At 40.1% G+C, this 144,179-nt stretch overlaps 1 protein-coding gene across 15 annotated transcripts; it reads right to left on the bottom strand.

Moving 5' to 3' along the window:
- Positions 1–41,755: 41,755 nt before the first annotated feature.
- Positions 41,756–79,297, bottom strand: FMR1 (fragile X messenger ribonucleoprotein 1). Of its 15 annotated transcripts, none has more exons than XM_082610746.1 (17): positions 79,010–79,296; positions 70,549–70,601; positions 66,750–66,843; positions 64,081–64,152; positions 63,659–63,807; positions 62,491–62,584; positions 62,289–62,405; positions 59,823–59,993; positions 59,647–59,725; positions 56,155–56,264; positions 55,314–55,448; positions 54,745–54,807; positions 51,716–51,802; positions 48,996–49,191; positions 47,284–47,430; positions 46,710–46,792; positions 41,756–44,368 (listed from the first exon to the last, which is right to left on the bottom strand). In XM_082610746.1, exons 1-17 carry the CDS (start codon positions 79,058–79,060, stop codon positions 44,258–44,260), a joined length of 1,812 nt encoding a protein of 603 aa, XP_082466872.1. In that variant the 5' UTR covers positions 79,061–79,296; the 3' UTR covers positions 41,756–44,257. The 15 variants fall into 15 exon arrangements, with proteins under 15 accessions (XP_082466872.1, XP_082466861.1, XP_082466869.1 ...); XM_082610735.1 differs by having other exon boundaries at positions 41,756–44,419; positions 47,284–47,466; positions 79,010–79,295; XM_082610743.1 differs by having other exon boundaries at positions 47,284–47,466; positions 79,010–79,295.
- Positions 79,298–144,179: the final 64,882 nt, after the last annotated feature.

Below are 144,179 nucleotides of genomic sequence, written 5' to 3'. Positions count from 1 at the left end.
CCACACATTCCTATTGAAGGGCCAGGAAACTTCTCCAGGACCTAAAGCCTAACCATCTTCCAAAAACCACCTGCAGCCCCATCCCAGTTATTGTGTCTCTTGTATAAATTCTTTGCATTGGACATATCATCTCAATGCTCTCCTCAGTTCTCAATTCTGCCTTTGCATTTGGATGCTAGCTAGTCTTGTGTTATGGACTGAATGTTTGTGTCCCTAAAATTCGTCTTGAAGCCCTAGCTCCCAGTATGGTTGCATTGAAGATGGTACCTCTAGGGAGTAATTAAGGTTAAATGAGGTCATAAGGGTGGGGCCTTGATCAGTAAAATTAATGTCATTATAAAAACTAATTTTAAAATTCTTTTTAGTGAAAACCAGAGAGCTTGCTCTTTCTCTCTTTACCCCCTCTCACAGGCATCATGGAAAGGCCATGTGAGCACACAGAGAGAAGGTGGCCATCTGCAAGCCAGGAGGAGAGCCCTTACCAGAAACCAAATCAGCGGGTATGTTGATCATAGACTTCTAGCCAGCAGAACTGTGAGAAAATAAATGTTTACTGTTTAAGCCAACTGGACTGTGGTATTTTGTTATGGCAGCCCTGGCAGACTAATATATTTTGCTCCCCTTTTGCTCCTCTCTTGAAACCACTTACTTGGGACAGCAGTTGACAACATAAAAGGCCTGGACTAAGCTGCGACTATAAAGTATGAGAAGAGGTAAATCCCAGACTCATCCCAAAGGAAACCAAAAAAAATGACAGGGAGCCTAAAAGAATAGAATTACATATTAAGGATAAAGGAAAGTAAATAGTCACAGATGATTCCAAGGTTTCTAGCCCGGGAGACTAAAGAAATCACTGACAGAAATGAACAGGTGTCAAGGGGAGATGATTTGGGAGGAAAAGAAGTTCAGTTTTGCAATGCTGCAGTAAGTGCATTTTGCACTCACAGAACACCTAATTCATGAAGGCAGTTGGAAATGTAAAACAGACAGAGGTGAGGATTTCAGGATATATGTTTAAGAGTCATTTATCCAGAGAAGCCCAGAACATTATGTTCAGAAAGGACTTCAGAAATTCTCTAACTCAATTCTCTACTCTAGCTTTATGAGAAAATCAATACCAAAAAAAGTTAAGCTCACTATAAAACTGATAGTGAAGGCAGAAGTAGAACACAGATCTTTTAAAATATTCTTTCTACTACATACTTGTAATATTCTCTGATAGATGAGAATAAGGCTTTGGGAGACAACCACAGTTGGGAAAACAAAGAGAAGCAAATTGAGATGGATCAGAATGGCAAGGAGAACAATGAAATCCAAGGAAGGAAAGTTTCAAAAAGGGAGCAGTCAACAGTGTACTTGTGACAAAAAGGTCAAGTTGGATGGAAACTGAGAAAAGGCCACTGCATTTTGCAATGAGGTTATTAGTTACTTGGCAACAAACTCTTCCTTTTAATAGTACCTAATATCCCAGAATTCTCTAAAATGCTGCCCTTGGAGTCCCTGCAATAGGAATACCTCAGACATATAATCCGCATATAATGAGGTTCTCTTATTATTTCAATAACTAAATTACCCTGAACAGGGTCCAAGAAGAACTGGCTTTATGTGAATTTCAAATCTATAGTGACTCATGTTAGAGAAGGGTTCCAGTTTGCTCACATTCTCATCTGATCATATTTTGTCAAAGTTCTTACAGCCCAGCCATACTTTTAAAATTTATAGACTTTATTTCCTTTCTTTGAATTCATATGTATATAATCCTAGGAACTTCAAACCTTTCAGCAGTTGGCTAATTACTGCATAATCCTTTTCAAAATAACATTACTAATTATATTGTACAGTATAATGAGACACACAAACATAGGGATTTGAAAATGTAACTGCCTATTTTTAAAATTCAATGGGTGATGATTTTTAGGCAATTTTTGACACATTTATTCCCAATTCTTTACCTCCCATTCTATGAGAGTGAGTGGTATTAAGATTATCTACATAATGAAAACCACATTATAATACAGAGAATCACTCAGCAGGATTTGTCTAAATGTAGAAATTTTCAGTAACAGCCATCTGGCAAGCAGCAACATTGAAAGTATATGGGGGATGTGCTATTTACATCATCTGTGTATCAGATGATCTACAATCTTAAAAAAACATGGCTTTTTTATTAGTTGAAAGAAAATGTAGTCTTGTCATTTTCAGACTGAGTTCTGAATTTTTTTTTTTTTTTTTTTTTTTTTTTTTTTTTTTTTTGCAGTACGCGGGCCTCTCACCATCGCGGAGCACAGGCTCAGTGGCCATGGCTCACGGGCCCAGCCGCTCCGCGGCACATGGGATCCTCCCGGACCGGGGCAGGAACCCATGCCCCCTGCATCGGCAGGCGGACTCCCAACCACTGCGCCACCAGGGAAGCCCCCTGAATTTTTCTTAATTCGAACTTACAAATTCAATCTGACAGGAAGAAAAAGAACATTGAAAATACACTTTATCTGATTTTAATTGGCATGGTAGTACAATGTTTGAATCTTCCACCTTACTAAAGCTATGTACACACTCAAGTATCATATCACTATATAATACACAGGATGTTTAACTGGCATATACATACAGATTAAACTATATGAAAACAGATAAAGATTAGAAGCTGAATTCTGCACTTGAAACTACTGTTATTGGCACTGTATTACTGTAACAGGAAAAATTCAGCCACCTCCCTTCTCCTCTCTCGCCCTAGAGCCCCCTCCCCTGCTTCCTTTTGTCCCAATCCACCTGTTTGTTCCTTCATCTCTATGTAAGTCTTAAGCCCACCAGTGACACTTAAACCTAATGAGGCTTCTGATCCCTATTAATGAGAATAAAAATAGATCTTACATAACCTTGAGGACATAATGAATTTCAAAATACATCTTATATGCGAGTTTAATAAGGCTATTAGTAGCAAATTCTTAGAAAGCTTTTCACTAATGCTCTCTGCTCCCTTTTGTGTACGTGAACCAGTTCAAGCTGGCTTGAGTTTTCTGTTTACCTGGTTCATACCACACTTGAATTCAAGTCAAGTAGAAGTAAACTACAGATTCAGTTACAGATTATTAAAGGGGCAAAGTTCAGCCACTCCTGCTTAGAAATGATAAGCATTTAAGGGATCTATAGTAAGGAGACTCCATCTGGATGTAATGAATTCTGTGGGAGGGCCCCCTCCCCACCTAACCCAAATCTTGTCCTCCCTTCAAAAACTCAGCTCAAACAGCACTTCCACCATGGAGCCCACTCTGTCATCTCCCACTCAGCCTTATCCCCAATGGCTCAGAACTTTTATAAGTTACTGCTACCACTCATTTTAGTCCTTAATTATATTCCATCTTATATTGTTCTTAATATGTCATGCTTGGGATTTATTTTAAGGTAGATTCAAGCTCCTTAAAACTAGAGCCTATCTCTTAGACATTTCTGCATCCCCCACAATACCTAGCACAAGCAAACAGTGACTGAATATGGTCAACTGTAGAAAGCGTGAATCAGGCATTAAAAAATGAAATGCATTTGTCTCTGGAAAGTGATTATCCTCTTTAGGTAAACTGCTTTCCTTCCTCCCCTCTACTCATATTACTTCTCATTTTTCATCCCTCCAACTCTTGCCAGTTGTTAGCTCCTTAGGTTACCTGTAAATAAAAGGCACTGTCCAAACTATAGGAGTTGAGGAATGTCAAAACATCATTTGTTTGACTTATGACTGAAGGCCAAAATAGAAGAGCTACAACAGCTTTTTCCTGAAGGAATGTATATTCAACGTATAGGAAAGGATCCAGCAAGAGGAGCTTAAGGTATCTTCCAGGGACTTCCCTGGTGGTGCAGTGGTTGAGAGTCTGCCTGCCAATGCAGGGGACACGGGTTTGATCCCTGGTCCGGGAAGATCCCACATGCCGCGGAGCAACTAAGCCCGTGCACCACAACTACTGAGCCCGCGAGCCGCAACTACTGAAGCCCGCACACCTAGAGCCCGTGCTCCACACAAGAGAAGCCACCGTAGTGAGAAGCCCGCGCACTGCAATGAAGAGTAGCCCCCGCTCACTGCAACGAGAGAAACCCCGCGCACAGAAACTAAGACCCAACACAGCCAAAAATTAATAAATAATAAATAAATAATTTTTTTAAAAAAAGAGTATCTTCCAATGCTTCAAAGGTTCTTCAACAACGAGGCCCAGATCATGTTACTATAGATATGCATTTTGCTGTGGGCCCCTCTGATTCAGTCAAACAACTGTGTTTGGCTTCTTTATTTTCTTTTTCTAAACCACTACACATTGATTTTACTGCTGCATCTATTTCCCTTTTATGGGATCATTTATTTTACCTACTGTAATTTACAACTGTAACAGTTTATCTAGCTCTTTATTCTTTGAGATGGAGAACAGAAAGTTAGTTAAGGGGATAGCTCTAAAGAGATACCTTGCCCCCAAAAAGGAGGGTTTAGCAGGCTTTGGCCTCCATTTAAACTCCTTGTTTGGTATCAAGGATAGGATCTTTGTTCTAACACAATTATTCTCCTTGCTTCTAAAACCAGCTTACCAGGAAAAGCTGACAGTGCCCCATCCACCCTCAACCATCCACTGTTCCTGGAAATTCAGCTAAGCAGCAAGCCGAAACTGATACCTGCTCTGAGGTTGCAACAAACAGCTCAGGATGACTGAAGGTACATACCACTCTTTCACAAAATAGTAAAGTAAGTAAGTAAGTAAATAAATAAATAAACCATAGCAAACCAAAATTTATGGCATTCTATATATATACCATTCACATTGTTCAAGTCTCTCGAGCAGTTTGTATTATGTAAAAAGAAGAAAATGTTCTTATCAAAGGATAATCCTCTGGAACTCATCTTAAGAGAAAACTCCAGTGTACCTTAGCATCCCCATAAAACTTCTTGGCAGAGGCATAACAAAGGGACCGTAATGAAATTATTATACCAGGCCTATTATAACAGATGCTCTAAATTGCATGGCATAATCCTAAGCTACCTATTTCTAGCAAATAATGTTTCATTTTTATTCATGGGTTATTTTTATATGAAATCAAGCTTTGGAAGGAAGACAGAAGGGTCAAAAATTCCACTCCTATTCCCATTCATCTGTGAAAAGAAAGAAAAGAAAGAAGCCTAGGAATAGAGATAACTCACTCATTATAGGAAACTAAGTGAAAACTGAGAAAAGAATTGACAGTCATGCAAACTGGAAAAGTTGAAAGGCTGTGACCCAACAGTGTCTTCAAAATGGTCTGAGAAAGTGATGAAAGCAATGAGAAAGTTTAAATCACTATATGACTGCCTTCCAGGCTAGTCAACTCCATCCACTGTATTTCTTTATTCATTTAACTATTCATTTATTCAACAAAAATATATTAAGCATCCACTATATGTGAGGCATTCTGCTATGAACTGAAACTACAATGATGAGTATGACAAATTCATCAGACTCAAGGAAAAGATACAAAAAAGAAAAAAAAAAGACTTAATGATCTTTATGGAAAATAAGGTAACATGTATAGTCTAAATCTTCTGGTGAAATATAAACAATTTCTTGGTAACTCAAATATCACCTTCTTATTAACTCAAATGAAAACATCAAAGATGCTTAATCTTCAACAGGCACCTTTTCTTTACCAAAAAGTTTAAGGAGGAACTTGCTCTCAGGGTTGTGCTAGTGCCGACCCTGCACTTACACAAACCTGAGAGTTGAGTGCCTCACTCACCCCACCCTAGCCCTGGCCCTGCTCTCTACCTCCACACCCACTCTGTCCCAGTAGGTGGGGAGCTATTTAGAAAAACTTACAAGCATCATGCCAACAGCCCACTGGGACTTTGTATAAGATGCTAATAAGAAATCTGATACAAACTGGCTTGAAGGAAGATCAAGGCTTTAAGACCCAATGGTAGATGACCATCTACTAGATGGAAACTAACACTTCTGGGAATCCTTCTGATTTGCAGTTAATAACCACGTCCACTCCACATACCCTCAGCTCACTGATTTATTTTTCCTTCCAATTGGGATTTTTTTTGATGAGGGAATGTACAGACTATGCAAGAGGATGTCTTAAATTTATGGAAAAATAAAATAACATGCATTGAAGAAATATTATGGTAACTCAACTTTTAGGTTTTTCCCAAGCTACCTCCTTTTAAACAAAAGGGACCCAAACATAATCACTGTGCTTTTGGAGCTATGAATAAATGTGTCTACACAGAAATATTCAAGTATACTCAGCAATCAGCAAATAAAAGTTTATGTTTGCCTACCTCCTCTGGCAAAGCAAGTAGTAATAAACGGGCAGATATCCCAGGATGAACATGCTGATCGCACCAAGCCCAAACATCCGGAACATCTGCGTAGGCTCTGGTGGTTTAATTATATCCTGTTATTTTTATGACTTAAGCAAGAGAAGCAAATCTGAGCTCTTTCATAGCCTTTATAAAAAAACGATCAGTTAATAAAGTAAAATAAGGAGGTATTCTTATATGACAGGTAAATATCATTGGTACTCTATAAGTAGCAGGAGTTCAAGAAATGTTCTTGAAATACAACTAAAGGTTACACTTTGAGTATGTTCCCCCCAATGGGAGCCTTAACCAAATGATCCTACTGTTTTTGTTTACAGATTATTACGATTCAGACTATATACATTTCTTCCTATGACCCAAGCATGTTTTTTCCTTGGCCATATGTTATATATCCTGGAATACTCAGGAAGTGAATTCATCTATGAATACTTAACTTGACAAAGGAATTGTTTCTTAAATGTTTACTTCTAAACTATGAACATTATATTAAATGAGAAATCAAGAATCTGCAGGTGAATAAGTATATTTTATTCTTATATTCATTTGGAAATGCATTCTAATATGATTGGGGAATTGTAAGTCACGGTTCAATTTTTCCCTCTACAAGAACCAAATGTCTCTTCACACATAATATAAAGACTAAACTGATGAATGAATTACAAACACCATGTGACAGTATTAAAATTGTAATACTATGTTCATGATCAGGTTTCAGTTCCCATTATTAATACTAGATATTCAACAAAGACCTGTAAATTGAATAGGGACTATATTAACCTAAGACACTGTTTTGCATGTGTCCTTTTTGTACCATTTGTTAGTAGTTAATCATATCAAATATGTCCATGAAGGGACCAACTGGTAATATGTCCCCACTATCCAAATGAAGGAGCAAAAACAGATGGTCTAGTGTTCAAAACATTGTAAAGAAAAAAAAATCTTAAGAGAAGAACCTAATTCAAAAACAAAAGAACAAAGAGAGAAACTGACAAACAGACTTAACAGGAAACATTCAAGTTACTGTTACATACTGAGATGCTGAAAAGATAAATGAGAAGAATTCTACTCAGGAAGAAAAGATGGGAAGAGAAAATAAGCTAAGGCATGCCTGACTGGTATCTTCTCCCAGGCATTGAGGGTTACATCTCACAAAGCCTGGAATCTATGGGACAAGACAGTGACTGAAGCAAAAGAAAAGATGAAACTAATTTCAAACTGCCATAGTCACACCTAAGGACTAAGCAGAAATGGCTCATGAATCGAGGCCTGACCACCTCAGGACTTTCTACAGGTGGTATTGCTCTAGGGCTGGGAGCCTCCTTTCAATGTTAAGCTGAGAGACCCAAATTTAAACTTATGCCATTGTGACCTGTTTATTCAATTTTTAAAAACAGGAATATAATAAATGTAAAAGGATTAACTTACTGTCTTTTAGCGGGATAAAACAGTTGGAGTTATTGATCTTAGATGACGAATAACAGCATTTGTATCTCAAACATTCACTTTTGCTAAGATCTCGCAGGTAACTGCAAGGCTTTACCACCTGATTCTCCTGTGGAATGCATGCTTTTAGAAACAAAATGCAAGAAAGAGAATTCAGCATGGTTATTAAGTACTTTCCCTAATTAAATAATTACTGCAAGACAAAAGAAAAGAAAAACAAACACTTAAGCTTGTACATTTAAAGAAAATGACATATACAAATAGTAATAAATGCTGAAAAAATAAGAGTTAAACTAAAAGTTACCACAAAGTTACTTAACATCACACATTTTCAATTCTAGATAAACTGCAGAAAAATATAAATTGTTAACAGATCATTGGTTACGTAGTTTTTGTTTTTTTGGGTTTTTAAATTTTATTTATTTTATTTTTGGCTGCGTTGGGTCTTCGTTGCTGCACACGGGCTTTCTCTAGTTGTGGTGAGCTGGGGCTCCTCTTCCTTGCAGTGCGCGGGCTTCTCATTGCAGTGGCTTCTCTTGTTGCGGAGCACGGGCTCTAGGCGCGCAGGCTTCAGTAGCTGTGGCTCACGGGCTCTAGAGCGCAGGCTCAGTAGTTGTGGCTTACGGGCTTAGTTGCTCCACGGCATGTGGGATCTTCCCGTACCAGGGCTCGAACCCGTGTCCCCTGCATTGGCAGGCGGATTCTTAACCACTGCGCCACCAGGGAAGCCCGGTAAGGTACTTTTAAAATGACTATAAACATAAGCTGAGTAGTAGTGATACAAACATAACACAGAAAGGGTTAAATAACTAGAACAGGCCAAATGCCCTTAAAACTAACACCTTGTTAAAAGAATACCACAGATGCCCTCTCACTCAATTTTACTAAGCTGCAGAAATGCACTGAATCCATCAATGAGACTGCATGTAAGTAAAATTCACACAGTTTACTGCTAGAGAGTAAAATAAGTAATACTATTGGCATTGACCTACTTTCTGTGAACACTTAATCATATTGGCACTGCAGTATGTTTTAAGAGTCTTCCTTTTGGCCTTAAGTTACAACTCTATAATTTTGAATAGGCAATGATTTATGGCATGAATACCAAGATTCATGCAACTGTAAGAAATTCATACATATCTGAATCTGTAAGATTCACAAGCTGAAACAGCTGATTTTTTAAACATCCTGCTTTATATGAAAGACAAGTGACAACTAAAAAGGCAGATATCAGATTTTTATTTGAAAAGAAAACCTCTACAGTATGGCTTAAGGCCAGCATAGATTCAGTTCAATCTCCAATACTATCAACAACTACAGACTTAGAAAACTAATAAATGATGTTTTACGATCACTGTGAAGCACTTCAACATCAGCAAAGAATAATATAATGGTTATAAGTATATTATTACCTCTTGGTATATTTTATTATATTCCTCTTCTTTAAAGACTGGCAATTCCTGAAGCTCAGGTAAGAGTAATAACAGCTACCATGCATTAGTCACCTATTTGGGCCAGGTATCTTGCTTTACACACATTATTTCCAATCTTCACAACAAACTCTCAAAATTAGTTTTACAACCTCCATTTTTAAAATGAAGAAATAAAGCATCAAAGTAACTTGTGCAAGGTCACAAATTTAATGCGTTACCAGTTGGCCTGGATATTCATTTCCCAAACATTTTAGACATGTGAGAGCTTAGCCTACTTTGTTGTTATACTCTAAGCAATCTGTTCTTCAATTCTGCCAGGCCCAGAGTGACGCTCCTTCCCAGGATGGACTGCATCTAGAATACCGTGTTCAGTCCCGGACATCACACACTCAGGGAAGGGTGACAGTTGTCAGGCCCTGGTCAGAGATCGGATGGACTTCCTGTGTGCTGAGTTCCTCACTATAGATATTGTTCAAAGACCACTTTCCAGGAATGAAAACCATACAAGAAGAGATTTTAAATCATAGAAGAGACTGGACTAGATGATCTCTAAGGTCCCTTCTAATGCTGGGCTTCTGTTATTTTATACCTAAATTGCATCTGATGGACTTTATGTCAGATACTAAAATTAGCTTTTAGACTCAAATTACTAATTTTGAAGAATAAAAAGGGTAGAACAATTTTTATCAGGTTTAAGTGTATGATTTTATCCAAAGGGAGAAGGATTGTGTGACCTCTCAAGCTTCCCTGCCAGTCTATCTCAAGGTTATCATTTTAATCTGCACGAGATGAATCTATTACTAACAACTGTCTAATGATGAGAAGACGGTCTTTTTGTTAGTGCTTAAGTGGGAAGAATATTCATTTTTAATTATATAGGGGAGGAAATAAATTGGTTAAAAGTACTTCACATTTTATGAACTTGTAGCTATTCTTTTTCAAGAATACAATATATAATATTTTATAAATATTTAATCACTGTTGAAAGAGTTGAATCAACCTAGGTATGATATTTCTCTTAAAATGGAACGGTCTGATTTTTTTGGGCAAAAACGTCATCTCATAAATTGATTTTGACTCAACGTACTGCACCAGGTTGGAGGAGTATTTCAGAAATGCAGATCTTTTTTTTTTTTCTGGCGGTACGCGCGCAGGCCTCTCACTGCTCTGGCCTCTCCCGTTGCAGAGCACAGGCTCCAGATGCACAGGCCCAGCGGCCACAGCTCACGGGCCCAGCTGCTCCGCGGCATGTGGGATCTTCCCAGACCAGGGCACGAACCTGTGTCCCCTGAATCGGCAGGCAGACTCTCAACCACTGCGCCACCAGGGAAGCCCAGAAATGCAGATATCTTATTCAGGCTATTTTTAAAGGTGGCTTCAGTGTTTGTATAATGTACTTATTATAGGTAGCTATGGGACAGTTTACATCTGCTATCTTCTCAAGCTCTAAAGCTTAAATCATCATTTGTTGTTTATGACGAACTCCAGCGCTCACTATTTTAGCTTCACAACATACCACCTTATCAGACTTCTCTTTCTCCAATCGATTTGACCATGGCAGTATTTTTACATAAATTATTTAAGGAGTTCGTTTATTTTGCTATTCTCATTGGTAGTAGATGTCATAATGCTTGTTTTGAACTGGAAACCTCTTAGAGAAACATGAAGAGATTTATGCAAAATCACAGAAGAATTCAGTGGTAGAGTCGGAATTAAACAATGGATACAATTTTGTGCTTATATATGTACATCAAATTTTATTAGAATTCTGCATGATTTTTAATAAAAGCTTCATCTTTATAATTCACATATGTCAATTGATTTGAACCTTCTCCTTGAAAGGGCACCACATGCTGTACAAAATGAAATGTGTTTATTTGTGGTTAATCTCAGGGGCCATCATGTGCTTGATAAACACATTATATACAGAATCACAAAAAGACAGAGATGATGTGACTTGAAACCTGAACTTCTTATCACTGAAACAGATGGGAAAACATCTGGTATATTCCATAACATTAGAGCTACACAGTACCCTGATTAATGCCACAGAAGATACTGATTTCACAATACTGGATCAGTGACTAAATTTCAAGCAATGCCATTAAGGTAAATTTTGAAAGGTTTAGATATTTGTAAAGGAAAAGTATTCTGTAAAGAGTAACAAATATTTATGGAATGACTTAAAATACTGTCTCAGTTCATCTTCGCAATTCTTTCTGGTAAATATTTTCATTTTAAAGATGAAGACATTGAGGTTCAGAGGTTATCTTGCCTAAGGCAAAGGGCAGAGTCAGGATTAAAACTCAGGTTTGTCTCACTCCAATGCCAATAGACCACACTGCCTCCTAAACATTTAACTACTGTTTTCAAAACAAGGACATTGGGAGGAATAAAATAAAACAGGAACTTACTTATTGGAAAGAAAAAACTGAGCAGAGTTTCCCAGGCAGTAGTTCCTCCCAGAGGTTGTCCATTAATATCTTCATCGCTCCACATAATATATTCACCTGGAGATGTAGAATTCAAGAACCCTTAAGAAAAGTGAAATGATTAATCCCAACATATAAAGTATTTATCACTTTCTTTGACCCTTTAAAAGTAATTACCTGTGCTTAAATTAAATATGGAAAGTCTAAGAGCTAACAGACATTGCATTTAAAACTCACAACAGCTTAGGTACAATTAATAATCAGAATATGTTTTTGCTGTGAAACTGAAAAATTGAGTATTAAGTTTAAATAAATTAATTAAAAAATAACTAAATTTCAAACTGCTTCAGCTGTAGGCCGACACATCCCATTGTTGCACTGTAACCTAATTTACAATAGTGAACTTGCCTCTGACAGTCTTGACATTCGGAGGCCCAATCAATTAACAACTTGGAAACAGTATGTATTCCAACTAAGTCAGGCCCCATCACAGAAACTCTTGGCAAATATGTTGGCTTCTTTATTTACGAATAAAAATCAAGGCCTTAGACACTGTAAACCTTCCTTACCCTTCCTCAATACTTCAACACAACTTGCTTTTAGTTTTATTTGCATGATTCCCTCCTATATAAGAGGAGAGGATATCCATCCTCATTCCCATGACATGGATTTGTCCATATCATTAAATATTTTCCAACACTATCTTTCATAACCTTACAGTATTACATTATATGGCTCTATTATAAATGAGTTAATAATTTCCACCATACAAAGACATTTAAGTTTTTTTACAATTTATTGATATTATGAAGAACACTGCCTAGAAGAACACTCATAGATACAGAGAATAGACTGGTGGCTACCAGAGGCGTGGGGTGGGGGGTAGGGGTGGGAGAAACGGGTTAAGTGGGTCAAAAGGTACAAACTTTCAGTTATCAATTAAATAAGTCCTGTGATAATGTAATGCATATTAAAAAGTTGCTAAGAAAGTAAATCTTTTAAAAATATTTATTTATTTATTTATTTATTTATTTATCTATTTATCTGTATGTGGGATCTTCGTTGCAGCATGTGGGATCTTTTAGTTGCGGCATGCAGGATCTAGTTCCCTGACCAGGGATCAAACCCGGGCTCCCTGCATTAACCACTGGGCCACCAGGGAAGTCCCAAGAGAGTAAATCTTAAAAAGTTCTTATCACCAGAAAAAAAAATTTTGTAACTGTGTATGGTGACAGATGTTAACTAGACTTATTGTTGTGATTTCACAATATACACAAATATCAAATCATTATGTTGTACACCTGAAACTAATATAATGTTAGATGTCAATTATACCTCAATTAAAAAAAAGAAAAAGAAAAAATAAAGAACTCTGCAATGCAATGATTTTTCACTGTAGCTATATATTTGCAGATATTCATGGAAAATTCCTTAGGATAAATTCTTAAGGAATGGCTCTTGACCTTGGTCACACTACCCTCTAGTAAGGCTGCCCCAAGGTATACATCTACCAGCAGTGAAGGCAAGTGCCAATATTCTTGGACCCTCACCTTTTTTGTTGTTTGTCAGTTTGATGGCCAAACTAATGTTACCCCTTGTTTTAATTTGCACCTTTAGTCATCAGTGAACTGATCTCTTTCATATATTTGTTGTGTAATAGAGAACTTAACCCTTAATCTGCCAGATATATTGTAAATATTTTTCAAGGTAGTCAGCTACGTTTGTATTTTTTATGGTGTTTTAAGAAATTCAAAAGTTTAAAATGTTTTATGTAATCAAATGTATCAATCTCTTCCTTTACTATTTCTGCCTTTCAGGTCATGTTTTAAATGGCATTGTGGACCTTTTAAAGTATGTCACCTGCCATTACAGTAAACAAAGGATGTAGCCGGCCACATCCACCAAGCCATAAGTCACTGAGCCGCCACAGATGGTGCACCCTGAGCGGATTCAAGATGGAGAAAAGCAGGATACTGGCCCTAGGTAGTTAAGATGCACATCAAGGGAATGATTTCAATAAGCCCAGAGACTCTTGCATCTTCCCATACACAGAAAAGCGCTAAATTCATTAACTTGAGATGTCTGGGGTTTTTTTAATTAGCAGTAATCTTTTGATCTTTGACTATCTGGGTGTTTTTTTGTTTTTGTTTTGTTTTTGCCAAAACTCCTATACCCTGGCTCCTCCCTTACCTCTTTGGAACAGTCCCTCAGAGCTATCTGAGAGGCTGTTTCCTCGGCTTAAGTCCTCAGAAAGTCTGCCGAATAAAACATAATTCTCAAATTTTAGGTTGTGCATATTTTCAGTCGACAGCATTCTACACTCTAATATTTCCTTCTAACACTTTTATAGTTTCACTTTTTATATTTAAATCTTTAATCCACCTCGAAAATATTTTGGAGTATGTTATGAAGTACGGACACATGTTTTCCAGTTTTCCTAATACCATTTATTAAATCCATCCTTTCCTACTTATGACATCACCATCATATTCTAAGTCCTTAGTCATAAATTTGTTTCTTGACTCTCTGTTCTGTTCCACTAATCTATCTGTTCATGCACCAATACCACTGTTATAATTTACCTTGTATTATCATATGTTTGAATAACTGGATCTGGCAATCTTTTCATTAGTCCTCATTATCAAAATTTTATTCTCAACTCTGAAGAAATTTTTAGATGAAACTTAGAATCATTTTGTCAAATCAAAAAATCGTAATAATATTTTTATGGTAATTATGTTCCTTATTTAACAGTCATTCAAAAAACATTTATTGTGTGCCTCATGTACTAGGCATGAATTTACTTAAATATAGACTCATCTGGAGATAACTGATAACAGTACAAAATTATCTCACCCAAGAATCTCACTCATTCAAGTCTCTTTTTATCTCCCTGAGTATATATAGATTTATAGTTGCATTCATATAGGTCCTTCCTGTACTGTTCTTATCACACTTATTTCCATATGTCAAATATATTTTGTTGTTATGTTATGAATATGCTGTCATAAGAATATTCACTTATCATTTTTTAATCTCCTTTATATCAATGATAATATTCTCTTTCTTATTTTAATGAAACCAACTTCCATACATATACACTTGAATGTATATTCTCAGCCTGTAGGGTACTTTATTATAATATGAACTTTATTATATGCATATGAACTTTATTATACATGTTAAATCAAGCTAACTTGTATTATTCAAATGGTCAGTATCTTTATTTTTTCTGTCAAGGACTAAAATATATGTATCATAGTCACCCACTACGATTGTAGATTTGTCCATTTCTACTTGAAGTTCTAAAACCATTTTTTTATATATTTCAACACTATGCATAAGTGTTCATTCATTACAGTTTTATCTTCATTGTGTAGTACATATCTTGACAATATTAAAAATAACCCATTTTTTCCTGTTTGTTTTCTCCTAACCCCTACTCGTTCAATAACTATGTATTTAATGCCTACTATATTCGAGGTTTTGGGGATACATCAGTGAACAAATCAGGTAAGATCCCTACCCTCATAAAGCTTACAATATAGTGGAGAAAACAAACAAAAAAGTAAACTAACAAATTATAAATTGTAATGCATGCTATGAGGAAAGTGGATACCAATACAATATAAGGTAGGGGACCTACTTTAAATAGGGACTGGCCTCTCTGAGATGATATTTCAGCTTAAAAAAAGAAAAAAGATTAGAAGAAACTGGCCATACAAAGGGCTTGGAAGAGTGCCTCCAGCACAGGGAACAAGAAGGGAGACTAATATTGCCAGCCATACTTTGCCAGGTTAGAAGGCTCACTGCCCTACATTATACAGGAAAGGAGCTACAGTTGGAAGCAGCCTTGACAGGACCTGTGTTCTGTACTGCCATTTGTTCACTCAGTGCCCCCCTTGCACAACTGACTGTGCTTGTCAACATGCCATCTGAAGGAAGTATTTGCTGGCAGTAGCACACAGCGACCTGAGTCTCCATACTAGGTTATCTTCTGCAGGGGGTATGCTCTCTGGAGTCCCTCTAGGATGGAGATTCATCTCCAACTCAAAGCACCCTAGCCTCTAGACCCTGCCAGACAGGCTTGGCTTTAGCTGAAGTGAAACACGGGTTGCTGCAACTTCTCTCATTAGTGTCCGGCCTGGCCTTCTTTCTGTCTTTCAGAAATCCCTCCAAATTTCTAGCATGTCAATAAAGATAGCACCTGGGACTTCCCTGGTGGTCCAGTGGTTAAGACTCCGTGCTCCCAATGCAGGGGGGCCCAGGTTCGATCACTGGTCAGGGAACTAGATCCCACATGTGGCAACTAAGAGCCCACATGCCACAACTAAAAGGATCCTGCACGCCGCAACAAAGATCCCACGTGTCGCAACTAAGACTCGGCTCAGCCAAAATAAATAATTTTAAAAATTAACAAAAACAGGATCAAACTACACATTAACTAAAAAAGTGTTTTTAAAAATAAAATAAAGATAGCACCCTTCTTGGTTCTCTGGGTTTTCAACTATTACAGATCTTCTGGTCACTTCGATGGGTACAAAAGGAGGAGGCAATTAAACATTTACTCAGAAAAGCACCAACAGCAGCAGCCTGAACCCAAAGCCTCCAGCATGTTTAACCTGCTCTCTACCACTGGTTTCTTCCCTACTCTGAAAGACAATTATTTATAAATTAACTTGAGCACTATTTCCCAAAGTGTGGCATAAGTACCATCAGCATTACATGCGTCGGTTTTAGGTGGAACACAGTTGAACATTTATGGATGTATTTAATTTTCACTATTTAGGTATTTATTATGAAAAGTGTAGAAAAAATATACATGACTAGTATATCAAAACTACCATGACACCAAACATCATTTACCATATGGCAAACCTTTATAAAATCCCCTTTGACATTCCTGTTCTTTCACTACTGGAAGCAACTGTCCTTTCCTCTCTCCAAAATCTTCCATCAGCCAGTGCCCAGGTCTTTTCCCAGCTTCCTCTTCACCTTATTAAGCTCCAGCCTCTTTCCCCTCCCCCACTGTTAATCATATGCAGAATAATTCCATCCCCTATGCTTCTAATTTGCATCTGTACACTCATTAAACTCAGCAAATAAAAGACTAGGAGGCAGCATCCCTAAATGGCAGCAAGAAATGGTAAAGAATCAATTATGTTTCCCTGTCACAAAGAATTTTTATTTTTTAATTTCCCTGTTACCAAAAAAAGACTGAAAACCTAACTACGTTTCAAAGGGAAAAAAAAGGCAGACTCAAAGCTGTGGGCTTCATGGGCATGTGACCTATGCAATGTACAGAATGTGGCTCTTAGAACGGTTCCACACTTGGTTTAATGTTCTGCTATCATCTTGAAATTCATAATACATTTTGAACACGGGACCCTCATATTTTCATTTTGCAAATCATGTTGCCAGTCCTGCTCTGCGGTGAGGTCTCTCAGATGAGAAACTGAATTAAAGGGCGAAGAGACAGAATGCGAACAGTAGCTAACGGTATCAGCTTGAAGAGGATTCTGCTAAGACTTAAGTTGAGGGTCTACCTATGCCGCAGTCTTTTCTGGGCCTTGTCCTCAAATAGACCTGAATTTGCATCTTGGCTCTGCCACATACTGGCTGGTGAACCTGGGCAAATCAGTAAACTTCTCTTTGCCTCAGTTTACTCATCTGCAAAATGGGAATGATATTTATTTTGAAGAATTGTGAGTATTAAATGAAGTCATACACTAAGTGCTTAGTACAATGTAAAATGAGTAAATATTTTATCATATATCTTTCATTTTTAATTGTTTCTAATTTTAAATTTAATAACATTACTTTGTTTTCACGATACTTATTTTTATAAATAATTCTCTTAATTGCAAATATGACCAGTTTCCCATTTATAATGGTGCTATAGTTTCCTTTTAAAATAAATATTATTTAAAAAGTGAGGCAATTTAAAGAAAAATATGAATAACTGGTAGCATTAAGATAACAAAGAACTGTGAAGGTGTTATACAAACGACTGAGGCAGGAGAAACACCTGTCTAGTGAAATCTCCTCAATTTTTAGACAAGATAACTGAAGCCTAAAGAGGCAAAATGCCTCATCAAAAGTCACACAGCAAGTCAGTGGCAGAATCATGACAACTCAGGTCTCCTAACTCCTAGATCAGGGCTCTTCCAACTACACCACATACACAGATGGTTAAAGTAAGACCAAACTTGGTGCCTGGTGTGGTACAAGGCAGTCAGTCAGACCTATCTAGGTACACTGCCTCATTCACTCCCCGAAATAACAGATAAATGAAGTATTAATATAATAATATAGAAACCAGTCACGTGGTTTTTTCCTATGAAGCTAAAGCATTCTGAAAGTATTACCTATTAGTCAATCTTTATTTCTCTCTCTCTTTTTTAATCTCCCCAAAAAGGATGTGCAATAAGGACGGACCCAACAGGTTACAGAGAATTGGTGGAGGAGGTGGGATCAAATTCCTAGTCCTAATCTACTAGTCTCTTCATCCTGTATGCTACTAGTCTATATGCCTTATGCATAAAAGTAACCTTAAAAACAAGGTCTAAAAGACTATACAACCTGGAGCTCTCCCAGAGTTAATTCAGCTCCCTCAACCTCAATTCTCCTTGGTGGCATTAAGTCTAAGAGAACTCAGAAGGGTCTATCTAGAAAGAAGGGAAATTTTAGCTCTGGGACCAGATGCCCTGCTTTCACTGCAATACTCCAGGGGCATGGCCAAATTATTTTACCCCTCAGTGTGTATTAGTTTGCTAGGGTCACTGTAAGAAAGCACCATAGGGGTTTCCCTGGTGGCACAGTGGTTGAGAGTCCGCCTGCCGATGCGGGGGACACGGGTTCGTGCCCCGGTCCGGGAAGATCCCACATGCCGCGGAGCGGCTGGGCCCGTGAGCCATGGCCGCTGAGCCTGCGCGTCCGGAGCCTGTGCAATGGGAGAGGCCGCAGCAGTGAGAGGCCCGCGTACTGCCAAAAAAAAAAAAAAAGAAAGCACCATAAACTGGGTGGCTTAAAACAACAGAAATTTATCGCCTCAACAATTCCGGAGGCCAGAAGCCCAAAATCAAGTCCAAAATCAAGATCAACCAATAGGGTTGGCTCCTTCTGAGAACTGTCAGGGAAAGCCTCTCTCCTTGGCTTGTAGATGGCTGTTTTCTCCCTGTGTCTATTCATATAGTCTTTCTACTAACAATGTCTATCTCTGTGTCCAAATTTCCCCTTTTTATAAGGACACCATTCACACTGGGCTAGGGCCCACCTCACTTTAACTTGATTATCTCTATAAAGACCTCATCTCTAAATAAGGTCACATTCTGAAGTGCTAGGGGGGTTAAACATCCAACATTTTTTGTTGTGGGGGGGACACAATTCAATCCATAACACAGTGAATTTAGTTACATTAATTAAGTTAAATCATTTTAAATACAAAATAATATTTAATCCATCCAGTCACATATTACCTCCTGAGAATCTGGGACATCTGACAACATTAAGAATGAATCATGGATTATTTTAGGAGAAAACATGTTAAACCTATATTGGAAAAAGTCCACATGGAAATAAAGAAATCACACTGAATAACAGTATTCTCTTTTTATAACAGTTCTACTCAAAATAGGAGTAGAAAATGAAGAACTCACGGACTAAGAAAATAACATGTACAATTTATAGTTTTGTTTCTTAAATTACATTTTCAGAGAATGAAAAAGCTCTCAGTTTGTAAGGTTCTCAGTTTTATTTGTAACTAACATTCACAAATACAGTAAAACTAATTCAGAAATACATTGTATTCTGGATGAATAGTGGGAAAAATAAATATGGATAATTCGAAGTAATATGATTTGTGGATGATCATTTAAAAGGCATCTTAAAATGTTTTTCAAAGAGTAGGAATAATATTTTTCTAACTTATTTAAAATAGTTGATAAAAGAATGCGTAACATGTACTTTATTTAACACTGAACTTCATCCCCAAGCAGCTGTGACACAGGATACAGTGGTCTCTGTTCATTTTACTTAACAATGCCTCTGCCCAATTTTTGCTTCCTTCTTTGACTGTGGGAGGACCTTGGCTGAGGAGATAGAAGGCCTCTGGGTATGGCAGGGAGAGAGAAGTCATTGAGATTAGAGGTGTGGATGATGGAAGGTCTTTGGGCTTGAAGCTGGAGCTTGAGGGAGGGAGGGAGGGAGGAATACTATGGGAAAGCCAAGTCCTTTATGCAGAGGAGATAGAATACCATTGTGAGGGGACTGGGAGGGAGGGCAGGCCAAGGGAGGTAAGGTAGAGAAGGCCCTTTTTTGAGAAGGCTATCTTGGATCTAAGGAGAGAAGGCTGTGGGGAAAGAAAAAGTATTTGAGTGGGGGGCAAGAAAGATCTGGAGGAGGAGGTGGGAAAGACTTTGAGTGAGGAAAAGTGAGGCAGCAAGAGCATTGAGTAGAAGGAGGAAAAGAAGACTTTTTTTTTTTCTGTATATGGGCCTCCCACTGTTGTGGCCTCTCCCGTTGCGGAGCACAGGCTCCGGACGCGCAGGCTCAGTGGCCATGGCTCACGGGCCTAGCCTCTCCGCAGCATGTGGGATCTTCCCAGACCGAGGCAAGAACCCGTGTCCCCTGCATCGGCAGGCGGACTCTCAACCACTGTGCCACCAGGGAAGCCCAAAAGAAGACTTTTGAGGAAGGAGAGAGTTAGCTTTGGGTGGTGAGGGAAGAGAAACCTGTTAGTGGGGAGAATGGGGGGCCTTTGGAGGGCTGAAACAGGCATCTGAGAGGGGGGTGAGCAAAGGTCTCAAGGAGGGTAAATAAAAAGGGAAGGGAAGGGAAGGATTCTGACTGAGGAAGAGAAGGCCTCTGTGAAGGTAGGTTAGAGAGAGGACAATGTGACCTAAGAGAATGAAAGCATTTTAAAAGGGACGTGAGGGGGACTTCCCTGGTTGTGCAGTGGTTAAGACTCCACGTTCCCAATGCAGGGGGCCCAGGTTCGGTCCCTGGTCCTGGAACTAGATCCCACATGCATGCCACAACTAAGAGTTCACATGCCACAACTAAGGAGCCAGCAAGCCACAACTAAGGAGCCCGCCTGCCTCAACTAAGACCCGACACAACCAAATAAATGAATAAATAAATAAATAAAAGGGAGGTGAGGGATTGAAGACCTTGAGTGAGGGGAGTAAAGGGCTTTGTGAAATAAAGAAGAAAGGCTTTTGAGTGACGGGAGAGAAGGCCTGTAAGGTGAGCAAAGGAAAGTCATTGTGGGGACGTGAAGAATGAAAGGACCTTGACTGAAAGTTAAGAAGAACTTTTGGAGTGGCAATGAAGAAGGGAAAGCATTTCTGAGAGTAAGAGAGGAAAGGGATTTGTGAAGTGAGGTGACAGACGGAAGGTCTTTGTGAGCACAGGTAAAGGAGGAAAGTTCTTAGAGTAAGGAGGTGAGGGAGTTTAGTACTATGTGAGGAGAGGGACTTTCCTACTTTGTGAAAGGACTGGAAGGAAGGAGGTCTTTCAGGGGAACAAGTGAAGAAGGGAAGTCATTTGTGAGGGTAGAGGAGGCAGGGAAGGCAACCATGAAAGAAGGGAAGGCCTCTGTGAGAGGAATTGAGCAAGGAAAGTCCTTGAGAAGGGAGGTGATGGGGAAACAAATTTGAGAGGTGACGAAAGGAGGGTTAGTAAGGTGAGGTTAGAGATGGAAAAGCTTTAAGAGAGGAGGTGATGGAGGTCAGCACTTTGGTGTGGTGAGGGAGATTAGTACTATGTGATGGGAGACAATGAAAAAGCCTTAGGAGAAATGAGGGATGGAAGTCATTCATGCGGGAAAGAAGGGCATTTGTGTAAGTTGGTGAGGGGATTTAGTAGTTTGTGAAAGGAGGCTAGGGAAGGAAGACCTTTCAGAGAAGACTTGTATAAGTAAAGAGACTGAAACACTAATCAAAACCTCCCTAAAAAGAAAAGTCAGGGAGCAGATGGCTTCATTGGTGATTTCTACCAAATATTTAAAGAAGAATGAATACCAATGCTACTTAAACTCTTCCAAAAAATAGAAGAGGGAACACTTCTTAACTCATTCTACGATGTCAGCATTAATCTGATACCAAAGCCAGACAAAGATACTGCAAGAAAACTACAAACCAATGTCACATATGAATACACATACAAAATACTGGCAAACCAAATGCAACAGCATATTAAAAAGAATATACAAAATGATCAAGTGGGGTTTATCCCAGGAATCCAAGGATGGTTCAACCTAAGAAAATCAATGGAACACACCACATTAATAGAATGAAGGAAAAAAACTCACATGATCATCTCAATTGGTGCAGAGAAAGTATTTGGCAAAATCCAACACCTTTTATGATAAAATCACTCATTCAACTACGAAGAGAAGGAATTTTCCTCAATAGATAAGAAGCATTTATGAAAAATCAACAACTAATATCATAATTAATAGTGAAAGGCTGCAAGCTTTCCTTCTAAGATCAGGAGCAAGATAAGGATGCCCACTTTTACCACTTTTATTCAACACTGTATTGGAAGTTCTAGCCAGAGCAATTAGAACATAAAATGAAATAAAAGGCATCCAAAATGTAAAGGAAAAATACAACTATCTATTCACAGATCAAATAATTATATATGCAGAATATTTTTTTACAGTTCACAACAAAACCTACTAGAGCTAATAAATTCAGCAAAGTTGTAGGGTACAAGATCAACACGCAAAAAGCAGTTGTGTGGGCTTCCCTGGTGGCGCAGTGGTTGAGAGTCCGCCTGCCAATGCAGGGGACACGGGTTTGTGCCCCAGTCCAGGAAGATCCCACCTGCCGCAGAGCGGCTGGGCCCGTGAGCCGTGGTCGCTGAGCCTGCGCGTCCGGAGCCTGTGCTCCTCAACGGGAGAGGCCACAACACTGAGAGGCCTACACACCGCAAAAAAAAAAAAGAAAAAAAGCTGTTGTGCTTCTATATACCAGCAATAAACATTCCAAAAAGGAAATTAAGAAATCAATGCCATTTACAATAGCATCCAAAAGAATAAAATTTCTAGTAATAAATTTAACCAAGGAGGTTAAAGACTTGTAAAATGAATACTACAAAACATTGCTGAAATAAATTAAAGAAGATATAAATAAATGGGAAGACATGCCATGTTCATGGATTGAAAGACTTAACATTGTTAAGATGGCAGTACTGCCCAACATGATCTACAGATTCAATACAATCTCTATAGGGACTTCCCTGGTGGCCCAGTGGCTAAGACACCGTGCTCCCGATGCAGGGGGCCCGGGTTCAATCCCTGGTCAGGGAACTAGATCCCACACGCCACAACTAAGAGTTTGCATGCCGCAACTAAAAAAATTAAAAAGACCCCTCATGCTGAAACTGAAGATCCCGCACGTAGCAATGAAGACCCGGCACAAACAAACAAACAAATAAATAAATAAATAGAAAAGTGCTTAAAAAAATACAGTCTATCCAAACTCCAGGGGCCTTTTTGCATAAATGGAAAAGCTAGTCCTCAAATTTATATGGAATTGCAAGAGGCCTTGAATATTCAAAACAGTATGAGTAAGGAACAAAACTGGAGGAATCACATGTCCCAATTTCTCAACTTTCTACAAAGCTATAGTAATCAAAAGAGTATGGTACTGGCATAGGGATGGTCACACAGACCAACGGAACAGAACTTAGAGTCCATCAATAAACCCATAGTTCTATGGTCAACTGATTTTCAACAAGGGTGCCAAGACTATTAAATGGGGAATGAATAGTCTTTTCAACAAATGGCACTGAAATAACTGGATATTCACATGCAAAAGAATGATGTTAGACCCCTAATGTAAGCCATAAACAAAAATTAATACAAAATGGGTCAACGACCTAAATATAAGGACTAAAATCATAAAACCCTTAAAAGAAAACCTAGGCATAAATCTTCATGACTTTGGATTTGGCAATGGATTCTTAGATATGACATGAAAAGCACAAGTGTCAAAATTTAAAAAAAAACAGATAAAATTGGACTTTCTCAAAATTGAAAACTTTTGTGCATCAAAAAGCTATCAAGAAAGTGAAAAGAAAACCTACAGAATGAGAGAAAATATTTACAAATCGCATATCCAGAGTATATGAAGAACTCTTACAACTCAATAACAAAACCACAAACAATCCAGTTTAAAATGGTCAAATGATTTGAATAGGTATTTCTGCAAAGAACATATACAAATATCCAGAAGCACATGAAAAGATGCTCAACATCATTAGTCACTACAGAAATACTAATGAAAACCACAATAAGATACCACTTCACTCACACTAGGATGGTGATAATCAAAAAGAGGGGGTGGTAACAAACACTGGTGAAATGGAGACCCTCATACACTGTCCGTGGGAATATAAAGAGTGGAAAAGTTTGGGACTTCCTCAAACAGTTCAACATGGAATCCCCATACGTCCTGGCAATTCCACTCCTAGGTATATGCCCAAGAGAACTGAAAACATACTGACACAAAAACCTGTACGTGAACATTCATAACAATATTATAGCCAACAACTGGAAACAGCCCAAATGCCCATCAATCTCATCAATGCATAAACAAAATGCTGTATATTCATACCACAGAATAGTATTCGGCGGTAAAAACGAATGAAGTACCGATACATATACAACATGCCCAACTCTCGAAACCATTATACCAAGTAGAATAAGCCAGACACAAGGAAGGACAAATATTCTATGCTCCCATTTATAGGAAATGTCCAGAAGAAATCCACAGAGACAGAAGTAGACTGGTGGGGGCCAGGGGCTGGGAAATGAGGAGTAACTACATTCTCAGTGGGTGTGGGTTTGAATTTGGGGTGATGAATGAGATAGAGGTGGCGGCTGCTCAACGTTTAAATATCTAAATGCCACCGAATTGTTCACGACCGAATAGTTAATTTTAGGTTCCGAAAATTTCACCTCCGTTTTTTAAAATAAGGCGGGAGGTGAGGGGGTAGGGTTTTGTGAGGACAAGTAGGGAGGGAAGGGAGGGAAGGTGCTTCTGAAGGGAGATAAGGAGGGAAGCTGTTTGTCATCGGACGGATGGGAGGGCAGACGCAGTGGGAGAGACGGATGGCCTTCGAGCTACCGCGCAGAGCTCCACCCTGCGGCGCCCTCCCCTCACCCTCCTATCCCCCCCGAGGGGCCCTCGCCCGGTGTACCCCGGGCGGCACTCACTGGTACTCAGGTAGTAGTAGAACAGCAACAGCAGCAGGACCCAGACGCCAAACAAGAGCAGCCTGGGGTGTTTGCAGGCCCACACCTTCACCAGAGAGTAGAACATCTTGGCCTGGACGCCGCACCGAGACGCCTGTGGGCCCGGCTTAGCCTTCGTCGCCATGATGGGCTGGCCCTTGAGGGAAGTGGTGCTGGAGGACGACGACACCTTCTCCTCGTTCTTCTCTTGGTCCCCCTCCCGACACCTGCTCAGCTTGCAGTGCAACCCTCGCAATGCCCGGGTCTTCCACCGGCCCCTCCGCAGCATCAACTGCCCTTTGGAAGGCATGCTTCAGAGGGCCCGGTAAGCTGATGTGCTGCCGCCCCGTCGGCCGCCCACTACCCAGAAACCCCGGCGTGGTGACGCTTATGTAATAATCCCGCAGCACGTGCGGCCGACGTGCGGGGCCCAGGCCTCGCCCCTTCGTAATGGCCGGCTTTAGTGGCTTGTGCGCATGCGTCGCTCAAGGCCTGCCCCTTCTAGGGTTTGTCAAACGTTGTCGAATGAATGAACGGAGCCCCCAAGGCCTGAGCCAGTAGCGGGACCGCTTGTCACCCATCAACTAAATGGCCTCGCTGGAATCATACTCCAGCCATGGCTGTTAATTCCTCCTCAAATTCAGTCCTCTGACACCACTATAGCCTCTACGGTCACCACAGGCAATCACTGCAGCACCGCCAGATAAATGTGGCTTTTTAAATGTAAATTTTCGTTATTTAACATTAAATGGAATTAAGAAATCGCTTTTTCCTCAGTCCCAGTAACCCCAGAGACCTTAAGGTTGAGTCACAAATGAAACAATAGGACAATATGAGGACAAAGAGTGTGTGAGGAACACAAAAAAGTGACTCAGAGCACTTCGATTTGATTCCCATCCTTTGTCACCAGTGAACTGGGTGGCCCTAAGTGCCTTCCTTCTGCTGTGCCTTAGTGCAACACGTGCAAAATAAGACAGCGTTGTCTCAGAGTCCCCTTTTGACTCCAAAATCTGACCCTTGGGCAAAATCCCATTAACTCGCTTTGTGTGGGCACATCTGCAAAAGCACTCTGTAGATGATGCTGGAACACTTGTTCATCTACCTCCGTCTAGTTTTCAAGGGATGTGAAACGACCCCCTTCAACTGCATTTCCATCTTTCTTACTACATTTTACTCTGGCTTTCCAAATGGTTTTCTACTAATCATATTCTGTTGTTCCTATTGTTCTTTCCAATGTTAATAAGCATTCCATAGAGGGAAGGAGGAAGGAAGTTTTCCTATGTAAATAATTCTTGAAATTTAGCGCACTCCACTCTATTGCCACATCTAAGAGCAATTCATAATGCTCTTTAGTTTATTAAAGGAGCTGGCAGGAAAAGAAGCTGCTTTCCTTTCCTTTTATCTTTTCTTAATCTTTTTTTTGGGGAGGGAGGGCCTCAGCTTTTCCAAAATTAATTTGACCAGAGGACGCCTGTATTAACAGCTTTTGAAATTACTGCCTTCGGCTGTGAGGAACAGGAAAGTGCCTGAGATTTTACTGTTCTTCTGAGTAACAAGGCAGCCTGCCACAGTTTTGTAAATGCTGGCAGAAGATGCAAGACTACTGGGTCAGAGACAAAGGACAAAAGCTCCCCTAGACATTCAGACACTCGAGAGACCCATGAACAATTGCCTCCCAACAGCAAACTTGTCCATGTCATAGAACCCGTGGAAAATGATCGTATGACCAGGTACCACGCAGCTGCCCTGAGGGCTCAGGGATTAAGCTAGAGCACACGGGTTGGAAACTCAGCTCTCTACCACCTCATGGGTTGTGCTCTCTGAGCCTTAGTTTTCCCTTCTGCAAATTATGGGCTGTGGACATACTGATTGTGAAGATTCTTTCCAGCTCTGGCTTCCTGTGACTCGCACTTGACTGTAGCGTTTGGGGTTGCTGTCAACAGGCAAGGCATGGCAGTTTATGGCAACAATGCAATACTCGTGAGCAATCCACATTATGCCGCTAGAAATACACATTACTAACAAAAACTCAGGGGGACAAAATCTCTAAGATTAAGACCGAGCACTTCCTGGCTTACAAAACACTAATTTGAGATTGGGGGGCAGGGCACAAAAAGCCATCCACTTTGTAGATTATCAGATGTAGATTTAAATCCTGTCCTGGATTTCCTCTTTCATCCTATATTTTCAAGGGAACTAAATTTGATACTAGTCAACCTAGAGCTAATTAGGAAGGAAAATCTGTTGCATGAGCATGAATACAAGGGACTGCTTCACAAGATGGTACATACCACTGCTCAGAATGTAACTACCATTCTTGTGGAAAATTGAGAATTGACACTTTTTTAAATATCACTATAGGCAGACATGAAAAGGTGTTCAACATCAGGTAATCAGGGGAATGCAAATTAATCAACAATGAGATAATTTATGCTCATCGGATTGGCAAAAATTAATAAATATTCACAAGAATGTACAGAAATGGGAACTCAGTCATTGCTGGTGGAGGTACAAATGGATACAACCACTTAAGACAGCAATTTGACCACAACTTGAAAGGTTAATTATTCACATATTCTGTGTCACACAAATTCCACTTTTAGGTATCTATCCTCTCACCCATGTGTACAAAACAACATGTACAAGGGCATTCATTGTTATAATGAAAGCAACATAAAGGATGTCTCAGTAGGGAAATGGAAACAAATTGTTGTTCATTCCTATAAGGTATTAATGTATAGTACTTAATGATGGTTAGGATCAATCACCTTAGCCGACATAGTAATTCTTTTTTTTTGGCGGACCTGCCTAGTGGCATAAGGTGGCAGTTTCAGCTTCTAATTCAGTGGAACCATTGTTGTGTTCCCTGAAAGAGATATTTCTCTCTTGAATAATAAACTTCTAAAATAGCAGAAATCAGAGAATGAGAAGCAAAGTGCAAACATCTGTATAAGCATGTCATTAGGCATCATTCTCACCATCACTCCCTTAGTCCTTAGCCCCATGTATTCTGGTTCTGGGACAAACAGTGCCTTATGTTGATTACTGGTCCTGGTTCAGAGTGCACAACACATCCTGCAAGACAGCACCACAAACTTATAGGGTGTTTTCTCCTAGGTGGTGCCATAACTAGGTTTTTAATAGGTGATTTCATTGTTCTAGTAAGCCAACTTCTTTTTTTTTCCAGCTTTTTTGTGGTATAATTGACAAATAAAATTGTAAGATATTTAAAGTGTACACGTGGTGACTTGATATATACATACATTGTGAAGAGATTCGCACCATCTAGTTAATTAAGACATCTATTACCTCACAGCTCTCTCTTTTTTTTGGTGAGAACATTTAAGTTCTACTCTTATCAAATTTCAATTATACAATACAGTGTTATCAACTATAGTCACCATGTTATACATTAGAACCTCAGACCTTATTCATCTTACAACTGAAAGTTTACCAACCTCTCCCTGTTTCCCCTACCCACCAACCACTTTTCTACCCTCTGTTTCTGTTTCTGACTTTCACTTTTTTTTTTAAGATTCCACATGTAAGTGATACCACAGAGTATTTGTCTTATTTCACTTAGCATAATGCCCTCAAGTTCCATCCATGTTGTTACAAATGGCAGATTTCCTTTTTTCTTATGGCTGAATAATACTCCAATGTGTGTGTGTGTGTGTGTGTGTATGTGTATCTCACATCATCTTTGTCTGTACTTCTTCAGGAGAACTTTCCTGACCCTCAGACCAGGTTAGAGCCCCTTCTTATACTTTCCTGTGAGGTTAGTGTGCTCCAAGGACAAAGAACAAGATAAACTCAAAGGGCCAATATTGCCAGAACAAAGGGCTACAGGACTCCTATCACTCTGTCACAATGTGACCATTGCAATGTCCCAGAGCCCTCCCAAGCAGCATGCCCTGTCCCTTTACTATCCCATATAGGGAAAGACATTTGCACCGTTTTTCTCCCGCTCAGCACGCTGCAAGTATACATACTCTGCCCAGTCAGCAGATGACTTGCAGGTTCCCTGCCTATAAAAACAGACAAGCAACGCATGCTCAATGTCGACCTCCCCTGGCTACCAGCAAGTCGGCCCACTCTTCTTGCAGCCACCCTTCCCTTTAATAAGCTCTACCTTCCTTACATTCTGCCTTGTGTCTGGAAATGCTTTTCCAACCCACGCTCGGACCATGACAGTTAGGTTATAACATCATTAATCCTCTGGTGCTTGAATGGGAAAAATAGAAGTCACAGTTGATTCAGAGAAAGAGCTGATCTATGTTTACTGCCTCCTCCACTCACTCTTGCAGGACAGGATGGACTGAAGTAGCCAGACATCTTTCTGGTGGCTTTTCTTTGTTTAAATTGAGTTAAAATTCATCTGTTATGCAAACATGCTTCCAAACCTCTCATCCAATTTTACCATCCCATCAACAAGGCGGGAGAGTGGAGAATTTGTTGTCCCCTATCTGGAATTGGCATGGGACACCAAAGTGTGTAGAAAAGTCCCCACTCCTTCGGGGTTTCTGAGGGTGGCTAAAGAGAATAAAATGCCAATCTTGGTGCCTTCAAACAACAAAGGTTTATCGCTTGTTTACACTACCTGCCCGCCACAGGTTGGCAGGGGCAATCTGCTCATTGTCATCACTGAGACCTGGCCTGACAGAGGTGCCACTGCCTTGTCATGCCACCATCTCCACTTGAGCTTCCAAATTGCCGTGGCAGGAAAGCGAGCACCGAGAATCACAGGGCCCTGGTCTTCAATGTTTTGGCCCAGAAGCGACACATAGCCTTTCTCTTTCCACCTCAATGGCCAAAGGAAGTTACAGGGCCACGCAGCACTCGAGAGAAGCACGTGCCCGGAAGGAAGCGAGAACCAGGAAATTTGGTGACCCATAGAAACGTCTAACAGCAGCATCATTACAAACAGCTGTCCTTTACTGAGGATGAGCCATGTGCCGGGCATCCTGCTAAACGCATTACATGCATCCTCCTTACAGGCCTGAGGTAAGTGTCAATATCTCCATTTTTAGGGGAAACTGAGGTTCAGAGAGATTGTGTGACCTTTTTGAGGCTACAGGTGATATTTAAGCTGGGGTCTGAACCTATATGTCCATTGACTGGCAGTCCAGTGCTGCCCCTCTTCCCACACACACCTGGCAGGTGAGTCTGGCCCTTCTGCAAACCACTACTCCATCGACTATACTACACTGTAGTACCCAATGTCCTTTCCAGAACCCTGTGATTTGGCACTTCTGATGCCCCTGTCCTGGCAAAAGTGGGAAAAGAGTATTTTGGCAAACTCCTGTTCACCCTTTGTGATCCAATTCTAACCACATCTCTCCATGAAACTTCTCCTGACTTCCTCCTGCAGAATTCATTGCCCCAGGCTCAGCTGCACTCAGCTCACATCCCTAGCAGGACACTCATCATAAGGCTTTATTATTATTATCTGTTAACCTTCTTATTTCTTCCATTAGACTGTGGCTCCTTGAACAAGGGAACCATGTCCCATTTCTCTCTGTATTCCCAGGACAGGAGCATAATAGCTTAAATACAGCCAACATTGGTTATACATACATGCCAGACACGGGTCTAAGTGCTTTACATACACTCACTAATTTCACTCTCATACCATTTCTATAAGGTAGGCACTATTATTAACATCATCTGTTTTTTATGGATGAGGAAATTTAATGTATAGAGTTTAAAAACTTGCTCAAAGGCTCATAAGTAGTAAAGAGCTGTGCTGAGATTAGGACTCAGGAAGTGTAAGCCCAGAGCCTAAGCCTGCTTAGCAACTATGCTACTGCTCAAAGCTTCTTCCAGCTCATATCTCAGCCCTTTGCTCCTGAACACTTCATGTGATTTTTGGTGTTTTTTTTTTTTTTAAAGAACACTCTCTTGGGCTTCCCTGGTGGTGCAGTGGTTAAGAATCCGCCTGCCAATGCAGGGAACATGGGTTCGAGCCCTGGTCCAGGAAGATCCCACATGCCGTGGAGCAACTAAACCCGTGCGCCACAACTACTGAGCCTGCGCTCTAGAGCCCGCGAGCCACAACTACTGAGCCCACGTGCCACAACTACTGAAGGCTGCACACCTAGAGCCCGTGCTCCGCAACAAGAGAAGCCACCGCAGTGAGAAGCCCGCGCACCACAACGAAGAGTAGCCCCCGCTCGCTGTTAAGTAGACAAAACCCGCGCACAGCAACGAAGACCCAACACAGCCAAAAATAAATAAATAAAATAAATTTATTTTTTAAAAAGTTCTTAAAAAAAAGAACATTTTCTTATGTAATCATAGTACAATTCTCAAAACTGGGAAATTAGCATTGTCCTACTATGTAATCTACTTTATTCATAGCCAAATTTCCCAATAATATCCCTTATAACAAAAGACAACAAGATTTTCTGGTTCAAGGGCCAATCCCTGATCACATATTGCATTTAACTGTCATGTCTTCTTAGTGTCATTTGATTGCAAACAGTTCCTCAGTATTTGTCTTTCATGACCTTGATAGTTGTGATGAGCACAAGCCATTTATTCTGTAAAATGTCCATTTTGTAAGCTTGTCTGATGTTTCCACATGATTAGATTCAGGTTATTAACTTTTTTAGCTGGAACACTACTGAAGTGTGTTGTGCCCTTGTGCATCATATGAGGAAGCACATATCTATCTGTCCCTGTAATTATCTTTCATGCTAATTTTTCTGTCTGCCAATGTCTTTTTCTTGTATATCTCCAGCATCAAATGCCAAAGTCTGCCTGACTCATGGTATATGTTTAATAAGCATTAGTTGAATGAATAAATCTCCCTTCCTCTAAAAGAAAGCTATAGGGGTTTCCCTGGTGGTACATTGGTTAAGAATCCGCCTGCCAATGCAGGGGACACAGGTTCGAGCCTTGGTCTGGGAAGATCCCATGTGCCGCGGAGCAACTAAGCCCATGCGCCACAACTACTGAGCCTGCACTCTAGAGCCCAGGAGCCACAACTACTGAGCCCACATGCCACAACTACTGAAGCCCGCGCGCCTACAGCCCGTGCTCCGCAACAAGACAAGCCACTGCAATGAGAAGCCCACGCACCGCAACGAAGAGTAGGCCCCGCTCTCCGCAACTAGAGAAAGCCTGTGTGCAGCAACAAAGACCCAATGCAGCCAATATTAAATAAATAAAATAGATAATAAAAAAAGAAAGCTATAACTCAAGCCAAAAATCTGTGAATCATAATGCTAGTTTCTTCACTCTCCTTTTCCCCCACAAGTAATAATCACTAAGTCCCACTGATTCTATGTCCTAAATATCATAGCAATCCCACCTTTCTCCATTCTCACTGCCATTGCACTGGCTCATTATTCCAACATCCTAGCCTCCCTGCCTCCAGTCCTGCCCCCTTTAATCTATCTTTGGAAGGTGAGTTAAAGAAAACACCACTATATCTTGGAGAATGGGCACAATAATAGGTTTAATTGGGATAACTTACAAGCCCAAGTGTTAGTAAGATGAGGTAGGTGGTTTCACGTTCTGTCAGTATCCCACAGTGAGACCTTTGGGGACGGAAATTGATTGGCTTTTTCAGTGGGGTTTCTGAAGTTGGTGAGGATGGCAGAGAAGACATGAAACAAGGAGGGTCCTAAATAAGAGTACAAAGTTCATCATGAAAACTAGAGTTTTCTGAAACCTCTAGTCATGGACTCCAGACCAAGCCATGAGAAAAAGATCCCAGGGCTTAGATGGGGAGTGGTTTAGAGCCCTGTGGCCAGCTCCTACAGCTTGCAGTGAGGTATTCAGCCAGAAGTTGGCCACAGTACACACTGTCTAGTCAGTAAATAACCCAAAGCTATGCAGATATCCGACACAATCAGAGGTAAGGAGGCAAGAGTATCTTTGGTAGTGAAACTCCCAGCTATCTCTTTGGTAATCTCCCAGGTGAGCCTTAGCCTTAGCCTTTCCCTCTTGATGGGGGAAAATGCATGTAAAATGGTGATGAACTGTGTCCATAATGCCCCCAAGGACAGCCTACTGATTGCACCAGAGGCTGGGCATATACAGACTGTGCCCACTGGATCTTTGATTACCGAAGAGTTGTGTCGCTACCCGCACGAAGAGGGTCACCCTGTGTCCAAGTGGGAGGCAGTGGAGGCAAGGGAGGCTGTCTTAGCACACAGAAAATCTAGTCCTGGAAGTGGGTGGGAAGCATATTATGTTGCTTTGAGTTGGGTCCAAGGTGATCCTCTGCATTCATTTAGCATGGACATCACAGGATACGGACACATGAGTGTAGAAGGCAAAGGCAAACAGTGGCCGAGGCCACTGCCTAGTCGAAGTGGTACCTGAGACATTGTTTGATAGTGGGATGCTGATAAGATCCCTCACAGACAATTGAAGTTGGGGGTGACATATCTAGCTTTGTGACGGTTGGCACTATGGTCACTGCCCCAGACAGGTACAGTCTGTCCATATCTGGATTAGGAAAACGGAGAAGTTATCCACTCCCCAGTGTTCTCCTTGCTTCACAGGTTTGGATCTGTCCGTGCCTCACCCGTTAGGGCCCGTGAGCTACCCTCAGGAATGAACCAGACCTGATTTTCTATCCTGGAATGAAAAGCTGCACAGAGACCTGGGCTAACAATTCCTTTACCCAAGGCAGTCTGTTCAGATTAAGGAAGATGGCTTCGGGACAAAGGCGACTTTGTTCATCAGCATAAAAGTCACAGAAGTATCCCCCAACTTTCAGAGGAGTTGTGTGGCAAGCCCAACGTCAGAGTTGTCTGCCCAGTGGCAAAGGACACCAGATGCCATTCCAAATTTGTGTTTAACCACATTTCTGTGATCCATGCAGTAAAATCTTCTTAGATACTCAGCATGGTCAGTGCAGGTCCAAAAAAGGAGGGAAATTATCATTCTGTAGTATGGCAGCCAGGCAAGTGTGCCACTCCAATCCGTTGTGGAGAGCACGATTGCCTGACAGCCCCATGGTGATGCCCTGCAGGATCCACCACTGTGTTTGTGCCAAGGCCATATTTCCTATAGACTACTTGCAGTCAGTAATTGAGCACGGTGGAGGTACTAATGCAGATTCGGCTCAAGAACTCCCCATCTGCCTGCAATACTTGGAACTGCATTATAGTCTAAGATCATTCTTATCCAATTCTCCTTACTTCCTTTTCCTTCATAGATGTCATATCTGCATCATGGTCTGAAGTCTCTATTGACCTTCTCTGGCATGTGGCAAAGGTAGTCCGTCAGAGCCCTCACTTTATGTGTGCTATGTGATTGGAGGAGGTGGGCGGCAACCCTATACCTAGAGAGTGTGTCCAGACTATGGAGGGGCAGGGCGGCTGTGAAGTATATCTGCCAGTGTGAGCCAGTCCTGTCTTTTGCGGTATGACCAAGCTAACCCTGAATTACATGCTTGTGTAGCTGCCACCAAATGCAGTCTCTGGGGGTGCCAGTAGCTTCTTTGTATGTCAAATGACAACCCTTCATGGTGGTTTTGTTACTGTGGTGGGTCTGGATATGGATCCCGTAGGTCAATATGGCTATGATGGCTCACAGGCCTGGATGAGTTTCTCATTGCAGATGCTTTGCTTTTCTCAGGATGTGCTCTTTTCTAGGAGACAAGTGCATATGTGACTTATTAACTGAGCTTGTGGGTGAGTTGTATTTGTTTCTATAGGGTGTGACTTTAATAGTGCTGCGTGGCTTAGTGACCTGACTAAAGAGTGAGGCCATTAGCAGCAGCCCCTGAGTCTGTGTAAAGGGATATTTCATTCATTGAGGAGTGGAATGCTTTATTACCAAAAAAGCACTGCACTTCCACCCAATGTGCAGAGCAGCCAGTGCCAGGGTTGTCAGCATTTATCATCACATAACAAATGGCTTAGCAGTATTCCACTGAACTTGCTCACCCATCAGTGAAACAGGCTTCCTTGTCTGGTACCAAGTCTCAAAGTTGAGGCCCACTCGAGCCAGTAGCTCAGGCAAAGCAGGCAATAGGGCCATCTCAGTACCTACTGGCTGGGCAGCCACGTGTTCTTGCAGTTGGCTTGACCCCCAGTTGGACGTACCATTTCCATTTTGCATTTTTTTCGGCTTGTTGCACTTTGTCAATTATTAAGCTATTGTATCTCAGTTCCAAACTATCCTTCTACACTCTACTCTGTGAGGCTGGGGCTGGGATTCTGCACACCACATTTCTCCTTTGCCAGTGCTGCCTATTAGGGTCTGTCAATAAGAGGCTCTAGAAGGAGACTGGAAGACCACGGTTCTTCACTCTGGCAGGAAGAGTTTGCTCCAGTAGCAGCTGCTGGATCGAATTTCCAGATTCCGAACCCCCCCACCCCTCTCAGAACCAGCATTATCATGTCTCCTCAGTGCTCTAAGCCCAGCCACATGGGGGTCTGCCTGCATGCTATCAAGGTACCTGAACCGACCGATAGTGCCCCTTTGCTTGAGATCTGGGTTTTAACTCTGTGGCCCTCATTTTTGAGCCTTTGGGTTCTCACCATCCCAGCCTCCTCCCTTTGTTCCCCCAGGCCTCAGGATGGTAAATGCTTCCTGCAGAACCCACCTCTGTGGAAACTTAATGCTCCTGTTTTGCATTTTCAGTCCTTTAAGATCTGTTTGACCAATCCCTGTATTAAATTCTCTGTTAAAATCACTGGTGTGATTTCTGTTTTCCCAACTGGACCATCACTGAGACATCTGTCTGATGGAATTGATTTCAGTAACAACCCCACTAGCAGGTTGGGAATGTTGGATCTGAAAGTCACACTTTTCCCTTCAGTGAGATAATCTGTCCCCAACAGGGCCAATAATTGTCATTCAAAACGCATGTACCATCCAGTAGTGGTGAGATGACCCACCTCCAATATTGGCAGAGTCTTCTTGTCAAGAGACATCAGATGCGAGACTGGTCACAGATAATTAAAACTTCAAGGGATCAGAATGAGTTGGGGGCGGGGCGGAGCTGGTATTGTTTCATTGCTTCTGTGGCTGCTTACTGCTGGGGTCCCCAATCGAATTTGGCTACCAGTCTGGTGACTTACAGATTCTTGAGTAACAGTCCTATGCAGGATGTGCTGCCTCTAATACCCGAAGAGGCCAAACAGGCGATAAGGGCTCCTTCTGTGTAGTTAGTGTTTGAAAGGTCAGCAGTTTTTCCTTATTAGGTTGTGGAATATCTCTTTGGGTTGCTGCTCAGATAGCCCCCAACTTATGCACTCCAGTGGCCTGGCTCTGATTTCTATCTTCATTCAAGGCCCTGCCACTTGTGCTTAGAGAGCATGCATTATGGTGAAAAGTTTCCTCTGGGTGCCACTATGGAAACTGTCATCAATGGAATGGAATGGGCTTTCCCAACGTATCATAGATATATTGCAGTATTGCTGGGGAAGTTCAACATGCCTGAGGTAGGACAGTAAAAGTGAGCTTCCTGCTCTGCCAAGTGAAAACAAAATAATTTTTTTTCTTCCTGGAGAAATCTAGAGCAAGGAACATGAGCAATGTCTAGGGCAATTCTGTGCAAGAGTAGTATAATGTGAGCCACACATGTAATTTTAAATTTCCTAGTAGTCACTATATTTAAAAAAAGGTAAAAAGAGACAGGTATAACTACTTTTACTAACATGGCTCAGTTTACCCAATAGATCCAAAATATTAACATTTCAGCACTTAAATATAAAAAATAGGTATTTTTCATTCTTTTTCTCAAACTAAGTCTTCAAAATCCGTTGTGCATTCTAAATACACTGAGAATTGCACATCTCAATTCAGACTAGCCTTTGATCGCTCAGCAGCTACATGTGGCTAGTGGCTGAAGGCCCGGACAGTGCAGCTGCCGGCCACATACTGAGTGCCAGTAACGGATGCAGTCAGTTCAGTCACCTATTGGTATATCAAGTGCTTTGAGTGACATGGTGGCCACTATTAAAGCCACAATGATCTGCAATCAGGGGCCACAGACACTGGATTTACTCACTGGCTACACAGGCTGGGAGTTGGAAGGTAGTATGCACTACCCCTCCCTCCTGGCAACGGAATAAGCCTTGCGGGTTGTCTTTCTCACCTACTGGTACTTGATACTGTTTCAGCTGCACAATCCTGGCAGGCTTTGAAAATACAAGAGGCTCTGTAGTCACCAGGAGGGATGGCGATGCCCACACCCACCCAGATGAGGGTACTATGCTGGGTTGAGGGAACCCAGCATGTCTGTACCAATCCTGCAGTCTGACAAAGGGACCATGAGCACGGTCCCATCAAAGGGGCCAATGGTATCTGCAGCAACTGTGCCAAGTCTCTGGGTGTAAGTAAAACCAGTCTCAAATCCTGCCAGAGAAACTTACTGTGGACCCATCGGGTCCAAGAACGACAGCTCCTTGGGCTCCAGTGGCTGGCAGGTCTGCAGAATCCTCCCCACACCTATGTTCCGGAAGACGTGGACTAGGGCACAAACTCAGCAATCCCTATGAAGAGGGCAGAGGACTGGCCCACAGGCCGAGTTTGCTTTTGAAGGGACTCAAATCTGGATTGAAGGGCCCTCTAGCAGTCAGGCTAGAACATCAGTCTCCTGGGTAGCACAGAGGCCTGTGGGGCTGGGGAGTCTCATTCTGGCTGCGTTAATATGTGCTTAACTGCTTCGCTTCCTCCCCTGCACCCTTCTCCAAGGACACAGGAGGAGGCTTTGGAGACTTGCTGTCCAGGTAGTGGGGAAAACTAACGGCCTTCATCAGCCAGGGTCTCCTTGCGTCAGCTCTCCATAGGGGTCTCCTTGATGCCCGCTCAAAAATCAGTCATTTTTGTTTCCTGCACCCCTATCTTCTCTCTGCAACCTCTTTAGAGTGAGTCGGGTTGTTTATCAGCTGACCACCCTCTTGGTTTTTCCCATCTCCCTCCTTCCTTAGCAATCCCTTTGTTCAAGGCCCAGAGCCATAACAGTGCTGCCTGAGGGAGCCTCAGAAGGAAGCTTGGAGTGTTCCCCTCCGGCCTTTTCATTTTTGCTGGGTCCTGGGGCAACTTACAGGGCCCCTTATCTCCTCTTCCTCTTTTGGGTGGGGCCTAAATCAGCACCGAAGGATTATCCCTTCCCTCACTCCCTGGTAGAAGGAGCAAAGTTAGGGACGTCCAGCTCATGTAAGATCCCATTGGCTTCTCCAGAGTTCTCTGAATTAAGGCCATTTGCTCGCAAGTTATCCCTGACGCCCAGGATTTTCATACCATCGGTCTATAGTGCCACCATGCCTCAGAGAAGCTGCGACCTCAGTAGGGAAGTCTCCTCTTTGTGGCTACGTGAATCTGATTTCCCCGAGCATCCGATGCAAGCCCAGGGCAGGCACATGTGCTCTCTCCCCATTGGCTGGACTAGCCAATTCATTCAGCAAAAGGAAATATGGTGGTAAACCTCAAATGCTGGCCATTCAGTGCCACTTACCTCATGGGTGTAGCTTCTTCATCATGTAAGCATCATGGGACTGCTGTGACTATTGTTGGGAGTCCAGTTCCCTGCGTTTTGAAGCCCCTAGGTCTGGACCTCAATCCCTCACCCTCTGCCTAATAAGCCCCTGGGCGGTACACTGCACAGTGCCAGGTTTCATGTCTGAGGTTAGGTTGCATCTACTGTTCCAATGGCACTTGAGACCAAGGGATCTTTTCTGTCAACTTCTTTTCCCTTAGGGCTCACAGGACTGACTGACTTGTAGGGAGTGCCAAGGGATGGAACAGTCTCTATCTGCCTCACATGGAGGACTTTCCAGAGCCTCTGCGGCACATGGTATGGCCCTAGACCAAGGCCGAAACAACATGTTCACCAGTGATTTCAGCTCAGCTAGGCCTCCCACCGCTAGCCCTAGGAGGGGTGTTGTGCAGCCCTCGTATGGCTTAGTTGATCCCTTTTGCTGTTTCCCAAAGGCCAGAGCTGGAATAAGTGGAGTTTGCCTCATGTGGGGCACGATCTGTGTGACTCGGTGGGTGAAGGCAAACAGCACACCAGCATGCAAGAGGGAAAGGTTTTTTTTTTTTTTTTTTTTTTTTGCATTACGTGGGCTTCTCACTGCTGTGGCCTCTCCTGTTGCGGAGCACAGGCTCCGGACACGCAGGCCCAGCAGCCATGGCTCATGGGCTTAGCCGCTCCGCGGCATGTGGGATCTTCCCGGACCGGGGCACGAACCCGCGTCCCCTGCATCGGCGGGCGGACTCTCAACCACTGCGCCACCAGGGAAGCCCCTGGGGGAAAGGTTTTAATGAGGGAAAATTACCAGTAAGGGTCAGGAAGAAGAGGCACGGGGACGCCCATTCTCTCCCACAGAGACACATGCAAAGGCCGGGGCCCTGCGGGCTGCATCCCTGGGGCTGGGCTCCAGGGGAAGGTGTATCTTTCCTGGGAGTCTACCTTTCCACAGGGCAACGCTGATGATGGTGGCCTTGCAGGCAGAGGATCAAACCAGGGCTTAAATGCCAGCTGTCAGGGGAGCTGTCTGGGAACACAGCCTGCTAGCACCTTTGGGAAGCTGGATTTGGACTGGGGGGCAGAGGAACATCCAGGAAGTTGGATGTGGGCCCAGTCCCTCCTGCTAGGTGGCTACCAGGCGACTTGACAGAGGCTCCTGGAGTGGTGGGCAATCCTGCCTGTCCCTTCACACTCTTCAAGTGTAAATCTATCTCGTTTAAAACCCTTCAAAGGCACCCGAAAGCCAAACCTCTAACATGGCACCGTAGGCCTTCCTTGGCCGTATCTCTCGCCTCACCTCTCTCACTCTCTACCTCAAATTCTGTGGCCTAGCCACACCAAAGCATCGGGAAGCTTCCCAAACTGACTTTTTCATGCTTAGATCAATGGCCCCAGCCCTTTTTCTCCTGGCTAACCTCTCCAACCTGTCCTCCGTCTTAGGTAAGATTTCACTTTACCGGAGCAGCCCTTTACTGACCCCACGCCACCCCAATTTGGGTTGTTTCTATGTGCCCCCACCTCACCCTGTGCGTCTCAGTACTTACTGTACCATGTGCTGGAACTGCCCACTGACTCACTGAGCTCTCCCACTCGACACTGAGCTTCTTGAAGGCCTGAAATATTATCTCTGTATCCCCAAGAAGCCTGTGAAGTGCCTGCTATATAGTGAATGTTCACTAAATATTTAATGAGAACCAGATGAAATCAGGTGGGTGCTTCATTAACAATTATTCTGTAGTTTTCTCCATATAAAACATGGATACCCTCTTAATGCATATACGATTTTGGAGTTAGGATACCTTAGCAACCACTTATTTAACCCATGAAGAAATTGGAACCTGGAGAGGTGACATGAGTCTTCCAGCAACCACCGAGCTAGTCTACGGCCCAGTCAAGTGTGGGATCTACCTCCTGATTCCTCCCTCTTCACAGCATAATTCCTTAGGTTCCTTTTTATCACGTAGTATCCATGCTGCACTTGCAACTTTTAATGATATATATTCCTTGAGCACTAGTACTCTGTTCTTTGATGTAATACCTTACAGGTTTTGATCTCCAAGGAAATCTGACAGAGATGCCTTAGTATTTACCAAAAATAACACTGGAATTTTTTCTCCTCTTACCATAAGCCATCTATGTTCTGTATGATACTGAATAATGATGATATACCCCAGTTCTCAGGATTGCATGTAACCATCTTCTGTTGACACTTACATCTTCCTTTCAGTTTTGGACCTACTCCTGTAATCAAGCGTATGGTATATAGAAATTGGTGGGAAGACCTTTAGGCACTTAGTTTTGAAGCCTATCTTTAATCATTTAGCAAGTGCAATTTGCAAAGACTTTTAATGCCTCTCCCATTAACATAAAACTCATCAGCATAAAATACAGATTTCCCCGTTTCTTCATGGAAAGTTCTGAGAGAAATGGAAAGAAAATCTCTAAATAGCCCCAAATAAAAATTTTAAACAGCCCTAGATAAACACACAGAGGGAAAGATGATCAAAATTTAAATACTGGTACACATTAAGCCTTCTGAGCAATCAAGACTAGCATCTGGTAATGGCTATTTCAGAATAACTGCTTATCAGAGGCATCAGAGGGTCATGAGGGAAAGATGCTATTTATGGCCATGAACCAAACTGGCTCAAAAGTGATCAAATCAGTATATTGACTCTAAAAGGCACTATATTCCTAACCACCAGGAATGGGAAGATCATGGTCAGATGGGAGAAATGTCTCTGAGTGAGCCAAGCTGAGTCTCAAGCCTGCTGCCGTTCACGTGTAGCAAGCACCAAAATGCGAAACCAGGAAAACCCAACAAAGTTACTTGAGGATGGCTGCTACTTTCCACCTCTAATGGACTCTGCAAGAGCCCAGAACTAGGCAGAACGGGTAACAGAAATCCAGAAGAGTACCAGAATGAAACACTAGAAAAGCAGAAAACAAAGATGGATTTTCCTCAAAAAAACCACTTATGTAGAGAGACTGTCCTGCATCACTGGATCACCTCTCCATTTTCTAGGCTGTGCCAGAGTTCCGTGAAGTTGATCACAATAGCCAATTCAGACACAGTCTACCTACAAACCTGTCATGTATTTTATTACTGAGATACTGACATCGAAAAACATTTTTCAAAATAGACATATTTAATATTTTCCAAATGGCAAGGTAAGTTTATGTGTGCTCAGACAGGAGTATGTGTTTAACACGGTTTAGTAGCATCCTATGCAATTCATGTGTTCAAATTCTCTAACTGGGAATATGTAGAATTATTTTCAAATATCTACATTTCTGCTTTTTAAGGGCACATAAAAGATTATTTGCAAGGCATAATGTATGCTTTGCATGATTAATACCTCCCCCATCGTTAATTTTTGTTATATTTAGAAATTTAAGACCAGGAGCAAACATCTGTCAGACTAATTTTTTGCTTTTTCGTAAGTGCAACTTTTTAATAAAAATTTACATCTAGATAAACAATCTTCAGATTTTTGAAACTTTAATAAGATTTTAAAAACATCATGACTTTGAACTGAAAAACATACACGTTTAGCACACAAATATTGTAATATGAATAAACTCCAACTCCGTTTGAAAACATGTGACTCAAATTACAGTTTTAGAAGTTAGTAATTCACATTTAAGCAAGTTAGCGCCTTGCTGAATTCAGCCTTTGTAAAAAAGAGACTTAGTGCATATTGTAATGGCACAATGTGCTTTTGTACCATTTTGTTGACTTTTTTTACCTTATTAAACAAGATCAAGTTCTTGAAAGTTGGTAGATAACAGCTAACTTCCTATGACATGTGAAATTTCCAATGGTAATACAGTTACATTTTGTAACAGAACGCTTTATAGATTTCTTTTCCTATCTTAAAATTTTAAAAGCAATCATTTGTGAGGATTGCATCAACGTCAATTTAGCAGAGGAAGATCAAACTTTATTGAAACTGCTTGCATACAAAATATATTGCACTATAACCAAACAAATGTCAACATAAAATCCAATCTGTTGTTGCTAATATGTACAGAGAATATTGCCCAAGAGCAGTTACATTACAAGGTCATTCTACCTTGGTTAATTATCTACAGTATTTTAAACCAAACAGCTTACAGATGATGTGTGCAAGGTACCAATTTCTGTTTTCAAATACTATACATTCCCAGAATAAATAACTAGAAATCAACATTAATGTTTGGCAATACTTTTAAAAGACTTTTTAATATTCTTGAAATCATGTGCAGTTTGTTGCCATTTTTATATGCTTATTTGTATGCAAGGAAAAGTAACTGTAAAATGAAAATTCAAAGAAACAAACTCACAAAATACATCAGAGGCAGAACTTCGGTTTGTACGGCTCTGTACAGATTCAGTGGTACCCCTACTTGGAGTTATTTTTTAAGAAAAATATAACATCTTAGAGTGAAGGTCCTTCACATATTTTTCTTCTGTAAATCTCGTACATAACAAAAAAAAAAATAGACTCAAACCCAAAATCCAACACGTCAAAAAACTAAAGAAAAAAAGTATCATTTGTTAACCAATCCTAGTCTGCTTTCCAATTCTGCTTATACATTTGGACCTAATATTTCAAAGTTTACAAAACATTTAACCTGCTTCCATTGTTTCTTAGACAAAGTATCTGTATTTCATAGGATTATTATGCACACATGGAAATGACCTTCCTATCTCCCCCAAATAAGCTTGAAATTAAAATATGAAAAACTTCACAAAACTTGGGGAGGACAAAATAAAAACAGCTCTAATTTAAAACTGGTCATCAGGCCAAAGAGCAGGCATATCCTACTAACTTTTGACCAGGAAGATATACTCCTAGCTGAAAATGTTTAGCCTCTCTCAAATGAAAAGACAGTTATTTCTCCTCCTGTCTATATAGAAAAATTACACATCCCTCTCAATAACACTATTTGTCAAACTTCAGTGCAACAAAACAAAAACAAAAACAAGTCCTATTCTTTATACTGCCTAACCTGATGTTTATGTAAGAAAAAAAAATATGGAAAGCATGCATTCTTCTATAAAGTACTAATGTTTGACAGGGTTTGCTACATCTTTTAACATTTAGTGTTTCCAACTTATCTTCCCTGAACTCTGCATCCAAATATAATATTCCTACCTGCCAAGATATAAAAAAGGCACAGATCATACAACTTTTTTTTTGCTAATGAAAATGACAAACGTCACATCACACACATCTCAAGGTCCACTAAAATACTGGAAAAGTGGACCAAAACATAAACTGACACAGGACATGAAATGTCATTGGCCTTCCGTATGAGACTGAAAACAGAAGTGTAATATGATTACCATAAATGCTATTTATTCAGAAAAACTGAAATGTACCAGTGAGTTATCACCCAATGCAGGGTAACGGTCCAAATTAAGAAAGAATACCACTGCTTGGTATTTAAAAAATAAACCAAATGAAAATCCTGTCCTGAAGTGCTAAGGATACTTAATTACTTAAAAGTAATGTTTCAAGGGCTTCCCTGGTGGCGCAGTGGTTGAGAGTCCACCTGCCGATGCAGGGGACACAGGTTCATGCCCCAGTCCGGGAAGATCCCACATGCCTCGGAGCGGCTGGGCCCGTGAGCCATGGCCGCTGAGCCTGTGCGTCCGGAGCCTGTGCTCCGCAACGGGAGAGGACACAACAGTGAGAGGCCCGTGTACCGCAAAAAAAAAAAAAAAAAAAAAAGTTTCAAAATTTTAAGATCTCTTTGTGCAAATCTGAAAACTGTTGCTTATGGCCAATATGACAAAAAATAAAATTCTTAACAGAATTGGTGTTCATTTCATGCCCTGTGCCACCTTGCCTACTATTTGTCTTTGGCCTAACAAAGTTTCTAATATGGAATAAGAATTACGGAAATGGTATATGGAATATAACTCCAGAATTATGCCGTTTAGGGTACTCCATTCACAAGTGGTTGCTGACCATCCACGCTGTCTGGCTTTTCCTTCTTCTGGTTACGATCTTTACCCGTACGCAGCCGGTTACCTTCACTGGAGGTATTCTGTAATGTTTTAGTGTGGACACTCCTTTCATTATTGCAGTCAACTCTGATCTAAAACAAGTTACAGTTGTTATATACACAGACCATATCCTACTGTAATCTGTAATTGGCCTGACGAGAAATTTAAGCCCGAAGGGTAAATTCCACATCTTAAAAGGGGGATATGGGGGTGAGAATAGAAGTGCAAGAAATTATGGTCAGGTAGGATCTTTATTTGGTTTCTGATTTAAAAACTCTCTTCTTTAACTGGAACACACTGGTCATCTCTGTGTCCAAAGTTAGATAAAAGCTCACAATCCTACCATGTCTTCTTCTAAGTAGAACAAAACAGTGAGAAACAAATAGTTAAAATGAATTACTGGGCTTCCCTGGTGGCGCAGTGGTTGAGAGTCCGCCTGCCGATGCGGGGGACACGGGTTCGTGCCCTGGCCCAGGAAGATCCCACATGCCGCGGAGCGGCTGGGCCCGTGAGCCATGGCCGCTGAGCCTGCGCGTCCGCAGCCTGTGCTCCGCAACGGGAGAGGCCACAACAGTGAGAGGCCCGCGTAACGCAAAAAAAAAAAAAAAAAAAAAAAAAAAAGAATTACTATTACTGATTGCAAAATATACATGTCTATAATACTAGAGTTCAAAAAAATGGGTTATTCTTCAAAGACTCTGAAACCCAGGAGAGACACAAATTACTGTCTTCCTCTTCTGATGTTACCAGAGTAACAACTTAACTAACTCACTTCTTAACTAGCCTTTAGTTGACATCTTTATGTCTATCACGAGTATAATTAAGTTTCCTTACACTGAGGGCTCTCACTGTCTTACAATAAAAAAAATACAAGCGTTGGTTTCTAGTAGCTTCAGTAAGGCTACTTACTTGCCTTCAGTAAGGCAAGTCAGATGATCATACAACTTGAACTCTGAAGAATAAGAATGGTACAGGGAAATGTGAAGACACTAATGTGTGGAAGAACTGGAATCCCAGGAAGAGTGTACAGATGAATACAATTTAAAAAATAATATTCTGAGATTTATGTAATATTTTACGTGCCAACACTGAACACTTAAACACTGCTAACAGACTTCTAGATGCTGTACAAAAGGAAGATAATATTGACAAATGGGCCTAAAACAATTACAAATATTGATCTGCTTCAAGTACAAATGTGACATATAATCCCAAAATGGTTTGCTGTAATTTCAAAGTGCGTTTAAGTGTTGGTCCTGGGTGACTGTTTTAACTGTTGGGTTGTGAAGAGCGTAATTATAAAACTGGTACATAAACGCCTTACATCTCTGTAAGGCACATGTGTGTGCATTATTTCATCGATCTCTATCTACGTCTAAGGTCTTTTCTATGCTGGTCCTTAAGAACCAGCCAACAGTTAACACCTACTTACAACCGATATGAATTCTAAGAAATAATCCATCATGGAGTTTCTGCTCTTAAAAATCATCTCTCACTAATCTTGGGTATTGGTCCCAAACCAATCCATAGTCATGAAGGAACCCTAACTACTTGGATTAAGTCTTCAGAATTAAAGAAGCAGCAGAAGAGAACATGGGTTCTGGGAATCAGATACCAGTATTCAAATATCACTCTACCGTACGCCATCTATGTGATTCAATCTTTCTAAACATCAGTTTACCCACCTATAAAACAGAAAAATAAAACTTTTTACACTTCAGGGGGCTGCTGAAAGATTAAGTAAGATAAAACACACACAAAGCACTCAGCAAAGGTGTCTGTCTGGACACGCTCAGGGGTAATTTTAAAATTACTTAACAATGGGTTTGGCACAGGTGATTACCACTTGAGATGGGGTTCTCAGAATGGAGGCTGGCTGTAAATAAGCAGCTGACTGATTCAGCATGTCCCAGCTGAGTGTCATCAGCCCTGTGTATCAAGATTATTACCCTTGAGCCAGACACCTTTTTCCCCTTACTTTCCACTCAAAGAGGATACTCTATCCATGCAACTCAGGGGAGGAGGGACCCACAGGGCTGACCCAAGTCTCTCTTGGTACATTCCTGGATGTTTCTTTTCTTGGGCAGTTGGTGGGGGGGGTGGGGTAGGGGGTTGGACCACCAATGTGGTATTGAAGTCACACTGTGGCTGCAACGTCTTCAGAAATACTGAGACTGCATATTCTCTAGAGAAATCTTCTTTGTATACTTGTCACAAAGGACTAAGGCTCCCCACAAATGTAATGTTGAAAGGAAAATATTTCAATATACCAAATTCACAACCTTTGAACAGAACATGCTTAAAAATCAAGTAAAATAAACTCATACATCTCAAACTACTGTAACTCAAACAATTTAGATGAAAAGAGGCACACAGGTTTACCTGGAGGGATCCATCTGCTGTTCTTCCTTTAGCCTCTCTTGGATTACGTGGACGATTATCTGTTCGGGAGTGATCATCGTTTCCTATAGGGGCGTTTTTAAAAGGTTCGATGGTCACTGATTCTGACATGCTTATTGGAAGTTCTTTGTTCCCACATCCTCAATTTATTTAGATCCACCACAGAATCTAACATAGAATCAACAACCTAGTGATTCCAGTTACATACTGGCTAATAATCTAGCATGCTACCAAGGAACAGAAAATATTTCTAAGGCATCACAATTCTGCATCAACTGTTACAGGTCAACCTGAGCTAATGATCAGATTGTGATGTTTAGAATACCCAAACAGGTGAAACTAGTTATCAGTGTTTATTCATATATTTATTCTATGTGAACCAGAGGGAAGGCTGTCTAATATTGCCAATTGCATGAGCCTTTCCCACAGTGACCAGTACAAAACCAGAGAAATGGGGGTCTTGGTAATACATCATTGAATCAGCAAGGTTCTTCATAGAACTTCAGACAGCTGTTACAATTGACCTTCATTTCTTAACAAATGAAAACCTCTGTACCTTTGAAGCCACCTCCACGTCCTCTTCCTCCCTGTCCTCTTCCTCCACCTCCACGCCGTCGCCCGTCTCCTCTGCGCAGGAAGTTCTCCCTCTCTTCCTCTGTTGGAGCTAATGACCAATCACTGAGTTCATCTCTGTGGTCAGATTCTGTTTCAGAAGCATTTGATGCTTCAGAATTAGTTCCTATCGAGAGTTAAAAGTTATATACCATTGTCCGACTTAAAAAAAAAAGTTAACAGAAGCTTCCAGAGACGTTTCAGGGGTAATCCATTACTCTTCCCAATTTATAAGCCCACCAAAGAGTATTATCACCTTCCATTTTGTAAAACAAATTATCTTAAATTCAAAATGAAGGTTTCCACAATATTTGAGGTAATTTTTGTTTTAAACATTTTTGGTTCTCATTAAAAAAATAAAAGATTTTTTATTAGCCATCTAAGTTCAAACCTGAGTATGCCACATCATTAAACAGCTGTGCTCCTTTAAACATCTGTGCTCTCTGGAGGAAAAGTTGTCTACAACAGTTAAATGCAATACCTTGATCAACAAAACCTCTATAAAGAGGGTTCCTTTTGACAAGCTTTGGCCCAGAGACAGAGGGGAATGCATACATTTTGGTCACCTCAGAGAGGGTGGCAAAGGTGGCCACCATGGCTACTATCTCAGGGAAGGGTCTCTTGTGTGATCAGGGATTGGACCTAGCTGAATGGGGATATGCTTGCCTGATGCTTGGTCCACAACCTTCCCTCCCACTCCCACTGGAATAATTGATCATTATAAAGGATTTATTGTAATAAACTTGTTATGCCTGAGGGGCTGGGTTAATGACATAAGGAATGGGAGTGGGGAAAAGAGCTCCACGGTGACGGGGGACTTCAACAGCATAAGGAACAGACTGCTGGGAGAGGGATTAGGGGTTAGGTTCAAGGTTGGCCTTAGGAGTAGGTGTCTCTCTCCCCCACTCCAGAATATCAGCTCTACTACCTCTCTCTCTTCCTCTGTTGGAGCTAATGACCAATTATAGCTTCACCATTATAGCTTCATTCCTGTGGATCTTGAAGGCTTTTCCATCTTAAAGAGTTCCTTTTTGAAATGCAAATATTTGTGAGATGGATTATACCTTATACCATCATTAGCAAGTTACATAGTAGATACACAGTTGAGCAAGAAAGACAGTAGGCACTGGCAGTGGGACAGCGTTCAATGAAAGGTACTGGGAGAGAAGAAAGAAGCACTGAAAGAAGAGCTGAGAAGGCAAAGAGAAACTTCTTGACTGTGCCTAGGGCTGACTTTGGCCATGCCACTCAAAATCACCTTACGAGCCACAGGATGCAGACCCCTGATTTACACAGTCCATCCAGCAAGTATGACCAGCACATGCCTGACAAAAAATGAGCCACAGTACACAAATGAAAAAAGTTTTGGCTATACAGTAATAAAATCAGGAAAGGCCTTAGGAAAGTCATCAACATACAAGGGCTTAAGCAGATTTATCCCCAGTCAGAACGTGGACAGAACTCGCACCTGCCCTGTGAACTCTATGTGTTATTATCAGGTTTTTACTCTGTCTCTTGCAACACAAGTTGACCCGCTGTGAATTGGAAACCATGTAGTGAGAAACTGTTATAATGGGGTTCTAATGAGTATTAGAGATTAGCAGCTATTAAGTCTAGGAACAGATAAAGTTACTGAGTAAAATGCTTAGTTTGTACCTGAAGTATATCCAGGACCGCGTCTGCCGTGCCCCCTATTTCTGTAAGGTCTACTACCTCGACCCATTCCTTGACCATCATCAGTCACATAGCCTTTTTCCTTATCTGTACGATTTGGTGGTGGTCTAGAACTAGCTCCAATCTGTCGCAATTGCTCATCAATTTGTAATCTCTCCAAACGCAACTGGTCTACTTCCTATTTAAAATATACAAGATAACAGTAAAAATAGTTTGACATTTTACTTAAAAATACCTTTCTCCTTTTCATCAGATAAAAAGTATACTGGAAATATTTCAATTTCAGTTCTAAATTTATAGTAAACACTGTTACACAGAATTATCAGGAAATTGAATGGTCTCCTTAAAAATAAAATTACTATAGATAACATATTATTGACGTCCAGAATTAGAGATATAACAAAAATACTGAGCATTAAAATTATACTGATAGAATTTAAAGTTATTTAATTTGGCACTATTATCCGATAGATCTGCTAAGGCACAAATATGCTAGTTTTGGGACCTCTTGATAATAGGATATTGAATAAAACAACTCTAAAACGTATGAATACAGATAAATGACATTTAAGGTTTAACCAGCTAACCTTAAAAATCACACATTGTAAATAATCTTAATTGAAATAGATTTTCCAGTTAATATCTTAATTAACAAAACATTGAGTCTGGGCCATCTTCTGCTTTCAAAGAACATATACTATGGCGGGTCTTTGGACGTGACTATACAATTAAGAAACAATTATCTTCGATGAACTGAAAATGTTTATATTCCTTATATAGGGGAACTATTTAATAATTGACAAAAACAAGTTGGATATCTTATATCATGCCTTGAAAACCTCTTAAAGACTACAACTCTGCTAGAACAAGTATGACGAACAGTATAGTCAGTTGATCAAAATATACACCTGGGGTCCACTAACAGACCCTCACACACAATGCTTCCAATATGTTGGGTTCTGTCAAATCCAGATGAAGTCTCAATTCTAACCCTTCTTCTTCCAATCTACCCATAAGCATCTATTTACTAGCTATAGGGAACTGGATCCACAACTAGAGTAGCACTGGGTGTCTCAGTCACGCAGAGGCCATCGTAGGGATTGTCCACATGAACAGTCACTGGGGAAGCCTCTGTAAAGCTAGGTTCCTAAAATCTTGGTTATGGCAGCCTCAGGAAAAGGGCAGGTAAGAATCTAGATGAGCTTCATCTGTGCTCTGAACCAGAATTGGTTTTACAGAGGACTTGAACAAAGAAGAGACTGCAGCTGAGTGAGTGGCTTACTCCAAAAGTACAGTTAGAGCTCATGGAATGGGTGTATCTTGCAAAACAGAATGGTAGTCCAGGTTATCCCACTGGGGCAAAGCAGTCACCTTTTGGTGAGAGATGCCAAGCCCACTCGAGGGAAGATCTGGTGATGGAAAGAATGGCAACAACAGGACAGCTGCTGATAACCAAAAAAGATACTCAATTGTGAAGAATAAATCAAAAGATCTAAGGAAGAACATTAGTCAAAAGAACAAGGGACTGATACAATGCAACCCTAACTCTCCAGGTCTTCAAAATTATTTAAGCTAAGAATATGAAGAAAAACACATACAACAGATTACACATAAAACACACTTTAAAACAAAAGTGAATAAGCAAATCAATGGGGTATCCTATCCATGCAAACCTTGCTGGATGAAACCTCCCCACTTGCAATTATTAACTGACCACGATAAGAATGATAAGAAGTGCCTAGCTATTGTATTTTTCTTCCTTGTTTACATATAACTATAAATTATTTAATTTTATTTCTTTAAGAAATCAGCAAAAAAATTCTTATTAAGATAGCATCATAAATAAAATAGAAACTTGGATTACTTTAAAAATACTATTTAGTACCAGTTACAATATATTTTTGATACATATGGATACAAAGAAGAAACTATAAAAGTGACATGGGTGAAATTCTATTTTATCGAATTACAGAACATTTGGCCAAAAGAAATTTTAAAAAGCACCTAGTCTAGGGAGGTGATTTGCCTATAGACACAGAGCTAGTTCATGGCAGAAGAGAGACCACAAGCAAATCACTGGATTGCCAATCCAGTGCTCTTTCTGCTACGCCTTGCAGCCTCCTGGTTCCTGCTTTCCAGTTTGTAAGCTAGAGGAGGCATAACCGTATAAATACTAACTAAAATGTGCATTTATAAGACGACACAAATTGCTTCTATTTTGTAATAACAGTATAGAGAAAATTACGAAGGGTAAACATTTAAACAGAGGACTTCATGAAACTCTGGGATTTCCTTGATAAATGACATAAAAGGGACAACAAAGGCAAGTGTTACAGACACGAAATTTGTCCTGGAAAAAACTCACAAGGGCTAGAAAGGATCAATGGGATGAAATGTATTTTTGACAGGATTGTCTAAAGTGAGTATAAGGGTTTAACAGCAGAATAATGGGAAATAGGGGAGTTTCTTTCTTGAGAACTGGGATACTGGTCCTTAAATTTATAGTGATGGAAAACTGACTTGTGTTTTCAGAAGGAATATAATAAGCTAAACGAAATGAAAATTTTTTTTCTATTATCTTTTACAGGTCTTTCATTATCATGTACAGGCTAGAATGAAACTTAATTGCTTTAAGATTTACTATGGAGTTTTTATATTTTAGTGCAAAAACGTTTCGACGTTAAAGTTCTTCCTGTTCTCACCTTTAAATAGTTCAGGTGATAATCCAGAAGAACAGTGGCATTAGCGATGCTGTCTTTTGTTCCCACAAAAACAAATGGTACCATACCCTGAAAAAGAAATGGCAACAATAATCCTATAAAATTAATGATGAATTAATCTGAAAAATGCAAATAATGACTAAATCCCTAGCACAGGGTCTGACAGTAGGTACATGAAAGTTTGTTGAAAATATAAACCAATACCTAAAAACAAAAGTAGTTGGTATATTTTACACATATTTTACACTGTGTATAAGGACAGATCAGTATAGCAACCCTTAAATGCATCAGGTTACTATGATATAAACACTACTATTAAATGTTGGCAAACTCATAAATTATGTAACTCAAAATTATATAAGCTTTAACATGAGAAGTGTAAACAAAACGAATACTTTAAAATACTCTAATTCATTTACTACAGATTTTATCTAGATCAAATTCTTTAAAAAATAATTCAAAATTAGATATCAGGGTACAAAAGTAGAAACTAAATCAACTTTGCTAGCCGAGTCAACAGAGTACAAATAAAACACAAACAAGAAGGATAAGAAATTAAAATGCAGTTAGTAATTATTCTGTGAGGGGAAAAAAAACTAGGCACATCCATGAGCATAAAATTTAGCATTTCAATATACTTCCATAATGCACTCTGAACATAGTAAAGGACTGAATCATCAGGAAAGTTTGATCTCCCTATGGTACTACTTTAATATAAGGACAGATTTTAAAAAAGGAGTAGACTAAAAATGTATACTTCTAGCCCATCAGTACAAATGAGAAAAAAACTATTTCTTGTCACTATTATAGGGAAGCCTAGGCCAGTTGTGCAAACTAATAGCTGGCAATTATGACATTCAAAGTTGAGAATAATTCAATATTCTGCTACTGATGAAATTCACAATGGTTACTGATATTCACAAGTGACTAAAGAAAAGCACACAGTAGCTTTGATGCAGATACATCAGAATTCTCTAGGTGAAGTTTCTAGGTGTGAGAAGCCAAGAAGCTTACAAGTATCATTCTTGTTTTTTTTAAAGTTGGTGGTTCTATAGCGTATTCTGTATTGAGTTGAGCATTATTATTATTATTTTATTATCTTTTTTTTAGATGTTGGGGGTAGGAGTTTATTAATTAATTAATTAATTTTTGCTGTGTTGGGTCTTCGTTTCTGTGCAAGGGCTATCTTTAGTTGTGGCAAGCGGGGGCCACTCTTCATCGCGATGCACGGGCCTCTCACTATCACTGCCTCTCGTTGCGGAGCACAGGCTCCAGACGCGCAGGCTCAGTAGTTGTGGCTCACGGGCCTAGTTGCTCCGCGGCATGTGGGATCCTCCCAGACCAGGGCTCGAACCCGTGTCCCCTGCATCAGCAGGCAGATTCTCAACCACCCTGCCACCAGGGAAGCCCAGTATCACTCTTTTGAAAAGAGCATTCAGGGCTTCCCTGGTGGCGCGGTGGTTGAGAGTCCGCCTGCCGATGCGAGGGACGCGGGTTTGTGCCCTGGTCTGGGAGGGTCCCACATGCCACGGAGCGGCTGGGCCCGTGAGCCACAACTACTGAGCCTGCGCGTCTGGAGCCTGTGCTCCGCGACGGGAGAGGCCGCGGCAGTGAGAGGCCCACGTACCGCATTAAAAAAAAAAAAAACCAAAAAACAAAAATAAGAGCATTCATTTGATAGGTGTGGGTACTGCTGGGCTGCTTTTGTTTGCTTGCACTCAGTACACAGAGTCTTACATGCATGTGGGGTTGGAATAGGTTTTTTCTTTTCCTTCCACATTGAACATGGCTGTCGATAGGGTATAAAACTAAACAATTAGGAAATAATGCTTGCAGACTGACATCCATCTGGTAAGCAAGGCACTGCTTCCTAGTAACAACAACCACCTAAAGAATCAGGTGCCATTGAAAACCCATGGGCTTCATATGGATTTTTGTTTGATTGAATAATATATGAACTATGGAAACAATCAGGCCTATGACTCAGATCTCTTTTTCTCAAAAACATTTCTGACAGCTGAGTTTTTTCCCCAACTTTGTTACAAAGCAGTTAACCATATTATTTTCCGAAATGCCCTATGATGAAAGGCTATGCTCTTCCCCCCTGGATCACATATGACCAAAATAAGCTTGAAAACCCTATGTCACAGATTTAGTTGATCAACTGTGGAGCAAATAATGAAAAAAAAATCTCTTTCAACATTTCCAAACTGTTGATGTACCCAAGTGCCACTCTAATTTAAGCACATTACTAGTGGACCAGAATGGTTAAATTACGACAAAGAAAGGCAAGAGCAGACACCAGGAAAAAGTGATTTCCTGTTCTGGGATGAGAACTGGCCTGCCCAGCAGAGAGGAATATCCAATCCACTTGCGGTTATATTTCTCTTTACAAAATGGCATTTTTGCTTTTAATCTCTTGTGAGTCATAATATTCTCCCTGTAAACAGTTCTCACAGGCCAGGTTGAGGGTGGGTGTCTGCCCTCAAGGAACTAACAATGTGACTAGATAACTAGTAAATATGTATGTAGTAAGTGCTACGATAGGGGCGAACACATCGGAGCATGAAAGGGGGAAAGGCTCTTGAGCCCGTCAGGGGGAGGGGACCTATGGAACGTATACAAGGAAAGCTGCACAAGGAGTAAGGTCAAAGCAAGGTGGCAGGTTGGAGGAAAAAGAGTGCTCCAGGCAGAGGAAACATGTGCATACGTCTAGAAGCAACAGAGAGCAGAGTAGTGTTTCAAGAACTCTAGGTACTTCAGGTATGGCTCAAGCCTCTCTCAAGTACAAGGGAGAGGAGTGGTAAGAGATGATATTGGTCAGGGGACTGTGAAAGAAAGGCCTTATAAGCAACAGGAAGGAATATGAGCTTTTTCCCAGGGCAATGGGTCCATGAACCCACAGACACTCCTCCACATCCCCCAACTCTGACGATCATTTGTAGTCTAACCAGGGGAATAAACATTAAAATATAAAATTGAAATGTATTTTTCAAGGAATGTTTTCCTACCTGCCAAGCCTTGAGTTCAGGTTTCTGGGATTCCCCTGCTACAATTGATGAAACCACTAACACCTAAAGCAGTATAAGGAATGCAAGTGATGTCATTAACTATAACAAACGATACACAGAAGCCTGAACGCAGGACTTTCACTGTAGGACTTCTAAATCCATTTCTAAACAATTAGGTTAGTTCAAATATTGAAAGTCAGTTTTAAAAATATGGTTTTAAGTAGTAACTTATGCATCTAACAGAGGGTACATTTTGAGCTACTACAACCTGTAAAATTTCAAGAGCTACAGCATGAAAAAATAAAAGTCCACCCTCAAAAGAAAAATGTGACCACTGAATGCAACCCTGTATTTTATGTTTACAGCATAAGATTTGTCACTGTGAATAAACTGAAAAGTAGTTATCACTTTGGTTTGTAATATCTCATAAGCTGGCAATCAGATTTGAAACAAATATAGCATGAGTAGCCTTATGAGCCTAACCACAGAAAATACCCAAAACACCAACTGTAACATTTGGGTTGAAGAAGTTACTTTCAGTATAATTCAAAGTGACAATTATTTCTTACCCTCTGGACTTTTGTGCTGTTAGGCTGAGAAAAATGAGTGCTGTTTTCCTTTACATCTATATGCTTTTTTTCTTCTGAAGGAGTAGGTCCAACCCTTGAGTTACTGGAAGGTAGGGAATTTGGTGGCATAATTTCCTTGGTGAAAAACACAAAACACACAAGAGAAAAAAAAGGACCAATTTTTAAGACTTTTTTAAGCTCCATTATTGTATCAATGATCATATTTTTAAGAACAGAAACTATTATAAACAGTCTTGGTAAACAAACTTAAAGAATGCAAACGTTATGCAGTAAAAACGCACAAAGATTTAACTTCAGCTAAAAGAACCTAGACAAAAGACTATGAAATATATGAAAATTATGGCAATTTGAAAGGATTTTATTTCAAACAGTACCACTGTGCAGAAGAGCACGCCCTTACCCCCCCACCCCAAATACTTTAAAAAATGTAAAGCACACAAAATAAGCAGACACACAAAGTAAAAAAGCCAAAGGATGAAAGCCAGAAAACCTAACTAGTGGCCCAATTTTGTCTCTGTCAGGAACATTAAATAACATGTGAAGAGTGCTTCAGACTTTTTTTTTTTTTACATTTGTGATTACTCACTTTGAAGATCAAGAAATAAGGCTTAAAGGGGTTAAAGTGACTAATCCGCAATCACAGCATTAGAGAATAAACAGAGGCCGTTATCTACAACTGCAATTAACTGGCATGCCTGATAGAATTTTTACATTCACATTATGTGCATATTGGAGGCCTCTAAGTTACTATGTCAAATAAGACAATAAAAGACTTTTACTTTTATTAGAGAAACCAGAAACATACGCACTAGAAACATACCTCTTCTTGTGGAACATTTTTCTCATTTTCAGCTTCAATTCTCACCCTCACAACTCCTGACTTGTCCACAATCTCCTGAATCAGTTTTCCATTTTTTCCTATTACTTTGCCTAAGGTAAGAAATGAATAATTCATGTTTGGTTTTAAAAACACATACCTCAAAACAGTAAGCACACCCCACCATAAACTATCACATTTTATATATACGTATAAAATTTCATATAATTTCAATTCTTTCTTTCTTTCTTCCTCTGTATCTGTCTGTCTACCTATCTCAAAACCAAAACAGAGACTCTTTTCAAAAAGACAGAGTCAAACTGGCTTTCCATTTTATGAGGTCATCATTGTTCAAACTCCTTTCGTCAGGAGTTAGTTGATTAATACTTGTGAACTGATAATACCTGTGAACTGATATGGGTAATTTTGAATTTTTAAGGCAGTTCAAAGATAGGCTCTTATTTGGCATAAAAGGGCATATTTTAAATGTTCAGGTATAGTGGCGTGTATCATTCTTTCTGCAAAGTTCTATAAAAGGAATTAAGGAAAAGGACAGATAATAGAAAACACATTCGCTTCTTTCTTTGACAATTTCAATTCTATCTGTACCTGATTTAAATCTGCTTCTTTGCCCATGGCAAATATTTTTAGAATTTTATATGGCATATTTATAAAAGGTACTCTAAGTTTAAAAGTGGCTTAAGCAGCTATACGTACATCTAAAAGTACACATTCTTCAGGCCAGTGTGTTAGTGGATTACTACTCTTGTGCATTACTCATAAATTATATTAGTATGTTAGAAGGTAAAGGGATTAGTCAGGGTAAAAGATTAAGAAATCACACTTCTAACTTAAAACCACAATGAAAAAGCTTAAAACCAGTTCAAGATTAAGTTTTATCAGTATCATCTGTTAAAACTCCAAAGACTCCAAATACCAGTAATGAATGGGCACTCGATTCTCTCTCATTTTATAAAATTTAATCATATACTTAACTGGGAAATGACTGCTTTCACAGCCATCATCATGCATTAGTGTAAAGCAAGACATTACAAATATTAAGAACTGATTCTAGAAATCTATGTGTGAATTACATCTGATTCCAAGGGCTCTCCCAAGGTTCTTAAAGCACCCAGCACTGGCCACGCCCATCATGTGCTTGCCCCACCATTTCACCTGAGGTAGGGATGGGGAAAAAACTGGAATCGAAAATTTGCTGAGCCAGTCCTAAATAAGAATGCAGGAAAAGCCCTGTCAAAGCATGACCTTGTGGTTCTTCTAATCAGCATAGCCTTGGCACTCTTGCTGTGTGTGCCAGCCTCACTCACCCCCATAACCTCTTTTGACTGGTCAGTGGTCAGGGAAAAGAACTGACACCACTAAATCAGGACTCTGGATTTGGGTCTTTCTGTCAATTATTTCAGCTCTCCTTCCCTTCAAATGAAAAGGGGTGGAGGGAGGAGAGAGTCTTCCCAAGGTTTTTTTCTTTATGTCTATAACACTTATTAGACCAATTCACTGTCAAAGTGGGTGAAGAACAAGCAAATTTTTAGAAAAGAAAGATACATCAGTGTACGTACCAAAGAGAGTTTGTGGGAAATAAGAGAGATCATAAGTCATATTGTGGGACTTGAAAACTCATACAATACCGATTAGACATCTCCCTATAGATCTGCCTTGCCAAATTTTATACAAAAACGCTTTCTGAAAACTCCTAACATTCCCAGTGGTGGAGGAGACAGCCTCTAAAACAGAACTGTCTTATTTTACTAGGTAGGAACAAAATGAAAATCAGGCTTTCTGGTGAAAGGTCACTGCTGGGATCCTCTTCTGTTCAGGTAAAACCACAGGTAGAATCTACTTTTAATAGCAAATAATCAAATTCTACATTACATAGTTATTTCCAATTCCCAACCGACAGGTTACTATAATTCTGCTCTACCGAACTGGAATTGTTTTGAATAGGGGAAGGGAAGAGAACTAACATTTAAAGAGTCCCCTACTATATCCAGAGCTTATGTAATTATACCTTTATCTATAACTATCTATCTATATCTTCCTATTTAATTATCACAATCCTATACGGTAGACACTATGATCACATTTGTTTTAGAGGTGAGGAAAGTAGACTCAAGGAGGCCAAGTCAGTTGCCCAAGGCCAAATAGCGACCAAAAAGTGAAGTAGAGCTGAAATCTGGATCCAACACCTACACCCAACACCTTTCCCTATCATCAAGCCATCTCCAAAATGAACTTTCGTGACTCTGACACATAAGTTTTTATTCAGTAATTTTTGAAAAAACTGTCTAATGGTTATATTTTCTAAGAATTTCTAAATTTAAAATAACCTTTCTAACTATAAAATGTATGCAATTGCTTGACAAACTGTAAATAAAAGGAAAATAAATATCATTCACAACCCCACTTATCCTGAGGTAACCAGAATGGTGCTAATCACACATTTCCCATACACACAACTGGTGTGCAAGTTACCTCAATAACATTACATAGTCATGCTCTTCAGTTGTCTGTAGTCTATAGTTGAGAAAATAACTCTGCATTATTTCCCTAGTATTTTATACTTCATCTTCAAACTAATTGTCTTTGGGAGAAAAATACTATTCCAAGTGTTTTTTAATGGCATAGGAAGATGTTTATAATTCTATGCTGACAAAAAGAGCAGGCTAAGTAGAACTGAAAGTATGTGAAAAAAATGCATAGTTAGTCCTTATCTTCTCCTTTAAACATTCCAAAGGGCATGCATTACTTTTTATAATCAGTCAAGATATCAAGTTAAAATTTTATTTTAAATGTATAGGCAGTGTGTCCCAATTTTATTTATAAATTTAAAACATACGTAGTATTTTTGATAAAACTGCACTTTGTCGATATGTTCTACTAAAGATAACTGCACCTTTTAAGAGCGCTGGTGAAGAGTTCCTATGTATTTGCTGGTACTCATGATTGGTGATGATCATGAAACAACTCAAGTCAAAATGAAGAATTACAGTTGATGTTGCAGAAAGCCCTAGAGACATTCGGAATTACTTCTAGCTTTGGAACTTATTAGATTTAAGTAACCTATATTCAGATCTTCAACTCTGAGATAATGAAGAGTGCTATCATTTTATAGCCCCATTGGAGAGATCAAATACCAGTCTACTCCAAATTATAAAAAGCCCCCAAATGTCATAAATTTTGAAAAAAACATATTTAAGATATCAATACATATAGTGAAGAGGCTGTGCAAAATTTATCCTTCCAGGAACCAGTAGGTTTGAACTAGCAAAGCAGTATCTTTTGCACACCTTCTGAAAATGTAATCTTTGAGTGCATTTACCAAATATTTTTTGTACACTGTAGCAATAGACTATTTCAAAGACTAAGCTTCAGCTAAATGACTCCCCGAGTGAAAATGGAATTCTATCGGTATAAATAAACTGTTTACCTAACTTTTGTTTTTGTAGTGTGTGTCAAAAGCAATTGCCGACTCACCTACTAAGTTCCTTGGAACTTGTATGACATCTTCAGCAAATTCCAGAAAGCTTCGAGCCTTTTTCACTGCATCCTGATCCTAATAAAAATGGGGAAAAGATTTAAATCACCAAAAGATGAGCCAGCTGAAATACTATTTTTTATCTTAGAAAAACACTATTTAGTAAAATATTTACCTCCCCATAAATATGAAATGTGCAGGTATCTTCATCTAGATCAATAGCAGTGACCCCAGGTACCTTTCTAGCTTGCTGAATATTAGCACCATGGGTACCAATAGCTAGACCCATCAGATCTTCTCGTACGATAAACTGTTCGTGAAACCTTGAGGCAAGTTGCCTTGAACTCTGAAGAGAAACACACATCCGATTAGTATGCTTTATCGACTATTAAGACAACTGTATTTAGGTCAGCCATGTAAATTATCTTGCCCCTGTATATCAGGGACCTATAAATCAGTTTCACTCGGAAACTAACAGGTTTAAGAAAATATTTCACACAGCGTAAGTACTTTTTAGGTCACTAAAGGTCTATGCCATTTGATATATTTTTGTTAACAGGAAAGGGCTTGTTGACAATTTTCCCAGGTAACTTTTGCAAACCTATTTGCAAGGCTGCCTTAGTTAACCAATGACACAATGTAATACTTAAGAAGCAGATCAAATGTTCCCAAATAAAAACCAGCTCACTGGGTCTGACAGACTCAATATTAATTAAGTAAAAAAAAAATTTAAATACCATCTTTACAGAAAATTGTATTCATTTCATTTTTAAAATTCATTTTCATTGGAGTATGGTTGCTTTATAATGTTGTATTTCACTTCCTTTTATTAAAGGATATTGGTGTGTGTGTGTGTGTGCATACATTTTTTCTTCTAGAAACAGTGCCATTTACATAACTTATTACTAGATACTGTGGGCCTAGATAGTCCTCTGATGAAGTGATGACATTAAAAGGACACCCTCCCACCCCCACCCCCACCCTGAGTAAAGGAATCATAAAAATTTTGGTATAGTAATTAAATTGAATGATCACAGAGTATCAAAGATTTACAGCTTATCTTACATATGTGCCTGCAACCTAAAATGAGATCAGAGTCTGTAAGACCTTGTGATCTGGATCCACAAGTAAGATGAATTCTTTCAAATATTCAGTGATGACTGAACTAGGTTATATTGACACCTCAAACTTGTGGATAATCACTCTCTTTAGATAGTATTATCAAAATTTAATGTTTAGTTCTAGCATGCCATTAATGAAAACCAAACATATTAGTGGCTCATGTTGAAAAATGGAAATTTCGTATCTGAATATGTGGATCTCTTTAATATTAGTAGTGAGAAAAGATAGGCATGCACGCTAGTTTCTCATTATTCAACATACCTGATAATTTGAATGAATGAGTGTAACTACTATAAACAATTTTAAAAGTATAAAATCCTTTTTTGTAGATTAGAGCAACAAAATGTATCAAATATTCCTAGGACTTTTCAAGAGGTCATGTTTTTTGAGTCCTGGTTCATTCACCTGGTTCATTCTTTTCAATTGATAATTCACTGATAAATGATAAGCCAAAGGAATGATAACAGACCATTTAAGAAGAATTAGATGTTTAAGAAGAGGTAAATGAGTATATTTCCACAATACTCACAATGAAAGTAAGGAGGCTGTTCTGGCCTAAAAGCTATGAGAGAATCACTAAAGAAACCACAAACTTGTGAACACAGGGACATCAAGAAAGAATGAGAGTAAAACCCAATTAAATAGACCTCCATATGGCCGTAAGGAAAACAAAGTAGCAAAAGGAGATATGAATGTCTCCTCTCCTGCTAAGAGTTCAGCGATCACATATTAAGTTGGAAGGTGGCACGTTTCACAGGGTTTTACAAGAATACAGCCTTTAGTAGTAGTCACCTTTTCTCTTAAAATGCAGTTTGGAACTCCTTTTTTTCTTTACTATTTCAACTGCATGATGTTTTCCCTCTAACGAAATGAATAATGATGAGGAACTCTGGAATCTGACAATAATATACTTCAGTTGGCACATTAAACTAAAATCCATTTAGTTTCTATGGTAATGGATGGAAGTACTAAATAGTTATCAATGAAAATAAATGTATGGTGATGGAAATTATTGGAGGATTAATAAAAGTAGATAAAATGCACCTTAAGAGACGAAATAGTAAGTTAGGGAAATAGCCTCTGGCAGGAATCTGAAGACAGGAGTTTTAAAGAGTGACAACCAATTAGAATGAAGAAGTTCTATACCCTTTTAAACAGAGATAAACATACATAATGAAAGGAATATGATTAGATATTTAAATACTCTCTAGTACTTTAATGATAACATGTTATATGGAAGAAGCATTGCTTCATTTTATTAGCAGCTTTGATGAACTTCTAGTAAAAAGTGAGTTGGCCAGAAGTTCCTTAGCATACATAAACTGCTGCTTAATTCTGAAACCTCAGGCATAAAAATTTTAGTATGATTATGCATTGTACAATTTAATTTTTCAAAATATAGAATATAAGGAATTGCTAAGAAACAATAAATAAAGGACAAGCTGCCCATATTCAAGTTTTGTAAACACACAGTTATTTCTAGATAATCTTACAACCATCCCTAGAGAAAGCCACATACCTCTAGCTGCTTACTGGCTTCTTCATTTCTCAGTATCAGAGACAGCTTAGTGCGCAGACTCCGAAAGTGCATGTCAATCAGCATGTGTGCGCGCTTTGAGGTGACTTCATTGATAGACTAAAGGATATAAATCAACATCATTATTATCAAAGCAAATGCCCTAAATGAAATACACCAAAATAGACAACTCAAACACACTCACCAAAATGACAAGCTGATAGTTTTCTGCATCATAAGTTACAGAAAAGGCACCAACTGCCTTTTTAAAGTCCTTATGTGCCGATTCTTTGGCACACCTAGAAATAAAAACAATATCCACTGTGAAGTTCAGATGACTGATTACCAACTACTGGTACAAATATATGCAGAGACATTTGCACTTAGTAGAATTGTAGATTCATATTAAACTTGATTTATGCAAAATATGCTATATCCATTTAACAGTTTAGTTCCTTTGCTGTACATTTCTGATATACTCAGGCCAATCAAGCATATGAGATTACAGAGAAAGGAAAAAACCAGTTATGTTCTTAGGGGATTACTGGTGGTCGTAGATGACCAGAGGTGACATCTTTAGGGGAACCACTCTCCCCTGCAGGCTTCCTGATTTCAGTTACATATGGTAGGTCACTAATTTTCTTGAGTCAACTGTTGGACACTTTTGGGGATAGCTACAGGATACCCAATTTTGTTTTGCTGTTTCTTTTCTAAAGAAAAAGTGCTGACCAATTTAAGGGAGAGAAGGAAATGTATAAGAATCAGAAGGCACAAACATACATATGCAATCTCTATAATCAAGAAGCAGGATTTCTATGTATTGTGAAATACAAGTTACTGTTTATCTAAAGTGTGACATGTCCAAATCAAACTTAATATACGCCTTGATGAAATCTTTAAAAAGGAATTTCTTCTCTAAAAGGTCTTTAAGCATTACTTCAGATCAAGGTTTATAAGAGAGATGACCTTCTGAAGCTTCTTTAAGCTCTACTTGTTACATATTTATCTGAAAATACTAGCTAAAAGGGAAAAACCTGGACAAATCTCCATTGCCTAGAAATTGATTTGTGACTTAGGACAGAGTATCTGTATTAACCAGTTTCAAAATCTTAAAATTCTATGAACAATGTGTATTTTAGAAAACAAATGTACATCAGCCATGTATGTAACCAAGTAAGTTTAAACAAGTGGAATGTTGGCTTGATTATATAACTGGAAAAAGCTAAATATGTTTTTTTCACTACTTTTGCAAACCATTTTTGCCAAAGTTCACTGAATTTAAAAATTGATTTCTATTATTTGAAAACTTATATTCTTTTAAATTAATTGCATAGCACATCTAAGTTCTCAGTCTTTCTTGCATACCAACTTACATTTGTCGTAAGTCTTCTGGCACGTCCAGTTTGATTTTATGGAAAGTATCTTTTGTGGCAGGTTTGTTGGGATTAACTGAACGTAAACGTTCAATTGTGACAATTTCATTGTATGTAGCATCACATGCTGCATATTCTATCACATAAAACTGTGAGAAATAAATGAAAGTCATTCCTGGTCACAGTGTTTAAAGTAAGAACAAGAAGCTATACCTATTCAGTTGTTTTTCAATTCTCTAGAGGAAAAAAAACTATTTGATCAACTAACAAACACATGAAATATACTGAACATGTAAACATTTAAATAAAATGCTCAAGTTAGATATTACTTTCAAATAGAAATCCAGACTGAAATGTAGTATACCTGGCTTTAGAAAAGGGAAATCGCATAAGAAAAAAAATTTAAATAGGCATTTTCCTACCTCACCCTTTATCATCCTCACTTTAGCTAACCACCAACAGCAAGGCTCTTTTTCATTTGCTCTGGAATAAACCTACACAAAAATTACAACATAGAATATTTCATGATTAACATCATTCAGAAATCTATAAATTATCAGACATCAAGGAAAATTTCTTAAAATGACCTTAGGTGTCTTTCAAGCCCATAAGCTGTAGACTTTAAGCCAGATTGCACCCCTACTTCTAGACATACACACTCAGAAACTACCTGATTACCTGGGAGAGTCCTGTAAAAAGTGCTTTCCTATTTCCCTATGCTGCCTCAGTAATAATCAGTAATCTGAATATGAATGCTCAAGAAAAGTTGACCATTCATAAACCTGGGCATACTTTCCTTGGGTACTTTGTGAGCTATGAAAATGTATCTAAAAAATGTAAAGACAGATTTGTTTTTGTTTTACTCTAATAAGCAAATAACAAATTGGAAGTTACTGACCCTGGCCTACTTCCTGGCTGCATGGTCACTAAATGGGTAAGGCCACTGACTACTCAGCCCACTAAGGATACCACCTGGCATTCATGTATCCTGGGAACTAAATGGACAGATCCTTGGTCACCCTCTGGTCTCCTGTCCCCTCTCCACTAAAATGGACAACTCCACGCTGGCAATCCTCTGGATACCACGTTCCTGCTCTCACACACTGTGGATCAGTTCTTCTAAACTGATCTCTCTGGCGACCACTTCACAGTTCACTTATGATGTGCAGCATGGAACCTTTTGTGAAGACACTAGCAAATCAAGGTTAATAGGAAAAGAGACACATGGAGAGAGAGACAGAAATACTCAGAAGTAGAAAGACAACACAGGGAGGACAAGGAGGATGGGGAGGAGAGGATAGGAGAGAAGAGAAGACCAGCAACTCAAGGCTCCGACTCTCGTCTCCCTTTTACTACTGAAGCTAATAGTTACACAACACAGAGATGAAATACAACTTAACGCAACCTCCTTTCCCTCTTGCCCCCAACACTTCCTATCACCTCTGCTCTAGCCAGAGAAATAACCTCAGTTATTTGTTAATTGTCATGTAACACAATGAGGTCATCCTGGCAACTGTGGTCCATTGGTTCCCATCTGTTGTGTGACTAAGTTGGGAAAAAAGTCCCCTCTATTCATCACTATTATGAGCGTTCGTGGTACAGACAGACCAAAAGACCTAAGTTAATGGTTATACAATACAGTGACTCAGTACAACTTGATTTAACCTACATTTCTCTCTTGCGACCATCAATTCCTTTCAGCTCTGCTCTAGCAAGAGCAACAACCTCAGTTAGTGAGGTCACTGTAGCAACAGCATCTCACTGGTTACCACCTGTCATGTGACTCAGTTGAGGGAAAAAAAGAAAAAACAGTCCCCTTTATCCATCCAAACACTATTATGAGGCCTTCTGATACAGACAGACCAAAAGTCCTGGTCCTTGACTTCAGGAAGCTCGTAGTCTCCTGGGGAAGTGAACAGCTAAAGGTCCTCAAGTACAGACACTGTTTGTGCTCCCTACTGGGATCCGTCACAAAACCAAGCCCAGTTCCTTTCACCTAGTAAGTACTGAGTACATTTTTGGTAAATAAATAGCACTTTATTCTATTTCCACTATAAAGCTGTAGAGAAAAGAACACAGGCCTGGACATCCAGAGACCTTCTCTGAGCACTCTCTAAAATAGCACTCCTGCCCCTACATCACCTTTCATCCTCTTTTTTTCTTCCTAGGACTTACAACTTCCATAGTATTAGCTATCCTCACTAGAATGTGACCTTGTCAAGGCTGGGTTTCATGGTTTCACTGACCATCTGTACCTAGTACAGGAAATAAGAATTCAAGGACCTAGTACACCTTACCTGACCTGTACAAATGGATTCTTAGCTGCTTCCATCATACCACAAATGTTCATGAAATTGCAACTGTTAACAAGGCATCGTGGAGAAGAGAAGAAGCTTAAAATGGAGTACATGAACGGGGAGGAAGAAAAGGATACTATATAGACCAACTACAACATAAAGCAGACTCCAAGTGCCTTTTAAGTGTCACAATGATTTTCAGTGGCTAGAGAAATCACAAATATAATATTTTTGTCAATGTGCTACATCTCCATAGCACTTTTTGGTCAGACATCAATGGCACATAAGCAGTTGGTTCATAGCATCTCCTGTGAAAAGATGTTTTACCTGTATGTGTATATACTAAAACTCACAGATGAGTTTTTACAAATACCCCAGGAGGATTTTCTGCTACTTAAAGAAAGCCTAGGATGCTGCTCTATCGTTAAGGAATGATTTTTTCCTAACCCATTTTACTTAAAATGGGGACACAGTTGTAAACTAACAATATATTATTCAAACAAAAGATTCAGAGAATGAGGGAAGGGGGAAAAGAAATACTAGTGGGCAAAGGAAATCAGTGGTGACTTTCAAAGCTGCACCCTGAGTACTGCTCAGGCAGCCACACTTAAGCATCAATAATGTATTATTTCCAATCATTATTAAGATGGAGCAGTCAAAAGCACATATGCATCAGAGCTGTAATTCTCAATGCAGATTGAAAAGTGTTAAAGACAAGGGATACAAAAGGCACAGGCAAATTAAATGCTCCCCCTTCTTCAGTGCTTAATAACTTGATGGCAGGGGAAACTTACCTCAACTTCATCGCTTTCATTTATATCTTTATTATAACCTACAGGTGGTGGGAATCTCACATCATGGAATGGAATCTGCCTCTCTGGCTGCCAGCTGCAAATAAGCAAATGCAATTATTTAACATGCTTTTTGGTTTAATGGAAACAATGACCATGCTGCCATCAACTTTTGGTTAAGTGTGACCGTTTGGTTTTCTAGTTTAAAGAAGCAAATGCTTTAAAACTGTCAGTGTTTTGCTGAGTGGGGCATAATGGCAATATAGACACATTTCAACAAACTCTGCATGCAGCACAGCAGCCTCGTAGTTCTATTTGGAATATTTCTCTAAACACAACAGATCAACATTACAATTTTCCAAACAAGTCTTTCTTCCGATAATTTCAACCTTTAAGAGTTCTAAACTCAGGGCCACAACAGCAATTTCCTTTGATGCTAAAATACGTTAATATCAGTAAGTGTTAGTAATGTCATCACCATACTTCCACTTGCAAAGGAATTGTAACCACATTCCGATGACCACAGAAACTGGTCCTAAATGCCCTCTAATTCCCAAGCAAAATGGGGCACTCAGCACATTAGCAAATCACAACTCACTTTTCCCCCTTTAAATTTTAGATCCCACGAGGTGGTCAGTTCCTGCCATGGACAGCTGACTGCTGATCAGCATGACGTACCAGCATGCACTGGCCTGGTGGGGTCTCCTACACCACAGAAACCGGATGGAGACAGCCTAGAGGAGTTCAGTAAGTTGCCTATGTTTTTTAATTTAAAGTTATGTGGAACAATTTTGAAAAATACCAAATTATTCTTTTATATCTACAATGATATAGAATATTAAAAGATAAACTTTGCAGAAACACTGGAGGATTCAACTGCTAGAGCAGTCACTTCTAGGTTTTCTGCTAAAGGGCTCTCTAAGTAAAATCCTATTGAGAAAAGTGCTTTTTTTTTTTTAAAAGAAGAGCTATTATATAAGATAGCAGGGTAGGTAAGTCAGAATTTGTGTAAATATGATTAGGGCCTATATTACACTGAACCCCTTTTCTGTATTATTATACACCCTTGAAAACTCTGAAACTTAAAAAAAATTGTCTTTAGGGAATTCCCTGGTGGTCTAGTGGTTAGGACTCGTTGCTCTCACTGCCAGGGCCCTGGGTTCAATTCCTGGTCAGGGAACTAAGATCCCGCAAGCTGTGCAATGTGGCCAAACAAACAAAAGTCTTCACTTCAGAAAAACTTTTTAATATACTTACTGAATTCAGTGACTTAACATGTTAAAGATTCATTGCTAAATTTGATTTGTAAAGCATATAATAATAAAGTTTCTTCATTCCAATGAATTATTTTGTCTTAAGTATAGAGATGAAAGTCAAATTTTTTATTCAAAAAATACAAAATATGGAAGGCAAAAAGAAAGCATCTAAAATAATGTGGTATTATAGGAGTTTCTTTATGATTGAAAGGAAAGAGAGGGTAAATATAGTCTGAAGTTTTACAAAACATCAGGTTTGTCTTTTGTTTGTTTTAAAAAACCAGAAAAACAAAAAGGAAATGCAAGGAAAGTACTACTTTGGTAGGGACCTATCAAGTCCTGGTGACATGCTCAAACCCAGTGTTGAATCTCATACATACTACACAAACACAAGGAAAAAGTTGATCTATTTCAAATTCCCAGGATGACAGCTAGAAGAGAAACTTGTACACAGCTACGGTAAGCAGACAATTAGGAGATCCATAGAAAGAATAATTTTAAGTTTACAGTAGAAATCTGGTTGAAAACAAATGAGAACTGATCACTGTATAAACAAATAGATACATTCTTGAATGCATAGAGGAAATAAGTGTTTGCTTAATACCTTAGATTAAGGACTCTAGGAGAAACTTAAAGAGTAGCAAATAAAGATAACTCTCCCTTTATGGGAAACAGTGTTTACCTAGTGATGGAAACCAGCAGATAAGAGTATAAGTACAAGAAAAAATTTACTCTCCAAGTTATCAAAGATTCCTCTGTTAGAGGTGTGATGCTGTTATCTAGTGTATAATGCATGGATAATCATGCAGAGGCAGATTCTGGAACTTTTGGCTCTATGTATTCAGAGAAAGGTATTCTATTATCCAAACTTGTATTTGGGACCAAGACTATTTGTCTAGAGCTGAGAATTGGGCTGGATACTCTAAATCCTTTTATCTGTCTCCCTAAATGCGTTTTAGGCATCCGAGAAAACTACAGTTGACCCTTGAATAACTCGGAGGTTAGGGATGCTGACCCTCTGTGCAGTCAAAAATGCACGGATAGGGCTTCCCTGGTGGCGCAGCGATTGAGAGTCCGCCTGTCAATGCAGGGGACATGGGTTCTTGCCCCGGTCCGGGAAGATCCCACATGCCGCGGAGCGGCTGGGCCCGTGAGCCATGGCCGCTGAGCCTGCGCGCCCGGAGCCTGTGCTCCGCAACGGGAGAGGCCACAACAGTGAGAGGCCCGCGTACCGCAAAAAAAAAAAAAAAAAAAAAAAAAAAATGCACGGATAACTTATAGTCAGCTCTCCGTAGCCACAGTTCCTCCATATCTGTGGTTTGTATCACGGATTTAACCAACCCTGGATTGTGCACTACTGTAGTATTTACTACTGAAAAAAATCCACATATAAGTGGTCCTACACAGTTCAAACTCATGTTGTTCAAGGGTCAACTGTACTTTGCCCTGTTGGCAGCTAAAAGATTCTGCTAACATTCTAATTATAGCATGTTTGGGTCAGATACTGTATTTTAACAGATTTATTGAGATATAATTCACGTAACCATATAAGCATCCACTGAAGTGTATGTACAAGTCAATGGGTTTAAGTATATTCACAGATATGTGCAACCATTACCAGTCAATTTTAGAAAATTTTCATCACTTCAAAAAGAAATCCCATACTCTTTAGCTATGGCTCTCCATCCCCCACCAGCCACTAAGCAACCACTAATTTATTTCTTCTCTCTGTAGATTTGCAATCTGCTTTTGATACACTATTAATTTCTCTTGGTAAATAAAAGCCAAACATTATAATTGTTGACCAGACTTCAGAGTTCAGTAAAATCCTAAGATCATGACCACATCTATACTCTGGTTAAGGAGTTTATATGTACTTTAGAATCTGGAATGGCTACTCTGAAAATAGCCGTTATCAGCATTAAAAAAATTTAGTCAAGAGACCTGTCTCCCCTAATAAAATGTTAACATCTATACTATTGATGCCTTTGTATAGCTAATGCTCCTAGTCCTCTAGGTATTTTTATTTACTCATCTAGCAGAAGAAAGCAGAAAAGATCAGTTACTGCTATTAATGATTATAAATATATGAAACAGATAAAAATGTTAATGGGCAAACACAATTATTTCCAATAAAATATACCAGATGACTAAAACCATCAATTTTAGATTTAACATTACAAAACTCACATCGACTTTCCCAGTACCCGTGAATCCATTCATTTTCATCTTTTAACATTTACAAATATTCCTATTCAAACCCTCAGTTACTAATACAGAAGAATCTGGTTTCTTTCTTCACATTCAAGGGGGCTGAGTTGTAAGGATCAAGATTATACAAAAGGGATCTCTGAGGTCATTAGCAGGAACAGTCATTCCATTGGTTTACTACTGAGTTGTTCACGAACTTCCTGGTCAGTAACATGAAGATCCATTCCTGAAAAACACTCAGACTACACTTGAATTTTTTTAAATGAGGAGTAAAAGGAAAAATTAGCATAAAATATTAAAGAACCTAAATATTAAAATTATATCAAGACACTTACTTGTTTTCAAATGCCACTGTTATTGAATCTTCATGAACATCTTTTACAAATGCCTGTAAGAAAAAAAAACACCACAGTTAAACTAACTTCTAAGCTTAAACATCATTTTTGTTTTCAGTTACACTTTACAGAGATACCAAACATTTTATGTTTAACAACACAATGAACCTTCAAGTGAAAGTTTGTCAGTTTGTGAGGATCACTCATTCATGAATCACATCTATATTTAGATACCTACTATGTGCTAGGCCCTAGGAATACTCATTAGTTAAAATAAAACACAAAGAATCGCTCCAGAGTTCAGCATCTCATAGGACAAAGACACACAAGTAAATTGAAAATTACAATGCAAAGCTGAAGGTATACTTCAGGCTAGAAGTACTGGGAACTAAGAAACTTGTTCCAGAGCTATATACCAGTCAGTGTAGATCTGTTGTAACCTATCTTTTTCTCCTTAATACAGTTTTAGGAGAATACAATAGTAAATAACTAAATATAATCTCAAATCTATATATGCACAAGTACACTATGTTCTCTTTAAAAACAATGTGCTGCTAATACCACTAAAAAGTCCAATTACCAGAGTTTAATTAAATTCTCAATCTTGCAGGCACTTGGCAAAAAAAAAAGTAATATAAAGTACAGAGGTTTAAATCTTTTAAATCTGATGACGCAATTGCTAATAATCTGCAGAAGGACATAACAAAAGTAATAGCTAACTAATTATCAGGAATTCTTTAATCAGCATGCTGTCCGTAATTCTATAAAAATAAGTTTTTAATAGGTGCAGGAAAGGAGGTTTTGTTTTTGTTTTGACAATTAGAGGAGTAGGATAAAGCATAAAGAAACCCAAGGGGCTTTATATCTTAATTCATTTTAAAATGGCTTTAGAGATTTAAGCTTCTTACTCCAATGTGTTCTGTACATGTTTCTGTCCTTTCGTGGTTTCTCCCTGTCCACAGGATTATGGTCAAACTCCTCTGCCTGAAAAAGGCCCTTTGTGACCTGGCCCCACTGCTCACCTCTCCAAGCTTCATCTTTCACATCCTTGTAGGCTGTGATCCAGCAGTGCTAAACTACTTGGGCCTCTCTGTACATGCTGCTGGTCCTTCTTTCCTATTGTCCTTCCCCTCTTCACCTAGCTATCTCCTACTGGTCTTTTACATTTCAGTTCAGATGTCAGCTGCTATGGGAAAACCCAGAAGACTAAGTTAAATTCCATCCTCTACATTCTTATAGCATCTTATGAGTATCCTCACTATAAACTCATCCCACTGTAGTCTTTTGCCCATTTTCCTACCAACAGTAAGCTTCCTGAGGGTGGGCGATTTAGGCCTTTTATTTACTGTTGAACTTCAGAGTACCTATTAAGGGTTCAATGAATAGTTATTATCATGGATCATTGCCTAAGGGGTTCCTATCCTAGCCTCGGAGGAAAGGTATGTGTGTGGTGCAGTGGCAGTATGTTGGCCAGGAAAGACAAACAGAAGAGGATGAGGTTCCTGTCCAACTTAGGGAGTGGAGGATGGGGAGGCACAGCAGGCCTAATGGGCAGCAGGAACAAAGGCTTAGACCTGGAGCAACAGCTAAACAGAGACAACAAACTTCTGCATTTTGCTTAAAAGAATAAAGGCAAAGCTATGCTAGAAGACAGTTTCCTTGTAAGATCAAGGTGGACTATAATGGAATCTAGGTGTTCTGTGATACTCAAAATGGCTAAATTATTATTTCTAAATTAAGCATGTACGTGTATCTTTATAGTTGCTGGTTTAAAGTGGGGGGGAAATCCACATTTTCTTCCTATCATTTTGATCTTGCTTATTTTTCCTTAGCCATATTTAAATCACACCCATTCTCTACAGAGTATTTCAAGAACTCTTGTTTAATACTGACCATGATATCTTAGAATATACTAGATTTTATAAGGGCGCATGCCCCCAGTGCTCTCAGGGGTTTGCCTATTACTTCAGCAACAGAAAGGCTTGATTTTGAGTTAAAGTTGGAGGAATTCGACGTTTAGTTTTATAAAGTAAGTCCCACAAATTACAGAGAAAGGAAAAACAGATCCCCCCCACCCCAACTTCTCCCTTGTGTTTACATGATGGCGAATACCAAATTAACAATCTGCTTTTTGAGGGTGGGACTCCTATTAGGAGCTAATCCCTTATTTACCGAAAAATGTCTTTGCTCTGTCTTCATCCTTGTCTAAAATTTTATGTTTGCATGTCTTGGCAGTAACTAGCATTAGTTCTTTACTGTATATTATATGCTGAAAATGTTAAGTCCTTTAGTCAGCTAAGAGAACCTTGTTACAGCTGGGTGAAGAACTGTTCTCACTAAATCAGGTACCTTTCCAATACTATTGCCCTTGTCTAAAACCGTGCTGTTGCTCACCACAGAAGCTGCTGGTCATATGTACATATTTCTATTTAATTAAGTACAATTAAATAAAATTAAAAATCAGTCTCTGAGTCATACTTGCCACATTTCAAGTGCTCAAAAGCCACACAGGGCTCAGTACCTACCGTAGAGGACAGCGCAGGTGAGACCACTTCCATCATCACAGAAAGTTCCATTGGATAGCACTGATTTAAAACATTTACAAATGTTGGGGACTGTTTTCAAATCCAACTTGAAAGCACTCTAAAAGTTAGTCTCATTACTTCATTGCTCTATTTTAATTTTTTTCTATTTGCCAAAAAGTTATTGTACAGTTTAATCACACTTATTCACCACATTTGCGTATTTCTTAAAATTAAACATCCCTTCAAAGGAGGAAGATCTGCAACTGTTGTGACTATTAAAAACCAAAAAACCAAAAAACAAAACAAAAAAAAGCTTCCAAGCTTTCAAAGACACTAAAAGCAATTCCGGATGTAGAGTGTCAAAAATGGTTTGAGTAATCATCACAGCTTACTGCGGCCACCGCCTCGAATTAATGAGGCTTACCTGTATATGGATGTTGGCATGACTGTTCCCAAACCAGTCATTTTTAGCCACTGTTTGCATGTTATGTGAATACAGAAGGCATGGAATACCTTCTTGTTGCTGCTGTAATAAGGGGAATAAAAGAAACTCAGAGGTTGCCTCTGGCTTGCACTCTCGCCAAGGACAAAGGTCTCCTCTGACTCCTGAGGCCTTTTGCTAAAATTCCAACAAAGGTCCCATCTTTCTGTTTCTCATCATACTTTCTCCAATAACCCTCCTTTTCGGCCCTGCCCCTGCCTTACCCCAACACTCATACCCTGGCCACCCCAGAGCTCTATCACCCCACCCACCAACAACTGGTAAAACTATGTTTTGTTGTGCTCTCTACCTATCTACATCAAGCAAAGTTGATGAGAAGATAGGTTCAGGGGATTCCTGAGGGGTTGGTTACCAAAGAAGGCAACTGAATGGGTTTGAATGAATACAAGAAGGGAGCTGCATGGGACTGGATGAGAGCTAGGGCTCTTACAAGGGTCAGTAAACTTAGTGGTTAAGAGTTTTGCTGTGAATGAGAGGTAGGTTCAAAATCTTGGATCTAAGAGATAACAGCTGTGGGACTCTCCAAGAAACGGTCTCTGGGCCTCAGATGCCTTGTCTGTGTAAGTGAGGAATGGACACAGGGGACCTGGACTTGCCTCCTAAAGCTGTTGTGAATAGTGAAATCACACATGTCTAGTGCCTAGCACGATGGCTGGCACATAGTTGGCACTAAATAAATGAGAGGTTAAGCAGAGAGGGGCATATTTTACAAAAGATGCAGAACCATAAACACTCTTGCATCTGAGAAAGGTACACCTCAACAAAAGCACAGTTAAAAAAAGATTTAAAAATTAGGATAGAAAGAGAAAAGGTTGTTTTCTCAAAGATACTAAATACTAAAATGTTATTTAGACTTTCAGAAGAAAAAAAAAAGTGATGAAAATCTTTGGGGTTTGAGAAAGGAGCTAAAAGTGCAGTTAAAGACAGACACAGTGGGACTTCCCTGGTGGGGCAGTGGTTAAGAATCCGCCTGCCAATGCAGGGGACACAGGTTCGATCCCTGGTCCGGGAAGATCCCACATGCCGTGGAGCAACTAAGCCCGTGCGCCACAACTACTGAGCCTGCACTCTAGAGCCCACGAACCACAACTGCTGAGCCCATGCGCCACAACTACTGAAGCCCACACGCCTAGAGCCCGTGCTCCCCAACAAGAGAAGCCACCGCAATGAGAAGCCCACACACAGCAATGAAGAGTAGAGAAAGCCCGTGTGCAGCAACAAAGAACCAACACACCAAAAAGAAAGAAAGAAAGAAAGAAAGAAAGAAAGAAAGAAAGAAAGAAAAAAAAAGACAGACACAGGCTCCTTATCAGGGAGAATAAGCAGAAAATCAAAAAATCATTATGGGATCCCCCACCTGGCAACTGGGCCAAAGAGGCAATCATAAAATCATACTAACCAAAGTGTGTTACGACTAGAGATATCTAAGTCAAACATTACATCACCGGGATTGCTGAAACGAAAAGAAAGTCCGTCCCTATTTGGGTGAAGTCTTACTCTCCCACTACACCTCACACCTTAGACTGTACAGAGAAATTTCAATGTAAGCCCCTGACCACCAATGAACACAACCACTACATTGTCACTGAAGACAGCACATGTAGTGCAATGATAATTCTCATTAGAGAAAACTTAAAAGCATTGCAAAATATCCCTCCTAAGGAAAATGTGTAGGAGATGGACAATAAGGACACATGAAATGTGATAAAATACGATTCAAACCCACGGCTTCACATATAAAGCGAGTTATTGCTTTGCCGCCCTTTCAGTGTGGGAACTAACAATGTATGAGAATGAACAGTGGGAAGGGAAAAGTACAATAAACCTCATCAACAATTCTTCCAACCACAGTGCATGACTACGAATACTCGCCTTCACTTGGGCATTTAGCACAGATTCTGAGAAAAATGCATCCTTTCTGGTTCACCTTGATGCAAAGACAACACACAGATATAGAGAGAATACTGTTAAGTGAGTTATTAATTTTCTTGTGTGTATGTATTCTAACTTTTGAATGCTTCAGTTCTTATGTGTTCCCAATGTAACAAGAGCAAACTTCATAGGAGCATTAAAGATTTCTAACTTTATCTTTCATTAATAGGCATTCATAGGAAGAATTACAGTGTAATGTGTCAAGGTGCAAGAGTTAATAAAAAGGAAGCTAATACATAAGCTGAATATTTTGTGATGTCTTTGTATCAATGGCAAAAATATGGTAACATCCTTGCAACCGTACTTACAAAATAAGGCTAAGGCATTCTTACAGTAACAAATACAAAGTTACAATGAAATTTACAAAAATGGCCGGGAAATCAAATCCAATTCATTTCTTTAAGCTAAATTTCATCACTTCAGGAAGTCAGATTACCTGATCTCAAAGCCCAGATCTGACCCTTACTAGCTCTGACACTAGTAATAACTTACTCACCTCATCTCTCTGTACATCTAAGTCCTCATCTATAAAATGGGAATAACAATGGTAACTCAGGGTCGTGGGAGGTGATTAAACAAATTAAGAGAGGTAAAGCACCTAGAACCCTGCCTGGCACCTCAAGAGCTCTCAGCACCTGTTAACAGTTAAAATCATGATTGTAGTCATCTCAGGAAGCACATTCCCATAGTGGGCAGGAATCAGAAAGCCAATTATTATACCACTGAATTTTACATTTAGTTAATAATTTGGAGGTTTTCAGAGTGTGTGAGTATGAAGTTGGAAAGTGCTCAACTCAAAAGGGGAGTACTGATGCTTCCATAAAGATACTAAACACTAAAAAGGTTATTTAGCCTGGGAAGAAAAAAACATGTGGTTGACCTGAACAATTTACTTCCTTGAAGTACAGAAGACTTCAGAGTAAATGTGAAGAAAATTTTCATTACATGACTTTTTCTAAGTCAAAGAAATACCTAAGCACAAAAGTAGTGGCTCTGACAGTTACTAAATCCAACTTTCGAGTTTTTAAGAATAAACACCAGAGGGAAAAATAGAAATGAGCTGTTACAACCTTAGGGTTTAGGTTTCATGGTTCTGGTAATTCTGAATCCTAAGTTTGAGTTAATTTTTTAGAGGGGAAAACCCAACTGTTCCCAGCATATACTCTACCCAGTTTATACTGCAAATTTGGACCATGTGCTCAGAAGATGGAGAACTGTACCTTACAATATGGTGGTTCTGTTAGGCAAATCAAAGTCTGAATTCAATTATACTGAAGCTGTTTGAGTTGTTTAGTTCTTTAAGCCTTTTCAATCAATCTGATGAACCCAGGTTCCCAATTTTTTCATAAATGTAACATTTCTCCATAATAGTTCATTTTTTATTCATCTTTATTTCCCATCTTTTCTGCCCATCCCACTGGACAAGTAACTCAGTTTACTTCTGCTTTGCTTTTATAACTCACATCAATATTGAGCCTTATAAGAATTTAAACCTTTTTCATTATAGAAACTATTTTTTCTACCAATACGGACCATTTGAGGTTTTCTTAAAAACAAAACCTTAACTAAATAAACATAACAGCAATTTCTCTGCACACGTTTGTTCATGTTTAATATTTCCCCTCAAGGAACTAAGGGACAACCCATTCCTTTTATTCACCTTCAAATTAAGCAACCTCGTTAAAAAACAAAAATGGGGGGGGGGATTAAGAGCAGAGATAGAGGGCCTTTCTTATATTCCAATCAGTTTGCAAGCAAAATCACAGAAGCAAATCACAGGTTGCTCAAACAGAACAATACATCCTTCAAGACCACGATGTACTGCTTGCCCTCTGTAGCAAGCAAACTCCACTAAAAGACAGTAAGAGTGGCATCTAATCTAAGCTAATATCACAGATCTATTAGAACACCGCTCAACCATTAGCCCCTGCTCATATTTATTACAGTTAGTGCCCCAAATCTAGTGAGCAAAACTACCAATCTGGGAAGCAGAACGATTCTAAACAAACTAACCAGCAGAATTATGGATCACTGAAAAATATGAAACCAGAATTTTGACTGCATCATTTTGCTAAAAGTATGGAACAGTTTACATACTTTACTCACTCATTAAATATATTGATCTCCAAAATCTCCATAAAATTGGTAAACACATATATAGTTAAGTCAATGTTTATTTCCCTATATACCTCGTTTGAAACGTTTATGTAATCCTATATAGATTTAAGAATTGCATTTGGACAATGGCAATATTTAATTCCCATGCTTCCTTCTATATGCACCTTCTGTTGCCAAGATACTGCAGTAAGGTGGGACATTACTCACAGAAGTTATATAGAGACATTCAAGAGGAAATGAGAACTTATAGACTGCTAGATCTACAGCAAGTATGGACCAAGAGACGCACTACCGACATAGGAAAATATGTTTAAGCCTCCTTTTGAAAATGTAAGATATTAGTAAGATCTGCAATGGTGTAACTTAAAAAACGAAAAGCCCGCAGCAAAACCATGCATGCCTATTTAAAACCTCAACAATACAGTTCACTGCAACATTACACAGAGGAGATAGTCAAGCCCTTGGAGCACAGAACAATTATTTCCACTCACTTAAAAAAATTCCCCAATAATGATACACTTAGTTAATTTCCTGAAGTTTCATGGCATGTATCCAGGCCTTTGGAGGGTTAATTTTTTTTCTTAAGTAGCAGAGTTGCCAATGTTTTTAGACGCTGAAGCATCTGTATTCCTGAATTTGCCCACATTTATAACAAGGGAGGAGGGGCCACGAATATTCAAGATTACCAACTTCTTTAAACCATTACTTGGATATGTCTGGGTCTTCCTGAAACTTTTGAATCTAAAATCCACAAAGAAAGGTCACTAATAATCAGTTGCCATTGTGATTTGGTACCGACTACAGCTTCTTACTACTCTTTCTTCACACCGCTCGCCCAGAACAGTGGAGCTCTCCGAAGTCCCAATGCTGGACAGGAAAAGAGAAGCCAAAGGAGATGGCAAACCCTCTTTGCAAGGCAGGAGGCGGCTTGACGGAAGCGCCCCCCGCTCCTCGGCAACTACCCACACGTCAGGCCCGGATCCCACTGGGAGAGGATATTTAAGAAAACAGAAATAAACCGTCACCGTCACTTCGCGCGGATACCGGCCCTTCCCGCCCGGATCTCCTACCTGCCGTCGGCCCTCGCCCATCCCCAGCTCTCCCTGCCGGGGCTCGGCCCCCGAAAGGGCACCCTCTTTTCCTTGCCCGCTTCTCATTCCGACAGGCGCCGGGGCCTCATACAGGAGAGGCAGCGGGGCTCAAGGGGCTTCCTACAGGCCCGAAGTCCGATCCTTCCCTCCCTCCCAAACAACATCCCGCCGAGCGCGCCCTGGCCCCGGGCGCGGCGTTCGGGAAGAGGGCCCCAGGCCTGCCTCCGGCCGAGGCTAAGAAGAAAAGGGAGGGAAAGAAGGGCGAAGATGGGGCCTGCCCTGGAGTCAAGTACCTTGTAGAAAGCGCCATTGGAGCCCCGCACTTCCACCACCAGCTCCTCCATCTTCTCGTCCGCCCTGCTCGCTCCGGGAGCCCGCCCCTGAGAGGTGGGCTGCGGGCGATCGAGGCCCAGCCGCCGCTGCCGCCGCGCTGCTGCACGCCCCCCGGCAGCGGCGCCGCAGTCACCGCCGCCGCCTGCGCTCGCCGTCGGCTCAACGCCCGCTCTGAGGCGGCCTCTCACCGGAAGTGAAACCGAAACGGAGCGGAGCGCCTGACTGAGGCCGAACGCTCCGGCCGCTCCGCGTGTAAACAGTGAAACCGCGTCACGTGACCGACGCCGCCTCTTCCCCCACAGGTTCGGCCCCTCGGCCCCGCCCTCCTTCCCCTCGCGGGCCCAGGAGCGCGCGCCTGCGCGCTGCTGGGAACGGACCGGGGGGCCGGGCCCGACGTAAGGCGCGCGGGCTCGGCGTGCGCGGGCTCGGCGGCGGGCGGGAAGGCGGGAAGGGCGGAGACGGGTCTCACCGCTTCGCTTCGCCTGGCGAGGACCAGAGCGCCCATTCCTTTAGCGGGGGCGAGCCGAGGCGTGGGAAAGGGCCTCCGGTAGCAAACTAGTGTGTTCACTTATCCAGGTCCGGGCTGGCTTGGGTTGGAGGTGTTTTGTTTTTTGTTTTTTTTAAAGTGGGGCAGAGCCTAATTGAGCTGGAGGTGGAGTGGGGGACAAGAATGAAGGTGAAGAATTAGATTGAAGAAGACTTTGAACTAGTGACAGTGGCAACCGCGGTGACTCAGCCTTGTGTGACCCTTAGAGGCTGAAGGTGAGAGTAACGCCCTCCCTTCCCCAAGAGATTTTGGGCCGTCCTGTGGATGCATTCTGTGTCCTCGGAGGGGCAGTGGAGTGTGTCAGGACCTCTGGAAGTGGTAGTCTTTCCACAGACCCAGCACTGACCCACATACTTCCCTTCCCTCGATTCAGTTTCATACTTTTACTTGACATACGTAAAAAAGAAAATGTGTTAAACACTTGTTAATTTCTTTACAGTTTATTTTCCTACTATTTCACGCCTACTGTATGCCCACTGTGCACCAGAGGCGACCTGTCTACAAGGGCCTGTGCACCTGTTTTCTTGCAGCTCTTTCCCTTTACCCTCCATAGTACAGCAAACCCCAGTTCTTTCTCATTCCTGCTTCTGCATCCTGCTTGTATCCACCTTGACCTAGGTTTCCTTTGGAAGGCTTGTATTCAACTGAGAAGTTTATTGAGCCCCTACCATATGCCGGACACCGTGCTGAGTGCTAGTGAGACATTGGTCAGAGCTGGGAAATGACTCCAGCTGGAATGTGACCAGTGAGAGTTAACTGGCAGCACTGAGTCGGTGGAGGCGGGTTGAACCGCCCCAGGCAGGTGCCCCAGAATGCGAGGCATGCTTGGGCCTCCAGTTCCCTTCCCACCCCACTCCTAGCCAGAGCAGCAGCATTGCTGCTGGTGGAACTCCAGCATGAAAGCCTCAGATCAAGGGCCACATTCCTTGAGGCCATGGTAAACAGGGATGATCTACTGAACTAGGGTTTCTGGAGTAGTCACAAGATGCAAAGATTCCAATGAGGCTGAAGGAGAATCTCACCAGTTGGCTGCATGGAAGCAGAGCAGAGCATGAGCTTTAACCCCAATGTAGTAAAGGGGGACAGATTGATTAGAATGGTTATACCTTCCATGTGTAGGGTGTTGTTCAAATATTCAAATATTACCAGCTCTTCATAACCACTACAAGCTGCACTAAACCTGGTGGTGTTCCCTGAACCGCTGATGCACTTTCATGCCTTCATGTCTCCCCATGCTTCTCGGCCCCCTGAAATATTCTTCTCGTTAGGGTTACTGGCTGGATTCCCATTAGCTTGTTATTTGTATCTCAGGTGCAGAGAGTTAACTTTGCTTCTCAATTCTCAGCACATTGTCATCCTCTGTCCCTGCAAGGCCCCTCTCTTATTTATATTATTTTACATTGTTTAAATTATTTGTCCTCGTCTTTCTCAATACCCGCTCTCATTCTTCTTCTAGACACAAGCTGCAATATGTTTGATATAGATCCTTGATCATTTAAGACATGCGGTGTTTTGTGTATGCCTTTTACATTTACAAAGACGGTACTGGACTGTAAATCTCTATTTCCCACTGTTTTCACTCAACACTGCGTTCTTGAGCTATATCCACATCGCTGTGATTTCCCTAGTGATGGGCGTCTAGGTTACTGCCAACTCCCTGATGTCACACTGTGGTGAAAATCCTTGTGAATGTCTTTACAAACCTTTGCAAGAATTTCTTTTGTGCTCTTAAAGAACTTTGTACACACCTCCTGCTTCCTCACCATGCTGCTTGGCATATAGCAGGGACTCGGTAAATGTTGAATACCTCACCCATGAGGCTTAATGTGCTAGCATCACTTATTTATATTTCTGTTTTCCTCGTTGGACTGTTAGTTCCTTACGGGCAGGGAAGACGTCTTATTTATCTTTGTGTCCCTGGCACATTCAAAGTGGTTGATTTTAGGAAATGTTGGATGAATGAATGCATGCCTATCCTCACTACCTGTATGTACTATGATTTAGTCTTGCCCACTTAACTCTGAGTCTCAGCTCAGCTGAATTCAGACACAGGCCCAGCCCCGCTCATGAGCTTGTTCCTCCCATATTCTTCTCTCTCTCTCTCACTGGCAGCCCCTTCTTCAGGGTGGTTGCTCAGGCCTAAAACTGGGTCATTTTGACCTTCTCTTTCTCTCACACATTTGTTGAATCCATCAACAAATCCTTTCAGAGTCCACAATCTGTTTCTCACCACTTGTGCTGCTGAAACCATGGTCCAAGTCCCTATCCTCTTTTACCTGGATTATTGTAACAATTTCACTGGTTTCCCTGCAGCCACTCTTATCCTCTGTCTATTCTCAACACAGAGACAGACCCTATTCAGGTGTCAATCAAGTCACTCTGCTATTCAAAACCTTCCAATTGTACCCTAAATGCCTCAGGGTAAAGGCCAAAGTCCTTATTAATTCTGGCCTCAGTGCCCTTCACCCACTGGCCTCTGTTATCTCCTTGATCTCACCTTCTACCTCCTCCCTTCACTCCTTTCCAGCCATACTGGCTTCTTTGCTATTTCTTGAAAACATCAGGTAAGTTCTGTCTGTCTCATCACTAGAATATAAGCTCAGTGAGAACAGAGATTTTTGTTTCTTTTATTCACTGCTTGTCCCCAGTGCCTACCACAGTGTTTGGAACATAGCAGGTGCCTACTGATTTATGAAATGAATGAATAAATGAATGAATATGTGTTGAGGATGCAGCTTGGGTCAAATCTGTTCCCGTGCTTGTATTTATCCAATTGGAATGATGCTTCAGCACCTCTAGACTTGCCTTGGCCCCTAGCTTCCATTAAATTGTTGCCTGTTGTCTTTGCATTGATTTATTCTGTGTTATTTCCTGCTCCTTCGAAATTTGAGCCCTTTGAATCTTTTTCATGCCTCAATCCCAGCTAAAATGCCCTTTGCCCTTTCCAACTCTAGAAATCCTATGGACCCGCTTGGAGCCAGCTAAAGCCTCACTTCTTTCATGACACATTCTCTGACAATCTCACTTCACTTTGACGTCTCCTTTGAACTAGATATTAGAAAAATAATTAAATAATAGTCTTTACGTTTTAGAACAGTTTTAGATTTACAGGAATATCAAGGAGATAGTAGAGAGTTCGCATATCAGTTCCCTGGTATCTCCCTCCCAGTTTCCTCTATTGTTCACATCTTGCATTACTGTGGTTTATTTGCTATCACTGATGAGCCAAATTGATATATTTTATTAGCCAAAGTCCGTACATTAGTTTACATTAAGGTTGACTCTTTGTGTTGTATAGTGTATGGGTTTTGACAAATGCATAATGTCATGCACCCCCCATTATAGTATCATATAGACTAGTTCCCCCACCCTAAAAATTCCCTGGGCTCCACCTATTTATTCATCAGCTCGACCCCCTAACCCTAGGCAACCACTGATCTTTTTACTGCCTCCATAGATTTGCCTTTTCCAGAATGTCATAGAGTTGGATTCATCCAGTATGGGGCCTTTTCACATTGGTTTCTTTCACTTAGCGATAGCATTTAAGGTTCCTCCATGTCTTTTCATGGTTTGATAGCTCATTTCTCATTAGGGAAGAATAATATTCTATTGTCTGGATGTATCACAGCTTATTTATCCATTCGCCTACGGAAAGACATCTTGATTGCTTCCAAGTTTTGGCGATTATGAATAGAGCTGCTATAAGCATCCATGTGCAGGTTTTTGTATGGACGTAAGTGTTCACCTCATATGGGTAAATACCTAGGAGTGTGATTGCTGGATCCCATGGTAAGAGTATGTTTAGTTTTCTAAGAAACCGCCAAACTGTCTTCCACAGTGGCTGGACCATTTTGCACTCCCACCAGTGATGAATGAGAGCTCCTGTTGCTCCACAGCCTCGCCCAACCCAACCCAACATTTGGTGCTGTCAGTGTTCTGGATGTTGGCCATCCTAACAGGTGTGCAGTGGAATCTCACTGCTGTTTTAGTTCACAATTCCCTAATGACTTAAGATGCTGAGCATCTTTTCATATGCTTATTGCCATCTGTATATTCTTTGAGAAGGTCTCTGTTCAGATCTTTTGCCCATTTTAAAATTGGGTTGTTTCCTTATTGGTGAGTATTAATAGTCCTTTGTATATTTTGGATACCAGCTCTTTATCAGATTGTGTTTTGCAAATATTTTCTCCCAGTCTGTGGCTTGTCTTTTCATTCGCCTAACAGTCTTTCACAGAGTAGAGGTTTTTAATTAAAAAGTCCGACTTAATCAATTTTTTTCTTTCATGGATCATGCTTTTGGTATTGTACCCCAAAAGTCATCACCAAACCTAAGTTCACCTAGATCTTCTCCCTTGTCACCTTCTAGAAGTTTATAGTTTTGTGTTTTACATTTACGTCTGTGATCCATTTTGAGTTAATTTTTGTGAAATGTATAAGGTCTGTGTCTAGACTTATTTATTTTATTTTTATATGCATAAAATAAAATGCATATGGATGTCTAATCATTCTTAGATCTTCTTTGATTTCTGTCTTCAAGGTTTTGTAGTGTTCCTCATATAGATACTGTACATATTTTGTAAGATTTATGCCTAAGTATCTCATTTTTTTGGTGCTCCTGTAAGTGGTGTTGTATTTTTAATTTCAAATTCCAATTGTTCATTGCTGGTATATAAATCTCTCTCTAACCACTGCTTTTGCTGTATCCCATAAATTTTGATAAATTGTATTTTTTTAATTTAGTTCAAAATATTTCAAAATTTCTCTTGAAACTTCTCCTTTTACCCATGTGTTATTTAGAGGTGTGTTGTTTAATCTCCAAATATTTGGGGATTTCACAATTATCTTTCTGTTGTTGATTTCTAGTTTAGTTCCATTGTGGTCTGAGAGAAGACACTGTATGATTTCTACTATTTCAAATTTGTTATGGTATGTTTTATGGACCATTCTTGGTGAATGTTCCATGTGAACTTGAGAAGAATGTGTATCCTACTGTTGGCTGAAATAGTCTATAGCTGTCAAGTAGATCAAGTAGATTGATGGATCTGTTCAGTTCAACTATATCCTTACTGATTTTCTGCCTGCTCGATCTATCAGTTACTGACAGAAGGGTGTTGAAATCTCCAAATATAACAATGGATCTATTTCTCCTTGTAGATCTGTCAGCTTTTGCCTCACATATGTTGACACTCTTGTTGGCTGCGTATACATTAAGAAATTTTATGTCTTCTTGGAGAATTGACTTCTTTATCATTATGTAATGCTCTTCTTTATCTCTGATAATGTTCCATGCTCTGAAGCCTGCTTTATCTGAAATTAACATAGATAATCCAGCTTTCCTTTGATTCATGTTAGCATGGTATATATCTCTTCACCCCTTTACTTTTAATCTAGTTGTGTCTTTTATTTATTTATTTATGGCTGTGTTGGGTGTTAGTTGCAGCACACGGGATCTTTTCATTGTGGTGCATGGGCTCTTTGTTGCAATGCACGGGCTTCTCTCTAGTTGTGGTGCGTGGGCTCCAGAGCACATGGGCTCAGTAGTTGTGGCTCATGGGCTCTCTAGTTGTGGCATGCAGGCTCAGTAGTTGTGGCACATGGGCTTAGTTGCCCCGTGGCATGTGGGATCTTAGTTCCCCTACCAGGGCTCGAACCCTTGTCCCCTGCATTGGAAGGCAGATTCTTAACCTCTGGACCACCAGGCAAGTCCCCTTAGCTGTGTCATTATATTTAAAGTGAGGTTTTTTTAAACAATGTATAGTTGCATCTTCATTTTAAATCCACTTTGTCATTCTCCATCTTTTAATTCATGTATTTAGAGCATTCACATTTAAAGTGATTATTCATATAGTTGTTTTAATATACCATTTTGTAACTCTTCTATTCATTGCACTTGTTCTTTTTTAATCTTCCTCTCTTTTTCTGTCTTCTCTGACTTTAATTGAGCAATTTATATGATTGTATGTTTTCTCCTCTCTTAGGATATCAGTTTACTTCTTTTAAAAAATTTTAGTGGTTTCCCTAGAATTTGCAATATATATTTACAGCTAATTTAAGTTTATTTTCAAATAACACTATACTGCTTTATGTGTAGTGCAGGTACCTTATTAAAGAGTGTTCCCATTCACTTCTGTCTCTCCTACCATTTAATTTCGCTTATCCATGTACCATAATCACCAATGCATTGTTGCTATTAGTGATTTGAAAAGATAGGTCTATTAGATCAATTAAGATTAAGAGAAAATAAAAGTTTATTTTATCTTCATTTATCGCTTCCCAAAACCCTTCCTTTTCTTAATGGAGATTTGAGTTTCTGACCTGTGTAATTTTCCTTCTGTCTGAAGAACTTTTAACTACTTTTTAAAACATTTCTCTCAGTCTTAGGCTGAAAAGGTCTTTATTTCTTCATCACCTTTGAAGGATAATTTCACTGGATACAGGATACTAGTTTTTCCCCCCTCTTTCAACACTAAATATTTTGCTTCATTCTTCTTGCTTGCTGGGTTCCTCATGAGTCCCTGGGCTATGATCTTCAGAAGCACTTCTTAGCTTTTTTTTTTCTCCCTTTAGGTGACACAGAAAGGTTAGAGGGGACTACACTGGCTCATAGCTCCTCCCCCAGGTTAGGAAGGGCTCTGGTAAGGTAATTTCCCTTGGAGAGCAGGCCTTTGTTATGGAGAACACTGGGTGTATTTCAAAATGGTTATGCTTTCCATCCTCCTGCACACAACAGGGAATTTTTCTCTGAACTTCACTCTGAGAACCTGGAGGGGGGGTGGTACCTGGAGGCAAAACCCATGAAAATGTAGGCCTTCCCCCAAGATTCGTCCCCCAGGAGTTTTCAACTCTTCAGCTAGTCTACACTCAGCCTCAAGCAATTCATCAAAACCAGCATTTAAGTATTCCCACCAATAATTGGCTCCAGTGGCTTCTGCCTCAGGTAATTAGATCTCTGTTGTGATTATCTATATTCACCTCTCTCCACATTTGGGGCTGGCAGTTTGCCCTGTGACCTCCATTCTCTGGGTCTAAGAAAAGTCATTGCTTTTCTGTTGGCTTAATGTTTTTCTGGTTGTAAGGTTGGGAGTGATAACTTCTAAGCTCTCTACACTTCAGAGCTTGATGTTAAACGTTTGGGTTGGAATTTCTCTTGTAGCTTGGGGTTCAGTGTCAGGACTCGTGTTCATAGCTGAAACATCACCAATAAGCCTGCACAAGTGGAAGTACTAATGCTCAAGGTCAGTTCAAGTATCTACTTCATTATGAGATAATCACATTATTTTCTCTTTATCCTTTAAGAACAATAAGCATGCGATCTGTGGCAGACACTGGGCTGGTTAACTCTACCTCCATTCCCAGCCTCATTCTCCCCTGCCTGCCTTTACCCTAGAGGCTGGAAAACCTAAATATGCACGTTTCCAGCCCCCCTGCAGCTAGAGTGGCCACATGACATATTTCTTTGCAAATAAGATGTAAACATACATTTTTGGGAAGTTCCTGGGGAAGCTTTTGCTTTTTTGAGAAAGGGGGACAAATTTGGCTGATGTTGCCTCCTCCTCTGTAATGCCTGCCTTGATTGTGGATGTGATGCCTAGGGAAACCTAGGGAAACCATGGGGGGCTAGCCAAGAGAATCACAGTAGTGTCAGTGAACCACTGCCAGCAGCCACCTACCACCAGACTTCTTGTGTGAGAAAAAGAAACCTCTATTTGATTAAGCTTTCCTAAGGTGGCTTTTCTATCACCTGCAGCCATATGCACTTCTAACTGATGGAGCACCTAACCTATATGGAATCTGAGGTACAAAACCAAGAAATCAGTCTAATAGGTAACCGCTAGGAAAAGCAGGAGTAAGTTTGGCTTCAGTGAAAGAGTGATGCTGACACCTACTCTGTTCAAAGAATGAAAGGAAGGATTAGTCTTAATGTTGAAATACTGAGGACTAGAGCTTTTCTGATTGCCATTTGTCATATACATACGTTACATGAGATGTGGGGGGAAGGTTGATTCTGTGTGAGTTCAGTGCCAGTGACCAGTAGCAGGAGAAGAAGGCAATCTTCATGGAGGGGGGGCGTTGTAGCAGTGTCCCAGTGCTGCACACAGGGAACCAATCAAAGGACAGATTGCTCAAGTTTTCTGAATTCCAAAGAAGAGGCTCTTTGTTAGCCAGTCTTCTTGGGCAAGTTACTTGATCTCTGTTCAGGTTCCTTTTGTAAAATGGGAATAATAAATAGAATGCAGCTCATTGGGGCATTGTGAGCGTCAAATGAGATAATCTGTGTAAAGAGCTTAACCAGTGTCGACAGACAATGTGTTGTATCAACGATGTTAAGACTGGATGGTGGGTCTCTGCGTGCTTTTGCCTTCGCCAGCCACAGACTCACAAACTCCGCCTCGCTCTGCAGGGCAGCATACACGACTGGCTTATCCTCCTGACATCAACAGAGCACTCCAAGAAGGGCTTTTAATACCAGGGCAGAGAAATGTTTCTAAGCTACAGTGGACCTTGGTTTGATCATTCATTTGGGCTCGATGAGCTGCCAAAGTCAAGTGAACTTTCACCTGAAAGGCAGTAAGCAAAGTCCTTCAGAAGTGTGAATTTGCTTAGTAAGAGTCGTGTTTAGAGTCCTGCCGGGAACTGACTAAGTTTGGAGGTTCGTATGTCCTTTTTGAGATGTGGAAGATTGTCTATCTCAAATCTCCTGGCATTTTTCTCATTCTCTTGATTTCTCAGAGATGATTTAAAGTGGTGACTGAGGGTCACTGTCTACTGCAGTACTGGGTCAGTGCGTGTTGCAAGCGTGGCTTTATCAGTATGATTACATTAGATTACATATCACCTAAACCTGACAAATATTGACCTAATTAAAAGGTTTTATTTTTAGTTTATTTATTATCACGTGTAATAAAAAGTCTGGACACAGGCCGTGTGGAACTGATACAGAAGCTCTTTCTGCTTCCCCCTTTACTGTCCTTGATGTCCCCATGCTTGCAAGTTGACTGCGCCTCCTCCAGGCCTTGAAATCACATTTTATGCAGGGAAAAGAGAGAAGAATAGAGGGCACGAGGCATATGCCAGCTGCTCGTTTTTTTCCTTTTTTTAAAAAATAAGAAAAATAATAGCTTTCTCAGAAGCCCCATCTAGTACACTTCTGCTTACATCTCATTGGCCAGCATGATGTTGCCTGGCCACACAGAGCTGCAAGGAAGCCTGAAGCTTGCCATTTTTTAGCCAGACACATTGCTGCGGTAAACAAAGCTGGGTTTCTTTTGGAAGAGGAAGATGTGAGTGGTGTTGGGTATGTAGCTAGCAGTGAGTGCCGCACTTGGCGTCCACAGTGTTGACGGTGGAACAGTAATAGCTGGAGAAACCCTGGCTCACAGTTGCAAACTAGTCAACCAAGCAGAGGGTGTGTGTAAAGTGTAGAGATTTTTGTTCCTGGCCTCCATAAAAAGGTTGCCTGTTTTGAAGGAGTAGAGGAAAGCCCAACCTCAGAAATATAATCTGTGATTTGTTATATTATAAAGCAACACTCTAGAGCTTTCTTGCTCCTTTCTGTTTGACAAACCTGCCTTTTCAGAATTAATGGGAAGAAATATTTTCCATAACCTTTAGTATCTAGGCAGAGCAGGGCTCAGACTCTTCGTAGAACTGACATGAAAATATTTCAACCATTTAAAAATTAAAGGGACAAGGAAAGACTGAGGGATGTTAACAGACAAAAGGAGATTAAAAAGACAAGATAACAAAATGCCATGTGGTATTCTGGATTGGCTCCTGGGAGAGAAAAAGGGAGGTAGAGTGGGAAAACTAGTGGAATCTGAATAAAGTTTGTAGTTTAGTTAATAGTAACGTGCAGAAGTTGGTTTGTTACTTGTGGCAAATGTAACAAGGTACTGTGACACCCTAGGGGAACTTGGCACCCTAGGGTATATGAGAACTCTGTATTAGCTTGGTAACTCTTCTGTGAATTGAAAATTATCCCCACATTAAAAACTCATTGAAAAATTAAGGGAATGTTGGAGGAAAAAATTGTTACATGGCAAACAAAGTATTTACATTTCATTAGTTGCAGCAGTAATTATTCAATGAGTGGGATCCAGATGCACTAGTATGAGTCTAAGGTATTTTCACAGCTGGAATTGAGGCATGTCCAGAAAACTGATGGGGGGAAGGCCCACCGTTAGTCTGTTTTTCCTGAGAGATGCGAAGCCTATTAGGAAAAACTTAAGAGTTGGAGTAGAGAGATCAAGCAAATGTGGTCCAAGGACTGAGGCCACCATGGGACAGGACTGATTCTTAGTGCGGTATTAGTAATTCAGATTGTTTCCTGGCTCTAGCACCCTGGGCATCATGCCAGAATTCTAGATATAAGAGAAGCAGTAAAAGAGCTCATAAAGCTGGGCTACTGAGGATGAAAGCTGTCAACTGCATTGAGCCCAAGATTTTTTCAAGCGATGGACAGAACACTGGCTGTTTTAGCAGTGATGGGAGTCACATCTTCAGTTCACTTGTCACAGGACCTTTAGCAATGGGCCCGAGCATCACTGGCCTAATGGGAGGGCAGAGATATTAGCAGTAATGTTTCCAGTTGGCAGTGGTAGCATAGTTTTAGTGATAGGAGATATAAGTACAGGAGAAGGAAATACGGAATGCCTCAGGAGCCAAGAAGGCTAGTTCTAAGAGAACACAGGAGGCACAGCCAGGGTACTCACCGGAAGTATTTTTGAGAAGCTGAAGAGGCCACCATTTTCTCATAATTGTACAGGAGCATGGTCAGAGAAATGCTAATATGCAACTGCCATTGTGATTCTCTTTTTACACCTAGGTTGGTGTGACCTGAGAATCACAGTTTATACAAGAATGCATTTTGTAAGGCCTTACTGTAGAACTGATTGCTATTTGTTGGGTTCTTTTAGTACATGAAATCTGATTTATGGATGCTGACCAAAATACAATATGATAAAAAAGGAAATGAAAATCAGTTTGGCTTGAAAGATGTGTATTTGAAAATGCTACTTTCTTCAAGTAAATGGTGATCTGTCTTGTAAGAAAGAAAATAACAAGCTACATTTTAAGCACACTATTATTATTCGTGGAAACTGACCAATTAATTATTCAGGAGAAATTAATTCTTCAGCACTAGGGTTTGGGGCTGGTGTAAATCTGATCACTGACCGGACTTGTGATAAAACTATGTGAAGAGCACCAAAAATGTTACAAATCTTGTAGTTTTTAAAATCAGAGGCTTCTTTACCATAATGAATTTCTGAATATGTTTGCACTAAACCTAGCAGAAAATTGGGCAGAGTTTTCAAATTGAAAGTCAATTTATAGCTTGAAATAACACATTCCCTAATATTAGTGGAGTTACAAAGTCCTGGGAGTGGAGAGGGAGACTTTGGAATATAGGTCCCAATTCCAATCTCTCTACTTCTCTCTTTTTTCTTTTAATTTAATTTTTATTTTATATTGGAGTATAGTTGATTTACAATGTTATGTTAGTTTCAGGGGTACGGCAAAGTGATTCAGTTATACATATACATATATCCATTCTTTTTCAGTTTCTTTCCCCATGTAGGTTATTACAGTGTTTTTAGAGCTCCCTGTGCTATGTAGTAGGTCCTTGTTGATTATCTATTTTATATATTGTAGTGTGTATCTGCTAGTCCCAAACTCCTAATTTATCCCTCCCCCCACCTTTCCCCTTTGGTAATCATAAGTTTGTCTTCTAAGTCTGTGTGTCTGTTTCTGTTTTGTAAATAAGTTCATTTGTATCATTTTTTTAGACTCCACATATAAGTGATATCATATGATATTTGTCTTTGTCTGACTTACTTCACTTAAAATGATAATCCCTAGGTCCACTCATGTTGCTGCAAATGGAATTACTTCATTCTTTTTAATGGCTGAGTAATATTCCATTGTATATGTGTACCCCATCTTCTTTATCCATTCCTCTTCCGTGGACATTTAGGTTGCTTCCATGTCTTGCCTATTGTAAATAGTGCTGCAGTGAACATTGGGGTGCATGCATCTTTTCGAATTATGGTTTTCTCCAGATATATGCCCAGGAGTGAGATTGCTGGATCATATGTCTCTCTACTTCTCTTGAGGTAAACATATGCTGAGACCACCAGCTCTTGGGTGCAAGTGAAGATTTCGGCTCTGTGGGAGCTCCAGTGGAGAGAACTGGTATAGGACTTTCTCCTCCATGGGCTGCAGAAATGCCTAGAGACCAGCGTCCAGGAGCCGTGGGCTGAGGGGGAGGATGCTGTGCATCCTGGGAGAAGCTTGGTGGTCAGAACCAAAGGCAGAAATCTCCAGTGGCTGCTTGCGGGGCACTGGCAATCTATCTGCTTCCGAATTCTTGACCTGGGAGGCTGCGTCTTTCTCACCTGCCTCCACCCGGAGGACTGCTTCAATTTAAGGCTCTCTAGAATCTAGAACTGAGCCCCAGAGAGGGGACAACAACAATAAAATAACTACCAGCCCAGGGGCGTAGCAGCCAGAGAGGAAGATCCATCAGGACACATCCCAGTAAAAGACCTGCTGGAGGAAACAGGACAACTTGAATAGAAAATAGCAAGAGCATTTGAGGAGATTCAAGAGCAGAACATAGGAGAAGTCTGAAGCTATACAAGTTGATTTCCCAACTAAACAGTACAGTCAGTGAATTAAAGGAGAGAACAGTCCCTGTTGAGATCCAAATCTGTGGCCTGGAACATCAACTCAAAACACACAAAAATAGAGAGAGATGGAAATCGTGAGAGAAAAGAAAGACACATTTGGAGGACAGATACAGGAGTTTAATTTAATTAATTAATTAATTTATTTATTTATGTTTGGCTGTGTTGGGTCTTCGTTGCTGCGCAAGGGCTTTCTCTAGTTGCGGTGAGCGGGGGCTTCTCATTGTGGTGGCTTCTCTTGTTGCAGAGCACGGCCTCTAGAGCGCAGGCTCAATAGTTGTGGCGCACGGGCTTAGGTGCTCCGTGGCATGTGGGATCTTCCCGGACCAGGGCTCAATCCTGTGTCCCCTGCGTTGGCAGGTGGATTCTTAACCACTGTGCCACCAGGGAAGCCCGGTACAGGAGATATAATGTGCAAATTATTAGAAGTTCTAGGAGGAGAAAAAGGAACAGGTGGAGGAGAGTCCACAGTAAAGAAATGAGAGAGTGACCAGAATCCATAGATTGAAGGAGGTCACCAAGCTTCCAACTGGGTGATTGGAAGCGTCACCAAGGGGAGATTGTCTTTCCAGGACACCAGAAAGTTGGGGGATGAAGTATTGCCCAGGGACACCGGGGCAGTGACTGTGCTCCTGACAGGTGCCAAGTTCCAGTCAAGAACCACGAGAGCTCATCGTTTGTAAACATTGCCTTGAAGGAAAGCACCAGATTATACAAATTGTCCAGAAGGCGATGTGAGCTTGAGAATAGAAGGGCAGTGGTGTAGCAGCTTTACAGCTACTTTCCCTGATCTGGGGGACCCTACCTGCAGGGAAAGTGCCGCCAGCAGCTGCACCCGCTTCTGGAACTTCTGCTCCCATGCTGCAGTAGCCATTAGTGCTGTTTACCATATATTTCTAGTTCTTTCCTGTTCTGGGAACATAGTAGTAAACGACGCTTCTGCCCTCTTTTTTTGGGTTTTAGTCGATTTTCTTTCTTATTTCTCTTTTTTAACAGCAAAAGAGAGTTGGAAAGGAAAGCCTTGATATTCAGGCAGAGGCCTGAATAGGTGTCTCAACTGGATATGCCAAGTTCTGATAGGGAATTAGGGAATGTCTTGAGGACCACCTTGAGACCCTAACAAATGAACAGTTGCTGACTTTTCAGGCAGGGATTTGATAGCAACCAGGGCTTTTAGAAGTGGGAAGTGGTGACAGCAGAAAAGAAAAAGGTTTAACTTTCATGGAGCTAACTCTCCTTGTAGAAATGCTGTGAAATACAGAGATTACAAAACAAGGGGATTTCAATCAATATCTGAAGTTTTAAATGCAGGATGGGATAATAGTAATATCAGTAGAGTTTTTTGTTTAACATCTTTTTTTTAAACATCTTTATTGGAGTATAATTGCTTTACAATGGTGTGTTAGTTTCTGCTGTATAACAAAGTGAATCAGCTATACATATACATACATCCCCGTATCTCCTCCCTATTGCGTCTCCCTCCCACCGTCCCTATCCCACCCCTCTAGTTGGACACTGAATAGAGTTTAAACATTTTTGTTTTTATTAACTTTTCCTGCAAAAGTGGCTAAGGAGGAAATGGACTTCAAGTTAAAAATTTTTTTGTTAGAAGTAATTCTTTTAAAGAATGCTTTAAAGGCAGTTGGAATCTTTGAGCTCTGTGATTTATGTAAGTGAATTCTTTTGTTTTTAAGTGATGGTCAGAGGACAAGAATTCAGAAATGATTTTCTTCATGGAATGTGACCCTCCACCCGAAAAAACGTACATGTAAATAAGACATAAAACTTCCATTGGTTAATAGTACAAAAGACAATCTATGGCATTTTCCTTCAAAGACAAATGAGTGTATGCCTTAGTCTTGGGCGGGAAGGTCAATGTTTGGGCTTTTAATAGGTGTGAGCAATTGATCTCTGTTTCAGCATTTCCGTGATGATCTGTGCTGTCCAAGTATACTGAACAGAAATGGCCTTGAGATGATTTACCTAAAGGATTAAAATAAGTATAACTTTTTAAAATGAAGCACTTTCTTTCTTTTACTTCAGACATGACTTTATTTAAGTGAGAAGATTATCCTGCTTTAGTGGCATGCAACCGAGACTGGGGTGTCTTGGGAAAGGAATAGTTTGTTTGCTTTTCTTTTGCTTTCTTCCTCTTAGAATGTTTTAAAATCTTGGCTTGAGGCTGAGGTATCTGAGCTGGTGAGTAGAGAATTTGGACTATCCCTTTAATAGAAGGTGGGGAAGTGAAGCTTGGAAAAGATCGGAGGGGTATTAAATGGACAGTATAGGACGGGATGGGAATCTGTTGTGTTCATGGTGCAATAGTAGTTCTAGCACTGGGCACACGGGAGAGGAGGGCAGGGGGAGGATATCCAGCAAGATATCTGAGACCCCCCACCTTCCCATCCTGCCACGAGGTGAAAGGTGTCGTGAGTCAGAAAGGCAAAGGAGTCAGATAAGACCCGATGGAAGGGAAGCTGCTCCTCAGCTCCAGAGCTCGGAGGAGAGTCTGAGCATGGGCCCAGGGAAGATGTAGAATTAGGAAAAACAAAACTGTTCTGAAAACTGAACTCTGGGGAGACAAGCTTGACTGAGCCCTGCCCCCAAGTCAGATTGCTGCTGACAGCAGGTGCTGATTGGACATGCAAAATGAGAACTGCTGGTATTACTGGCCACTAGAAAAGGGTTAATCTCAAGCAGTTAAATTCCTGAAGAATGCATTACTGGCCCTGGTCCCACCCAAGTTTGAGTAGGAATTTCAGTCCCTAGTTGGCTTGTTATGGTTCTGGCAGAACCACATCCCATACTTGAGTCTCTTATGGGTTGTATTCATTAGATTACTTGGATGGAATGAACTTTGTGCTTTAGCACTGTGTTCATTATGAATTAACCACGGAGTGCAAAATTGGGTTATTTTGTTTCTTTGGGTTTTTATTACTGAATTTACTTTACATAAAAGGTACACGGGCCTCTCACTGCTGTGGCCTCTCCCGTTGTGGAGCACAGGCTCCCGACGCGCAGGCTCAGCGGCCATGGCTCACAGGCCCAGCCGCTCCGCGGCATGTGGGATCTTCCCAGACTGGGGCACGAACCCGTGTCCCCTGCATCTGCAGGTGGGCTCTCAACCACTGCACCACCAGGGAAGCCCCAATTTACTCTTTTTAATGTATGGTTCTTTCTATGAGTTTTGACAGATGGTTACAGTCCTATAATCTCTATAGGACTATAATCTCTGCCTCTCACACCCAGCCTCTGGCAAGCACTCTGACATGTTTTCTTTTCCTATAGTTTTACCCTTTCCAGAATGTCATATTAATGGAATCATACAATATGTATGCAGCCTTTTGAGTCTGAATTTTTGCACTTAGCAAAATGCATTTGATATTGTATGTATTAGTACTAGTTCCTTACCTTGTGTTGATGAGTAGTATTACATTATGTGCATATGCACATGTACCACAGTTTGTTTACCCATTCGCTATTTGGAGGCCATTTAGATTTCCATTTACATCGTTTCCTGTTTGGGGAGATTATGAGTAAACATGGTATAAACATTTGCATGGAGCTATTAGTATGAATATAGTTTTTTATTTCTCTCCAGTAAATACTCAGGAGTGGGATTGCTGGGTCATATGGTAAGTGTGTACTTAACTTTATAAGAAATTGCCAACCTATTTTCAAAAATGGCTGTACTATTTTGCATTTCTATCAGCAATGCCTATTGCTCAGCATTTTTGCCAGCACTTGGTATTGTTATTTAAAAAAATAGCCATTCTAATAGGTGTGTAGTGATATCACGTTTGGGTTTTAATTTGTATTTCTCTGATAAGCAGTTACATTGAGTTCACGTGTTTATTATCCACTTGTGTATCTTTTTGGTAAAATGCTCCAAAATCTTTTCCCCATCTTAAAAATACGTTGCTTATTTCTCTTATTATTCTGGATACATGTTCTTTGCTAGATATGTGTTTTGGAAATATTTTCTCCCAGTCTGTAGCTTATCTTTTCACTATTTTAATGTGTCTTTTGAAGAGCAGTGGTTTTTAATTTTGATGAAGTCCAATTTATTTATTTATTTGTACTTTATAGATTGTGCTTTGTGTTTCCTACCTAAAAAGTCTTTGCTTACACCAAGGTGGCAAAACCTTTTTTCCTGTATTATCTTCTAGAACTTTTATATTTTTTAGCTTTTAGGTTTACCTCTATCATCCACTTCAATTTAACTATTGTATAAGGTAGGAGATATGGGTTGAGCTTCAATTTTTCTTTAAATGTATATATTGAATCGTTCCAGCATAAAATGTAGGGGTTAGGTTGAAAGATATGAGACAAGACGAAATGAAGGCCTTTCAGAGGATAGGCAGAAGAGGGTAGAGTAGAGTGAAAGTATTCTCACTGTTTCATCTTACTGGGATGGGGAAAAATGGGGGAGGAAATGGAGCATTTTGATAGAGACAACATTTGATGTCTTATTTTAAATAGATAGTAAAGAAATATGTGTATTAGAAGAAAGGAAAAATACCAAGCAGCAATACAAAATAAATAGTAAATATAAAGCTACATGCAAAACACAGAATCAAGCACATCAGACTTAATGTTATATTTGAATGGACTGACATCCCATTAAAATATAGAGACTGTCCAGTAGATTAAAAATACACTTAGGGCTTCCCTGGTGGCGCAGTGGTTGAGAGTCCGCCTGCAGATGCAGGGGACGCGGGTTCGTGCCCCGGTCCGGGAGGATCCCACATGCCGCGTGGAGCAGCTGGGCCCATGAGCCATGGCCGCTGAGCCTGCGCGTCCGGAGCCTGTGCTCCGCAACAGGGGAGGCCACGGCAGTGAGAGGCCCACATACCAAAAAAAAAAATACACTTAAAATGATAAAGATTGAAATTAAGGATATGAGCAAAAAAAATCATGCAAATACAAATAAAAAGAATGCAAGAGGAATTTAAAATTAGAAGAACCAAAGAGGACAAAATGGACATTATGTACTTATAAGGGGCAAGGCTATAATAAACGTAAACACAAACCTATATGCAGTAAACAGTATAGCAGCTAAATAGATAAAGTAGGGGTGGTCACTGACCTATAAACAGAAATCACTGGGTGGGGGTTCTAGGAAAGCTCTTTAAAGAAGGCTGACTTAACTATAAGATCTTTTTTGCCCCTTCCCTCCCTCCTTCTTCTACCTGGAATATTGGATGTTATGGTTGAAACTGTAACAGCCACCTTTGGCCATGAAGCAACTAACCCAGAGCATTAATAAATGCATAGAGATGCCATATCAGTCCTGGGCTATCTCGTCAAATTTGCTGTGTGTGTGTGTGTGTGTGTGAGTGAGTGAGAGAGAGAGAGAGAGAGAGGGAGACAGAGACAGAGACAGAGAGAGAGACAGAGAGGGAGAGAGAGAGAAGATAAACCATTAGCTTGTTGAAGCTACTGTTGTATTGATTCTCTTTCTAGCAGCTGAACGTTATTCCTGTCTGATACATAGAGGACTTGAATAACATAATAAATAAACAACTTAATAGCTATATGTGTATTGGTAAGTATACTATTTTGTGAGGGTAAAGACAGGGGAGTAAGGAAACATTTACACTGTCAGTCATGAGTTAGTCCAAAAAGAAATTCGAAGCAGAATTTTAAAAGTAGTTCCTTTATTGATTATACTCATTGATAAAACTTAAATAAAATTTGAAATAAATAATATAAAGGTGACTTATCTGCTTTGATATCAAATAAACCCCACATTTCTAAGTAATCTTTGGATCAAAGAAAAAAAGAAAATTGAAAACTTAGAAAGCAAGGTGTAGTTCATACAAAAATATATATTCTCAGAGGAAAATTCATGGCCTTAAATGTCTTCATTTTAAAAAAGACCATGAAAAATAAAGAAACTAAGTACTTATCTAAAAATATTAGAAAAAGACAATGGAAGAAAGCAGAAGAACTAGGAAAAAGCAGTTAAGAAAAATAAAAGCTAACATTAATAAATTGGGAAACAAAAACGGTGGTAGATAGGGTAAAAATCCAAAAGCTTATTGTTTGAAAATAATTATAAATTAGATAAACCCTTTACTAGACTAAAGGAAAAAAAGTAGAAAACAACAAAAATTGGTAAAATTCATAAGCAGAAATGAGACAAACTTGTGTGTAACATATAGTGAAAAAATTATAAGTCAATACATACATGTGTTTGGCAGCAGATCTGAAAACATAGAGGATCAATGATTTCTTTTTAGTATATGATGACCCAAATTGACCAAAGTAGAAATGGAAAACTGGAGAAGATCAATTTCAGAGAACAGATTGGAAAAGTGATTTAACGTACCATGGCAAAATCCACCAGAGAATGTTGGATAACCTCTCACAGACATCCTATCCAAAGCATATCTGAGCTCAAAAGAAAGTAAGGGCAATTCCCAGTGAATAAACCAAGTGGAGCTGCAAACCAGAGGGGTAAGCTGGAGCTGAAGTTGAACCTATACTGTCATCTCAGTAACAAAGGGTTTAGAAAGATTGACTGTGGCAGGACAGGAGATAAGCCCATGGGACTGCATAACATGGAGAGTAGAACTGAGATCCTCAAATAAAGCTGAGGCACTCTAAATGGAAAATGAACTGGAAACATTTCATCTTCCAGTAAATGGGGAGAACAAGGAAAGTTGTCTGTTTTAGCCAGGGCTCTGTGTGGTCCATCCACCTGTGTGCTCCTTCCCTCTCCCATCCTCAAGCTTTCCGTAGCTATTATTCTGAATTTTGTGTTTGTGTTTACACAAATACCTGCTTGTTTTTGAGCTTTATGAAAATGAAATACTGAAGTAGTCTTGGGACTTTTAAAAATGCAACATTGTATTTATGAGATTTATTCATGTTGCATGTAGTTATAGTGAATTTATTTTCTCTGCTACGTAATATTTCATTGTCTAGATTTACTACCATTTGTCTTTATTCACCTGTTGCTGGATGTTTTTTTTCCATTTTTATTTTTTTCTGTTATGAACTGTGTAGATATAGTCATGGTGCACATATGCAAGAATATACATGCATATATATATGTAGGCTGTATTCCTAGGAGTAGAAATGCTGCTTTAAAGAATATGTGGATGTTAAACTTTATAACATAATGCAAATTGTTCTTCAAAATGTTTATACCTGTCTGTACTTCCACCAGATGTTCCTAGTGATCTGCATCCTGACAAATATTTGGTGTTACCAGACTTCTTAATTTTTGGCAACCTAGTGGATATTAAATGGTATCTAATTGTGGCATAATTTGTATTTCTCTGATTATTAATGAGGTTGAACATCTTTTTACATGGCTATGTGCCATTCATTTTTCTTTTCTATAAAATGTCAGTTCAAGTCCTTTGCCCAGTTTTCTTTCTTCTTTTTTTCAAATTAATTAATTTATGTCTGTGTTGGGTCTTTGTTGCTGCTCATGGGCTTTCTCTAGTTGCAGAGGGTGGGGACTACTCTTCATTGCAGTGCGTGGGTTTCTCATTGCAGTGGCTTCTCTTGTTGCGGAGCACGGGCTCTAGGCATGCAAGCTTCAGTAGTTGTGGCCCACGGGCTCTAGAGCGCAGGCTCAGTAGTTGTGGTGCATGGGCTTAGTTGCTCTGCGGCATGTGGGATCTTCCCACACCAGGGCTCGAACCCGTGTCCCCTGCACTGGCAGGCAGATTCTCAACCACTGCACCACCAGGGAAGTCCCTGCCCAGTTTTCTATTTGGTCATTTGTCCTTTCTTTTTTTTTTAAATAAATTTATTTATTTATTTTGGCTGTGTTGGGTCTTTGTTGCTGTGTGTGGGCTTTCTCTAGTTGTGGCAAGCGGGAGCTACTCTTCATTGCGGTGCGCGGGCTTCTCATTGTGGTGGCTCCTCTTGTTGTGGAGCACGGGCTCTAGGCACACAGGCTTCAGTAGTTGTGGCATGTGGGTTCAGTAGTTGTGGTGCACGGGCTTAGTTGCTCTGTCGCACGTGGGATCTTCCTGGACCAGGGCTCGAACCCATGTCCCCTTTATTGTCAGGCAGATTCTTAACCACTGTGCCACCAGGGAAGTCCCTGTCCTTTCTTACTGATTTGTAAGAATTCTTTATGTATTCTAGATATTAATATTTTGTTAGGCATATTTGTTGCAAATATCTTCTCCCAGTTTATCACTTTTTACTTTCTTTTTTTTGTTTTTTTTTTTTTTTTTTTTTTTTTTTTTTTTTTTTTTTGCGGTATGCGGGCCCCTCTCTGTTGTGGCCTCTCCCGTTGCGGAGCACAGGCTCCGGATGCGCAGGCCCAGCGGCCATGGCTCACGGGCCCAGCCGCTCCACGGCATATGGGATCCTCCCAGACCGGGGCACGAACCCGTATCCCCTGCATCGGCAGGCGGACTCTCAACCACTGCGCCACCAGGGAGGCCCTACTTTCTTTTTTGATGAACAAAAGTTAATAATTTACATGGAGTCAAATTTATCAATATTTTCTTTAATTGTCATTGTTTTATGTGTCTTATTTAAGAAATGCTTCCTTACTTTGAGTTTATAAAAACATCCTCCTATACTGTATTAAATTTTTTAAAGTTTTGTTTTTTCATATTAAATTTTTAATCCACCAGCAACTGATTTTCAAGTGTGGCATATGGTAGGACATCCAACTGTTGCAGCACCATTTGTTGAATAATCTATCTTATCTCTGTAATACCATTCCTGGCATATATCATTTTTATATATTCATGGACCTATTTCTCCATACCCTATTCTGTTTCATTTTCAGTTCTTTAGCCCTATACAAATATCACATTAATGTTGCTTTATAATAACTTTTGATATCTGATATAGCAAAGGCAATCCTTGGATATTCTTAAGCATATACATTTTAGAATGCACCCATTGAGCTCCTTTAAAAAGATCTGTTGGGGGCTTCCCTGGTGGCACAGTGGTTGAGGGTCTGCCTGCCAATGCAGGGGACACGGGTTCGAGCCCTGGTCTGGGAAGGTCCCACATGCCGCGGAGCAACTGGTCCCGTGAGCCACAACTACTGAGCCTGCGCGTCTGGAGCTTGTGCTCCGCAACAAGAGAGGCCGCGACAGTGAGAGGCCCGCGCACCGCTATGAGGGGTGGCCCCAGCTCGCCGCAACTAGAGAAGGCCCACGCACAGAAACGAAGACCCAACACAGCCAAAAATAAATAAATAAATAAAATTAAAAAAAATTTGTTGGGATTTTAGTTGGAATTACATTGAATTATGTATCACTTGACCATGAACAAGGCATCTTTTTCCATTTTTAAGATTTTCTTTAATATCTTAAGAATTTCAAGACAATGACAGCAGGGTAGTTGACAGCAGAGTAGTAAACCATGTACTTAGCGCTTCTTGGTGTGAGGCTCTGTGTGATTGCATAGGTCGCATGCCAAGGAGGCTGGCCCTGTCCACATTCCACCTCCCATATTGTCAATATTGCTTATATTTGCATTCTGTCCAAGAGATACTATCAAAAGTTGATAGAACTACAAATAGAGCTTTAAGTACAATATTTAAAGTTACCAAGGTAACCAGAGAGAACTAAAAATAACAAAGATCAACAGTCAGGAAGACGAGATAGGGCCAGAAGGATGTTGTAAATTAAGTGCTTCTTTCATATCAGGGCTATCAGGGCGTCAACAGATACAAATCAAGAAATAGTTGTCTAAGCATATCATTCATACTTCCAGAGAGCTAAAGAGAGAAACGGCAAAGATTGATTGCTTTTGAGAAGTGGGTTTACTGTTGGGGAAGGGTGAGATGGGAGAGAGTCTGCAGCCTTTTGTCTGCGGAATTTTTGTTGGCGTGTTACCATTTGCATTCATTGCTTTTATAAAATAAAAATAAAGACAGGGAAAGATGCTTTTTGTTATGTGTTGTGATAAGCTAATATGCATGAATTACCATAATTCACTCTTAGCTGATTTTGGACAGAGTAAATTTGATTGCTTTTTGAATATGAAAATACAAAGTTTATAATGATTAATTAGACTCAGATGTTTTCTTATTCTCATGAATTGGATATTTATAACAATGAAATTTCTTTGTATTTTATATTCTTAATAATGGTTTAATCTGAATAGATGTTTACCGAATAGAAAGAGATTTTATTAGGCGGCTGGCATTTCCAACTTTTATATTGTGTGGTTTTCTGTCAGACAGGACGAACTAAGATTTTTTTTTTCAGACTGATTAGTTACTTCCAGGGGGCATTTTAAAACTAGTTCTAGTTGTAGGCACTAGAGAGAGGTGGTTAAGATTGTGGGACTGTAGTGCTGGAGGTTCAGATCCTGATTCTTCTACTTACTAGCTGTCAGGCCTCTGGAAAGTTACTTAATAACTCTCTGCCTCTGTTTCCTCCTTTCCAAAATGCAAACAATAATAGTACTCACCACGCAGGATTTTGTGACAATTAAGTGTGATAAAATATGTAAAGTACTTAAGCAGTGTCTGAGACAAAACAACTGTCCAGTTTCTATAAGAGCCATAGGAAAAGTGGGCTTTAAAATACCTTTCTTTTTATCTAAGAAATGGTGCAGAAGCCAATAATTTCGTGTATTTTAACTTTTTTGAAAGTCAATTCCAAAGAATCAATTTCAAAGTGATTAGAATATTGTTTAGTTTTCTACTCCCCTAAAAATCCTAGTTGACTCTGTATCCTCCATGGTGAGTAACATAGATAAACAAAGTCAAAAATCTGGATCAAGTGTTTTTTTTTTTTTTTTGCGGTACGCGGGCCTCTCACTGTTGTGGCCTCTCCCGTGGCGGAGCACAGGCTCCGGACGCGCAGGCTCAGCGGCCATGGCTCACGGGCCCAGCCGCTCCACGGCACGTGGGATCTTCCTGGACCGGGGCACGAACCCGTGTCCCCTGCATCGGCAGGCAGACTCTCAACCACTGCACCACCAGGGAAGCCCGAGGATCAAGTGTTTTGATGGCTCCAATTCCATTTAAACTAACCAGAGATATGTCTAGTAATAGACGGTTTATTTGATTCTTCATTCTGGAAACAGTATGACATTAAACTGCAAAGTTAAAGCTAACTGATTTTGAAAACTTTCTTTCCTTCTGAGGTACTGTGGTGGGGAAATACATACTCCTGAGTTACTATTTGTTTATACCAAGCTTAGAACACATCAGTTTGGGAACCTGGCATGATAGACTTATAATTATGCAAAAATCTTCTATCTTGTATTTTTGTACCTGAAAATTAGAAATTACACTTATAATTAAATAATTCAATTCCTACCTATTCTTTCTTTGCTTTTCCTTTCTCTCTCTCCCTCCCTCCCTTCCTTTTTCCTTCCCCCTTTCTGGAAAGGAAAATGCATACATTCAGTTTCCAAAAGAAAAACACCAGATTAGAACCTCACACTAATCGGAGCCCCACTTACGCTCATTGTTTACAACAGTGTTTAAATACATTTTTCTCTTTAAATTCTGAAAATATACCTTGAGGAGAATACATATATACAGGCTATGAATAGGAAATTATAGCAATTATAAAATAATGTTTGGAAAATTTATGAGATTCCAAAGGATTTGTGAAACTTAGCAGAACAGAATTATAAACGTTTGTCATGTCTTCAGCTGTACCATATATCTTAGAGCTCACATTTGAGATATATGTCATTTCTGAAAATAACACCACCTTTTTAAAATTAAGTTTTTACACATACATCACTAATGATGAATTACAGGTACAAAATTACTTGATAGACAAATAGGATCTCTTTCTCTATTTCCTTAAAATATCTCATTGAAATGTAAGTAAATCCTGCAAAAACTTTTATAGTTGTTACTTGAATTTTTTGAGTGTCCTAGGAATGCTTGCTACTGTTGCAATCTACCCTTGGGAAACTGACAAAGTTAGCATATTCTGGTGATTACTGTCTCATATGGTTATTCTTCTCTGAAATACCAATGCAAAGAATTGTTGAATGAGTCAATACTTTTGGTTTTAAGTGACAGAAACTTAACTCAAATGAGCTTAAGCAAAAAAGGGGATTGGTTGGCTTACATAACCTTGGATAGCCAAGGGTAGAGCTAGTTCCAGGCATTCAAACAATATCATTTCAATTCTCTCCTTCTCTTTCCATCTCTTGGCTTTATTTCCCTTACTGTTGGCTTCATTCTCAAGTGGGCCTCTCACACTTGGCTGCAAAGACAGCTCCTGGCAACTCCAGGCTTACATTGTCCCTGGTGCTTACAATCTCAGAAGAGGCCCTTTTATAACCAACATCTATATCAGTCCCTGAAAAAGAGCTAGGCTTGGCTTTATTTGTTAAATGTGTCCATCCCTGAAACAGCCTGGTACATTGATTGACGTGGGGCAAGCACACTCTCCTGAGGTAGGGGAAGCAGTGTTGAGTGATGATGGATTGTCTCCCCAGAGTGGCAGTGGAAGGTTCCAAAAAGAAAAGATGCAGTCAGAAAACTAACAGAAGCTTGTAGAATCTTCTCTTTGACCTCAATGTTTTGAAATTCCTCCGTGAGATGACTTAGCATGGTTCTATTTTCATTCATTAGATTGGGCATGTAATGGTCCCTTTTAAGCTGGAAACTCATATCCTTCAGTTCTGGAAAAATTTCTTACATTTTGATATTTCTTTGAAGTTTTTCTTCTATGGAAGATTGCATTTTCCAAAGATGACTATGCCAATATATCTCCCATCCCATATACTCTTCTTACAATGTGACCTTGACATTCCTCCAAGGAGTGGTAGAGTCTGTATTCTCTACTTTTGAACATGGGTGGACCTTTGTAACTGCCTCAACCAATAGAATATGGGAGAAGTAACACTGTTCATCTTCCAAGGATAGGTTATAAAAGGAAATATGATTTGTGCCTGGATCTCTCTTTCCCTCTGTCTCTCTCAACACTTATTATTGGGATCCAGCTACTACATTGTGAGAAAGCCCAGGCCACATGCGTATACCAGTTGACAGCCAGCACCAACCACTAGACATATGAATGAGCCTTCAGATGATTCCAGACTCTAGCCTTGGAGCCTTCCAGCGGAGGCCCAGACATTGCGGAGCACAGATAAACAGTCCCCACTGTACCCCGTCTGAATTCCTGTCCCACAGAAATCACAGGAGATAGTAACTGATTATTGTTGTTTAAGCCACTAAATATTTGAGGAACCTGTTATGCAGAAATAGATAACTGATACACTTCCCTGTTTCCTCTCTGTTCTCTCTATTGCACTGCCATTATTTGCAGGCTGTATCTCTTAGACTGGTCCTCTAATTTTCTTACCTTTTTTTTCCCTATTATTTTGTTTCTTCATCTTTTTGTTCTACTTTCTGGAAGATTTTCTCAATTTTATATTCCAATCCTTCTATTGAATTAAATCCTTTTTACCATAATATAATTTAATTTCTAAGAGCTCGTTTTAAAAAAATTTTTCCTTATTTATAGCATTCTGTTTGTATTTAATATATATGTAGATATATACTATCTTTTCATATATCTCTGAGGATATTATTATATAATTTTGATAGCAGATTACTGAGACATAATTCACATACAATACAATTTACCCTTTCAAAGTCTAAAATTCCATGTTTTTTAGTATATTCACAGAGTTGTGTAACCATTATTGTTATCATCTAATTTCAGAACATCTTCATCCCTCCCTGCTAAAACCCTGTACCCATTAGCCGTTTCTCCCTGTTCCCTCCCCCTCCCGTCCCCTGGCAACCACTAATCTACTTTCTGTCTCTATGAATTTGCCCATTCTGGACATTTCATATAAATGTATCCCTGTACTATGTGGCCTTTGTGTCTGGCTCCTTTCACTTGGCATAGTATTTTCAAAGCTCATCCATGTTGTAGCATGGATCAGTACTCCAGAAGCATTTTCTTTTTCCTTCATGAATAGTCCCTGCTTTCTCTGAATCTTTTTTTTAAATTTCCTATTTGTTTGCTTTCGATTCTATCTTTCATGTTGGAAGCGCTCCACGGATGTCTGATAATCCTTGGATGTATGCTAAAATGCTTAAGAGTGGGGGACCAAAAGTCATTTGGAAGCAGTCATTTGGAGGGTGTGAGTGGACTTTGTCAGTGTAGTTTCACTGCAGGGTGATATAGCGGGGCCATTTTGGGGGGAATTCTGGTATAGTACTGTACTTGTTTGCTAGGGCTGCTGTAACAAGGTACCACAGACTGGGTGCCTTAAACACCAGAAATTTATTGTCCTCAAATTCCAAAGACTAGAAGTTCAAGACAAACTGTCAGCAGGGTGGGTTTCTTCTGAGGCTTCTCTCCTTGGCTTATAGATTGCCATTTTCTCCCTGTGTCTTCACATAATCTTCCCTCTGTATGTGTCTGTTTCCAAATTTACTCTTCTTATAAGAATGTCAATCATATTAGTTTAGGGCCCACCCTAATGACCTCATTTTAACTTATTTACCTCTTTAAGACCCTGTCGTGAGCTACATCCGCATTCGTATGTAAGATGTGAACATACGAATTTTGGGGGGACACAATTCAGCCCATAACAAGTACCTTTAGGTCTCTCTTCTTGTGATGATCAGATTTCTTCCAAACTTGTGCGTGGAAGGTATAAACCTGGCCACCACAGTTCTGAGAACTGAGTAGGGGAAGAGAGCCAGAGATTTCAGCATTAACTCAATCTGTCTTCTTTCAGTTATAGAACCCTCAGCCCACCACTGTGTCTGATGCCCTCTTGTCTAGAGACCGTCTGTTTTACCCTCTCCAGAAAATAAACCTTCAGATCCAGCTGTCTTAGGGAAGGGATCTGGAGTTCCAAGTACATCCTAAGTAAACTTTCAGGTGACCTTTTCCTTCATCCTTCCAGGGGTACCTGCTTCCACTAATTAAGTCATCATCAGGTGTGGGGGCTCTGCATTGTAAACTGGGTTATTTCTCAGCGTTCCTTACTATTAGTTCAGGATTTGGCTTTCTTGGTTCCCTGTCACCACTCAAATGCTTTCTAGCTTTCAAAGTTGTGTTGCTGTTTTCTCTTCTCCCATTATTTTTCTCCTTGTCAGTTTGTACCTTTAAAAAATCTTTTTATTGTTGTTTTAGTAGAGTTTCAGGAAGAAGTAAAAGCAAATGTGGGTGTTAAATCCATCATCTTTACTCAGAATTCCCACACATTTATATTTTTAAATGAGCTCATGCTATACAGACTGTTCTATAATCTGCTTTTATCATCAAACAAATTCTAGTGAATATTTATGTTGTTTCCATGTCAATAAATAGAAATCTCCATCAGTGGTTCTTCAGCTTGGCTGCACATTGGAATCACTGGCTGGTGGGGGTGGAGGGAGCTTTCAAAAGTACTGATGTCTGGGTCCCACCTCCAGGAGTCCTGACTGAATGGATATGAGGTATTGCAAACTGGGAATTATAAAATCTCGCCAGACGATTCAAATATACAGCAAAGTTTAAGAGCCCTTGACTTACACCATTGTTCATCATGCCAGTACCGTGTTCCATGGAAGGGGTAGATAGCAATGCATTTAAACAGCCCCCTTTCTGGACACATGGGTTGTTTCAGATTGTTTGATATTATAAACAATGATTTATGAACATCATTGGATGTAAAACATTTTCTATATTTCTGATTATTTGAGTGGCTGTATTCCTAGAAGTAGGATCACTGTACCAAAAATCTGAATATTTATAAGATTTTGGGGTATAGTTTACCATAGTAATTCAGACTCCCACCAGTAGCATATGAGAATCCTTGTTTCCCCACACTCAGAAACACTGTGTACCATAATTAACAAAATTAAAAAAATTTAAATGTAGTCAGTTTTGAAAATTGAAAACTAGTATTGTGTTGCTATTTAATTTTTTTTCTGATTTTTATTGTATTTTTATTGTGGTAAAATATATACGACATACAATTTACCATTTTAATAATTTTTCAGTGTATAGTTCAGACGCCTTAAGTACATTCACATTGTTGTGCAACCATCACCAACGTCCACCTCCAGAACTTTTTCATCTTATCCATCTAAAACTCTGTCCCTTAAACGCTAATTCCCCATTTTCCCCTCCCTCTTGTCCCAGCCCCTGGCAACCACCATTCTACTTTCTGTCTCCATGAATTTGAGGATCCTAGGTATCTCATGTAGATGGAATCATAAGGTAAGAGTCCTCTTGTGGCTGGTTTATTTCACTTAGCGTAATAGCATTGCTATTTTTAATGTATTTTATTATCTGCAAGGTGAAGCAATGTTTATGCTTATTGTCTATCTGTATCTTACTTTTTGTGTATTGCTTAATCATATGAGGAACGTCCGTGAGGAATGTTTTTGGCTCAAAGTATCTGAAACCCTCATTAACAGTGGCTTAAACTAATAAGGGTTCATGTTTTCTTCACACAAACAGGAGTCTGGAAGTAACCAGCTGCTGGTGGTATTGGTTCAGCAGCTCAGTGGAATCACATCTGCAAGATGACTGCCTCAGCTTCAGCCATCCCATCCTTTCCCAAGGCAGGAAAAATGAGGTAAGGAATTTGTGTGACCTCATTACTTTAATTAAGAAAACATAATTTTTCCCAGAAATGCCCCTCTCCTCCAGCAGATTCTGGCTTGCAGGATTGTATTACATTACTACCCCTAGGTGCCTGTGATGCAGGCAAAGGAGAAGGGGGTGGAGAATGCTTGCTGAGTTGGACAATCAACAGTACAGTGGTCCTTTGCCTATTTATCTCTTAGAATGTTTGTCTTTTTGTTACTGATTTGTAACTTTTTTTGTATAGTAACAATATTAACCATTTTTTTGTGCGTGTCATATTTGTTCGGCAAATATGGTTTTCCAGCTTCTTGCTTACAGCTTAGTTTTGTTTCAGCACACAGAAGATTGATTTTTTTAAATTCTTAGGTCCATACATCTTTTATTTTATGGTTTCTTCTTTGTTCTTGTGCTTACAAAAGCCTGGTGCATTCTGAGAAGGGATGAATATTCTTTCATATTTTCTTCTTGATCTTTCATGGTTTCACTTTAATTTTTAAAAGCTGGAATGGGTACCCTGTTTGACTTCTTATCTGAGACTGGGGGAGGAGTGATTCAGGGATGTGGGTGCAAAGGAACAGAGGAAACAAATTTAGTCTATTACCACTCACTGTGGGAAAAACAACCCAGTCCTGCCAACTCTGCAAAAAACTATCCCATGTTAAAATGTTTAGTGGTGGGCAGTGGTGGTAGCTGGATAAGGTAGACCCTTGAAGGCCTGTTTAATGACAAGAAATGTTTTATGGCAAACAAACTTCAAATGCTGACTGGACAGAATATGCACCAAATAAAGACACTGGTTCAATTTCAGAAATAAGAGGTGAGAATGAATACACAAATGGAAAGACAGCACAGAGATCAATTTTGCAAGCAGTTGTGCCATGGAAAATCCTGTAAGCCTGAGATAGAGTCCAACATTTGCTGAGAAAGAGGCACCATAAAAGTATAGATGGAACTGCCCTTAACACAGCGGTCAAAAGTAGTTTTTATGAAGGGTAGAGAAAAAAAAACCAGTCTGCTTAGTATAGCTGTTTCCTATATTCTGCATTAACCTAGGGCCCGACAGTCTCTATGTCCCAGATGAAATTACTTTAAAGTGACAGCCAAGTGACAGCCCAGCCCTGTATAATAATGAGAAAATATACAAATATACAAGACATTTTAGGCTTAGAAAAAATATCTTCCCATATGTTTGCATCTAATCCCATCTGTCTTTGATATAGAAAGATGACAAGCTGAAATTGACAATGAACTTCCAAAATTATTTTTCTTTGCTCCAAATAGAAGCTACAGAATGGCCCAAAGAATAATATTTAAACTCCCATTCTCTGGCATTAAAAACAGTGACATCATGGTGTTTTCCAGTTATCTTGAAGCTGCAAGACTAAATTTGAGAAAAAAATATTGTATGACAATGCAGTATTTCTCCATGCTTGTCTTTTCTGTGTTGGATAGATTATTGGGTGCTCAAGACTCATGCCTGCTTTGATGGAAATTACTCAATATGATGAGTATTAGCCTTGGAAGGGAACTTTGAGTTCAATCACTTGTTTACTGACCTCTGGTCATCATTTGTTGTACATCATGCCTGTTGTTTAAGACTTCACAGGTGCTTGTTCATCAAGATGAACATCCATTTAAGTAATTATTCCTCTCCAGCTGGTCTTTCATGACATTCAGTATTTTCTCAAGAGTTGAGTGGTGCTTCTTCTCATGTTTTAACCAAGTATTTTCCTGTCTACTGGACTGGCTACTTCAACTTCAGGTCATTTCGGGAAATGGCATGAATTAAGAGCTTTGTTCAGAACTTTCAACCTTTGGATTTTCAGGTACACACATTTTCACTTTGCTTTACTTAGTACGGTAGTCCTTGAAAAGATGGGTTAATTTGACATCATACTATGTACCCATCTTATTACATTTGGCTTTCCCACAGGGCACTATTAGTGACTAATGTTATAGGCTTTGCATAATATTTCTTTCCGCTTTTGTCCTAATAGTTCTTTTGATCACAGCTAGATCCAAACAACAACTGGCTTAAGGTGATTTATCCCTTCTTTAAAAACATGTTATTTGCATCTGTATAAAAGAGAGGCTAAGGTACTTTAATCATGAGCACATAGTAGAGAAAATTGGGATTTATGATTCACAAGGGTATTAGCAACAGGTCTCTTTTTGTGTGCTGTCTAGCAAACACCTCAGCAACTTCTTCAGGTGCTGCCTTGTTAAATCTTGCAGTGCTTATGTGGATCTTACCTTCACAAAGCATTTTCAATTGTGGGGCTTTGGGCTTTTTTGGATCTAATTGCACTTCCTCCGACACAGCACATATGCACCGTAAGTGTACATTTCCCACACAGTGTCTTTATGAACCTTGTATCTGCAAGCGCTTGACCTATCTGTCTTTTGCTGGCTGGGGACTTTGGAATAGATGGAGCTTCTGTTTCCCCATGCTTTAAGCAGGCTCCACACAGCTTATAGATGGACTTTGTATCACTGGCTTTTAAAATACAGTGTTCGGCCTGGAATGATCCTACACTGCTAACGAGCATGCCCTAACAATGGAGAAGCGGCCTTCTGTTTTCTGGAGGACTGGTCACTCTTTGTGGTGTTCTTCTCACAGTATTAAAGAGGTCATCTACTGCGGAGATGGCAACAGCATAGCAGATCTCCTGTGAGAGGGTAAGGGGGTCAAATACTTGATTAGAAGAGAGGTGAGTCTCCTTAGAGTCTCCATTTGTATTCATGACCTCCTTTGCAAAGATGAAATTGAACTGTTGCTGTGGTATCGATTCATTCTATGTAAGCCTAGGAGAGACAGCAGCCAGCTGCATGATGATAGATGGGCACTTAAGGATGATGGGCACTTCCAGCCTTCTTCGGTAGCTTTACTTCTTATGTCCTTGTTTTCTTCAGGCTTGGTTGGTGGTGGTGTCCTGCTCCAGGAAAGGGAAGGTAAGGGGGGAGGGAGGAGGAAGCCTGAGAGACAGATTAGTGCTCTGGTCCAAATTTCACTAGGTTTGTTCCTCAAAGCTCTCATGAAAGCAGACAGTAGATAAATGCTGAAGTATACCATGTGATCACAATTGTGTGAAAAAAAACATGCATTGCAAAACAAGGGGAAAAAATAAACCTAAATGTTAACAGTTGCTATCTCGTGGGTGGGAATAGAGTTGACTGGCTTTTTTTTTCATCTCTTCTGCATTTTTCCATATTTTCTATGCTGATTATGCATTATTTTATAATAGGGCAATAATTTTATAGATTAAAAATATAAAGGAAAAACTTCTGCATGCCAAGATAGATTTGCCTCTACGTCTTAGTATAAATGTAGTATGCCATGAAATATAATTACTAAATATTTTATGCTGTTACTGGGAGTAAACAACAACATGAAATCTTGGCTATATTCAGCATCTTTGGAAGAGCGCACACTTAAAACAAAGAAGCAAAAGTATATCCTTGACTATTACTCCAGAAAAACGTTGTTTCATAAGTAGCTTAAAAAATTCAGTAGCAAATAAACCCAGTGTTAATGATCCTTCAGATATACTGGATGAGGCAAGAATCATGTCTTCAAGTATATATCAGTTTTATCGAGATATAATTTACACATCATAAAATCTACCCATTTAAAGTTTACAATTCAGGTGTTTCTAGGGTATTCACGGAATTGCAAAACCATTACCACAGTCAGTTTTAGAACATTTTCATCACCCCTAAAAGACACGGTGTACCACTTAGCTATCACTCCTCATTTTGCCCCACCCAACTCCCCCAGTCCCTGGTAACCACTAATCTACTTTCTGTTTCTCCAAATTTGCCTACTGACATATCTTATAAATGGAGTCATGCAAAATGTGGTCTTTTGTGACTGGCTACTTTTACTTACATGATATTTTTGAGGTTCGTCCATGTTGTAGCATGTATCAGTACTTCATTCCTTTTTATGGCCAAATAATACTACATTGTATGGATATACCACGTATTGTTTATCCATTTATCAGTTGGTGGACTTTTGGAATGTTTTCGTTTTTTGGCCACTGTGAATAATGCTGCTGTGAACATTTGTGTACAAGTTTTTATGTGGATATTTGTTATCATTCCTCTCAAGTTTATACCTAGGAGTGGAATTATCGATGGTGATTCTATGTTTAACTTTTTGTAGAACTACTAGACTGTTCTACAAAGCAGTTGTGCCATTTAACATTCCCACTAGCAGTGTATGGAGGTTTGAATTCCCCTACCTCCTCATCAACACTTGTCATTATCCATCTTTTTGATTAGAGCCATCCTAGTGGGTGTGAAGTGGTATCTCACTGTGGTTTTTGATTTGTGTTCCTCTTATGGCTATTGATGTTGAGCAACTTTTCACACGTCCCTTGGTCATTTCCGTATTTCCTTTGGAGAAATGTCTGTTCAAATCCTTTGACCATTTTAATCAGGTATTCTTTTTATTGTTGAGTTGTTGAATAATGGAAAGGATTTGGAACCCGGCAGCCCTGGATTTGAACCTGAGCTCAGGCACTGAGTGAAGGTACTCAGTAAGCTAGACCCATTCTTACTGTTTATCACAGAGCATTATAAGGTATGGGGCGTTCTCTGTGAAGGAATGGGGTGTTCTCTGTGACTGCATTTTTTAGCATTTTTCACATAACTGAAACTTATCCCTTTGTTTGCCAAAAGTTGAAAAATTTCTAAACTGCCTTATGTATTTTCTGTCCTTTATTCAACCTGATTTAACCCTTTCTTGATGACCCCTTGGAACATCCTGGATTGTATTGTGTTTGTGGCCCTTTCAAGGCACTCAGGGGCTACTGAGGTGTGGAGGGTTGTTTGCTGAGGCTCTTATGGCTCTTCTAGTGACTTCTTTCCTCTGTTTGGGGTTCATTTTTCAGTGAACCTATTTCTCACAGTGTTCTTCCTCCACCCCCTCATTGTTTCTAATTTGACTGTAATTTTAGAAAGAATGGAAGGTTACCAGGGGAAACCAAATAAGGAAATATCACACATAATTCACAATTAGTTTCTAGTTCAAAAGCCTTGTGTACTACATAATAAAGTGCATGCCCTTTGGTACAGCTGTTTTAGTAAAGGTTCAGGTACATTTTCACTTACTTTCAAGGTCCAGTTTGAGCTTCAGTTGGTTAAAGTTGTTGGAAATGATACTACTGGGCAAGTGGAACATGGTCCTCATTTCATATTTAATGAGGGTTTTGCTTCATTGTCAATATTCTTTCAGGTAGAAATGTGAAATTTAAAAATTCAAAACCACCTAGGATCAAATTTTAAGTAGCATTTAATGAAAAAAATCAACCTAAAGTGGTCCCCAAACCTTTCATTAAATGGGAGAGTTTTTTTTTAAATCAGACTCTTATATTCAACTTTTAATTATCCAAAGGTAAGATATCTGTATTGGGGCCTACCATAGGGAAATACTACCTTCACAGTACCCCATTTAGGCACTTGGGTCAACCAGCGATACTCTGTTGGAAATTAACGCGTATTCAAGATAACCTTATTTATGTAATCTTTTTTGCATGTAACCTGCACCCTACTGGAAAAGATTTAAAAACGTTACTCTAGTTCCAAGGGTGGGTTGGGACCCTGATTGGCATCATGAAAGGGTTAAGTGCACCGGTTGGGGCCCACTAACTAGACTGATCTGCTCTGGGGAGGCTTGTGCTTTGGAGAAGGCTGGCCTGCAGGTGCCTGGCTGTGTCAGATATTACACTGCACTGTTTATCTGTTCAAAATATTTTTTGAGGATTATAGGATTATGTTTTTGGTCATGAGAAACCAGCTTGAAAATTTTCTGACAGTTTTAGTAGATGTGGGGCTTAATAAATAAGCCAATGGAATGCAAGGGAACTCAGCCCAGGATCTTGCTAAAACTGCATGAACCAGGTGTCACATCCCTTGGGTTAATTGCTGGCACCAGCTTGCCTGGGGTGAGTTCAGGCAGGAGGTGACTGAAATGGCCGCTGCAGCTGAAACCCCGACCAGAGCCAGCCGGGGTGGGGCTGTTTTGGAGGAGCAGTGTCTGCTGGGAGGCCTTCTCGCTGGCAAGGTGGTTTGGGAAACTGTTTTGAAAAGAAGTCCCTGTCCCGCCACTGCAGGCACACTTCACTTAGGTCCTGGTTCTGTCCACCCTACCTCATTCCACTGGACATTGGGCTTCATTCTTTCATGCTCTGCCACATCAGGAAACATTAAGAGGGTAGCCTAGGTCTCAGTGCTGGTGGGTTTTTCTTTTTGTCTTCTTTTTTCCTCTTGGCGTCACGTGTATCCCTATTTTGGACGGCTCATTAGTGCTTGCTAGTGGACATCTGGGGCTCCCGGATTCCCCCTGCATTTCCCAGCGTCTATGATTTTGATGCAAAATCATATGCTTTATCTGCCAGTTCTCTGCTGCCGCTGTTACCGCTGCTCTTGTGGCAGTTGCCGTTTTTGCACTGCGGTCTCTTGGCCTCTGCACATCGAGCCTTGTGCTGTCTTTTGGGTTCAGGTTTCCTTGTGCTCCCATCTTTTGTCTGTTAACATCTCTCAGTGCTGCTCCGTCCCCACAAAAGGTGGGCCGTAGGTCTTGTGACCCTCCTGAGAAACCCCACCACGGGTGGCCTGAGCACTGGGTCACACCCTCACTGTGAACACTGCTTTCTGGCCTGAGTGACAGCCCTGACTTCAGTGCTGCCCTGCCCAGGTGCCACTGACTGAGCAGCGTAGCCTCCCGACCTGTCTTGCTCTCACACCGGACATCCTAGCTTTGCAAACTGCTGACTTCCATGAAGCTCTGTTTCCCACCACAATTCAGCTCTGTTTCTTGGATTCCGCTTTTCATCTCCTCTGTGGCTTTAGCCAGGAAGGAATAGCAGCTTCTGGGCAGCATGCCACGAGAAAGACCATTCCCTCAGGAGCAGCACTTTTTCTGCTTCTCGTTTTCAAATGTTCCTGCTTTAAATCGTCCTTCTCTTCCCCACCATGGCATGCAGGTTCCTCTAAGTATCCTTTTCAGTATACAAACTCTAACAGAAACTAGGTAGTGCATATATACCACAAAAGGGAACATTTCTAAGAGACAGCAAGATAATCATGACTGCTGCGTTGGAGAAACAGAAACAAAACCGAGAAATTAATAAGGAACAGAGAGGAATTTCCAAGAGTTTCTGATAACCCTGATCTAGGCGTTATACTGGAATGTACTCATGGGAAGCATCACCCAGAAACTCATGTGCAACTGTGAAATAAAATGCAGTGCTCCTAACACGAGAGGACCAGATATTCAATAAAACTAACTTTAGATTTCCTCTGCAGTGTGAACTTTCTGTAGTGTGTTTACTGGAATGCTTCCAGTGGGAAGATTTTACTTTTTACTTCTCCAAACTGAGTTTTCAGTCCAAATAAATGTTGAAATTAATGCTGTTTAAATAGCAGCTTCAAATTGGTAAGCGTTAAATACAGAGGAACGTCACTTTACAAAACATGTGTGTTCCTGAAAAGCTTTGTGTAGATACCATTTTGGAAAATCCAGTCACATCTTAAGGGCACTGAGGGAGCAGGCTATTTAAAGGAACTCTGCATTCAGTGAACTGCTTTTTGCAACATGAATAATCTTCTCCTTATATATCTATTTTGTGAGTTTTGGTTTTCTTAAGGCGTGGGGCCCCTACATTTTTCTTTTACCCCAATAATTTTATAGGAGAACATTAAAAGAATGGAACTTCCAGATTTGATTATTTGCTGATTGATCCACAAGCAAACATACATAAGAATGCCTTAACAGACCCGTACACAGCCTGAAGGAACAGCCATTTAATTGAATCCATCAACAGCAGAGTTTGACATGCAGCTTTCTCTTTAGGGTTTAGACTACTTAGTCAACTTTCTTAAGAGCCTCAAGTCACTTTTGACTGCTTCCAAAAATCTGTTCCCTTGGTATCTGACCTTGAAGTTTTGCTGCAGAAAATTCTTTACTGAAAGCTTTTAAATGACCACAACAGTCTTTTTCTTGACTAAAAAGAATCTAGACAGGAATGCAACATGTCTTTTGAAATACACACACGGGCACATGTACATGCACACACATGCACCCACACATCTGAAGCAAAAATTTCAGCACTTTCTCTGGATGAAGAAGTGGGTCTCTAACAAATGGGGGCTGGGATAATTTGATTTTTCATTTGTTAATTTATTCAACAGATATTTGCTAAATACCTACTAAGAGCCAGGCACTGTAGTTAGGTCACATTTCCCACCATTTGTAGGGAGAACGACAGAATATAGGCAGTAGAACTCCAAGCTGGGAGAAGAGGGGAAAAAGGGGGGACAGGTTAGCTTTATGCTCCTTCCCACCATGTTAGGTCAGTGGCCAGGGCTGATTTCTCACTATCACAGCTCATGAAATGTTAAGGTTGAAAAGAACTTTTGAAATTCCCATCCAAAAGCTTCCATTGTACAGAGGAGAAAAATGGAGCACAGAACAGAGAAATGACTTGGACAGTGTCACACGGTGAGAAAATAATAGAGCCAGAGCAAAAATTTGTAATAGCAGTATCCATCTCATAGGGCTATTGAGAGGATTAAATGAGTTAATATTCAGAAAGTGCTTAGGATAGGGCTTGGTACTTCGCACGATATTATTATCTGTTAAATAATAATACTAACAGCAGCAACAGTAATGTACCTTGCTGCATCTCAAGTGGATCTAATCTTAACTACTTTATTCTTTCTGACGCCTTCAGAGCCTTACAGGGGACTTCAGAAACTCTGAAGCTCTGTGAAGGAGCTCACCTCATTTTGGTGGAGTCAAACTTGTCTTATGGGAGGGGATAGGATAAATGGTATTAGAGTTAGAATCTGGACGTTTCAATGGCTGCAGGTAAGAGAATCATATCCACACATTCTGGATTATGCAGCTCATTCTCGATTTCACCTTCTTTTTTTTTGCTTTTTATTTTTTTAAATTAGTTTCTGCTTTATAACAAAGTGAATCAGTCATACATATACATCTGTTCCCACATCCCTTCCCTCATGCATCTCCCTCCCTCCCACCCTCCCTATCCCACCCCTCCAGGCGGTCACAAAGCACCGAGCTGATCTCCCTGTGCTCTGCGGCTGCTTCCCACTATCTATCTACCTTACGTTTGGTAGTGTATATATGTCCATGCCTCTCTCTTGCTTTGTCACAGCTTACCCTTCCCCCTCCCCATATCCTCAAGTCCATTCTCAAGTAGGTCTGTGTCTTTATTCCTGTTTTATCCCTAGGTTCTTCATGACATTTTTTAAAAAAAATTCCATATATATGTGTTAGCATACGGTATTTGTCTTCCTCTTTCTGACTTACTTCACTCTGTATGACAGACTCTAGGTCTATCCACCTCATTACAAATAGCTCAGTTTCGTTTCTTTTTATGGCTGAGTAATATTCCATTGTATATATGTGCCACATCTTCTTTATCCATTCATCCGATGATGGACACTTAGGTTGTTTCCATCTCCGGGCTATTGTGAATAGAGCTGCAATGAACATTTTGGTACATGTCTCTTTTTGAATTCTGGTTTTCTCAGGATATATGCCTAGTAGTGGGATTGCTGGGTCATATGGTAGTTCTATTTTTAGTTTTTTAAGGAACTTCCATACTGTTCTCCATAGTGGCTGTACCAATTCACATTCCCACCAGCAGTGCAAGAGTGTTCCCTTTTCTCCACACCCTCTCCAGCATTTATTGTTTCTAGATTTCTTGATGATGGCCATTCTGACTGGTGTGAGATCGATTTCACCTTCTTTAGAGTTGTAACCACATTTGCCCTTTTCAAACCACACGTAATGTTTAATCGTCTCTATTCAAGTGATGCTCAGTGTGATGGACGCTTCACAGTCCTTATTTTATTTGACCTTGGGGCAGCATTTGATTGTTTTGATTATCCCCTCCTGCTTGAAGAGTCGTTTCTGTGACTCTACATTCTTTAACTTTTCCTCCCATCCCTCTCCTCCCATCACTCTGGCCAGCCTCCCCACGCCACTCTCTCTCTCTCTCTTCCCCCCTCCGCCTCCCTCTCCCTTCTCCTCCTCTTCTCCCTCTTCCTCTTTCTCCCCTCCCCACCCATGGAAAATTTCAAATGTACACAAAACCAGAATAGTATAGTTACTGTCTCTGAAGTTATGCCACCAACTCAGTATAGAGTTAGGTTCACTTGCTTTGTTTCGCTTCTGATTTTTATGGGTTGTTTTTAAAATTTTAATTTTGTCTTATATTTATGTAATAATTTTCTGTAGTTCCCAAATCAGATCTACCACACAAGGCCTATTTATAGAAGTGTAGCTTGTATCCTTGTCCCCTCCACCTTGTTCCTCTTTCTCTCTAGAGGTAGCCATTTAACTTGTAGTTTTTTGGTTCATCCTTCCATTTAAAAAACATGTTATGTATTATTCAGGTTTTACCCTCATCTTGACACCTGTGTTTACATCTATTTCCCTGCCCTCATCACACACATATACTGCAATCAAGTCATATTGAATTATTTGAATTTGCTCTCTATGTGTATATGTGTGTATATATATACCTCTCCTGCCTAATTTCTTGCCTTTAACCCCATCTTTATACCTGTGTTTATATCTTCCTCCTTGTCCCCCGCCATACTATGCTTCAACCATATTGAATTATTTGACAGGCTTCAATATAGTGTGCTTCCTGTTGCCTCTGAGCCTTCGTAAATGCTGTTCTTTCATGCAAAATCCTGACTGGAAAGACTTCAAGGGAGAATGAGAGGAAAGGCTGGAAGGAAACAGACACTGTCAGACATTGCTAGTGGGATGCATATAGGACGTCCTCTGTAAGGGGCCCTCCTCCCAGATTTCAGTAGTATTCTGTTCATCACTTACACCCTCCATATATCAAAAGTTATATACAGGGCTTCCCTGGTGGCGCAGTGGTTGAGAGTCCGCCTGCCGATGCAGGGGACACGGGTTCGTGCCCCGGTCCGGGAAGATCCCATATGCCGCGGAGCGGCTGGGCCCGTGAGCCATGGCCGCTGAGCCTGCGCGTCCGGAGCCTGTGCTCCGCAACGGGAGAGGCCGCAACAGTGAGAGGCCCACGTACCGCAAAAAAAAAAAAAAAAAGTTATATACATATGTATGTATATACATCCCTCTGCCTCTACTTCCCTATTGGCATTGTTTGTAATACTAGAAGAGCCCAAGCGTTCTGCCATTGTAGGCTATCTAAATAAACTATGGAACATCTGCAAGATAGAATAGGATGCAGCTGAAAAAAATAATTAGGTTGATCTCTATGCAGTGATGTTGGAAGATCTCTAGGATATGTTGCTAAGTGTATAAAACCGTGTATACAGAACAGTACATGCTACCTCACATGTAGGAAAAAGTGGGGAGGATAAGACTCTCCATTCATAAAATGCTTCCTTTTTATAAAGAAACGCTGGAAGGATAAGAAAGAAAATAATACACATAAGTACCTATGGGGAGTCAGAGGAGGTATAAGAAAAGGGTGGATGGGGTAGATCGAGTTAATAAAATAAACTTATTAAAGAAGTAAGAGGGACTTCTCTGGTGGTGCAATGGTTAAGAATCCGCCTGCCAGTTCAGGGGACACAGGTTCGAGCCCTGGTCCGGGAAGATCCCACATGCCACGGAGCAACTAAGCCCATGCGCCACAACTACTGAGCCTGCGCTCTAAAGCCCGTGAGCCACAACTACTGAGCCCTCGCGCCACAACTACTGAAGCCTGCCTGCCTAGAGCCCGCGCTCCGCAACATGAGAAGCCACCGCAGTGAGAAGCCCGTGCACCACAACAAAGAGTAGCCCCTGCTCGCTGCAACTAGAGAAAGCCCGCGCACAGCAATGAAGACCCAACACAGCCAAAAATAAATAAATAAATACATTTATTAAAAATAAATAAATAAAAATAAAGAAGGAAGAGGAATTAGTATCGAAAGGAGAGGAATTGGAGAGAGTATTGGCAACTCTTGAGAATTTTGCTGCAAAGCAGATAGAAAACTGTATTCACAAAAGGAAGCCTAAAATTCTCATTGTTTTCATCAAATTCAGTGTTTAATTTCTTCCATAATGCTTGGTATTTTATTTCCCTTAATATATTTTTCATAATTGTATAATATAAAGAAAATATAGGTTTTTTTTAAACAAGTCCCTCTTAGATGCCCCTGATGCCCTCCACTTTACCCCACTGTACTACGCAGGTATCACTTCCTATGTGTGCCCTAGTATGAAAAAGGTAGGAAGTACTCCCTTACAGAATGGTCCTCGAGCAGTACTATTTACGTACGGGTAAGATAACTCACTGCAGGTTCTTTGGAAGGTCAGGATAAGTACAGAAGGTCATTTTCATAAAGATCCCTGGAGCTCCTAGAAAGAACTCTAGAGGGGACTACAGAGGCCAAATTTAGGTCCCCGAGGTATTCTGACCCTCAAGGCAAATAGGGGAGATAAGGGCAGCACAACCTTTAAAAAAATTGTGCCCCCAAGAAAGACAGAGAACTTTCCATTATGACTTGGGGGTTGTGGGAAGACTCAAAGGTAGGTCTTGAGATTCTATAAAAGGGTCATATACAAATAGGTTACAGTTCAGCATTTTTCCATGAGAATATCATGTTTCAGCCAAATTGGTAGTTTTTCCTAATCCAGGTTAAGCAAGTCCTAACCTAATGAGATTTGGTCCCATTCTCTATGAATGAGGGATTTGGCGGGGGTGGGGGTGGGGAATATAGGAGAAATGAAGTAAACATCCTAAATTATGTTTTAAATATTAAAATATAAATTATTAAACTGATCAATGGAAGAAATTAATACCGTCAAACAATATATAGGGCTCAGTCCTCTTGTTTGTAAGATGAGTAGACGGTACAATATGTTACAAGAGGAAATTTCCTGTTCAGAAACGCATTTGCAAATAGAGGTGGCCAACAGTCCTTGTGCCTACCTCAACCTCTGGCACCGTGAGGGCAAGGTATTTTTTTTTTCTTTTGTTTACTGATTTAGTCCATGCATTAGAACAGCTCTGGGCACAGAGTAGGTACTCCATTAACTGGTTTGTTAAACAAATTTGTTAAGGGAAGGAGGAAATAAAGGTTTTACACTTGAAAGGCTCCTTGCAATTCCTGATCAGCATCAAATTCTTGATAGTCACCATTGATGAGAAACTTCGTTCAAAATGTAAAATCATTGTTTACAATTCAAAATGTACAATAGTTGAAACTATATAAAAAATTCAACGGCTCTTTTATTTCATTGACAAGTGTAATACAGAATTTTTGGTACTTAAATGTACTTTTGTATCCAATTGAGTATTTTCTTTCTTTTTTTAATAAGTTTAAAAAAATATTTATTTATTTGGCTGCACCAGGTCTTACTTGCGGCACACGGGATCTTTTAGTTGCAAACATGCGGGCTCTAGTTCCCTGACCAGGGATGGAACCCAGGCCCCCTGCATTGGGAGCGCAGAGTTTTAACCACTGGACCACCGAGTAAGTCCCCAATTGAGTATTTTCATATCAAGCTATTCAAAGTAATGTAGAATACCTGTGCGTTCTTAGAGCAGTCAACATGCAGCTAGCTTGGACACCACTAAAAGGTGTTGTCAGCCACAAATGGACAGTAATGTCCTACCTACGTGGACATAGATTGGGGCTAATGCCTGGCGATGTACCAGCCAGAAGCCTCTGTCTGGATGCTGCTCTGCTCCCAGCCCCTGCTGCTCTGAGTGCAGGAATGGGAGTGGTAATCCATGTCATTGCATGCTGTGTTGCATTCCTGCATACCAGTTGCGACAGGGAGCTGTAAGAGATTCTGCTTGGGCTATAATGAAGATTAGGCCTGACTGTGACCCTTACTACAGGTATAATATCCCAGGTATAGATTATCTCTACAAAACAGGGTGTCTGCTGGAACTCATTACCATGTGAACATTCTAGAGCAGCACTGTCCAATAGAAATATAACATGAGCTACATATATAATTTTGAATGATCTAGTCACATCAACAAAGTACAAAGAAACAAGTGAAATCAATTTTAATATCATATTTTATTTAAAGTAATATATTTGAAATGTATTAACATGTACTTGAAAAATTATTCATGGAACACTTGACATTCTTTTACTTTTTCATTTTAAGTGTTTGAAATCTGGTATACATGTTACACCTAAAGCACATCTCAATTCAGTGGTTAAAGTGAAATGTGGTCCTATCAAAATAATGAAAATTTAATAGAAAAATATTTTACACTGCTTCAGTTTTTAAATTTAAATCAATTAAAATCAAATACAGCGAAATAAAACAAAAAAATTCAGTTTTTCAGTTGCATTAGCTATATTTCAAGTGCTCAGTAGCCACATGTGGCCAGTGACTACCATAGTGGACAGCACAAAACTAGAACATTTCCATCATGTTGGACAGTGCAGCTCTAGTGTTATACCTATAACCAAAAATCAGGTATAAATGTCATCTGGAAGAAAAATACATTATGAAATATTTTTTTTAGCTATTAACATAGTTACTTAAAAAGTGAATTAGACACGGGGAGGGGGAATGGTAAGCTGGGATGAAGTGAGAGAGTAGCATGGACTTATATACACTACCGGATGTAAAATAGATAGCTAGTGGGAAGCAGCCGCATAGCACAGGGAGATCAGCTCAGTGCTTCGTGACCACCTAGAGGAGTGGGATAGGGAGGGTGGGAGGGAGACACAAGAGGGAGGGGATATGGGGATATATGTATGCATGTAGCTGATTCACTTTGTTATAAAGCAGAAACTAACCTACCATTGTAAAGCAATTATACTCCAATAAAGATGTAAAAAACAAATAGCCCAAGAAATAAAATTACTCTTTAAAAAAAAGTACTCTTCTCAAAAATATATTTCTCAGACTAAAGTTTCCAGGCCTTTAAATGCTGACTTTTATCTTTTGCAGTTCACTTTTGGAAAATCTCCAAAATTATAAGATATCTAAAAGATCCAAACTGTAGTAGTTGAGTTGTGCCACAAGAGGACCTGCAAAGACAAGTTGAGCTCAAATTTCAGCCATGCTTATCTTGTTAAACTGAAGTGTAATTAGGAAAACATCTCGCTGTCAACATTAACATTTTCACATCTGCCTTCATTAAAATCTAAAAAGGTAATCCATTTTGATCTAAGTTAAAAATAGCACATGGTATGGGCGCTGTAAGTAGTAACTTGAGGACACCAAAAGTACCATTTCGGCAGGAATGAGGAAACAGTATATGGTGGTTAAGAACGTGGAGTGTGAAGATGTACAGACCAGGGTCAAGTCCTGGTTTGACCCCACACCAGCTTTATGACCTCAGGCAAGTCTCTTTATCCTAAAATAGAGCTAATTATAGTACCTACATCCTAGAATTTTTTTGAGGATTAAACAAGCTAACACATATAAAGTGCTTATCACAGCATAGATAATAAGTACCCGAAAATGCTAGTTTTTCTTATGATTATTACTTTTTTACTAGCCCTTAATCCTCTCAGGATTTAGAACATTTCTTTGGTAAAGGAGGAACATTGCCTTAAGCCTGCCATACTTTGTAATCTTACTTCTGTGTAGGTAGTGACAGGAAGACTTAAATACAGTAGTATATCGAGTCAAGAAGTGACTATATTATGTGCCTAAGGGGTCCAGCCCTGCCTGGCTCCAGCCCACACTTGCTCTTCCCAGACTTAGATTGGAATCAAGTTCTTTGACTTCTTCCAAGTACCTGTTTCTGTCCTAGGACCAACTTCCCTGGCTACTAACTTTACAGTTCATGTTCTCATTTCCATCAGAGCCACTCCTTTTTTTTTTTTTTTTTTTTTTTTTCCGGTATGCGGGCCTCTCACTGTTGTGGCCTCCCCCGTTGCGGAGCACAGGCTCCGGATGCGCAGGCCCAGCGGCCATGGCTCACGGGCCCAGCCGCTCTGCGGCATATGGGATCCTCCCAGACCGGGGCACGAACCCGTATCCCCTGCATCGGCAGGCGGACTCTCAACCACTGCGCCACCAGGGAGGCCCAGAGCCACTCCTTTTTGAAGTTTGGTGCTTGATGCCATTTTCCTGCTGTGACCTTGACCTTAATCCTTGGCTTTTTCCCCTTAGCCTGCTTCAGATAACATCTTTCCCAGTTTGATCTGCCATCTTCCTACTGAATCTTATCTCATTCAGCAATGCTCCCTCTCCTCATCTATGAGCAAGAATTTGCTGTGAGAGGCCAAAAGAGCTCTGACTACAGAATGCCCATTAAGTCACTTTAACTCATTTACAAAGATATTTGTTTAACTGAATAATAGCATGTGTCTTCAAAATTGGTCATGTGTGCATTTAGGATTTCCAACATCCTGTTAAATATTTAATTTAATGTAAATATGCACATCTTTATAATGTGAAAGCAGTTACTACCAAACATTTAATAAACTTAAAAAAATCACATGCTCATTATTATCTCCTCTATAGTAATATCTCATATTTGTAATTGTAGTTATAGGGAAGACAGCTGTTATTATCCTCTGTGAGTTTAAGTAACTCCTCCCATTGCTGCAAAGCTGTCATGTGGAGGGCCAAGGCTGGAATCTGAGCTTTATGACTTCAAGTCTTGTACTTATTCCCTTAAACCAGAATGCTTTCATCATCCCCCTGTCCCTCATGTCAAAAAAATGACATGGGTAAACTGGATAACTCCTAATGTCTTCTTTACGTTTTGAGCCTCTAGGTCTAGACGTCAGGGACTAGGTCTTGTTTCCTGGGGAGCAGTGGTAAAAATCAAATTGTCCCTGGTTTTGATCTTTATGTAAATCGAATCATTCTGTCTACATATATTCTTCTGAGATTGCCTTATTTCATATAATATCACGTTTTGAGATTCATTCATGTTGATGCATATGACTAGTTTATTCATTTTTATAATTGCAAAGTAGTCTATGGTGTGAAAATACCACAATATTGTCATCTATTTAATTTTTGCTGGGCATTACAAAAAATGCCACTGAAAACACTTTTGTACATGTCTTTTAGTACCTATGTGCAAGAGTTTCTCTCAGGTGTATTAACACTGATAGTAGTAGGTCTACACTAGTATTGGGTGCAGGCTGACATCCATTCCGATGTCATGGATTAATGTCCGATGTCATGGTTAATGTCCATGACTCATTGGTTGTTAAACAGTTTGTTACCTCTAAATATATCTAGGAGTAGAATTGTTGGCTCATAGAGTATGTACATATTTAATTAGGCAACACCAAATTGTTTTCTAAAGTGATTGTAGCAATTTTTATTACTATTGGGAGTGTATGAGAATTCCATTGGTTTTACCTAGTCATCATCTCAGCATCAGCAAACACTTTAATTTTGGCCATTCTGATAGGGGAGAAATGGTATATCATTGCAACTTTAATTTGCATTGCTCTGGTTACTAATATGGTTGAGTATCTTCTGTTGGCCATTCTATTTTCTACTTCTGTGAAATGTCTGTGTATGTCTTTTTTGTTTGTTTGTTTGTTTTTGCGGTACGCGGGCCTCTCACTGTTGTGGCCTCTCCCATTGCGGAACACAGGCTCTGGACGCGTGGGCTCAGTGGCCATGGCTCACGGGCCTGGCCGCTCTGCAGCATGTGGGATCTTCCCGGACCGGGGCACGAACCCGTGTCCCCTGCATCGGCAGGCGGACTCTCAACCACTGCACCACCAGGGAAGCCCCTGTGTATGTCTTTTGCCAGTTTTTCTGCTTTTTTCTTATAGATTTGTACAAGTTTCTTATATTTATGGATACTAATCCTTTGTCAGTTATATATATTGGGAATATCTTCTCCCACTTTGTGAATTGTTTTATCAATCACTTCACAGTATCTTTTTGCTTTTGGCCAGATATTTTAAATTTTAAAGCTGTCAAATTTATCAATCTTTTCTTTTATAGTTTGAGCTTTTAAAAATCTTGTTTAATAAATCTTTGCTCACCCCAAACTTATAAATATATTTCTATACTATATCCAAGAGTTTTAAGTTAGTCCTTTTACATTTAAGTTCTTGAAACATTTGAAATTGATTTTTGTATGGTGTGAGGTAGAGGTCCAATTTCACTTTCTTTCCATATTGGTAACAAATTATACTAGCAAGACTTATGGAATCATCTGCTTTATCTCTACCATCATGCAATGTCAGTTCTGTCATATATCAAGTTTCTACATATGCATAGGCCTGTTTCTGGGCTCTTTATAGAATTCTATTGGCCTACTTGTCTATATGTGTGTTAATACCTCACTATCTTAATTGGCCATGATTTTACGATAAATCTTGATATCTGGGAGGGCAAATCCTATTATCTATGAACCAGACACTTTGGACAGTCATTTCTGTTGGGTGCTGTTTGCCACTGAAAACGTATGAATGGGAAGAATGATGCTGAATTTGGTAAGATGCCAAAGTCATGTCATTTTAACTTACTAAATGTCTTTGTTGAAACATTCATTCTTGCCAGAAACAGGAGTATCAATCTTTTTAGCAGTGTTTATTCTTACAAATAACCTAGGCAACCATTTTTAAGAGCCAGTATAATTTAATAGTTTGTTTTATGCATTCATTCATCTATTACTTTCTTCTGTCTTTCATTCCGTAAGTATTTATTGAGTTCATCCTATGTACAGAGTACTATGCTCTATTTAAATACAGATATTAAAATGATATCCATATACTATCTATATAACATTGACAACCATGTAATGATATAGATAACATCTATATGATACAAATATCATTTTGTACATATGTAGTGATTTTCATTTTTTATATTTTTCTGTTCTCCTATAGTAATTATGAGAGAATAGAATGAGGTGAATTCAGAACAGATCCATTTTACAGAAAAGAAAACTTTAGGTTAAAGTCATTTAGTAATTTGAATAAGTTTAGTTAGTCAGTGGATGATTTTCAACAATAGAACTCATTTTTAATCTGCAAACCTAAACATATTCCAGTACTAGAAAATGTCATAATTCTATGAATAAAAAGAGTAAGGCATTATAGGATTAATTGACATGGGTGACAGAAGGTTTCAGTGGATAGTTTCTAGGCTCACTGACATCAGTTTTGCTGTTTTGTCCATATATGTTAGGTCTAGCCACTTTTTGAGCTGGAAAATTCTAGTTTAAAAATGTATGCCTTAATTCTTTGCTTCATTTAATAAATAATTACAGAATACTGTTATATACATAGCACTATTTGTTTATTGTTTTTGGTTATATGAAAATATGATCCTGGTCCTTAAGAAACTTTGGGGATCAATTTATTTGGGGAGGTAAAACACACACATGAAATGCTACATAATTTGAAAGTAAATTACAGTGTTGTGCCAGTAAAGCAGCTCTCCAAAAGAAAAAATAGGTCCTGATTTGTAGCTTTTGGTGATTCCATGGGGTAAATATTCCCAGCACAGCTGATTACAAGCTACCAATGGTTTAACAATGAGCTTGCAAAATTCCTGAATATTTAGCAATCAGCTCATAGAAGCGATGAGAACTGGCTGCAGCACACCAATGGTTATATAACAACATGGCATAATAATATAAGTGGTCATAAGCTGATCTATAATTGTTAAATGAGGTGCATGGAGAATGAGACTAATATATCCTGAAAATGAAATCACAGTAGAAGGTTAGGTCAAAGTAGGGCAACTGAGCACAAATATCAACCTCTCCTTCTGTTCTAAATTCCATGAAGTGATTGAAATAGTGATATAAAAGGAAATCCACACAGTCCTTCTTCTGTTCCTCTAGTGCAGTGTACCAGGCACATTTCCCCCTTGGGTTCTCTGTTCTCTCTGTCTAGATTTCCTCCATTAACTATCTACATTGCTCCCTCCATCACTTCCTTCACTTCCTTCAATCTGTGTTTAAATGTCACTGCCGGGTCTTCCCTGGACACCCTGTTTAATATTGCAACACAGCCCCATCCCATGATCCAAATAGGCACTCTTTCCCGCATTCCTTGCTAAATTTGCTCCCATAGCATTTATCGTCATCTGATAAACTGGACATTTAAATGATGTATTTGTTGTCTGTCACCCTCCACTAGAAGGTAAAGTTTCATGAGAACTGGGAATTTTGTCTCTTTTGTTCACTGTTATATCCCTGGTACCTAGAACAGTGACTGGTATGCTGTAGAAGTTCTATAAGTACTTACTGAATGACTAACAATGCTGATAAACGAGAGTGTACCACCAATGGACCAGAGATTATGAGGGATTCCTGGAAGGTAGAAAGCAGATAGGATCAGATAGACAAGAATAGAATAAACCACATCTCGGAACGCATATAGGAGAAAACTACTGATGTAAAAACAAACCCAAAGCAACTCCAAATTCAGAGTCAATAAATGTGGGGTTGTGGATGGGAGCAGAAGGGGTCCTGGGGCAACTGCCAGTGAAATGAAAGAACTGCATTAGAATCATAGGGCTAGTTGCCCTTTTCCCCCAACCGCTTCCCAGAACACCCCTCCGCTCTTACTAAGCTGAAGTCTGCCACGCATTTAACCACAGGGTGGAAAACAATAATGAAACTGCACTTTTGAAAAGTGAAAACTAGCCACCTAGGAACTGCTCTTAGTATGGGTATAGGAGTCTGAGACATGAGTAGAGCAGAACTTCAGTTAGCTTTGGACTTCATGACAGACTCAGGAGGGTGAGATGGGAAGGAAGGAGTTCTACTCAGGAGAGGAATAAATCCTTCAATATGTTGGTAACTGCAGCAAGAATGGTCTACTTTAGTTTGACATACCTTTAAGCAAAAGTGTCCAAAGGCATGCTTCATGCCCTGTCCACTTACATAGAGCTGAGCTCACAGAAGTTACCTCTCATTCACCAGAGCAGCCTGTTGGGGAAACATACCTATCCAACTGCAGAGAAAAACCTTACCACCTACCTATATTTGGAACCTAGTCCTTCATTCATGAAAATGAACCAACAGCCAAGTACCAATAGAAAGAGAAAGACTACTACAGAGAGAACAACTGATTCCAGAGGAAGTAGGAATAATGCAGGCAGCAGACAAAGAATTAAACAATAACAATAAAACTTCTTCAAAGAAATTTGCAAAGATATTGCACCCATAAAACAAAATAAGCTTCACTGCAGAAGAAAAGGTCAAAGAACAAGAAAGAGCTCTTTGCTTTTTATAAAAAATATTTATTTATTTATTTGGCTGTGCTGGGTCTTAGTTGTGGCATGCAGGATCTTTAGTTGCAGCATGTGGGATCTAGTTCCCTGACCAGGGATTGAAGCCGGGCCCCCTGCATTGGGAATGAGGAGTCCTAACCGCTGGACCACCAGGGAAGTCCTGAAAGAGCTCTTTGAAATAACATTTTTACCAAAATAAGGAAAATGCAATAAAAGTGTTAAAAGATAGGATGTACATGACTTAAGACCAAATTAGCCCTCCTGACAATAAACTCAAGGATTAAAAAAAATGAAACAAACCAAAAATCCCGGCAAACCAAAGAGATACAAAATTGAGAGAAAAGAGGTATGGTCAATCTAGGAAGTTCACTTTCCATTTAATAAGAGGTAACATAGATAGTGAGGGGGAAAATCAATAAAATAATAAAACAGAAAAATTATTCTTGAGCTGAGAAAACACAGGAGTCTTCAGAATAAAGGGTCTTATCCAGTGCTGAGCAGGAAGAATAATAATAGACCCACATCTCCAAAGATATAAGAAAACTCCAAAGGCTTCCATGGAGACAGAAGGAAAAAGAAAGTTTTATCCAAAGGAGCAAAAATTTGTGTAAGAAAACAGTGGAGCAATATCCTCAAAGTTCTCAGGAAAGTAACTTTTAACTTATAATTCTGTATTTAGTCAAGCTAGGACTCTAGTGAGGCAAAATACCTTCTCAGACATGCAAGAGAGTCAGAAAGTTATCACCTAGAGAATTCACTGAAAAAACTACTCAAGGATGTACTGTAGCAAAATGAGAAATGAATCCAGGGCAGAAAGTTAAGATATAAGAAACAAAAGTATGTAAAGAGGCCAATAATGCTTATATTTTGGTTTAAATAACAGCTGCCATATACTTTTAAAATATCCAGGACTAAAATCTCAGATCACTACAATATGTGAGATGGACAAGGAAGGGGGAAAGGAAGATAGAGTGCTAGGAATCTTATATTTTTCAGGGGAAGTGTGTGGATTAGTGTACGGATTAGTTCTATATGATGAAAGAAAAATGTAATTTTAAATCTTTATTAACATTTTAAGGGTAACCACTTAAAGAATAGAAATAAGACATATAACAAATTGCTGTACGGAAAATAACAAGAAAACCTCAATCAAGTTAACAAAGGGCAGTAAAGTTAGAAAGAAGAGAGAGAGGGAAGGAAGGAAGGGGGGAGAAAAAGGAAGAACATGGTAAATAGAAAATATGAAATAGAATATCAAAATCATATAAATATGTATGGGTTATATTCCCCCATTCAGAGAAAAGACAGGCATTTAAATTGGGTTAAAAACAACCCCTTCTGGGACTTCCCTGGTGGTGCAGTGGTTAAGAATCCACCTATCAGTGCAGGGGAAACAGGTTCGAGCCCTGGTCTGGGAAGATCCCCCCACATGCTGTGGAGCAACTAAGCCCGTGCGCCACAACTACTGAGCCTGTGCTCTAGAGCCCACGGGCCACAAAGCCCGTGCACTGCAACTACTGAAGCCGGCGTGCTCTAGGGCCCATGTGCCACAACTACTGAGCCCACGTGCTGCAACTACTGAGGCCCACATGCCTAGAGCCCATGCTCGCTCTGCAATAAGAGAAGCCTCCACAATGAGAAGCCCGTGCACTGCAACGAAGAGTAGCCCCCGCTCGCCACAACTAGAGAAAGCCCGCCCGCAGCAATGGAGACCCAACACAGCCAAAAAATAAAAGAATGATTCTCATGTTATTAAAAAAAAAAAACAACTGCTTCTGACAAAATCTACTTATACATCATGAAGAGGTACACTAGAAAAAGGCCAAAGTAATAAAATGACATAGAGAAGTTGAAAATATAATGATACAGAAGTAGAAATAAATACCAGGCAAACATTTTTTTTAACATCTTTATTGGAGTATAATTGCTTTACAATGGTGTGTTAGTTTCTGCTTTATAACAAAGTGAGTCAGTTATACATATACATATGTTCCCATATTTCTTCCCTCTTGTGTCTCCCTCCCTCCCACCCTCCCTATCCCACCCCTCTAGGTGGTCACAAAGCACCAAGCTGATCTTCCTGTGCTATGCGGCTGCTTCCCACTAGCTATTTTATGTTTGGTAGTGTATATATGTCCATGCCACTCTCTCACCTTGGCAAACGCTTTTTAAAAAAAAAGAAAAAGTAGGGCTTCCCTGGCGGCGCAGTGGTTGGGAGTCCGCCTGCCAATGCAGGGGACATGGGTTCGTGCCCCGGTCTGGGAAGATCCCACATGCCGCGGAGTGGCTGGGTCCGTGAGCCATGGCCGCTGGGCCTGTGCGTCCGGAGCCTGTGCTCTGCAGTGGGAGAGACCGCAGCAGTGAGAGGCCCATGTACCGCAAAAAAAAAAAAAAAAAGAAAAAGCAAGTATGGATATATTAATACCAAATATAATTTAGTGCCAAATGTGAGATATAAGAAACAATAAAATGAGATGTAGAGATCCATCTTATATTGATACAAGCTACTATCCTCCAGGAAGATGTACCATAATAAACCATTCTGCATCTACCAGTATCATTCTGAAATATGTAGAGCAAATACTCTTAGATATTTAGTAAATTTTAACATATCTTTCTCAGAAACTAAGAGAGCAAGTAGACAAAACATAATTAAGAATAAAGACTGACCAGAGTTAAGAAGTATATATATATATATATATATATATATATACACACACATACACACATACATATATTTTAATAAATATATATGTTATATACATATATATATCTCTCAAAGGAAGACTCCACTTTTTTTTCAAGCAAGTATAAAGCATTTACAAAGATTGATGATGAAGTTGGCTACAAAGGAAAGAATAAATTCTCCAAAGCAGGGGCTTCCCTGGTGGCGTAGTAGTTGAGAGTCCGCCTGCCGATGCAGGGGACACGGGTTCGTGCCCCGGTCTGGGAAGATCCCACATGCCGTGGAGCGGCTGGGCCCGTAAGCCATGACCGCTGAGCCTGCGCATCCGGAGCCTGTGCTCCGCAATGGGAGAGGCCACAACAGTGAGAGGCCCGCGTACCACAAAAAAAAAAAAAAAAAAAAAAATTCTCCAAAGCAGAAGTTAAGCAAGTTATTTTCTCTTAACACAGTATAATAACATAAAGAATTTAATAAAAAGAGGTCAAAATCCAAGAAAAGATATTATAGGGCTAAAGCGAAGGTGTGAGTAGAGCTCCATTCCTTCCAGAAGCTCTAGGGGAGAATCCTTACCTTGCCTTTTCCAGCTTCTAAATGTTGCCTGAATCACTCCTCCCTCTGCTTTTGTCACCTCATCTTCTTCTCTGACTGTTGTGCCTCCCTCTTTCATCTTTTAAGGACCCTTGTGGTTACAGTGGACCTTCTCATCTTCCTATCTAACTTAATCTCACCTGCAAAGTCCCATTTGCCAAATAAGGCAACAGATTCTGAGGATTAAGACATGGGCATCTTTAGGGGTGGGGCGTGATTCTGTCTACCCCAATCTGGACATGAAAAGACAACCTTGGGTTAAAATAAAATCAAAACCGAAATTGCAATTTATTTACAAATGAAAAAGTGTTATATATTGTGCTATATACCCAAACCTATGGGATGCTCAAAAGTTGTACTCAGAGGGCAAGATATAGCCTTGAACATATCTATTAGAAAACAAAGAGTATTGGAAGAAAGGAAGTAAGTGCCCAAATCAACAAGTTTGAAAATTAATAGAAAAATAAGCCCAAAGAAATCAGAAAGAATTGATACAGATAACACAATAGAAAACATTGAAACGAGTCAACAATACACTAAATGAAATCTATGAAAGGGAAATCTGATTTTGGAAAGAACAAGGAAAAAAAAACTTTGACAAGTGTAATTATGAAAAAAAGAACAAACACAAACAATGATAAGAATGAGAAAAGTGGACAGAGGATATTTAAAACTTTATAAGAGGAATTCTATATACAATTTTACAGCCTACATTTAAACAGTAGAAAATGGATGGTTATCAACATTAACTCAAGAAGTAGTCGAAAATTTGAATAAAAAATAGCAATATAAGAATCTGAAAAGTTATTCAAAAATTTTACCCTCACAATGAACTTGATTCAGATGATTTTACAGTTGAGTTCTATCAAACCTTCAGTAGACATATAATTACAGTGCTATGCAAATTGTGCCAGTCATATAACAAAAATGAAAAGCTTTCAAATTCATTCTATGCAACTACTGCGTGCACTCCCCACACAAGCATGCTTCCTGTTTCTCCTTTTCTCTGTCCTCCCTATACGTTATTTACACCAATATTCAGTGTTCACATTATTATAACCCTGGGGATATTAGTGTCCATGGGTTTTTCTTGTGTTTTGCCTTCTCCCTGCATCTTGTCTGTTTCCTTCAGGTTTTTCCTCTCTGTTTTCCTCTCTGCTTGTTCTGGTCTCTCTTTCTTGTTAGTTTCCTCAGATATCTGTGGTCTTTGGATGTCCATTCATATTTACAAGTGAGGCACCAAGATTACTAGAGATGGCTAAACATGTGGGCAGGGCTATTTGGCTGCCAGTGGTGTGCCTGGGCTGTTTCACCAGGGAACCCCTGGTTGTATCTTTAGACCCAGTATCTTTATTATTTATTTATTTAACATCTTTATTGGAGTATAATTGCTTTACAATGGTGTGTTAGTTTCTGCTGTATAACAAAGTGAATCAGCTAGACATATACATATATCCCCATATCTCCTCCCTCTTGCATCTCCCTCCCACCCTCCCTATCCCACCCCTCTAGGTGGTCACAAACCACTGAGCTGATCTCCCTGTGCTATGCGGCTGCTTCCCACTAGCTAGCTATTTTATGTTTGGTAGTGTATATATGTCCATGCCACTCTCTCACTTTGTCCCAGCTTACCCTTCCCCCTCCCCACATCCTCAAGTCCATTCTCTAGTAGGTCTGTGTCTTTATTCCTGTCTTGCCCCTAGGTTCTTCTGACCATTTTTTTTTTTTTAGATTCCATATATATGTGTTAGCATGCGGTATTTGTTTTTCTCTTTCTGACTTACTTCACTCTGTATGACAGACTCTAGGTCCATCCACCTCACTACAGATAACTCAATTTTGTTTCTTTTTATGGCTGAGTAATATTCCATTGTATATATGTGCCACATCTTCTTTATCCATTCATCTGTTGATGGACACTTAGGTTGCTTCCATGTCCCGGCTATTGTAAATAGAGCTGCAATGAACATTTTGGTACATGACTCTTTTTGAATTATGGTTTTCTCAGGGTATATGCCCAGTAGTGGGATTGCTGGGTCATATGGTAGTTTTATTTTTAGCCTTTTAAGGAACCTCCATACTGTTCTCCATAGTGGCTGTATCAATTTACATTCCCACCAACAGTGCAAGAGGGTTCCCTTTTCTCCACACGCTCTCCAGCATTTATTGTTTGTAGATTTTTTTATGATGACCCAGTATCTTTAGATCTTTCCTGTTGGGTTAGATGTATTCTGCAAAGAGAAATCCTCCTATCTCCTGCCTGGAGTGTACAAACTGGCTGCTGGTGTTCTGGGAACCCAGTTGATGGAGAAGGCTGTAGGTCTCAATATTCAGTGCTCAGAGACTTTTACTTAATCCTGGTATCTCCACTGTCATCTGTGCCTAGTGTCCTCCAGTCCAGACACCATCTGTTTTACCCACTCCACAGACTATACCCTGGTTTTCTGATGAGTTTGGAGAATGGTATTCAGTCACACAACCATGGGACACAGAGCATGAAGTTGCAGATATGGGGTCTAGTGGCTTCATAGACAGACTTTCCAGCACTTCTCATGTTTTTAACCTCTCCTCCGCCCCTTTTTTCAAAGGTACCTGGTACAGTTCAACTCTTGGGATTTAGGGACACCCTTTAGTACAATTCAGGCTGTTTCTTTGCTTCCCCTACAATCTGCTTAAGGTTCAGTTTTCTTGTGTTTGCTTAGTCAGTTACCACCTGTATTTTTGTCTTTCTGAGTTCTAAAATGTTGATTCTATTGTGTCTTCCTTCTGCATATGTGTTTTCAACTCTGTCGTTTTCATAGTGTTTCATGAGATACTGGAGGCATATCATATCTTCAGTCCACCATCTTTCTCAAGCCCCACAGTCTTAACCACTATGTAATACTGTCTTGCAAAGCAGGCTAAAAAGTTAGTTGAGAGCACTGGAAAGTCATGATGAAATTGCTGTTTTAGCGAAATTGTTCCAGCAACTATGTATAGGATGGATGGAAAGGGGGGGATAAGAGAAGCAGGTTATTATTTCCATACTTCCTTGTCTGTAGTATCCTTCTTCTTCCTTCTTAGAAGGTTTTCTAAACCCATAGACCTTCAAGGCTTGTCACATAATTGGTAGTCTTCACAAAAATACTCCTGACTTCCTTGGCCTCCCTCCCCAGAATTCCTTTTGCCCTCTACTTGTGTTTTGCTTGATTGTTAATATATGATTAATTCTTTGCTCTGTTAAGTACCTTTTATAGTACATGTCTTATCTTTTAGGTGAGATCATGAGCCCCTGTTTTATGACTGAACACCTCCTGAATGAATAGGGCTGTCCAAAACAGAATTGCTACTAAGGATAAGGGGCATGGACCTTCGATAAGAGGCCAGATAATGATGGCAGGGTAATATTTTTGAGATATTAAGCTGTGTTTTTCTCCCCTCTGGGTATTTACCTCTTTCTCATTTCTCTTTTCAAGCATGCAGCTGTCTTTATGCTCATTAGTGAGGAATATCATCAAGGGAGGGATATGACAGGACAGAAAGCAGAAGAAGTTTGCAAGTCCTCTCGCTAGTGTGTGCTTCAAAAGGCTAAGCCCTTAGGGTTACTTAGAAGATTTGGGAGGGAGGGCAAAGGGTACGAGAAGGAAAGAAATGGGGGCTTTCCCCCACTGGACCAGAAAGAGGTTCCTACAGGTTGGAGGGAAGAAATAATAAAAGGAATTTAATTAGAGCAAAAATGTTGGTGGGCCCTGGAGAGAGGGGCCCTGCACCCTGTTTCTTATTTTCAGGTACAGCTCCAGCAGCAAGGGGATGACTGTGGGAGGTGTCTGCACAGATGGGTCCATACATGGTCTCATTGAGTTTCTTGTCCTAGTACAGAAGCTGTAGAAAGGCTTGAGATCTTAAGGTAACAAAATATCCTTGCAGAGAATGCATGCTTGCTCCAGGGCCAGATTACATACCCCTCTTTTTTTTTTTCTTTTTTTTCTTTTTGCGATATGCGGGCCTCTCACTGCTGTGGCCTCTCCCGTTGCGGAGCACAGGCTCCGGACGCGCAGGCCCAGCGGCCACGGCCCACGGGCCCAGCCGCTCCGCGGCATATGGGATCCTCCCAGACCGGGGCACGAACCCGTATCCCCTGCATCGGCAGGCGGACTCTCAACCACTGCGCCACCAGGGAGGCCCCATACCCCTCTTTTGACTTGGCATTTTAGAAGGTCCTTGGAATATAGATACAACCCTAGGGAAATAGGGAGACAGCGAATTGACTGAGATTATGTTTTTGCCATTCAGTGAAACGGAGCTCAAAATAGAAATTAGTTTGCATTGTAGAAAAACAAAGAAAGTCATATTTCTTATATATTTGACATTTTGGACTGAGATTCATACCTGGCATATAATCATGAATAAGGTCAGTTGTCAATTAATATTAACAGTCTACTTGTGCAGGTGAGACAACTGAACACATCTTTCTTATGAGGAAAAAAACCTGACACAGGTGTGTACATATAATATAAATCTTTTAAGAAAAGGTAGAATAATACTTTAGGTGCTTAAAGTGATCATATGCAAATTCAATTGCTTTTTTTTTTTTTTGCTGTACGCGGGCCTCTCACTGCCGTGGCCTCTCCCGTTGCGGAGCACAGGCTCCGGACACACAGGCTCCGCGGCCATGGCTCGCAGGCCCAGCCGCTCCGCGGCATGTGGGATCTTCCGGGATCGGGGCACGAACCCGTGTCCCCTGCATCGGCAGGCGGACTCTCAACCACTGCGCCACCAGGGAAGCCCCTCAATTGCTTTTTTTGAGTTTTTTTAATTCAGATTTTTTAACATCTTTTTTTAAACTTTATTTCACTATCATATATTTATTTAGCTTTTACACTCAGTCAGGTACTGTTTTTCGTATTTTACTAATAGTAACTCAGTGACCCATCATTATCATTTTATGGGTGGTAGGCACTCCTTCTATTTACAGATGATGAAATTAAGGCACAGAGAGGTTAAGTAACTTTCCCAAGGACACACAGCAGGTGAATAGGAGAGCTTGGGTTTGGATCCAGGCTCCCAAGCCTATGATCTTTTTTTTTTTAATTTGTTTTATTTTTTTAACATCTTTATTGGAGTATAATTGCTTTACAATGGTGTGTTAGTTTTTCTTTATAACAAAGTGAATCAGTTATACATATACATATGTTCCCATATCTCTTCCCTCTTGCGTCTCCCTCCCTCCCACCCTCCCTATCCCACCCCTCTAGGTGGTCACAAAGCACCGAGCTGATCTCCCTGTGCCATGCAGCTGCTTCCCACTAGCCAGCTATTTTACGTTTGATAGTGTATATATGTCCATGCCACTCTCTCACTTTGTCCCAGCTTACCCTCCCCCCTCCCATATCCTCAAGTCCATTCTCTAGTAGGTCTGTGCCTTTATTCACGTCTTGCCCCTAGGTTCTTCGTGACCTTGTTTTTTTTCCCTTAGATTCCACATATATGTGTTAGCATACGGTATTTGTTTTTCTCTTTCTGACTTACTTCACTCTGTATGACAGACTCTAGGTCCATCCACCTCACTACAAATAACTCAATTTCATTTCTTTTTATGGCTGAGTAATATTCCATTGTATATATGTGCCACCTCTTCTTTATCCATTCATCTGTTGATGGACACTTAGGTTGCTTCCATGTCCTGGCTATTGTAAATAGAGCTGCAGTGAACATTGTGGTACATGACTCTTTTTGAATTATGGTTTTCTCAGGGTATATGCCCAGTAGTGGAATTGCTGGTCGTATGGTAGTTCTATTTTTAGTTCTTTAAGGAACCTCCATACTGTTCTCCATAGTGGCTGTATCAATTTACATTTCCATCAACAGTGCAAGAGGGTTTCCTTTTCTCCATACCCTTTCCAACATTTATTGTTTTCAGATTTTTTTTTTTTTGCGGTATGCGGGCCTCTCACTGTTGTGGCCTCTCCCATTGCGGAGCACAGGCTCCGGACGCGCAGGCTCAGCGGCCATGGCTCACGACCCCAGCCACTCCGTGGCATGTGGGATCTTCCCGGACCGGGGCACAAACCCGTATCCCCTGCATCGGCAGGCGGACTCTCAACCACTGCGCCACCAGGGAAGCCCTGTTTTCAGATTTTTTGATGATGGCCATTCTGACCAGTGTGAGGTGATAACCTCATTGTAGTTTTGATTTGCATTTCTCTATTATTAGTGATGTTGAGCATTCTTTCATGTGTTTGTTGGCCATCTGTATAACTGCTTTGAGGAATGTCTATTTAGGTCTTCTGCCCATTTTTGGATTGGGCTGTTTGTTTTTTTTTGATACTGAGCTGCATGAGCTGCTTGTAAATTTTGGAGATTAATCCTTTGTTAGTTGCTTCATTTGCAAATATTTTCTCCCATTCTGAGGGTTGTCTTTTTGTCTTGCTTATGGTTTCCTTTGCTATGCAAAAGCTTTTAAGTTTCATTAGGTCCCATTTGTTTATTTTTGTTTTTATTTCCATTTCTCTAGGAGGTGGGTCTAAAAGGACCTTCTGTGATTTATGTCATAGAGTGTTCTGCCTATGTTTTCCTCTAAGAGTTTGATAGTGTCTGGCCTTACATTTAGGTCTTTAATCCATTTTGAGTTTATTTATTTATTTATGTATTTTTTTTTTATTTTTGCAGTACGCGGGCCTCTCACTGTTGTGGCCTCTCCCATTGCGGAGCACAGGCTCCGGACGCGCAGGCCCAGTGGCCATCGCCCACGGGCCCAGCCGCTCCGTGGCATGTGGGATCCTACTGGACTGGGGCACAAACCCATGTCCCCTGCATCGGCAGGCGGTCTCTGAACCGCTGCCCTACCAGCGAAGCCCACTGAGTTTATTTCTGTGTATGGTGTTAGGGAGTGTTCTAATTTCATTCTTTTACATGTAGCTGTCCAGTTTTCCCAGCACCACTTATTGAAGAGGCTGTCTCTTGTCCATTGTATATTCTTGCCTTGAACTATAGTCTGGAATCACTCACTTGAGTTGATTGGGACCAGACTTCTTTGAATTAATGAAGCAAGAGAATTTTAGACAGTTTTCCAGTACCTGCAGTAACTTGGGGTTGGTTGTAAAGACCATCAGTTACAAAGAGTGTGACCTTTAATAGATTATTTCCTCAGCTGTGGAGTTGATGTGATCCCTATATTACATGGTTGTTGTGAGGATTAAATGAGGGAATGCTAATAGAAGTACCCAGCAAGAAGCAATCACTCAATAAACTGTAGTTCCTTTCTCACCTTTTCCTGAATGTGCAATTGATGGAAATTCACTGGTTTCTCTGAAAGCCTAAACTAACCCTCAGAGCACAATTGTGACATAAGTTCTATGAGTAATGGCTCCATACTACAAGTGGGAAATTGGAAACGAAGGTCATGTCTTTTGAGTTCTGAGCCCATCAGTTAGCTTGCTGGTGTTTTTCTGATATTTCTGATTTTTTTCATTCTATATCTAAGCCTTTTATTTTTTATCTGTTGGCTGTGCCGCATGGCAAGAGAGATCTTAGTTCCCCGACCAGAGATCGAACCCGCACCCCCTGCATTGGAAGCGCAGAGTCTTTACCATTGGACCATCAGGGAAGTCCCTACATCTCAGCCTTTTTAACCAATTTGGAGAAATTGATGTATATTTTAAGTAAAAAATGCATAATTAAAAAAAAACTTAAATGATATGGTGAAAAACAACCAAATAGCTTCAACCCTGTTTGTAAAGGTTTCACCCAAGAGGTTAAAAGTCAGGGTTTTGATTTATTTTGCCTTGACCTAATCACATTTGCTGAGTGTAACATTTAACAACTCACTTAGAAAAAATCTTACTGTAAAGAGAACAGGCACACAGGGGACTGTTTGACAGTCTGTGACGAGTGTGGTTTATATCCACAAGCTCTAAACAACCTAGAAATAAAACGTGTTTTACAAAAGAAAAAAAAAAGCTTGATGGCAAAGTCTGTGAAGCTTATGTTTTGTAAAGAGAATTAGGCTTCAAAAAGTGCAGGGCTATTAGAAAGGTCGAAGCTCCAACTTCTCAGTGTATGGGTGATACAGTCAGGACCAGGCAGTAATAATAGCGACTATGTAGTGAAAGTCTACTAGGTGCCTGGTGCTACAGTAGCTCCTTTACGTACGTAATTGGAGGAGTATGTTTGGTCAGGAGGACCATAAATCCTTATTTACTTCCTTTCATCTTAGAGAAAACAGCTTGGTGACATCTAGGAATGTGATACCTAGGTAGAGGAAAGAGGTCATTTCAGAGCTCGTGCAGGTTGTTTGTGGAGCCAATGCTAGGTGCATAATAGCTCTGTAATTGTTTTCCTTGCCCCTTGTTCTGGGTCTCACACTGCCTTTTCCTGTTGAGTTCTATGCAGATCAAGTTTAATTTAGGGCAATTTTCTTCTTACTCAGATTGAATCTAGATTGTATACTCTATATAATGTATGAAGATATGTATAGATATGTACATTATATATATAAAATATATGTACATAATTTTGTACATGTGGGGATATAACTGATAAATGACATCCCAGAATCAGCTGAAATTTGGTAGGAGAGCCCTTTACAGAGGACGTCCTATATGAATCCCACTAGCAATGTCTGACAGTGTCTGTTTCCTTCCAGCCTTTCCTCTCATTCTCCCTTGAAGTGTTTCCAGTCAGGATTTTGCATGAAAGAACAGCATTTACGAAGGCTCAGAGGCAACAGGAAGCATAGTGTATTGAAGCCTGTCAAATAATTCATGATTGAAGCATAGTATGGTGGGGGGGACAGGGAGGAAGATATAAACACAGGTATAAAGGGGCTTCCCTGGTGGTCCGGTGGTTAAGACTCCACGTTTCCACTGGTGGGGGGCACGGGTTCAATCCCTGGTCATGGAACTAAGATCCCACAGGCCGCGCAGCGTGGCCAAAAAGAACAAAACAAAACAAAAACAACACAGGTATAAAGATGGGGTTAAAAGCAAGAAATTAGTCAGGAGAGGTGTGTGTATGTATCTGAGTGTGTGTATACATACACACACACATACATATATACGTATACATACACATATAGAGCAACTTAAAGGAATTCACTGTAACTTGTTTGCAGTATGTAGGGGAGCTTTTCAGGAGGGAGGAGAGCGGTGTATATTTGGTGTTCGATTGCACTCTGGGTGGGCAGAATGACCCCTCGTTCTGCTCTTTCCATTGGCAGGAAGATCTTGGGGGGGGGGACCCGGTTTATTGGACAAAAGGCCACTCAGACTGCTGTGCTGAGAGTCCAGGAGGATGGACTTGTGGAATTGAGCAAAAAGGCTCAGATCTGGGAATATCCAAAATGGGAACTCTGTGAAGAGTTTACCTTTTGGGGGTGCTTTTCTCCTGGGCCATGGGAACAGATAGATATATGAAGAGTACAGTTCTAAATCTTTTCCCTTCTGTGTTGCAGTCCCTTTACTCTCAGCTCCTCAGTAAAGGCTCACCTTGCCACTGCCTTCAGTGGTGGAGGCGTGAGGAGTCAAGGGACGGGGCTGCACCCGGAAGTGTGAATTGCCCCATATTGGCCCTACCGCTGATGCCCATGTGCAGGGAGCAGCGTGCTGTATAGTGGGCGACTGTGCTCAAGCCTGTCTGGAGGCGACCAGCATCCAAGAAAGAGGTGGCTCATGGCTGAGCTGAGAATAGCAAGGAGCAGCTGCGAGGTGGGAGATTAGGGCACAGATGTGAACAGTGTATCTTAGAAGAAGGTGCTCCTTGCAAAGGAGAAGGCTGACTTGGGATTCACACAGATCGTCTTTTATTTTCCCAGGAAACCTGTGTGATAGGTACTATTCTCCCCACTGTATGTATTAGAAAATAATAATAATTTTCTTATGCTGTAAAAAATGATAATAGTAATAGTTATCATTTATTGTGCACCTACTATGGGCGAGGCCCTCTGCAGTTTCCTTTACAGGCATTATTATTATGGAAAGATTGTGGCAGGGAAATAATTGTTTTCTCAGTTTTACCGATGAAAAACTGGAGACTCAGAGAGTAAATAATATACTGACGTGCATGGAGGTAACAATTGACTGAACTGGGACTAGAATCCAGGACTGTGGAGTTCAGAGCCATGCTGATCCCCTTCATACATCCTAGAGACAAGAGATGACAGAAGGAGTCAGGGATGAGCTTCCCCAACTCCCCTCTCTTACCTTTTTTGGACTGACTTGTACTGTTCCCTTCTTCTGATTTCTGCACATTGTTCTCTCTAGGATATCCAAATATCATTTGAATTCCATATCTTCCTGCCCCCTTGGGACCTTTTTCCAACAATTAGCTCTCTGCTGTTCTTACAACTATTAGCACTAAAAAAAACAAAACAAAACAAAACTCCTTCACTCAATAATTTCTCTCGTTCAAGCTAGTCTTGTTCAAAGAGAAGTTTTTATTCACTCTATCCATTTGTCAGTTCAATGAAGCTCTTAGTAAGGTTATCATGGACCCCCTGATTGCCAAATCCTAGCTTTAGTCTCCATTCCTGTGAACCTTTCTGCAGTTTTTGACACTTATCCTATTGACACTCTCATAGTTCTTGAAATTCTTTCCTCCCTCAGTACCCATGACGCTAGTCTCTTGTTCTCCTGCTACCGTTCTCAGCATTCCTCCTCAGTCTCATTCAGTGGCTCTTTCTTCTTTCCTGCCTACCCCTTACACATGGATTTTCATCCTCTGTGCTAATAGTTTCTTCTCTCTGGAGATGAATTTATTCCATCCTATGACTCTAACTTCCAAACCTGAGTCAGATTTTCTTCCTGAGCTTCAGAACTGTATTGGCTATTGAAATTGTTCTAACGCCTAGTTTAAAAAGCAACTTCATCTGTAAAAGCTTCTGACTCTCCCCAGAATGAGAACGTGCACCCAGCTGACACTCATCACATCACACTTTGTCTGGTAGCTGTTTCTGT

This window comes from Mesoplodon mirus (genome assembly GCF_964341445.2).
Source record: "Mesoplodon mirus genome assembly, chromosome: X".
NCBI classification, from domain to species: domain Eukaryota; kingdom Metazoa; phylum Chordata; class Mammalia; order Artiodactyla; family Ziphiidae; genus Mesoplodon; species Mesoplodon mirus.
Note: the sequence above shows the minus strand (reverse complement) of the source record. Positions and strands in the feature narration are given on the sequence as shown.

Bases quoted from the DNA above. Each gene is read 5' to 3' on its own strand.
- FMR1 (XM_082610735.1), bottom strand. From the start codon at position 79,060: ATGGAGGAGCTGGTGGTGGAAGTGCGGGGCTCCAATGGCGCTTTCTAC. The intron at 59,994-62,288 runs GTATGTGGCTTT...GTTTCTCTTCAG, and splicing joins AAGCCAGTAAGCAGCTAGAG to AGTTCAAGGCAACTTGCCTC. The intron at 49,192-51,715 runs GTGAGAACAGGA...TATTTTAAATAG, and splicing joins ATCACCTGAACTATTTAAAG to GAAGTAGACCAGTTGCGTTT.